The 144,179-nt window shown below is 36.5% G+C and overlaps 1 protein-coding gene and 1 pseudogene across 11 annotated transcripts; both read right to left on the bottom strand.

Annotated features, from left to right (window-relative positions):
* Positions 1 to 26,854: 26,854 nt before the first annotated feature.
* LOC143246601 (tetraspanin-9-like) lies at positions 26,855 to 98,728 on the bottom strand. 11 transcript variants are annotated; one of them, XR_013026065.1, is made up of 3 exons: positions 98,318 to 98,722; positions 72,886 to 73,007; positions 26,855 to 27,207 (listed from the first exon to the last, which is right to left on the bottom strand). XR_013026065.1 is itself a non-coding variant. In XM_076493612.1 (3 exons), the coding sequence occupies exon 3, from the start codon at positions 33,664 to 33,666 to the stop codon at positions 32,938 to 32,940; it is 729 nt and encodes a 242-aa protein (XP_076349727.1). In that variant the 5' UTR covers positions 33,667 to 34,707; positions 72,886 to 73,007; positions 98,318 to 98,711; the 3' UTR covers positions 31,988 to 32,937. The 11 variants fall into 11 exon arrangements, 4 of the variants coding, with proteins under 4 accessions (XP_076349727.1, XP_076349726.1, XP_076349729.1 ...); XM_076493612.1 differs by lacking the exon at positions 26,855 to 27,207 and adding an exon at positions 31,988 to 34,707 and having other exon boundaries at positions 98,318 to 98,711; XR_013026063.1 differs by lacking the exon at positions 26,855 to 27,207 and adding an exon at positions 47,321 to 49,883.
* A 32,409-nt stretch (positions 98,729 to 131,137) lies between these two features.
* LOC143247953 (protein FAM200C-like) lies at positions 131,138 to 133,455 on the bottom strand (annotated as a pseudogene).
* Positions 133,456 to 144,179: the final 10,724 nt, after the last annotated feature.

Below are 144,179 nucleotides of genomic sequence, written 5' to 3'. Positions count from 1 at the left end.
ACATGTCATACTGTTGTTGTGTGTGATTATAGTATTTAATATTGTTGTTGTTTATGACAATAGTACGTCATATTGTTACTTTCTGTGACGACAGCATGTCATACTGTTGTTGTTTGTGATTATAGTATTTAATATTGTTGTTGCTTGTGACAATAGCACGTCATATTGTTACTTTCTGTGACGACAGCATGTCATACTGTTGTTGTTTGTGATTATAGTATTTAATATTGTTGTTGCTTGTGACAATAGCACGTCATATTGTTACTTTCTGTGACGACAGCATGTCATACTGTTGTTGTTTGTGATTATAGTATTTAATACTGTTGTTGCTTGTGACAATAGCACGTGATATTGTTACTTTCTGTGACTATAGTATGTCATACTGTTGTTGTGTGTGATTATAGTATTTAATACTGTTGTTGTTTGTGACTACAACATGTCATACTGTTGTTGTGTGTGATTATAGTATTTAATATTGTTGTTGTTTATGACAATAGTACGTCATATTGTTACTTTCTGTGACGACAGCATGTCATACTGTTGTTGTTTGTGATTATAGTATTTAATATTGTTGTTGTTTGTGACTACAACATGTCATACTGTTGTTGTGTGTGATTATAGTATTTAATATTGTTGTTGTTTGTGACTACAACATGTCATACTGTTGTTGTTTGTGATTATAGTATTTAATACTGTTGTTGTTTGTGACTACAACATGTCATACTGTTGTTTTTCGTGACTATAACATGCCACATTATTGTTGTTTGTGACTATAGCATGCCATATTTTTGTTGTTTATGACTATATTATATCATATTGTTGTTGTTTGTCACTATACTATGTCGTATTGTTGTTTATTATTATAGCATGTTATATTGTTTTTGTTTGTGACTATAACATGCCATATTGTTGTTTTTCGTGACTATAACATGCCACATTATTGTTGTTTGTGACTATAGCATGCCATATTTTTGTTGTTTATGACTATATCATATCATAATATTGTTGTTTGTGACTATACTATGTTGTATTGTTGTTTATTATTATAACATGTCATATTGTTGTTGTTTGTGACTATAACATGTCATATTTTTTGTTGTTTGTGATTATAGCATGTTATGTTGTTGTTTGTGACTATAACATGCCATATTGCTGTTGTTTGTGACTATAACATGCCACATTGTTGTTGTTTGTGACTATAACATGTCATGTTGTTGTTGTTTGTGACTATAACATGTCATGTTGTTGTATTGACTATAGCATGCAACTCATCCAATTCATTCTTATCGATGTCCAGGAATATCTGATGATCCTACTTAGTTAGCATTATGTAGCCAGTAACATCACCTAATAATTACAGTATTCAACCTCACTGTATCTCGGCGGGAGAGCAACAACATTACGGACTTACAACGCTAAAATCCGGGATTCGATTACCTGTGGTGGACAAAGCGAATAGTGCAAAATGTCTTTGCTCAGAAGCAAACAAATAATTCTTAAACTTCTATCATTGAAGCATTCTCTGTTCCATAACTACTGGCGTACAGAATATTCATCCATACTGACACGAACTTTACTGGAAATTATTAATCGTGGTGCTAAGTTTGTTTTTCAAATTAATATTCAAATTCGTTTCAAGGTTTTATGAGAACTACGATGGGCATGTCGACATTTTCTTTTCATAAACTTTCGTTTAATTAATGCACATTTTCGCTTAAGTGAGTTTCATAGCACAATGAATAGTGTTAACACAGTTTATTGATCCAAAGTATTTCATGGGATACCATTAACATAACACAGTTATCTTTGATTTCATTCCCTAATGCTTTAAATCCTGTCTCAAAAAGCTTTGCTACACTTTATTTATGTGTAATTTTTTACTATTTTCTAATAAATCATTATGAAGACATGTATTAAACCTAAGCATCAACACAAAGCAGCCTTTTATTGGTCTTTCAGCGGTTTGTATTGATTTATTATTGTTTCATTTCCGTCACTAAACGTGTGTACTTCGATGGTAAGAGACTGGAGTACATTAGAATATCATTTTGTGATTACTTATCTTCATCTGAGTTGTTTCTTCGTTCCATAAAAGCATTTTTTGTGATTCTTTTGTTTCGTCCTTATCTCAAAGAAATATTGAGAACTGTCAGAACTTTGTCCCATATTATCCTATTTGATGGTCTATCATTTGTAACTCTTCTATATCATTATAGAAGACTGACACATATATCCTACTTTGATGGTCTGCCATCTATCATATTTCTACATCATGATAGAGAACTTTGCCACATACAGTGTCCTTCTTTTGTGGCCTTTCATCTGTTAACTTTCCATACCATGATAGAGGACTTTGCCACATACAGTGTCCTACTTTTGTGGCCTTTCATCTGTTAACTTTCCATACCATGATAGAGGACTTTGCCACATACAGTGTCCTACTTTTGGATTTACTAGTTCTTGTTAACCAAGTAGAAATGTATTTGCTGTAAAATAGTTCTGATAAAGAAAAATAAAGCGTCAGTTGAGTTCCAAGTGTCAACAAACTCGGTAACAAATCTTCTCCAAGTGTTTCACTACGCACTTCACCTTAAATCGAATATATTTTCGTCAAAACTCGCTCAAGAACAAAACTCCCAGTCAGTAATCAGTTTCGGAGTAGAATACCCAAATTGAAAAAGTAGTAGTATTTCTTTATTGTCACTCATCTAACAAATAGGGCCCGGCATGGCCTAGCGCGTAAGGCGTGCGACTCGTAATCCGAAGGTCGCGGGTTCGCGCCCGCGTCGCGCTAAACATGCTCGCCCTCCCAGGCGTGGGGGTGTATAATGTGACGGTCAATCCCACTATTCGTTGGTAAAAGAGTAGCCCAAGAGTTGGCGGTGGGTGGTGATGACTAGCTGCCTTCCCTCTAGTCTTACACTGCTAAATTAGGGACGGCTAGCACAGATAGCCCTCGAGTAGCTTTGTGCGAAATTCCCAAACAAACAAACAAACATCTAACAAAATACTTCAAGTTAACATTATTGTTTATTGCGTTTGTGTTTTTGTTTTATGGCAAAGCTATTAAGGCTACCTGTAGCCACCTCTAATGTTGAATTTCCGACTAAAAGTAATTAGCTGTCAAAAAGTACCCGCCGTCATCTTTTGGGTTACGCTTCACCATGGAGTAGTGGGATTGAACGTAGCAGTAAAAACGTTCCACAGCTGAAAGGGCGACCATAACCGGTGGCGATTTTCTATTTTGTTGATGGTCAAAATAATAATAATAATTCACGAACACCAAATGTTTTCCATGTTGAGCATCTGTATACATTTTCAAGGTAAAATATTTTAAAAACTATTTTCACTAAATGAGATATTTTTAAGTAAATGTGTTTTTTTTTTTTAAATTATAGTGTGGATTTTAGTTCGGTGCATCTGTCATTTAACAATGTAAAAAATACGATGTAAATATTTTATGAATACCTTTACAACTTGGTTATAGACTTTAGAAGTTTTACATACATGTTTCCCACTAAAGGAGCCATCTAGTGGCACAGTGGTATGTTTGCAAACTTACAACGCTAGCAACCGGGTTTCGATGCTCGTAATGGGCAAAACACAAGTAGTTTATTTTTTAGCTTTGTGCTTAATTGCAAAAAAATAACTAAAGGAAAACGAAGACAAGATTTTGCATATCACCAATGTGAAAACTCCAAATGTTTGTTAGCCACTGTGTCTCCAATAAAGTTTATTGGGAGTTCTCTACTGGTTTTAACATACGTTTACATTAGCAGATTAGAAGCATAGTATTTCTAATACCAATTTCTGGCTTGTTTTAAGATATTAAATTAGGATACGTTTCCATCTACATTTTAATTCACAAGCCACTGTATAAAACACAATATTTGTGTTTGATAGTTATATACAGTTATATAACAAAGAGAGGAAAACGTCTTACAATTCAAATGAAAGATTAACATTTATTAAATGTTAAATATTTTGTGAAATAAAGCTTAACTTCCTTTCGAACTGCTTACTCTGACTCTTTTTGTTGTTGTTTTTTTCTTACCAAGCTTATCCATCATCTGGTAGCAATAACTGCAGTGAATTAGCAAACATGAGAACTTTTGTTTCTTTTCTAGGTTGACTGTAACAATGCCCTTTGGCCCGGCATAGCCAGGTGATTAAGGCACTCAACTCCTAATCTTAGGGTCGCGGATTCGAATCCCCGTTACATCGAACATGCTCGCCCTTTCAGCCGTGGGGGCGTTATAATGTTACGGTCAATCACATAATTCGTTGGTAAAAGAGTAGCCCAAGAGTTGGAGGTGGATGGTGAAGACTAGCTGCCTTACATCTAGCCTTACACTGCTAAATCATAGACGGCTAGCGCTGATAGCCCTCGTGCAGTTTTGCGCGATTTTCAAAACAAACCAAACCAAACAATACCCCTTTTTATACGATACAGTTAATAATACTGTCATATCTACCATCGGGGATACCTTAATTGGATATCTTCAAATTAGTTCCCAATGGTGCAGCTGTAAGTCTACGGATTTAAAACGCTAAAATCATGGGTTCGATTCCCTCGGTGGATTCAGCAGATAGCCCGATGTGGCTTTGCTATATGAAAACACACACTATTTGAATTAATCATTTATAGACAGGGTGTTCGGAAAGTCAACTGTGCACTTATATATGTATATGATTACAAAACTGCACAGTGACTTTCCGAACACCCTGTAGTATGTTAATGAATATTTAGGGTTTTTGTTTTACGAAGAGGATTAAACATTATTAATAAAAAGACTGTGATAGTGGTTTCAAGTTTATTCAAAATTGAAGGAACAAGTATATATTTCAGTATATTTTCGTCATAACTAAATATATGTATGAGAAACAAGTCTACAAGTGTATATTTAAACTTGCGAGTAAAGTTTGAAGCAACTCAAACGAAATTCACCTCATTCAAGTAGAATACAACTCAAGGTACCCTATATAAAGTTGTTACGTGAGAATACAACTCAAGGTACCCTATATAAGGTTGTTATTTGAGAATACAACTCAAGGTACCCTATATAAGGTTGTTACGTGAGAATACAACTCAAGGTACCCTATATAAGGTTGTTACGTGAGAATACAACTCAAGGTACCCTATATAAGGTTGTTACGTGAGAATACAACTCAAGGTACCCTATATAAGGCTGTCACGTGAAACTATGCATTCCTCATTGATTCTCGATACAAACACCAACATGGGCCTTTTGCGGCTCTTTTTGTCAGTGTGTACCCTTTATCTTGTGTACCCAAGCAGTCAGGCGCCATCTGACAGAGAATGAGGTGGCCAGGGAGGTCCAGATGCTGCAGGATGGTCGGACCCAAAGGAGGGTGGCACAACGCGTCGGTGTATCACCAAGCGTCCCAGATGCTGGAGGATAGTCGGACCCAAAGGATACGCGTCGGTGTATCACCAAGCGTCATAAATCGACTTTGGCGACGCCACTAGGAGACGAACACTTATGGCAGGAGACCAGGCCAAGGCCGTCATCGCTGCACAACAGCCAGAGAGGACCGTTACATCGTGACTACCGTTCTGCGGGACAGGTTAGTTACGGCTCGGTCACTGCGAAATGACCTTCAGCATTCCACTGGAAACCGTGTGTCGACCCAAACAGTTCGCAATCGTCTGCACGAAAGACGTTTTAATGCCAGACGGCCTGCAAGAGATATTATTCTAACAGCGTGACACCGTGCAGCCAGTTTGGAGCTTGTTTGTAAGCACCTAGACTGGGAACTTCGTCAATGGATCACCGTACTGTGAACAGACGAGAGCAGGTTCACTGTGTCTCGTGATGATGGACGTGAGAGAGTGTGGAGACTCCAAGAAGATCAATTTTCCACCTGTAACACTGTGCAAGTCGACGCTTATGAAGGAGGTTCTGTAATGGTCTGGACAGGCACATACTTGGGTGGCCGCACGGACTTACTCATACTCAACAGGGGTGCTCTGAACGCACGACGATATAGAGTCGAAATTCTGGACCCCACTGCGAGGCCTTTGCCGGTGCTGTCACGGATAGGTTCATTCTCATGCAGATTAAAGCGCGAGCCCACGTCGCCAAACTGTGCATGGACTTCCTTGATGAGAAAGGAATAGAGACTTCTGAGTGACCCGCCAGATCTCCAGATTTAAACCGATTGAACATTGTTGGGATATGTTGTCGAGGCGTGTTAAGTGAACGCCAGCGCCCTCCTCAGAATATACAGGAACTCTGACAAGCCCTGGTAGACAAGTGAGCTGCCATACTCCAAGATAACGTAGATAGACTGATTCGAAGTGTGCCAAATCGGTGTCAAAAGTGTGTCACAGCCCGCAGAGGTCACACTAGATATTGAATATTTCAAACATTTCTTGAATAAACGCACGTAAGCTGTTTAAAGTATTGTTTCATGTGGGATATCAGTTTTGGTGATATTGGTCATTTTTTAAAATTTTATTTCTCCATGTTTTACCGTTCATCACACATGAAAAATGGATACAGATGGAACTGAAATGAGGCAAATTACCTAAAAAATAAAATATATTATCACATTTGGAACACTGAGATAAATTATATAAGAAAACGTACTTGTTCCTTTACATTTTTTTGAGCAATTTATACCCACTATTAATAATAAATACAATGTATCTTTACTGATCTATTAACACCATGGTTTTGCTTTGCATCTTAATCAACAAAAGAGTTAAAAATATTTCTCTCGAGAAAGTTTGCGTGATACGATAGAGGAATGACGCATGATCTGAGGTAGTCAGATAAAAAGAAATTCATCTAAATGTAAAAACTGCACACAAAACAAAACATTTTGCAAATTCTAGATAAACATAAAACGTTCACTTTAATTAATTAATGAAGCCATGAAACACGAAGTATGCTGAGCACACTAAGCGATGTTTTCGCTTTTTAACCTAACATCATATGACTAGTTTGGACCTGCTTAACAAACGTATCAAGTATCAAAGCAGAAATACCCCATGTAAAGCTTCATGTACCATGCCTCTTACATTTAGCCAGTATAGTTATTACTGGGATAGTTAAGCCTATATATTGTATCTAGATCAGTGGCTCCCAACCTTTTTTATGCCCCGCACCCCTAAAAAATTTAATATGTTCTCGCACCCCTTACAGTAATTATTTATTTAAGAACAAAGGTGAAGGTGGCTAAAACAAATGTTATGAGCACCTTAGTTAGTTGCGAGCACCCCTGGTTGGGAACCAGTGATCTAGATAAATAATTAAAAGACACACTGAATCGTTTAAATTTAATAGTGTAAATTACTACACACTTTTACTACAAAAAATGCTGTCTATATTTTATAGCGATTTTTTTAACTACGTGATTTATACTCAGTGAATAACAACTGTTAGTATTTAATAAGCTGATAACCTCGAACGGTGGAATGCTTAATTTTGTTAGATTATGTGGAGTTAGGATAAAGAAAGTTGCCCACAATCCTTAGCTATTATATTGAATTTAAGAACAAATTATCGTAACAATTTTACTGGAGACTGTCAAAACAGTGAACAAATTTGTAAACGTTATGCATTTCAGTTAGAAATACCCCCCTCCCACTTCATCCCGTTACTCTGCGAAAAGTTTGCAAGGCCTATACCGTTAAAAAACAAAATTCCAATACTCGAGGTAGGCACAGAACAGATAGCCCATTGCGTAGGTTTGTGCTTAACAAGAAACAATGAAGTTAAAAATAAATTATTCTTACCACAATTTTTAGAAAAACGGGGTGTGAACTTTGTTGAAATAAAACCTTTCGGAAATTTTTTTAGTGCTCGAGCGCCATCTATTTGAAATATTTCAAATTCCAGCAGATCGAAAGAGGTGTCATGGGTAAAAATTATATATTTTCTTCGGAATGTTTGTGTTTATAAATGGAAAATTTATAATTTTGAAATCAAAATCCCGTGTTCTAAATTGAGGTAGTGTGTTTCACTGGCGTCCACTGAATAATTTCCTGATAGAGGCACTCAGGCTACATCAAGAATATTTGGTAGGTTCGAAACTGGTGTGTTGTTGACGTCAGTGACGAAGTGTATTAATGTTTTATTCTCTTGTGAAGGTTTATAGTAGTTTTTCTTCAGAAGTTGTGTGACGTACTGGCGTCCAAGTTGAAAAATAAATAAATCTGGCATCTGCGGGCTGAAGCTCGTGTTTCTTTATGAATGGGTTCTAGGATTCGGATTTTGATACCCGTCGTGGGCAGAACAGAGACGGACCACTGTTTCCTAACTTCAACTAAAGTTTGGCTTTTAACTTTAGCTTTGAGAATGTGTGGGCCAAATCGTACGGAAGTGTCGTTAAGCAAGAAATATCATGCCTTATGTTAATTCGTTCGGTGTAAAACAACTAATTTTGTGACGAATATATTCGAAAAAGCAGTTAATATGACCAATACGAACTTACTTGAGTTCTTATAAAATCTGTTAATTATAAACGTAAGTTTTTTGTTGACTTTGAGTAAAGATAGGTTGGTATAAAAAGTTGTAGAAATAAAACGTTCTGACTGAATTAACTGTGAAGGATTTTTCTTAACTTTTGTTTCCATTCAGTGGAATTTTCGATAAAGTTATCTGAAGAGCATGTTGGAAAATCCACATGATTACAGTTCATTGTGTGGTACTCATTTAACTTTTGTTTCCATTCAGTGGAATTTTCGATAAAGTTATCTGAAGAGCATGTTGGAAAATCCACATGATTACAGTTCATTGTGTGGTACTCATTTAACTTTTGTTTCCATTCAGTGGAATTTTCGATAAAGTTATCTGAAGAGCATGTTGGAAAATCCACATGATTACAGTTCATTGTGTGCTACTCATTTAACTTTTGTTTCCATTCAGTGGAATTTTCGATAAAGTTATCTGAAGAGCATGTTGGAAAATCCACATGATTACAGTTCATTGTGTGGTACTCATTTAACTTTTGTTTCCATTCAGTGGAATTTTCGATAAAGTTATCTGAAGAGCATGTTGGAAAATCCACATGATTACAGTTCATTGTGTGCTACTCATTTCCTCAAAATAGAAATATCTAAATAGTGCTTTCTCTTAGCTGTAGATACCACAAATAAATTATTCAATGTAAATACTGTATATTATTAGCGCCAGATATACTTGAAAGACAAATCAGTAGTCTTTAAACAGCTAATATATTCAGTTGATATTTTAAATGCAGTATTTACAAACTGAATAGATAAAATTACGTCCATCTTCAAAACACTTACAACTTTGTTAGTTTTGAATTTTGCGCAAAGATACACGAGGGCTACCTGCGCTAGACGTCCCTAATTTTGCAGTGCAAGACGTGAGGGAAGGTAGCTAGTCATCACCACCAACCGCCAACTTCTGGGCTACTCTTTTACCAACGAATAGGAGGGATTGGCCGTCACGTTATAATACCTCCACGGCTGAAAGGGCGAGTATGTTTGGTGCGACCGGGGTTCGAACCCGCGACCTTCAGATTGTGAGTCGAGCATCTTAACCACCTGATCATATCCAAAACACTTACAGCATGTGGTTATTTACCGTTTTCGTTAACCAGTCTGACAACACCCATAAATGACATGCTAATCTTTTGTTTGTGATTTAATTACTACATATACACTCGAAGAAAAGAAATAAAAAGTTTTGTTGCTTGCGTGTTTAATCTCAAGCTTTTGAAATTAACATGTGTAACCAAGAAAGCTGGAAGTTAGTGAATAAAGTTTTACGTATACGATAAAAAACTTGCCTGGTTATTTGAATAGATTATTACTTTTATTACTTTGTTAATCAATGTAATAATAGAGTTAAAAAATTAGGGATGAAATATTATATCTGTGATAAAGCACAATATAAATACATACTATTATTTAAATGCCTCATAATAGAAATTACAAGTTTCTTGGTTGTTGAAAATCTTTCATTGCTGTTAAAAACGTTACACCTCATAGAAATGTAGTTGAAAATATGAAACGTCATTACTGAACAGTGAGGACAAACGTACATATTAACTTAACAGCTACCACAGGATAAAAATATATATTTTAATGTCCATCAGAGGACTTCACACTATATATAAGTAGGTTGACTATTGCGTGACAGTTTTCTCTCACTATTAATAAAACGCTAGAGTAATTTATCTACAACTATTCAATATGCATGCGTTTCTTGCAACAAAAAGCCAGATACAAGAAAAACAAACAAAATCCAGCTCTCCGAAGCAAACATTTAGATACTTAAACCATTTTCACAGCAACTTGCGTAGTTGGATTCGCACATATGAAATATAATCTCCGTTTCTTTAGTAACACAACGTACGAATATAAATAGAAACCTTTATAGAAAAGAACATTGCTCAGTGCTTTTGTAAAACACGACAATATCATAAAAATTAATCTGTTCATTTCTGAGAAAGGGCCAAAAACTGGTTATTGCACGTTAAATCTCCAGTGTGGGCTGTATTTGATTTTTTGTAGTGAAAATGATTGGTCTATAAGCCTGTGTATTATGCAGATATCCAAATATACTACTCCTATATTTATCAGAAACTTACTAAAATATAATTATTTTTCTTGTACAAAATGACATTTGAATCACTTCATATATCTTATCTTCAAGTTACACCCTAGTCCGGCATGGCTGGGTGGTTAAGGGCGCTCGACGGGTAATTTGAGAGTCGTGGATTCGAATCCCCGTCGCACTAGAGCGTCACTGGTGGTAAACTTTGGAACCAGAATTTATCCATTATTTTAATTTGGTTACCACTTACTTTTAGCAAACGTACTCATCACATTTTGTAATTTTGAAATCAGTTTTTGCCTTCATTTTTGTTTATTTTGTAATTAAACAAAACTACGCAAGGGGTTACAGGCATCGAAACCAGATTTATCAGGTCTGCTGAATCACTGGGAAACTTTGGCCTTCAGAAACTCAGGTTAAAAATGCTCTGTGTAAAACAATTTGGTTAATTTAATGGCTGTAACAGTGTCACCACTTATATTACTAATAAAGCATATGGGACATTGCATGTAATTAAATATATAATGAATTACATTGGTATAAAATACAAATAGTACGGGATTTCCCCCACCCATCTACTGTACAAAAAACGAGTTGCATCAGAGTACATTCACGAGTCGATGGTTCTACATTGTGAATGGCTATAATCCACCCAATTAGATAGTGTTACAACAGCATAATGTCACTAAAGGTGCGGCCATTTAAACTAGTCCCATCAGTAGTGTAGTATTTACACTCGTAGAGCTGAAGACCGTACTGCAGTGAGAGCGTGCAAAAGTCAAAGTTTTGGCTGGTGAAGGCTAATCCCTGCGATAAATCGAGAATGTTTAGGTAAGAACAGTGTGGAAACTCTGAAAAATGAATGTGAAACTAGAACTCAGTGATGTCGAGAAAACTCACTTGTAGAGAAAAATATATATGTAAAAACGGCTCGTTTGGGTTGAGAAAAAAATTTTACGTAGAGGAGCGAACAGCTTCGGTCATCGTCAGGTTCACAAAGAAAGGAAGAGGAAACTGACCGGTAGCTCACCACATGTTTGAAAGGGGTTGTGTAACTGAGTATCGGAATGTAGAGGGCGCGCTTAGATGTTTCAATATATAATTTTATATTATTTATTTTATTATTATTTTTAATATAGGTATAAACAACCCAAACTAGCCGTTTTTACATATATATTGAAACTAGTACTGTTGATAATAAAAGCGAACCAGTTATAAAACCCAAACTACAGACAAGTTGCACTTACGTACTTATGCCGCCATGATGGTAGGCTAGACACGGCATCAGTGCGCCTCAGTTAGCTGGTCAGCAGTTCGTTTCTCATAAAAGTTCTGAATTATTTTGACCATGGTGACTAAATGCGTAGCTGTTGGTTGTCAGAACAGACAAGACCGAGATCCAGGAAAGAGCTTTCACTGTTTTCCGACGGATTCTGAGCGTAGATCTCGACGGATCACTGCAGTAAAGCGAGAAGGTTGGCAGCCCACCAGCGCGAGTCATTCTGAGTAAGTAACCACTATTTCTGCAGGAGATAATAAATATATAGTTTAGATTACAAACACAGGAGGGCTCTGAAACCAGAAACGAAATAAATGACCGCCTTTATTTTTTCAGAAGATCATTAATCCGCTTTGGCATCGAATCCAAGAGTTGACTGCAACCTTTACTAATTTTTGGATCGCGGTACCATACCTCAATTATGGCCTCAATTAGTTTATCTTTCGTAGTACAGTCTTTTCCCCAAAGTCTTTCTTTACAAATCGCCCAAAGATTTTCAATTGGATTTTAGTCCAGAGAGTTTCCAGGCCAGTCCAGCACATCTATTCGCGTTGTAGTAATAAAATTCTTCACAAGTTTCGATGTGTGGCACGGAGCCAGATCTTGCTGAAAAATGCCAGATCTATCTGGAAATATATTTTTCAATTTTGGAACGACTCTTCTCTGCAAAACTTTGATGTACTGTGGTCCTCGCATCATACTTTCTACGATATTAAGCCTCCGACGCCATAGTAGCTGAAAAAGCCCCAAAACATCTTCTTCAAGGGATGTTTTACGAACTGATTGATGTGAGATTCTCGAAGTTTCTCACCTGGAGATCTGCGAACATGCATACTTCTTTGACCCTGTACAAAGAAATGAGTCTCGTCACTGAATAACACCTTCCTCCATTGTTCTTACGTCCAGTTCTTGTATTTCAGACCCCATTGATACCGTTTTTTCTTCATTGAGTTGGTAAGAAGTTGTTTTTTTGACTGGTCTCCTTGTCCTTCTAACGCAATTTCGAATGACGTAATATTCCTCAAAGTTTCGTCATATATCCCAAAAATAGATCGACCGTACTGCAAAACACAGCTAATGACGCCATCTGTGTGAATAAAATGACTATTAAAGGAAATCAGCGGGTCCAGCGAGCCTACACCGGCCGCCATGTTGAAAATATTGTACCCCTTTCCACACTATGGGACCGTGAATGTTCAACTGACGGTTAAATCCCACTTAAAAAGAGTTATGTGCAGAAGGCCTAAAGTGGCTTTATGGTAAGTTCTAAGGAAACTACACTGAAGAATACTATAAAGGCACTGTAGTGTCTAATAAACATTATTAGCTAAAATATGTAAATAGCAAACCTAGTATCGATAATAAAATATGAATTAATGGGTTTTTATTTAATTAAATGATCAAAGGGACTTTATCATTAGGTTTATTGCTTCTCCATAAAATAAAGTATACTTTGTATGGATGACAATTCAAGACTAGCAACTTAAAACAATTAATATAAATGTATAAAAACTAAAGTGAATTACTTATAAAACATTAATAATTGATTAACAATCTACTGTTTAAAACATACAAATAAAAATGAATTACTTATAGAGCATTCACACTTCTTTAATAATCTACCACTTACAACACACAAATGTAAATTTATTAGTTAAAGAGCGTTAATAATGTTTTTATATTATTTTGATCCATGTACTTAAAAGAACAATGTATGTTAGTCAGTCCAGGCATATATGTGTGTTGGCTCTCATGGAAACACGTGTTTATACGGATGCAAAAATGATCGATGTTCAACGTGTATTGTTCTACACGAGCACAAAACTACGATGTTTATAACATTAATTTTGATGATAGTTATTACAGGAAATTAAACAAACAAACAGGGAATCATTGCAATGCAACACCATTAAAAATTACTACAAATTTCAATAGATGCCTTAAAGTTCACAATTAGGCCTAAAGTTTTCTTCGTATGCGAAGAATGTGTTTATCCGCTAGGGGAATAAAATATTACGTTTCCTTATTGGTGGTAGTGGACTAGATGCTTTGTTAATACTTTAAGTTAAAGTAAAAAAAAAAAGAAAAAAGATTAATACCACTATAGAAGGAAAAAAATGAGAAGTGATACAGCGACAAACAAATACTATTGATTTTAACAATTATTTATAACATAGTTTTAAAAATTAACTACTTTATAGCGTGAGTTTGTTTATGTCATTTTCTTAGCCAAATATGACAATTATCCATAAAGACGGAGATATATTTGTTTATAATTATTCCATGGTTTTCACTTCTATATTTCAATTCTAAATATAAAAAATCCATATTCTACTTAGTAGAGATTTCTGGTGGATTCATGTCCAACTGTATAATACAGCAACAGCATTATTTAAAGTAGGTTTGTTGTTTGTTCTGAATTTCGCACAAAACTACACGAGGGTTACCTGGGTTAGCCCTCCATAATTTAGCAGTATAAGACTAGAAGGAACGCAACTAGTCATCACCACCCACCGCTAAGGTTTGAGCTACTCTTTTACCAATGAATAGTGGGATTGACCGACATTTTATAACGCCCCCACGGCTGAAAGGGCGATCATGTTTGGTGTGACGGGGATTCGAACTCGCAGCCCTCAAATTACGAGTCAAGCGTCCTAGCCACCGGGTCATGATGCAGGGATGCTCAAACTGTAGTACATGGAGTTAATATCTGTAGTACACGCATGAATATTCTTTAATCGTGCCAAAAGAAAAAACAAACAGTCACATATTCGCATAAAGGGGTAATTGTTAAAAATATGTTATATATATATATATTTTTAATTAGGCCTCGGTTTGTAGTTTTGAAGAAAAATAAACAAAAAGTGATACTCGAACCTGAAACGTTTGAGGATCACTATTTTAGAGGATTTATCTATTTCGAACATATAATCTTATTTGTATAATATTCCACTTAATAGTGCTGAATATGTCAAAAAACGCTCACATGACAATTCGGTCCCGTTTATATCATTTAAAAAAATAAATATAAACAATGTTTCCATCGTCAAATAATTTTAATACATATATCGCACACGGAATACGATTTTATCTTGTGTCAATCTATTATTTACACGAACAAACAAATATTTGTAAAATATGTGGCATTAATAAGTATTTAATAGCTACTGTTTAAACAGATAAACAGAATTTAGCTAATAAGAAATCATTAATAAATATTAAATACTATTCTGTTTAATCGAGAAAATAATAATAGTAATTATAGATCATTAATAATTGTTTATACATATACGGAAATTTCTAATTACATACGTTTAAGCGCATTACTTAAAAGCATACACACGGTTCCTTTTACCAATAACCGAAAATAGATATATACGGATATGTAGGTTGCGAGAAGTAAAAAGAAACATGAGTGTATACCTTCCTCTTATCTACCACCATAAAACAGGAAACAATCTATTTGCTAAGAATGATAATATGTAGACAGAATAACTAACTCTTAGGCTGTAACCACCGCCAACAAACCGTCACTGCAGTTCATATAACACCTACCAGATGGCAGCAGTTGCTGCAAAAACTCAATTCAGCTGGAATGATAACAGATATATGTGTGTGTTTTCTTATATCAAAGCTACATCGAGCTATTTGCTGTTTCCACCGAGGGTAATCGAACCCATGATTTTAGTGTTGTAAATCCGAAGACTTACCGCTGTCCCAGCGGGGGAATATAAGTGTATAGTAATGTGAAAACTGACAAACTTACATTACTGTCATAAACAACATAAAATTCTGAAAAGACCGAGTTGAATCGTGGGAATTGACTGTCACTCTTTTATAATGCACCCTTCACCCCAAGATACAAAGAGTATTGTTTTTTTCTTGTTTTTTTTTTAGAAATTAAGCGCGAACAAGGAATTTCGAATCCCATGTTAACCACCAGGAGACGTTCAGCCGTGTTTTATGAATTTCGCACAAAGTTACTCAAGGGCTATCTGTGCTAGCCGTCCCTAATTTAGCAGTGTAAGATAGAGGGAAGGCAGTTAGTCATCATCACCCACCGCCAACACTTGGGCTACTCTTTTTACCAACGAATAGTGGGATTGACCTAACTTTATAACGCCCCCACGGCTGAAAGGGCGAGCATGTTTGGCGCGACGGGGATGCCAACCCGCGACCCTCAGATTACGAGTCGCACGCCTTAACACGCTTGGCCATGCCGGGTCCAATTAAATTACTATCAACATGTTGTTGCAGATGTTAAAGAAGTGTCGTTGAAAGATGAAACTGAAAGTACAGTTCTGGTAGAACAGAGCCAGATATTCTCCTATTACTATTAAAATAAACAGTATTGAATCAAAGAATAGTAGCATATAAGATGGATAAAAATAAGGTGAGAAGTTGTATTTTTTTAATTGAAACAGAGACGCCAAATTACAAATAAGGTGTAGTAATATCTTATTTTCCTTAAAATAAATCAACTAAGTTGCAAATTATAGTTACTGAAGAATTAATAGTTAAATAGATTTTCCCAATGACGAATAATTAAATCGTCAGTGTTAGAATAGTTGTAAAACAAAGAAAACAGCCTTGTAGCAATTCATTGTTTGATTTGCTTGTCTATTAAATTTTTGAAAACGATTTTAAACATTATGAAAACGTTTCGTTTAAAGTTCACGTAAAATAATGTAACAGAGTAAATGACACAATTCCTGAATAATATTCTCAGAAGATTATGCACAGTTAACCGTTTAGTTATATCAAACAAGGACAAAATCTATAGGTCATTTTAAGACTAAAAATGCATTAAAAGAAATGTTAGATTGTTATAACTGAAAATGATTTTAACTTATTGATATAGCGGAATGATACTTCATTTTAAAATAATTAGGATAATGACAGATTCCACTTAAAGGTAGAGAATTGTTTTGATGGTGAGTAATAACAAATACATTATTTAGTACACTAATTAGATAAGCGTTATTAATTTTAAGTTTGGACCCCCCAGTGGTTCAAAGACACGTCTGAAAAACTTATAACCCTAAAAATCGGTTTTCGATACCCGTGGTGTGCACAGCACATACAACACATTCTGTAGTTTTATGCGTAACAAACGAAAGGTAACTGAACTGGTTCTGAAGATACATAATTATAAAATAATTAAGACATTAATAGTAACATAAAATATCCAGACACGGGGAATGTAAAATTTAGGAACATTTTATACGAGTATAAATATATTAAAAAGCCTAAAACTCTTAGACATTACATATTATTTATTTTTAGTTTTTTATAGATCGTAATATTCGTTAAGTAAAGTAGTAAATCCCACTGTTTCGTCCAAAAGTTGTCATTATAGGTTTTATGTATTGTTATAAAATCCACTAATATAGTTTTATTACGTTGTAATTGTTATTTTAAGTACTGTTGTGAAGTTCATTCATAATTCTGTTGTTTTTTTTGCGTTTTCAGTGTCGATTTAGATATTGTTTTAAAGTCTACTGATTCTGTTTATTACTAAGCCAGGTGTAGAAGTTTACAAGCTAGGTATTTGTAGCTAGCTGCCCGTGGATATCAGAATATATAATATAAACGTATTATCACCAGTATATTAAAATGTGAACTTAAAGAATTTTCATTATTCTGGTCGTGTCATTCGCACGTTACGAAAGTGGTGCCGTTTAGTGAGCAAAATGAAAACTATATTAGTAATTTTAACGGTTTTGATCTCAAGCACTTCAAATCTAAATATATTTGGTATTATACTCTTATAAGCTCTTGACAAAATAGAAACTTCTAGTTATGTGCTAAAAAAGGACACAGAAACGTTTTAGTTCAATAATATTGCACTTAGTGACAATATGAATAAAGCGACGCAATGCTTCAAGTGACACCTTATGCAAAGAATAAATATAAAGTTGAAATTTCTTCAGTAAAAAAGATTTGTTTGTTTTGGAATTTCGCACAAAGCTACTCGAGGGCTATCTGTGCCAGCCGTCCCTAATTTAACAGTGTAAGGCTAGAGGGAAGGCAGCTAGTCATCACCACCCACCGCCAACTCTTGGGCTACTCTTTTACCAACGAATAGTGGATTGACCGTCACGTTATAACGCCCCCACGGCTGAAAGGGCGAGCATGTTTGGCGCTACCGGGACGCGAACCCGCAACCCTCAGATTACGAGTCGCACGCTTTAACACGCTTGACCATTAAATAAATAAAAAAAGAAGATAAAGCGTTTTCTATCCGATCTATCCAAAGCATTATAGAACATAGAGGAAAGTGCTTAGCTTCACATCGAACCGAGAAGAAGACAAAAATCAAAATACAGTAGTTTAACTTCCAAGAACGTGATTAGCTTCCATGAAATACAACAGCGCCTGGAACATTCTGTTCCTGTTGCCCCTAAATAAAACTATGTTTTATTTCATCACAATAGAATTGTTCTCTAAACCGTGAATTAAAGTGTCAATAAAAACACCCAACTTTTGTGGGTTTTCTAATGACGCAAACGACGCGCGTTTTGTTTTTTCTGTTCAGTTTGTTTTTGAATTTCGCGCAAAGCTACTCGAGGGCTATTTGCGCTAGCCGTCCCTAATTTAGCTGTGTGAGACTAGAGGGAAAGTAGCTAGTCATCACCACCCACCGCCAACCTTTGAGCTACTGTTTTACCAACGAATAGTGGGATTGATCGTACATTATAACTCCCCCAACGTCTTAAAGGACGAGCATATTTGGTGTGACGGGGATTCGAATCCGCGATACTCGGATTATGAGTCGAGTGCCTTAACCACCTGGATATGTCGAGCTTAGGATAAAACTGTATAACACGATCCCAGTTATAAGATGGACGACAGTGGTACTTCTTCACGTGTCTAAGTGATTACACGTTGGAAAAGTAAGACTGTATATATGTTTATAACATTTATAACGTTATATTTAAGCGATAAATATGTGAGTTTTAGATTAAAAATAAGCAGTAGGTAGTAACCCAGAAAGTAGTCACCTAATGTACCATCAAATATTGAACAGTTCACGAATATACATTTATCTTTCTACATTGTTATGCAAAGAACGTGAGTAGATAATTTTGTTTTGCTTACAGATAAACTCAGTGACATGCAGAATCCGTCCTCCATTTTCAGAGTTAACGTACAGTTTGTTTTGCTTGCAAAGCTTATTCCGTAATTGTAGAAAGTAAACCTGACGCATTTATAAAAGATACCTTTTATCCTCTTTTTATCATAAGAAACTTAAAAGATACGGAAATAGAATTTCTGATTTATCTATCATTTTTGTAAAAACGAACACATTACTTGAGTTTCTCAAGTTGTTGCTTTGTGACTAATGAATAAACATGAAAGCACTAGTCAGTGTTTGGTAGTTAGGTGTCAGTTACGTTTTAGATATCTGGATTATATGTGTAAATATAATGAGTAAACATACATACAGACATGCTACGAGTGTACACCTTGTGGTGATTAAATCACGTGATAATTACATTCTGTAACACAAATTTTGTTCCTGGATATTATGTGTTATTTCTTAATTTCTTATGTTGTATATATATTTATATATATATAAATGGCCATTATTCCCTTTAAACTTTGTTTTTGAGACCTGGATAATGAAATTTACAAATTAACATATTTTCTTTGTACAAACGGGCAAACTGGCACATTTTCATTTACATAAGGTCTGAATAAAACAACATATGAATCAAGATTTACATGTATTTATACTAATGTTATTCAAAAATGTTTAGAAGTGAGTAGTTCTTCAAGATTTTCGACTGTAATGTAAATCACTTTCACGTATCAGCCCCCAAATACAGTCTCCCATCATGTTTTCGTTATACGCTCCCAGGTCACAAAAGCAAAGTTTGAAGAGAACAATAATTCTTTTCCATTTACTTTGGGCATAAACAATTGGGAAGTAACACTTTCTGCCCAGGAACAAGTAAACAGTTACATATGTTTATATGACCCCTTTTCACTTTGTTTATAAAAATGTATTTACGCAGTTATATGATGAAACACTTAAATATTATCCAATGTTGGAATACGTGTGATATTTTACAAGTATTTCCTTATATATACATCGAAACTAGCATATTAGAGTATTGTAAAACACGTCAGTAGGGGGAGTGCTAATGTGAGGGCCAAGGTCTGATCTTCAGAACAACGGGGGACAATCAATTTAGTCAAGGATTTCAAGAACGTGATGCGATTTGTATGGTTTCTGAAATAAAGAAACTTTGATTACTTTGTAGAATGTCCCTTATGTTTAAGTAAATCAGTGTACACACATTGGATTTATAAGATGTGAATGACAATATCTTTTATCATGAGAAACATTTACAGTTATTTAACACGTTTTCTTTCTTTTTAAAGTATTCAAAGGTATGATACATACACATTATAAATCTGAAATAAACTTGTCTTTATCTACAGTATCCCAGAAAGCTGCATTGTCAGAACCTAATAGATTAACTGTGTTACTCTTTTAGACAATCCTTATTCACAGGAAGTTGGGCTCGGCATGGCCAGGTGGTTAAAGCGCTCGCCTCGTAATCTGAGGGTCGTGGGTTCGAATTCCCGTTACATCAAACGTGCTCGCCCTTTTATCTGTGGGAGCGTTATAAAGTTAGGTCAATCCCACTATTCGTTGGTAAAAGAGTAGCCCAAGAGTTGGCGGTGGGTGGTGATGACTAGCTTCCTTCCTTCTAGTCTTACATTGCTAAATTAGGGACGGCTAGTGCACATAGCCCTCTTGCAACTTTGCGCGAAATTCAAAAAACAAACGCAGGAAATTGATAGTTAATATATACATATATGTATGTATATATAACATGTCTACACTTGTGGAACTATTCTACATTACAGACAGCCATTAGAAAGCGTTTTATCAAAACATAAATTTTATATGAAATGGACTGAAGCACGAATATCTAATTAAATGTGTAAAGCCACCGCAGTTGTAATGATGAAACTATGAAAGTCAGTGGCACAGACAACAAGGGTGTATATCTTTCTAACACTTCGGTGGTTTTTATACAGATTGTGAAAACGTTTCACACAATGTTCTTTCTAACACTTCAGTGGTTTTCATACAGATTGTGAAAACGTTTCACACAATGTTCTTTCCAACACTTCAGTGGTTTTTCACACAGATTGTGAAAACGTTTCACACAATGTTCTTTCCAACACTTCAGTGGTTTTTCACACAGATTGTGAAAACGTTTCACATAATGTTCTTTCCAACACTTCAATGGTTTTTCACACAGATTGTGAAAACGTTTCACACAATGTTTTTTCCAACACTTCAGTGGTTTTTCACACAGATTGTGAAAACGTTTCACATAATGTTCTTTCCAACACTTCAATGGTTTTTCACACAGATTGTGAAAACGTTTCACACAATGTTCTTTCTAACACTTCAATGGTTTTTCACACAAATTGTGAAAACGTTTCACACAATGTTCTTTCCAACACTTCAGTGGTTTTTCACACAGATTGTGAAAACGTTTCACATAATGTTCTTTCCAACACTTCGGTGGTTTTTCACACAGATTGTGAAAACGTTTCACACAATGTTCTTTCTAACACTTCGGTGGTTTTTCACACAGATTGTGAAAACGTTTCACACAATGTTCTTTCCAGGACAACTAAACAAAACTAGCCTAGCTAGTACCGTTCCTTGCACTGATAACTAGTATTAATTTCTACCCCCGTGAAACATAACAGACATGTATATCCACTCATCTTTAAAAATACTATTTCGCACAAGTCAGTTACCTTTTCCTTCCTTTCAAAAATAATTTGATTCACAAACGTTTTCGTTTCATCAAAAGTAGAAAAATCGAACGTAATTCATACACGAAGTCCAAATTTAAAGATTAAGCGTATCCTCATATCAGCAGTTTTCACACATTTCTGTCAGATTGTGAAAACATTTCACACATTGTGCAGGAAACACTATTGTAAAAAGCTCTGATCGAAACAGGAATAAAGAGACACATTTCTACGTTCAATTTTAAATTAAAAAAACGTTTTTTTCTGCATTCTTCGCTGCAAATTTTGTCTCACGTGCTAACTTTAGTTTTGTAATCAGTGATAAAAGCACTTCACGTTGTACGTAACTTGTGCCAGCGTGCTAACACCACTGATTGATTTTCGGGATACCTTTAACAGCTGACCTAAGCGACAAGGAAATTGGAGCACTTCATTTCCTTCACAAGTGACTCGGCACTTCCGGAAGTTGACGCGACGATGATCGACTTCGAGATAAAAACTGAATCAATTTTGTCACGCTTTGGATGTCACTGGCATTAAAACATCCATTGGAATGATACTCATTCAAATTCAAATAATAATCTCGACGTATTAAGTAGGTATCTCAAAGGCAAAACATAAATTTGTTTACACAGCCACTCTGTTATCTCCATATCAAGACAGAATTATTGTCGATAACATGTCGCGAACGATTACAAGTTTGTCCAATAATTTGACGCTTTCCTCCTAACAAATTAATAAATTGTTTATGAACAACTGTTATTTATATTATAACAAGTATAAAAAAGCCGAAAGGTAAATTGTATTAAACTAAGAAAACGGCTGTTCCATATAATACTTATCAGAATCTAGCAACTAATGTTTCTTTCTTCGTATTTCTTTACGTTTTACAAGTTCGTATATTACCAGAAGCTCTGACAACCAATACGCCCCCTGGTGGTACAGCGTTAAGTCTACGGATTTACAACGCTAAAATCAGGGATCCGATTCCTCTTGGTGGGCTAAACAGATTTCCCGATGTGGCTTTGCTATAAGAAAAAAAACACACACAACCGGTGCAGACCCTATTTAACTATCAAAGTGACTATTTGTGTACCCATCCAATCTTTATTATACGAGGGCTGTTCAAAAAATACGCGGACTGACGTCATAAAACAAAATGTACTTTATTTAGAAGTTACAGGTCTAGGACTCCTTCAAAGTACTCTCCTCCCCAACGCACACACTTATCCCAACGGTGTTTCCATTTGTTGAAACAGTCCTGGTACGCTTCTTTTGTAATGTCCTCCAGCTCCTTCGTCGCATTTGCCTTAATCTCGGGAATCGTCTCAAATCTTCTTCCTTTCAAGGGTCTTTTGAGTTTGGGGAACAAGAAAAAATCGCAAGGAGCAAGGTCAGGTGAGTAGGGGGGGTGGGGAAGAACAGTGATCGAGTGTTTGGCCAAAAACTCACGAGTTCTGAGGCACAAATTTCGCAGCAACGCGGCGCATCTTCAATTTTTCGGTCAAAATCTCGTAACAAGATCCAACTGATATCCCACACTCTTCAGCAAGCTTCCTGACAGTCAAACGTCGATTTGCCCGCACCAGGGTGTTGATTTTGTCGACGTGTGGGTCGTCAGTTGACGTGGAAGGACGTCCAGGACGCTCATCATTTTCAATGGACTGTTGACCATCCTTAAAACATTCATGCCACTTGAAACATGCCGTACGATTCATAGCAACATCACCGTAAGCCGTGTTAAGCATAGCAAAAGTTTCAGTCACAGATTTTCCAAGTTTAACACGAAATTTCACAGCAAGTCGTTGCTCCTTCAGGTCATTCATTCTGAAATCCGCCAAACGAAAAAAATCGCACTTCACTTAAAACCGCGTAGCTAATACACAAATGAAGATGTCTGCAATCGGGAAATGGCGTCGTAATCAGCTGATCTGTGCGAACCTAGCGACACCAAGCGGATTCCCCTGGAACCAACTGGAGCCGCGCAATTCAAACAGTCCGCGTATTTTTTTGAATAGACCTCGTATAAACAACGTTCACATTAACGTTAAAATAATACGTACTACTGTGAAAATTGGCCAATCTTAAATTTATGAAAGTCTTTATAATTAGAGAATAGAAACCACTCAAGTCATTTGTGGTTATTTCTTAGCAATATTGCAGTGTTTTGAGTCTATATAAAAGAGTTTATGTTTCATATACTGTCTTATTACACCAAACTTTTTATTTTTACGAACGATAATTAATACATGAAAACTTAACTCAATTTAAAATACACTTTGTCAAACTTTTAATCAAAGTTTAAAGTAAATGTATTAATGTTTCAGACAGAATATTGTGATAAAATATATATATACGTCGTTTTAAGAACTACGTTGTGTTTTACAAACTACTTTCAGAAACACGAGATTCAAATTAAAGATTTATAATAATTCTTAACAGGGATTGTACATAAGTATTATTTTTTTACAAAAATAATTCATTATTCTTACACTGGGATAAAATTTAATTTAAATTCTATTTTTAAAGTGTTTTTAAACCCTGTTATTTTACAAAAAGTATTGAAAATACGTTACAAAGAAATTGCTCTGTACAAAATGGCGTCGATAATTTTCAAAATCCTTTTATGTTCCACTCGAACACTTACAAGAAGCCTGGTGTTTGTTACAAGCTTTAGAGTTTATTCTGCGAACCTCTGTAATCTTGGAAGTAAGTTCGTCAACTTATCTCATTTTCTAAATTAAAAATACTTTAAGGGCCTTTTGGGAAAGAGAAATTGCGTCTTACAAACCAATAACTAAGATGAGAGCATAAAACGATTTTTGATAAATAAAATAAAAAAATACGCGCAGATGGAGAATGGATATCAAAAGTAGGTTAACAGCTAAATAAGAAACAAAATTTTTACTTTTTCTTGTTATTTCCCAATTGCTTGTGCCTAAAGTAAATGGAAAAGACCCATTTTCCTCTTCAAACTTGGCTTTTGTGACTTGAGTAATGGAATTTTCAAATTTACCCATTTTCAGAACATTCCAGGTCGATTCAGTGCTGAGTAACTGATAGAGAATTTTCTCAAACTTGCAAGAATTTTAACTTTCTGTATTACGTACAGTTCAGTGACATACAAAATCCGTTCTTTATTTCCAGAGGACACCCCCCCAGTGGCTCAGCGGTGTGTCTGCGGACTTAGAACGCTAAGAACCAGGTTTCGATACCCGTGGTGGGCAGAGCACAGATAGCCCATTGTGTAGCTTTGTGCTTAATTTAGAAACAACAACATACGAGAACACTTATTGCCAGAGTTAATGTATAGTGGGCATACAGTTTGTTTTGGTGGTAAAGTTTATTCTCTAATTATAGACAACCAGTCCAATATTTGAGTAAATTAATTCTTTACAATTCTTTATTTACATATATTAAAGGTAACACGTCAGTTTTAACCTGTAGGGAAGTGGTGTGCGAAGGTTAGTGTCTTATGTTCAGCGAGATGAGAAACAGTTAATCTTATTACGGATTTCAAATGTAGCTGTGTTTTATACAGCTTGGAGATTGATTTATGTTTCATTTATGATGCTGTATTCTATGTAACTAATAACATGATGGAACAAGTATTTAACGTAACTATGAATACGTTTTGTTGTAAGTCAGTATTTAAAAAAAAGAAGATATTTTCCTGGATAGCATGTCTGTCCATAAATATCTCAGTAAGGTTGTTAAATACGTGATTTTACTTAAAATATATGAATGATATTATATTGGGTCATGATGAAACATGAGTTTTCTATATGAAATATAAATGGAGATTTGCGCAAGTCATTAGAAACTGATATTCATGAAACGTATTTAGCATAAAGGACTAAGCTAGACATATGTATATCGTTCAATAATTTATAAACTAAGATCTTTTCGTAAATAATACATTAACGTATCTTCAAGTTTTGTGAACAGATGTTTCAGTATGTGTTATACTTAAGACAGATTTAGCTTACATATACTAAAAATAGTATATTAGTCTATGATGCTGTGTTTATATGTATATATATGTATATGTATAAGAAAATTACAGACTATAATTTGTATAATTTTTAGGTGAAGGAATATGTTATGTTACCATAACAGCTTCAAAACCTGTGTGGATATATCTGCCTTGAAATATCGATAAACTAGTTTTGTTTTCCTAAGCCTAACTGAAGTCTTACATGATTAGTTTGGACATTTATTCATTTATGTGACGACATGTCTTTATTATGAGGTTTCATATTAATTCCGTTTGTTTTCACATACAGTGTGTCCCAAAATTGTAATTATTATCTATATTACTTACCTTGTTTATTACTATTATTATTCATAAACAAGTTCTATTGCACATTTCAGAACTCGCCCTATTTTCGAGCAATGAGACAACTCCTGAAGAGTTCCCCTGGTTTCACCCCTTTGGACTTTTATCTTTAGAGGTTTTTGAAAACAAAAGTTTAACATAACAAACCAAGAGATCTTAAGAGACTGAAACTTGGTATCCATCATGCTGTCTTATCCATCCATATAGGTGCGCTGGAAAATGTGTTCTCAGAATTAGAACACAGGTTAGAATGGATTATAGTTAATGGTAGAGGCAGGACGTATAAATGTTATTAATTAAATAATTTAAAACTAACAAACATTAAGAAAATATATGTTTTTACATTTTGTTATCTCAAATAATGTAAACGTTATTCACCTTTCTTTCTAATATATGCATTCTGTGGCACCCTGGACTTGACAGACAACATAGATAAGGATTTCACGATTTATGGTAACTAATAAAGTGATGGAACAGACATATAGTACTGGTATTGTTTCATTGTTCTGTAAGTTACGTGTGTTTGTAAATAGTAACCTAATATATCTTGCAACACTGTTAACAAATGTTTCGCTATGTGATTTTACATACATATATTAATATTTTTATATCGGGTAAAACACGAGTTTTCCACGTCGAACGTAAATTGATATCAGTTAGAAACTTATATTCATAAGGCGTGATTTGTCATAAAAGATTAAGCTGGACATGTAAAGTAATTTACAAACTGAAAAGTTTTAGTTTTAGGTTTTTAACCTTTTTTGAATTAAACACAAAACTACATTGTAAGCCTACAGACAAACTACTGTGCAACAGGGAGTTACTTGGGTTGTTTCAATTTTTAATAACAAATGTTTCAGTATGTGTAACACTTAAGACGGATTTAACTTAACATATACAACAGCTAGTTAGTATATTAATCTATGAAGAGAAATGTGTTTCATGTAAGAAAATCACAGAACTCTACTAATTTCTAACTGATTATTTTGTAGATTTAATTATTTAACTAGGTAAGTGTTAATGAAAGATAATTCATATTATGGTAACAATTTCAAAATCTACATGAGGAAATATATCTGTTTTGAAATAGTCAAGGAATAATAACTCGATTTATAACCGCACGTTCTTTTACAATTATGATTATCAACTCTTAACTCGTGTGGTCCTCCGCAGGTATAACGCTAAAATCAGGGGGTTCGAGTCTCCTCGGTGGACTCAGCAGATAGCCCGATGTGGTTTTGCTATAAGAAAAACACATACACTCTGGCTTGTGAACGAATTAATCAACATCAGTTGGAAAAACCAACTCTGTTATTACACAAGTAGTTAACTAATTTTATATATTTTACACGTTCACAGTTTAAATAAATATCACAAATTAGAACTGAATAGATCTCTCATGTCAAGAATTATTTTAAGCTGATTGACACGTCCTGAATGTTTGTAGTGCACAGAATGTTAAATGTACGCTATCCAATCAAAAATAAAATATACATATATAGTTTAATATTAATGTGTATTTATCTATGTTTATTGACTTTTAAAATTTAGTGGCATACAAAAACATTAGTTAAAGTAGGTTAAAATTAAAATTATGAATATCTTCTTCGATATTAAATATATTGTAAATATTTATATAGCGACAATACAATATAAATGGCTTTTATTTTAATAAATGTTTCCCGTACACTCAAATAAAACTGTTGTCTGTTTTAGATAATACTAAAGATAAAAAAAATTCTAAAACTGATGTCCTTCCTGCCTTGTAACTTTATGCAATTTAGCATTTTTTAACAATAGTAAGGTTAAACAGTAGACTGTTCACCTATTTAGATGTATTGTTTGTTTTTTGGATTTTGCGCAAAGCTACTCGAGGGCTATCTGCGCTAGACGTCCCTAATTTATCAGTGTAAGACCGGAGGGAAGGCAGCTAGTCATCACCACCCGCCGCCAACTCTTGGGCTACTCTTTTACCAACGAATAGTGGGATTGATCGTCACATTACAACGCCTCCACGGCTGAAAGGGCGAGCACGTTTGGTGCAACGGGAATTCGAACCCGCGACCCTCGAATTACGAGTCGAGCGCTTTAACCACCTGGTCATGCTAGGCCTATTTAGTTGTAGGACAATCAATTTATATTCTTGGTTATAATAGCTGTCTCGTTCAAATAATATCTTTGTTTGAATTGTGCAACTCAAACAGCAAGTGACAAACAGAACATTGAGAGAAGCTAGGAAATGTATCCCATAGTTTCACAAGGTTTGTGTACGCAAACAAGTCTGGAGATGAATTTGCCACTGATCAGATTCTTTTTGCGTTAGACAGTCTCAAAGTTTAAGTATTTGTAATTTTCAAAGGAATGTTCTATAGAAAATGAACGGATAAACAGTAAGATATTCATTTGTTACGAACTGTATTAATACAGCTGTTGAAACATGTACAATAATGGTTTTAACATTATTAATTCTAGACACTGATGACGTAATCACACGTGGAAGTATAGTAACATTGTCACAGCACGTTTGTTAAAATCATACGAAGAGCCGTTAAAACAATGGTTTTAATTAACATAATTAAATATAGACATTGATTATATGCGGAAATGTAATGCGTTTACCCTTATAAAACCTGTGTAGGAAAGAATCATGTGTAAAATGAAACATTTTCTCCAGTTATAGCACAACTGGTAAAATTGTAAGTTTAATTATTGCATGATATTTAATAAACGTTTTACAATGCCGTAATCGAATGTTGGAACGCATTGAGAAATAATTTGGTTTAATAGCACAATGAGACCTGACATGGCCAGGTGGATTAAGGCGTTCGACTCGTAATTTGAAGGTCGCAGGTTCGAATCTCCGTCGCACTAAACATGCTCGCCCCTTCAGCCTTGGGGGCGTTATAATGTTACGGTCAATCCTACTATTCGTTGGTGAAAGAGTAGCCCAAGAGTTCGCGGTCTTACACTGCTAAATTAGTGATGGCTAGCGCATATAGCCCTGATGTAGCTTTGCGAGAAATTAAAGCACTAAACAGTCTTAAAATTTCATTGAATTTGTCGTTTTATATAATACTAAGGCTAAACAGTAGGTCGTTCACTTATTTAGTTGTACGACAATCAAAGTAAATTACTGATTATAATAACTGTCTCATTCAAATAATATCTATGTTTGACTTGTTCAAGCGTCCTTTTTAGAACGATTTAACTAAAAACTGCCAGGAGATTTAATTAAGTAATAAATTAGTAATTTAAACAAACTGTAGTAAATATAGTGATATTCATTAAAATTGTACTGTTTCCACTTTGTGGAATTATGACGTCATGGCCGCCTGTTATGGAAGTCTAGCAACTCGCCCTCTGGTGACACTTTGTGATATTATGTTGTTGACCTAAATTTATTAAATTATTTTTTTCTTTTATTTTCTATTATTTTCTTTGTTTCATGTTTTCACCACTTCGTTTATAAAGATTTCTGACAACTTCTGAAAACATTTCGCAATTTTGAAAGTTTAGTTTTAAAATGTGGTTTTTGAACAAAACAGTCTCACCCATTTAAGCGCAGTGATTTGGTCGATCGTTGTACAGTCGTTAATGTTCTCGGATGTGAATCTAAAGGGTTTATGATTCACAAGCTGTTACCGTAAAGACGCACTGCGCATCTCTGAGTGTGAGTGCGCTCTAACACCCACTCTTTGTTCGAACAAAAATATCGCAAGTATTGGCGGTTGGTGCTACTTACTTCTGTCTTCACTTTAACCTGTGCGTAGAGAGTTCTTGTGCAGCTTTTCGCATAACGAAGAAAACAGTAGGGCAACAACTACCATTGTGCATTTAACGTTACCGTTGAAATCGAACAAAAATGAACATAGTTTTATTAAATACGTATATTTATGTAGATTTTCTTAACCATTTCATACGTTGAGGTCATAGTATTAATTATTCTAATATCTTGCCTTTTCTTTTATTCCATGATAAAAGTCTTATATTAGACTGTATAAGATTGCAAAAAAAATCACGTTTTCCTGTCTCAAAACAAACATTTAATAAAACACGAACTAATCACCGAAATGAAACTTTATCTGATAATAATTTCTATAAATCAAACTTTACATGTAATTACAATATTAGACTATAGAGGTTATTTCTCTTAATACTGTTATTGATTATTAATACATACATATATATATATATATATCAATAAATAAATAAGCACAGATACAGAACAATACATTTACTGAATAAATATAAATGCAGTAAAACCACTGCTAATAAAGTAAGGTCATTAATGATAAAAATAACTTTAATACTGTTTAATTCAAGAGTGTTGTGATAAGCTTCATTCACTTCAATAAGATGAGTAATTTAAACGTCTATTATATCATTATTATATATGCACTCTAAATACTTGGTCTCATATATGCTTTCTTATACTATCCAATATGATTCGTGAATATAATACGTATCTCTTCAAATAGGCTTACAGAGGTTCGACCAAAGATCGTGGCTTTGGTTTGTTTAATACTGAACTAATAAGGGTGATTGGTAAGCCTAACTTATAGGTTACAAATTACTGAAATAAACGCATATCTATGGCATCGGTTTGTCCAACTTCTCTTTTCAAAGTGGAAAAAAAGGACTTACTTTCTTTAGTTTTCAGGCTATGAGAAACGTTGAACAACAAAGATTCATCAACTGACAGTTATGAAAGAGAATTTTTTTTTTTTTTTTGTAATTAACCGCAAAGTTACACAATGACCTACCTGCATTTCTACAGTCGTAAATCCGCAGACGTGCTACTAGGGGAGAAAAGACAGTAGGAGACACGACGTTATATTCTGATCTTATAATACTATAATGAGACATCTTTTCACAGGCGAGTCTTAACAATTTGTACTTCAAATCCCTAGCGATGTTATCCACGATCTAATTGATTTAGTTCGGGGCGTTACCAACCTACTTCAAAATATTTTATATCATTTAAGTGATACATAATAAAAGTGAAGCATAAGAATTGAAGCCAAAGTAACAAACGTATCTCGGTTTTTCAGACGAAATACTAAACCAAGCAGTTAATATCGAAAACTGTGATATCAATTCATAATTAAATTTTTCAAGAGAGGGCGCATCCGTATCAAGTATGATAATATTATGCCAGAAATCTCACAATTTGTATCGCCAATTGCCATTTTGAGGCGGGAAAGTCGCCAACTCAGGCCTTTTTTTTTTTTTTTTTTTGAAAAAGTAAAACGTTTAGTTAATTGGTTATATTTATGGAATATAACTAATATTAATATATACAAAGTACAAAGTCGAAACTGTTATGTTTTTCTTTCTTGTTATTCATAACCTTTTAGCTTTTACATAATTATTATAATGTATTTTGTACAAATTGGGATAAAACTTTATCTTCTGTACCCACAATACTTTGTTTAAATGGCACCACTTCTAGTAGGTTTCGTTTTGGTTGATTTTGAATTTCGCTAAATGAGGGCTATTTGCGCTAGCCGTCCCTAATTTAGCAGTGTAAGACTAGAGGGAAGGCAGTTAGTCATCACCACCCACCGCCAACTCTTGGGCTGCTCTTTTACCAACGAATAGAGGGATTGACCGCCACATTATAACGCACCCACGGCAAAAACGACGAGCATGTTTGGCGTGACGAAGATGTGCTTCTAATGATAGCAGTAACCATCCTTATAAGCTGTCGATTGATAACTTTATGTTAACGCTGAGGCAGCATTAGAAATTATGGCACTCATTCATTTTGATTTTTATTCACGTGAATGTTTTTAAACTATTATGCTATTAATTAGACTATTATGGACTTGTACCTTTTTTTACATATACAAAACGACTAATTACATATTTATGAATATATATAAAATAGCTCACATTGGAATTGAAACGAATGCAATAATTCGACATAGTTACAAGAAAGAAACCCAACATAGGTTTTAAATTGGGGTAGTTTTAGGCATATAGTTTAATTCTTGTATAATTATAAAGCAGATGAGGTTAAATTTGATAGAAAGTTTATTTTATTCATTTTTAAAAAAAGAAACATAAAATGCTTGTAAATAAATAAAGTGTTTTAAATGATAATGAGGTTCTCCACATACGAGCATTAATTGTAAAAGTTCTTCATAGAGGGCGGAAGCGAACTCAAACATAAGATAAAGAATAACTATTGAAGTCTCCAACTAACTTATTTTAGAACAAATTATCAACCTTCAAAAACTGTATTTTATATGTTTACTTAAGTAACAACGTTACTGTACTAAATAAATAGCATTAGGTTTTCTACTTTCTACAAACATAAATATTTATATATGTATATATATAACAATCCTTAATTATGTCATCATTCTGTTTTGTTATCACGAATACGAAGACTGAAACTGCACTGTTTTGACTTTTAACAACACTCTTTAAAAATCACTAATTATACAAATAAACATCGACTACAAGCAGCAAGGACTGTTTTGAGTTCGTTTTCTCACATAATTTTCACTACATTTTACAACAAGCAAGAAACTGCTTTTTTTTCCCCTATTTAGCAAAATATGCGTTAAATTACTTTAAACGTTTGTTGTATTACACTGAAGACAGAAACATGATAACAACAATCATAACAATAACTTTAATGTTGTTGAAAAATAAATTATTCTATTCTTACCTACATAAAATAATAAAGTTATTTTAATTGTTATTATTTTCTAACCTTTTTTGTTTTGTATTCTAATGTACAAATTCTTAGCCTTCGTACGTCAACGTAATGTTTACTAAGTAAATCAACTTCAACACATTTCTGAAGATGTATGTGCTCTAAGCAAATATTATTTAATGACACAATTTAAGTGGACTTTGCCTGAAACATCAATATTTATTATATCTTTCGAATTTCTTCAGTATAATCGTTTTGTGTACTTTGCTCTCATACTTTGATTGCTTTGTAGAACAAGATTTTTCTATAATTCGAGAATTCCGATTTGTCCAGAATCATTATTGTTTCCATTGGTAGCTTTATCTTTCGTTGGGGATTCTGACGTCACGTGGTTATTGTACGAAGTTACATGGTTACCCACGCGCAAGTCAGGACACGAAATATCATTCTGAAATGGTGAGTTTGGAATGTGAATGTGGGACTCAGCTGCACGTGCCGACGATGAGTCGTCCATCTCTTTCAGAATTTTTATTTTTTGGATCATTTCTCGGATCTCGTAACGGAGGATTCCCAAGAAGCACACTTTAAGAAAAGCAATAACACAGAATCCCAACACGGACAGCATATCTGCGCTGCGTTGGAACCACCTAAACACGGCACCGTAGCAGCCTTCTTGATACACGTCGTGCCCCGTGTAGTTTTGAACGCACGTGCGATTCTCGAAATCGTTCTGCGCGTCAGAGTCTTCCAGTTGGTCTTTACAGCAACTCAGTGGCACCACCTGGTGATATCGCAAAAATTCACTTCGTTGTCCAGTGATCCACACCGATAAGTTAAAGTCTTGTGGTTCTTTAACACCACAACAGTGCTCTTCTCGCTGAACACGATCCCAGAGAACCTGGTAGTCTAAACTGTTACCGTAATCTGTTTGTAATCTCGCTCTCAGGTCGCTCAGTAAGTGAGAGGTGATGTGATTATAATGGAAGATCCACACGAAACCAATGATGACGTCACCCACAAGAAGCATTAGCATGAGAGACCAATATATATTAATCAGGCGCTCGTTTAGCTTTAAAGCACCCAAGCAACCAACGGCTTGAAGAATCCCACCTTGAAGAATAAGGGCTAAATAAGCGTAGATGAACGTGGGATGGTGGAAACGAATAGTAGGAAAAAGGCCATTCTGTAATCCGAAAAGGTCAATGCAGCCAAGGAAACAAAATGATAACGCTAAGGAGAAGTGCCAGGTTACAGGAGTATATCCAGAACCTGTAATACCTCATTGCTTTATTGAGGAACATGGAGCTCATTTGATGGGACTAGCAAAAACTAGGAACCTCCGAGAAATCCAGCTTCTGACTGGTTCCGTCTGTACAACATGTAATCAGACACTGACAATCTTAGCTAGATTTTTCTTTTTCTTATTAAAGGTCAACCACTTCTAATTAACTTAAGTGACGGAGCTTTGAAAATAGTTGATAGGTTTCAGAAAAGAAAAAAAACAACTTAAAAACAATATCTGCTAACAGTAAATCCAATTCAATTTCTGTGATCCTAACATTGTCCATAACCTTGTCTCTTAGACGTGGGTTGGTAACCACTTTGCTATCATAAGTATAACATTTCTGGTCACCAGTAAGTGACTTCAATGATACTACTCTTAAGGGTTCTTAGCAAGCACGAGACCCTCATAAGATTCGTGTTCTTCATAACACTGTAGACTCACCGTGATATTTAAGAACCGGTTGAATTTATGTTCATCTAAGGATACTGATACATTAAGAAACAACAGACCGTCGCAATATTATGTCGTCTTGTGCCAAGTACCTCACTAACAAAAACTAAAGCTTCTATCACAGCAGAATTTGCTCTTGGCAAAGTAGTTCCATCGACAGACGAACGTACACTTCAGATAATCGACCAGTTAGACTCTCTGATTATTTTCGCTCGTTTCCGGCTGATGAAACAGAATTTTCAGCTTAATTTTCTAATCTCTTAATTCAGGTAATATATATATATTATTTCGTCACAAGAAGACAGGCGAACAGTCTCTGGTGAAGTCTCCTCGATGAATCTGAAAAAGGAAAAGGAAAGAAATCCACATGAGTCTGACATAATCTTAGTTTGTGTAAAATATTTTTATTCTTTAAAGCGAGGACAAAGATAAGTCATAAATACGTTCACATTAATTAAAAACAAAGAAGACGGTCCCGTTTTTGTTGGAATGTTTAAGTCATTCGGCAGCTTAAATATCTGTGAAAAACCACGGTTATTATAGAAACTAGAAATGATCGTAGTTTCCTGAAGTTCAGCTTTCCTTCTTTTAATTCAATGAACCAACAAATACGCGTTCATTAAGAAAATATATCAGTTCATTTCAAAACTCACAAGTTGATTTTCTGTGACTTCATTATCAAGTGTTTTTTTTTTTTCACATCCGGCGTGGCATGGCTTAGTGATGAAGGCGCTTGACTCGCAACCCTCAGATTGCGAGTTTCTAATCCTTTCACAGAATGTGTTCACCATTTCAGCTGTGGGAGCGTTATAATGTGAATATCAATCCCACTGTTCCTTAATAAAAATAAACTTGATAGTTTTCGGTGTTGATTAGTTTTCTTCCTTCTAGTCCATCACTTCTAACCTAGAGACGACTATCGCGGATATACCTCGTGTAGCTTCGCGCAAAATTCAAAACAAAATAAACCAATCTTTGCATTCATGTTTGTTTTTTTTACCTGTTTTCTATTCCAAATTTTTATGACACAGATTAACTAAAATCTAAAAAAAAACTGATAATATTTTCTCTGCTGCTGGTTTGTTTCTGATAGTCAAAAACAATTTTGACTATCTGTTGTGTCTATCGAGGGGAATCGAGCCCTGGCTTTTAGCGTTGTAAATTCGTAAACACCATTAAAGAATATGGTCTAATAGTACCAAAGGGAGCCGAACCCCATAAAAACAATTCATAGAGTGTGTGTGTTTTCTTATAACAAAGCCACATGGGTTCGATTTCCCTCGGTGGGCTCAGCAGATAGCCCCATGTGGCTTTGCTATAAGGAAACACACCCGCCATTCAGCAAGCAATTTAATGCAATGCAAGCGTATTTGTTCCATTTGTTGTTGTTGTGCGTGGGTTAAGAACTGAGTAAGTTATGAGAAAAAAAAAAAACTATAATATTTTGATTGTCACAAAATTTTAACAATAACCCAAACAGACACGCGATCACGGAGATAGCTATTTCATATTTGGAAACTCTCTAATGGGAAAAGTCTTAAAGGCTGATAAAAGTCACTAATGTTCCAGCGAGCTAGGGCTAATCGGACCAGGATTAGTTTTTGATAACTGTCGTTCATTGAACTCATTCCGGTAGGTTTAATTCAACAAACAACAGAAACGTGTAAGTTGTGCCATGCTAACAATCACAATGGCGGCAAATATTTGGAATGACTTATGTATCGGTAAATTTACAAAAATCGCCTTGGGTGTTTGTGTTTACAGTGACACCTATGATTGTTTACAGTGACACCTATAATTGTTAATAACACGGCGAGAATTTCGCGAATTAAATCTACAAATTAAACAGAAAATCAGACTTCGATTTCTTCACATTTAAATTAAGTTTATGTTTTAACATACAATTTTTTTTCCAGTCAACAACACAGAAAATGAGTTTCTGATTTCAAAAATCGAAATTTACCATGTAAACATCATGAATGAAAAAACAAGAGTTACTCTAGTCATCGGCCCGGCATGGCCAGGTGGTTAAGGCGCTTGATTTGTAATTTGAGGGTCACGGGTTCGAATCTCCGTCACAAAAAAATCATGCTCGCCATTTCAACCGTTGGGACGTTATAATGTGACGATCAATCCCACTATTCATTGGTAAACGAGTAGTCCAAGAGTTGGTGGTGGGTGGTAATGAATAGCTGTCTTCCCTCTGGACTTACACTGCTAAATTAAGGACGGTTAGCGCAGATAGCCTTCGTGTAGCTTTGCGCGAAATTCAAAAAACAAACACTAGTCGTCTCTAGTTTTGAACTGATAAACAAGAGAGAGTTTTGTTTGTTTGTTCCTCTCCAATATTCTTCCTCTCTCTCTCTCTCTATATATATATATGTTTGTTTTTCAATTTCGCACAAAGCTACACCAGGACTATCTACGTTAGCCGTCCCTAATTTTTGCAGTGAAAAACAAGAGGGAAGGCAGCTAGTCATCACCACCCACCGCCAATTCTTGGGCTAATCTTTTACCAACGAATAGTGGGATTGACCGTAACATTATACACTCCCACGGCTGGGAGGGCGAGCATGTTTAGCGCGACGCGGGCGCGAACCCGCGACCCTCGGATTACGAGTCGCACGCCTTACGCGCTTGGCCATGCCAGGCCCCAAGTGCGTTTGTTTTGGTTTTGAATTTAGCGCAAAACTAGACACATAAATCTCGCTATTCGTTTGTAAAAGAGTAGCTCAATAGTTGGCGGTGGGTGGTGATGACTAGCTGCCTTCCCTCTAGTCTTACACTGCTAAATTAAGGACGGCTTTCGCAGACAGCCTTGTGAAGCTTTGCGCAAAATTAAAAACAAAGAAAGCCCAGTCCAAAAAACAATCAAATTAACTGATTATTTCAATCCAAACGTCACGTTTCTCAACTTGCCACAACTCTGCGGGCACGAAAATTAGCCAAAATCTTCGGTATAGCCATTTAAAACTCATAAAATGATATGGCATATACAGTATTTCGCATAAACCAGTAAACTTAATGTGTAACAGTCATATAAATCTATATTTACGTACTTTACGGAAAAAAAAAAAGGTACTTCATCTCTGTATTTATAATGTAGTTCAAGGTTTCAGTCAGCAAACAGGTCTTCCCACAACAAGCAAATCTAATATAATTATTACTCCTGCTACGTGGTGAGAAACTAATAATAGTCATACCTATTTATCCCACTTCTAACGTGTAGGAAGTAGCTTTATGTTATACCTAGATGACCCAGAAAAACGACACTTCGTATAAACAAGTGCCATTTTTACGTACCAGTACAGCGTTAGGGGTGTAAATCTAGGAAATTTAAAATACGACTCTTTATTATTATTTTTTATTTTTAACAACTAAATAAAAATTATATATCTTTACGAGAAAAATAGCGAATTCATTCAACTCCAGATTCCCTGAAATTTAATTTCAGTCATTCATCTAATGGGCATTCAGTTATGTTCATTGATATTAACCCTAACACCATCTGACATTAAATTATAACGGATAATGTCTGTGATCAGGGCCCGGCATGGCCAAGCGTCGGTCGCGGGTTCGAATCCCAGTCACACCAAGCATGCTCGTCCTTTCAGCTGTGGGGGCGTCACAATGTGACGGTCAATCCCACTATTCGTTGGTAAAAGAGTAGCCCAAGAGTTGGTGGTAGGTGGTGATGACTAGCTGCCTTCCCTCTAGTCTTACACTGCTAAATTAGGGACGGCTAGCGCAGATAGCCCTCGAGTAGCTTTGCGCGAAATTCAAAACAATCATTAGTCTGTGGTCAAAGAACCAATGCTAGAGATATTCCATTTATCAGACGAGATCCAGACGCTAACTTCAAAATGACCATAAGCTGAGGGAAACCAGTCAAGGAAGAGGGTGTTTGGTTTCGGTTTGTTTTGAATTTCGTGCAAAACTACTCGAGGGCTATCTGTGCTAGCCGTCGTTAATTTAGCAGTGTAAGACTAGAGAGAAGACAGCTAGTCATCACCACTGACCGCCAACTCTTGGACTACTCTTTTACCAACGAATAGTAGGATTGACTGTCATAGTATAACATCCGCACGACTGAAAGGGCAAACATGTTTAGTGTGACGGGGATTCGAACCCGCGACCCTCAGATTACGAGTCGAAAGACCTAAATTCCCTCGAAGAATAGAGTGTAGATAGCCCATCGTGTAATGGTTGATCGTGACCAAGGTTTGATACTGTCGAACGCAGTCGAAATGTACTTTCGCAGTCGCCCTTTCATCCGTGGGGGCGTTATAATGTGACGGTCAATCTCAACTATTCGTCGGTAAAATAGTAACCCAAGAGTTGGTGGTAGGTGGTGATGACTGGCTGCCTTCCATCTAATCTTACACTGCTAAATTATGGACGGTTAGCGCAGATAGCCCACGAGTAGTTTTGCGCGAAATTCAAAACAAACAAAGAATCAAAGGCCCTCAGACTTACTGCTGACCAAAAAAGATATGCAGCAACATCTTTAAGAATTTGAAGTACAGCAACCTGTTGAATGTATTTTAGTGTTTTAAACAAGTGAATTCGTTATTATTATGTATTTAAAAAACCCAATACGAATCAGTTACTATCAGTAAAAAATATTATGACAGTTTTTATACACTAATAAAGTTGGCTTTGTAAATACGTCATCTATTATATTGTTCAGTATTATTTTAAATTTGTTTAAAAATATATAAATGTTCAATAGATAAATAATCTTAGAGCACCGTTGATAACAGAGACATTTAACTTACTTATTTCCTTTTGGTTAACTCTTGTTATGGTATTGAAGGAGTTTAATTTTATCTTCATTTATGTCGCCCCCTAGAGTTATAGCGGCATTTCTGCAGACTTAAAACGCTAGAAACCGCATTTTCGATACCCTTGGTGATCAGAACACAGATAGCCCATTGTGTAATTTTCTACTTAATATGACCGTTTTGAATATTCTTGTAGTGTTTGAAGTTAATCTACAAATATTTAACCTCTTTCGGATTGATTTGGTTCAGTTTGAATTTGGCGCAAAGCTACACGAGGGCTCTCTGCTCAAGCCTTCCCTAATTTAGCAATGTAAGACTAGAGATTGGGCAGCTAGTTATCATCACCTACCACAAACTCTTGGGCTACTCTTTTACCAACGAATAGTAGGATTGACCGTCACATTGTAGCGTCCCCACGGCTGAAAGGGCGAGAATGTTTGGTGCGACGGAGATTCGAACCTGCGATCCTCAGATTACGAGTCGAATGCCTTAACCACGTGGCCATGCCGGGCCCAGCAGTACTAAAAGAAATACTTGTTTTAAGACAATAGTTCAAAATTAGGAACAGCGTCAAATACTTCTAGTAGCTTTGCCATATACACAAAATCAAAAACTAAATTCGGAATTATAGAGAAACATTCTGATACATTTGCTGCAAGTTTTAGTTGTGGAAGTTGAGCGAGAAACTTTAACAACGCAAGAAACGGACAAACAGTAGAGAATTATGTAAATTTCACTACTTTAAATAATTTATTGTTTTCAGACCTGAATAACGAACAAATTAACTATAAGATTTAGTTGAAATGTTCCAAGGGCGTTGTATGTGACGGTTAATCCTACTATTCGTTGGTAAAAGAGTAGTCCAAAACCTGGTAGTGGGTGGTGATGACTAACTGCCTTATCTCTAGTCTTACACTGCTACATTAGAGAAGGCTAGCGCAGATAGTAGCTTTGCACTATACTTAAATTAAACAACAATCTTCCAAAGTGCCCGTGGTTTACACTTGACGTCACTTTCCCCTATACATACATGCATACATAGATACATACATATATATATATATAGGCCCGGCATGCCCAGATGGTTAAGACACTCGACTCATAATCCGAGGATCGCAGGTTCGAATTCTCGTCACGCCAAACATGCTCGCCCTTTCAGCCGTGGTGGCATTATAAAGTGACGGTCAATCTCACTATTCGTTGTTAAAAGAGTAGCCTAAGAAATGGCGGTGGTTGGTGATGACTAGCTGCCTTCCCTCTTGTTTTTCACTGCAAAAATTAGGGACGGCTAACGTAGATAGTCCTGGTGTAGCTTTGTGCGAAATTGAAAAACAAACATATATACATATATATAGAGAGAGGAAGAATATTGCCTGCAGCGACTTCTAACGTGATCTCTTGTTCATCGTTTGTCTGCTCCTAGTGTAAGTTTGTTCACCAACTTCGAAATATCTGCCAAGTTGGGCGTGATACTTTAGTACCCTCTAGTTATAACATGAAATCTGTTATTTAATATAGCTAGTCGTATAAAACTGATAAAAAAATCAGATTTCAATGTGTCAATTACCGCTGTGTTTATAACATCCGAACTGACCTGATCAGAGCTGGCATCGAGGGAAAGGCTTTGATCGTTTGCACTGGTTGTAGCAGATATTGTGTGGCTGACATATTTTGTTGGAATTATGAATGCATTATTCTTTCGTTCTCCAACGCCCTCTGGGAACAACAAGGTTACTTTGCAAGTTTACTAGTTCTTCTAAACATCGAGGAAAGTCGCATCAAATCAAAATCAATAATTTTTGTTAAAAAATGAAGATTATATTTTGTTGTTGTTGTACAGACGTCTTTACTTTCACTCATATATATTTAGAAAATCAACGTATTTACCAAATATACATTAATTGCATTCCATTAGATCTGATGAGTTCTTGCTTTGTATGAAAGGCGTCATCGTCACTAGATATAGCAAATATAGTGAGGTTGGCATATTATTGTTGTTGTACAGACGTCTTTAGTTTCACTCAAATATTTAGAAAATCGACGTGTTTACCAAATGAATTTCTCTATCTAAAGCGCCCCCGCAGGGGTAGATTTATCACGAACTAATATATTCTGTTGTGCTCTTTTCTTTTCTTCCAAATAAACTGTATCACATTCTTAATGGACACGGAGCACCGCAGCAACGAACGGTTTTGTTATTCAATGGAGCTTGTTTTTTTAGTTTATAGAAAATATTCCAAGTAAAGCCTAAGTTTTCTCGGAAATTCCAGTTTTGGGATTTTCTCAGAAGGCTCTTATCCTTTCTATAGCACATTCCAGTTCTTCCCTTTCCGTTCGATTTTGTGAACACGTTGACAAACATATTACGAATACCAAACAACAAAGCAAACAGTTCAGTCCGCATCCGGAACGTAATTTTTAAGCTGCAGAGCTTTAAACGATGGTTTTATAATACTTCCTCATGTGGAGAGGACCTGAAGAAAATCACGGAATGATAAATCATCTGCGCACCAGAAATAATGAAACTTAGAAATATTTGTAGACTTTAAACTGGAAAAGAAGAACTGTGCAGTTTATAAAGAGACAACTTCCTAGACTGGTTCAATATTTCTCATCACGCTGTTCTGTGCTTATGAGCACAATGTATTATCTCTGCTCTATCCACCGTAGGTATCGAAACCCGATTTTTACTTGTTAGGAGCCCTAAGGCTTACACCTCAGCCACCGAGAGAACAATCATGAAGGGTTTATATGGTTTAGATTTCGTTTTTCATGTTATTTCAAATAACATAAAAGACTACAGTATACCTGTTTTCTGTTCTTGTTATTGCGTTTCTATAATTATCTTCTGGCGTCAAACACACACAAAAAAATTTTTCTATCTGATTTATAAAGCGAAGTTGGGGGCCCGGCATGGCCTAGCGTGTTAAAGCGTGGGACTTGTAATCTGAGGGTCACAGGTTCGCATCCCCGTCGCTCCAAACATGCTCGCCCTTTCAGCCGTGGGGGCGTTATAATGTGACGGTCAATCCCACTATTCGTTGGTAAAAGAGTAGCCCAAGAGTTGGCGGTGGGTGGTGATGACTAGTTACCTTCCCTCTCGTCTTGCACTGCTAAATTAGGGACGGCCAGAGCTGATAGCCTTCGAGTAGCTTTGTGCGAAATTCCAAAAACAAACAAACAAACAAAGCGAAGTTGTAAAAAATTGTAGTTGATGATTATACACTCATATTTTGTAGGCCTTACACAGAACAGTTATAAAATACGTAATTCATTTCAAATTGGTGCTGGGCATTGGTCTAGTGGTTTTAGTGGTGGACAGTGAGTCCAAAGTTCGTGACCTGCTACTGCAAAATCGTGTGCTTGTTATAAAAATGATTGTCAAATCACATTATTTGATTAGAAATGCCCAAAGGTGGCGACGATTGCTGTTCATCAGCTGTCTTATTTTTGGTAGGTTTGTTTGTTTTTGAATTTCGCGCAAAACTACTTTAGTAGGTTAATTAAAAATCAGAGAAGGTTAGTGTAGATATTCCTTGTACAGCTTTGCGCTAATATACGAAATAAACAAATACTTTAGAGCGCTATAGTGCCAAATCTGTATGGTGTAGAAGGACACAATTATCGCAAATGACATACGGACAACCATTGCCCTCTAGTGACACAACGGTATGTCTGCGAACTTGCTTTGTTTATTTGTTTGTTTTTGAATTTCGCGCAAAGCTACATGAGGGCTTTCTGCGCTAGCCGTCCCTATTTTTTCAGTGTTAGAGTAGAATGAAGGTAGCTAGTCATCACCACCACCGCCAACTCTTGGGCTTCTCTTTTACCAACGAATAGTGGGTTTGACCGCCACATTATAACGCCTTTACGGCTAAAAAATGAGCATGCTTGGTGTGACGGGGATTCGAACCCGCGACCCTCGGATTATGAGTCGAGTGCCTCAACCACCTGGCCATGCCGGGCCCTCCCTGCCTTAACGTTAAAGAGACCTGTACCAGCATATGAAGAGCTCCTAACCTGGACGTTTATTCCACGTGCCGATAGGTGCCGTTTCAGATTGAAAATTCCAATTCTAACTGAAGTACTTTCAGAAAGATAGAAAACAGACGATAAAACAACACAATTTAACTAACAACCAAAGAGGTAGGGCTCTCAGAAGAACATGAACATAGATCAGTCAACGCTTAAGCTCAGGAATAATATTACAGCGTGTCTATTCTACACAAAGACAGTGGAGGCGTTAGCGTTGTAAATCCGTAAACAGAAGCACAGATCCAAATATCTATCATATCCACAAAAACAAACCGTGGGAGAGAAATCGATACCGTTATCATACAAACAACTATGTGATCAGTACATAAGCTACTGGTGGATTTTCTTTTTGCCTTGATAATGGTTTTATCACGTACTATAAAACATTTCGAGTCATTTTAAATCAGAAAAAATATGGCATTTTGAGGTATGGGCCTGAACGGTACAACGAAATGACTCGTAAATTTTCGTGTAAAAATATAAAATACTGGTCCAACATTATCCTACGATATTCGATCAGTAACTAATCGGCCCGGCTTGATCAGGTGGTCTGGATTTCGTGATAATTATAAACATTATATTAGAGTTATCTCTATAACCCTTAAAGAAAATTATAACAACAAGTCAATCATTTTCCTTCCTAAGAAAACAACGAGGCCTGGCATGGCCAGGTAGTTAGTGCGTTCGAGTCGTACTATGAGGATCGCGGGTTCGAATTATCGTCACAAAACATTTTCGTCCTTTTAGGCGAGGGGTGTAATAATTTGAATATTAATCACCTTATTCGTTGAAAAAGAGTGGCCCAAGAGTTGGCGGTGGGTGGTGATGACTAGCTGCCTTCCCTCTAGTCTTACACTACTAAATTAGGGACGGCTAGCACAGATAGCCCTCGAGTAGCTTTGTGCGATATTCAGAAAACAAACAAACAAAACAATCCTGTTCAGCGAGTAATACGGGTAGCGGGAAGCAAGTTAATCATTTTACGGATGTAGCCAATTGTCAGAGATTAGTTTTAAATACATCACGTCTACAAAAACATTACTCCTATAACACATCTTTCATCTTTGTTTTTTGTAACACCAATATCATTTTAACTTGTGAATTATAACTATGTTACCTGGAATGTGATCACGTAATTAAAGTAATAAATATATCGTAAACTACTTGTTACGCCTCATGTATTGCTATGCAACTAAACCTAAACCAATTAATTTATAGTAAAGAATGCAAACAAGAAGTGGGTGATCAGAAGCAAGGAATGCGTGTATATTTTAACTGTTACTCAGAAGCTTCCATAGGAATTTTTTCGGACAACGCCTATTTCCAAACGTAGCCATAAGAGCATGCCAAACCGCCTACATAGTTCAGAATCTTGTCCTAGTTTCTATAGATTGACACTCGATAGTGTTCCTTTTGGCAATTAATTACGTGAGTTTACACCTGAATGCATTAGTTAGTGTAGGTAAAACACAGCGTAATCACTTTAAAGTAATTTTACGTAAGAAAGTTTAAAACCATTTTTATATGTAATTGTATTGCTTTTTTCATATGGTTTATAAATTGTTGTGTTTTTCGGAAAGTATTTGTTCGGAAATACTTGACACGACGGCTGGTGTGTTGATCTGATGACGACCTAAGAAGGTCGATTTGTTTGTTTGTTTATTTTTGAATTTCGCGCAAAGCTACACGAGGGCTATCTGCGCTAGCTGTCCCTAATTTAGCAGTGTAAGACCAGAAGGAGGGCAGCTAGCCATCGCCACGCATCGCCAACTCTTGGGCTACTCTTTTACCAACGAATAGTGGGATTGTCCGTTACATTATAACGCACCCACGGCTGAAAGGGCGAGCATGTTTGGTGTAAAGGGATTCGAAGCCGCAACCTCGGATTACGCAATTAATACTTAAACGTATGGGTAGAAACTCGAATTACACACAAGTGAATAACAATAGAATTACATACGTTTCCATAAACACTAACATATGAGGAACGGTCAAATGTCTAGAGGTTGAGTGCACTGGCTACAATCAGGGTTCGATTCTCCTCGGTGGGCTCAAGCAAATGGGCTAGGCATGGCCAGCTGGTTAGGGCACTTGACTCGCAATATGAGGGTGGCAGGTTCGAATACCCGTTCCACCAAACTTATTCACCCTTTTATCCGTGGGGGGGGGGGTTATAAGTGACGATCAATCCCACTATTCGTTGGTAAAAGATTAACCCAAGAGTTGGCGGTGGGTGGTGATCACTAGTCTTACCTCTGTCTTAAATTAGAAATGGCTAGCGCCATAGCACTCCTGTAGTTTTGCGCGAAATTAAAAAAACAAAAAACAACACATTTACACACAAAGAACACGTGAGCGAACTTTGGTTTTGCATATTATTTTCCTCAAATTCCTGAGTGTTTTTTAAATGCATAATGCAATGGTAGTAGTTATTTTACTTTAAGTGATTTAAGTAAGATGTACTCACAACTAGAAGATGTACATTATGCACATAATTTGAAAATCTACCCTGGGAGTAAAGGAAATGGTGAGGAAAAACGGTAGGAAAGACAAACAATAAAGGAATGCCACCAACTTATAGTGTGAAAATAACTTATACCATAGTACAGTCACATGCCGATAGATTACAGTGTGATTACTTGTTGTTGAAGTAATCACAAAGAACTGTACCATAATAAAACTAATGAAGTATAGATATAAATACTATGCCCAGTAGTAGTAGCGGTTTCTTCTCATGGGCTTTAGGACTAAAATAACATATGACAGATATACATGCTACACCCAGTAGTAGTAGTGGTTTCCTGTCATGGCCTCTAGGACTAAAATAACACATGTCAGATATGCATGCTACGCCCAGAAGTAGTAGTGGTTTCCTGCCATGGCTTCTAGCACTAAAATAACACATGACAAGTGTGAAGAAATGAAGTTCTGACTGGCCAAGGGCTCCATTTCAAAATATTATTTTAGCAGTATCTGTGTGCGTATTCTGTGAGGAAAGTAAATGAAAGTATTAACAGAAACTCTCTTACTGCGATGTTAAGTAGACCCGGAGTGTGTTCTTGACGAGAAGAACCACATGGAGTAAATAAATTGTCAAAGACCTTGCTGTAACTAGACGAGTAAATGTTACCCCGTGACCAGTTAGAAGTTGTTTCAATGAACGTGCAGCAAACTTATGTTTAGCAGAGGAAATCAAACAAAAAGATTTAAATTCATGTAAGATCATCAACATTGGAATTATTCAACTTACTTCCTTTCGTGATGGTGTTTGTTTGTTTGTTTTGAATTTCGCACAAAGCTACTAGAGGACTATCTGTGCTAGCCGTCCTTAATTTAATAGTGTAAGGCTAGAGGGAAGGCAGCTAGTTATCACCACCCACCGCCAAATACAAATAGTGGGATTGACCGTCACATTATAACGCCCCCACGGATAAAAAGGGCAAGCATGTTTGGTGCGACCGGGATTCGAACCCGCGACTCTTGGATTACGAGGCGAATGCCTTAACATACTTGGCCATGTCGAGCCTTCATTAACTGTAGGTTATTTTTTGTATTACCTAAAATTCTGCTTTATCTTAGCAATCGGTTTAAATATTGCATAAAATGTTTGTTGCTTCCTAAACACTTTAAATAAATTATATTTTATCAATCAGACGTGGAATATATGACAAAATTAAAGCTTTCTTTTAATTTTCGGGGTTCGATTCCCCTCGGTGGGCTCAGCAGATAGCCCCATGTGGCTTTGCTGTAAGAATAAAAAGACCTAACTTTTATAACTTATCTTTCGAAAGTCTCGAAAAATAAAATACATTAACTTGTATTGCAACACAACACGACGTCCGTGAAAGAAAAATATTGTTGATATGAAATTGAAGAACATAGATTGAAATTGATTGAAACTCACCAGAATGATTTCTTTTCTATATCAAATTACCCTTATTAATTACTTATAAGTTTATAAATAAAAAGGATCTTGTTTTATTAAACAGAAAAGAAGGTCCAGCGAATGTCTATACAAAATTGTGAGGCGACCTTTACTGAAAAGTTCACGCAAGAATTGTAAACCTATATATAGGTCATATGACCTAGTTAACAAAAAAACAACTATAAATAAGACACGGTCGTTACTTGAAACTGACTCACTCCTGAAGACGTAGAGTCAATTTTTTTCGAGTGGTAATACAATAGCTTTAATTAAAAAGTTTTTAATTGCGTATCGATTTTAACGTTGTGTGTGCAACTTATTACTTTAACATTATAATATGTAAGTGCCAAAAAATAACATTCTAGGTAAATTTGACAACAAAAATAAATACTTTTCTTTGAGTTGAATTAAAACTTGCTTTAATTCAAATGTTATAGATAAGTTTGCAGATAATATGTTACGTTGTATTTTAGATGAAAAATGTCAAAAGTTTTACTTTATAACGAAATAATAAATCTAGGATACATGTCATATTAGCCTATGGCCTCAAACCATTAAATTAAAACTATCAATACGTTATAAGAAAGATAAATTACATTATGTGTACGCAATACAAGGGCGTACATAGATAATTGCATTACATTAAAAGTATTCCAATGCTTTTTTCCAATCCCCTTAGTCGTTCTAACACCTCTCGGTACGTTAGGCTATACTCTATCTGACAATGGCCCTTGGGCGTAGTTTCGATTTTCAAACGCTCTGTCGTAAGACTGTCATACCCAAACCACACTACTCTTCCTATCCGCTTTTCATTATTCGCCTGCTGAAGGATTTCGTAGAAATTCTTAGGCATTCATCTGGGTAGATCGCACAGAAACCCATAAGCTTTCGTATGTCATCGTATGGAATAACATGAGTATCACTTTCGTTCCTCAGTTCCTTGAGGTATATAAATGAACAGATGGAGCCAGCGCTTGAGTGCAGGTGATATGCGTCACTTTTCCACACTGGGATCCTTCTTGGTTATGTTAAGCACTGTTACAGAACGCTGCACTTTACAACTTGATAGAGGTATCTTTCTTGGTGGTCCAATAATCCAAGTTGATCGATATTCCTTGGTTTTCTAATGTTATTCAGTATAAGGTATATTCTGGTCTTAACTTCTAAATCTCCTATCTAAATACATATCTATGAGCTAAATATATGAATGTTTGACGTCTAAAAGGAATGTTATGTCCCTTTTATTAAGGCTTTTGTTCTTGTGTTTGTGAATTTCGCGCAAAGCTACCCATGGACTAGCCATTCTCAGTTTTGAGGTGAAAAAGTAGAGAAAAAGTCAACACCACCAATCACCATCTCTTGGAAACTCTTTTATTAACGAATAGTGGCATTGAACGACACATTATAATGTCCTGAAAGAGCGAGGATGTTCAGTGAATAGATTAGAGTCCGCGAATCGCAAATTACGAGTTTAACAAAGTTTTTATTCAACAAAAGTCTTGTGGAACATTTATTAAATATTCCAGCTGTTTAGCAACAAGTCGTATTGTTTTTAAGATCTAACTTTAGGCTTTCTCGACTCTTATTAATGAGATCACCTCTTATTCCTCTAACGTAATATATCTGCTTGTTTTCTTTAAGATGTCCGAATTCAATTTTGAAACACGCCAGGAGGGCCATCGAATCAGCTACTCCTTGTTCTGTAACACTTTTCAACAATGTTAGGTAAACATTCTAATTCGCGAGAGATTAACGTAACGTCGACCTCAAAAGTATCAGCTGTTTGCTGATGTGTCTGTATAATTAATCATGATTTACCCTGCAGCCCAAGGCTTTATGTCTCACTCTGGGACTTTGAGATTTCTGTAGTATTACATACAGAAACAAGTAGCTTAAAGGTCGACTCAAGCAGGCATCTGAATACAGTAAACTGGGTTTGAGAGTTGGTAGGTAATACCTAAATAAACGTATCGTGAGTTTGAAAAAAACAAAAAAGTGCTTTTCGAAAAAGATGAATTACCGAGTATCGTCCTACCTTTATGTTCTTTTATATAAAATATACGATACTGTTTATTCTTATCCAAGTTTTTTCACGTTTATCATACGGACCAATCAACTTTCCCGACGCTTTTATTAAACTGTAACGTGCCTTTGTAATTATGTGTTGATATAAAATAGAAAACGTTTCCGGGTTCGGATCCCCGTCACACCAAACATGCTCGCCCTTTCAGCCGTGGGGGCGTTATAATGTGACGCTCAACCCAACTATTTGTTGGTTAAAGAGTAGCCCAAGAGTTGGCGGTAGGTGGTGTTGACTCGCTGCCTTCCCTCTAGTCTTATACTGCTAAATTAGGGATGGCTGGCACAGATAGCTCTCATGTAGGTTTGAGCGAAGTTCAAAACAAACCTAACCAAATAGAAAACATTTCGTATTTTGAAACTGTGACATTTATAGGCATAACCATTGAACATAAGTTAATGCAAGTTGCTTTTGTAACGTTCACTGTCATTATGCAAGATTATCATGAGAGAAAATTCAACAATTATTAATATGTAATTTATAGTTCGTTTCCCCCTTATTGGACTATTTACATTTCTTAATGAGCATAAACATTGTACTTGGGTAATTTCTATAAACTTAAAAAAACAAAAAAAAACATTATATAAAATAGTCGATCATTTCCCTTTCCAAGAAGAACAACATTATTCGCAGTTCCTTTCTTAGGAGCTTCGATGGCCTCCTGGCGTGTCTCAAAATTGAATTCGGACATCTTAAAGAAAAACAAGCAGATATATTACGTTAGAGGAATAAGAGGTGATCTCATTAGTAAGAGTCGAGAAAGCCTAAAGTTAGATCTTAAAAACAATACGACTTGTTGCTAAACAACTGGGATATTTAATAAAGGTTTCACAAGACTTTTGTTGAATAAAAACTTTGTTAAACCGTAATAATTAACAAAAGCATTTGGAAAGGATCCAAACACAATGAGCCTCCATAAAAGTACCACATTTATATTGGTTAACATTTTAATAATATTGTTTTGGCTCAACAAGAAGTTAACAAAAAGTTTATAGAGAGAGGGGAGAGAAACGTGTTCATGTCAATTTCTACTTTCTTTATATCTCTGCTGTAAGTGGTTAGAAATCCATATGTTATATGTAGAGTCTATATTCAGCATGAACTGGTTTAAAGGCATACGGTGTGTATTTTGGTCACTTTGGCACGATCCTACTTTCTGTTTATAGTGTCTAACATTTTCCTGTGAAACCAAAATATCGGAGAATGAAGACATTTTTAACTTTTTTCACTTATTTTCCACCAGTTTTTAACACACAACGGTTCACCATGTCCTTCTTATTTTTCCTACCCTTTGCTATATTTAGTTTAAAAAACAAACAAGCAATACATTTATACCGTCTGGCATTTTTTTTTCGTCACTATTACAACCAAACGTAAATGTAGTTTGCATTTGCACAGTCTATAATATATATCAATATGATAGTACTGTATGATGTAACTACTTCGCAGAGCGGATGAATCTTCACCAAAATTGGTATGGAGGTTCAACAGGTCCAGGAAGGATTATGGCGCAAATTTGTAGTTTTGCATTTCGCGATTTTTATGGCATTTGTTTGCGTTTTTTACTACTACTTCGCCCCCTGTTGATGGATCGTCAACACATTTGGCATGAAGGTTTGTGTGTTACAGTTTTTATGAGAGTTTTTTTTTTTTTTTTTGCAATTATATATAAGAGAAGCAGATTTTCATGTCTTAAGATAACCTTTCATTAATCATAAATTTACATAACTTCTGTCCAGGAGATGGACATTCAGCTAGCAATACAAAAAATATAATTTATAGTAAATATATAAAGATAAATATTCAAATGTGTGGGCTCCCCGCTTGTACAGTGGTAAGTTTACGGACTTACAACACTAAAATCAGGGGTTCGATTCCCGTCGGTGAGCTCAGCAGGTACCTGACGTAGCTTTGCTATAAGAAAAAACAACACACACACACTCAAATGTGTGAATGGACAGATATTCAATTAAATAAATGGATAAATATATATATACAGGCGAATGGACGAAAATAATGGAATGATAAATAATTAGAAAATGTAAACAAGAATTTATCAAAAAATACAGTTGTTTATGCATTTCTAACAATAACGTGTTCTTAAATTATATTTATGCAACAATATCTGCATTACTTTAGTTTCCTAATATGTCCGATTAACGTTTCAAGTTAAACAAATAAAGTATATACAAACATAAAAGTTGCAACCAGTGTTCATGTCACATGGGCCCGGCATGGCCAAGTGTGTGAAGGCGTTCGACTCGTAATCCGAGGGTCGCGGGTTCGAATCCCGGTCCCACCAAACATACTCGCCCTTTCAGCCGTGGGGGCGTTATAATGATACGGTCAATCCCACTATTCGTTGGTAAAAGAGTAACCTAACAGTTGGCAGTGGGTGGTGATGACTAGCTGCTTTCTATCTAGTCATACACTGCTAAATTAGGGACGGCTAACGCAGATAGCCCTCGAGTAGCTTTGAGCGAAGTTCCAAAAAATAAGCAATCATGTCACACCCCCCAGTGGTCTCAACGGTAAGTTTGAAGGCTGACAACGCGAAGATCTGGATTACAATGAGCACTCGTTGACGTTTTTGTTGATTTGCGCTAAACTGCAAACAAAAGAAACAACTAACGTCAGTTGCCTAATTGAGTTGAAGAAATTATTAATTATTTTTAATTGCAAATTATTAATTGCATAATTTTTCTTTTAACTACAACTCAAAACGAAAATAATTAGAAGTAATTGTGTCTGTTGTATTTGAGGTGTCCGATTTGTGACGTCAACCTGATTAAGTGTGGGCCTGATTAGATTCCTTTCTTAAGTCTGCTGGTGTGATAAGAAAATCCAATAAAGTTTTATTTGGCTCGGCATGGCCAGGTGGTTAAGGCACTCGAATCGTAATCCAAGGATTGCGGGTTCGAATCCCTTCTTCCACCAAACATGCTCGTCCCTTTCAGCCGTGGGTGCGTTATAATGTTACGGTCAATCTCACTATTCATTGATAAGAGAGTAGCCAAAGAGTGGGTGGTGATGGCTAGGTGCCCTTCCTCTTGTCTTACACTGCTAAATTAGGGACGTCTAGCGCAGATAGCCCTCGGGTAGGTGCGCAAAATTCAAAATAAACAATAAATTTTATCCCGTTGTAACAATACTAAACGTTCTGTGTGTCTCTGGTCACATTCATTTCAAAAAAAGCTTTTACTGATATGTCTGAATATATGGCGTGCGTATATGCAAAGAGGATTGACGCAGGGGTGCGTGCTACTTCCGTTTATAATGTTGTTACAACTTTTATTTTTGTATGTGAACAAGCTATTGCACCTGAAAGTTGTACGAACTCTAAACGATCATGAGATCTGGTACAAGTTTTGATGAACCAAAAATACTTCTGACTTTTCTGGTCAGAAAATATATCAGTAAAATATATATATATTATTCAGTGCATGTCAAGAGTTAATGCACATTTAAGTGGTCCCAGTGCCTTTTAATATTTTGACTTATTTATTAATAGTACTATTATTATGTGACTGCTAAATCTTCTTTCAAGAAAGTAAACAAAATCAGTAATGTGATAATATATAAATTCTGATGAATTAGGCTTAACATTTCACCAAGTATCTTAGACCATTTCAAAACATCATTGAAACAAACATGATAATAACATCACTACTATACTGTACAATTTCTTTGTGCCCCTAGTAACTCCGCAGTACGTCTGTGGGGTTATAAAACTAAATCTCAGATTTCGATATTATTGGGGAGCACAGCACAGATAACCCATTGTACCGCATTGTGCTTAACGATAAATAAACAATTTCTTTATCACTGTGTACATTCATACAGTACAAAAATACATATGCCTATCTGTCTGTTATTTAAGTACTCTTAGGTCGCTGGACCAGCCTCAACCAAACTTTGAAAGATGATAGTTTAGAAGGGGTATATTACTGGAGATTAAGAACTCCTGCAACCCTACTACTGTTGCTACTGGCCATTTATTATCTTTGACAGTAATTAATCTCAACCACAATCATAGAAAACACTGAAAAACTTTACTAACCTTCCTATAGCACAATATACAAACAGTGTGAGCAAAGGCACATTAACTCCTTATATATCTAAAAAAAATGCATTAGTAGTCTATATGTAGGTAAACAAAAAAGAAACGGCCGCCACTATTGCAATAATATATTAGCTCGCACGAAGCTTCCACTGCAACAGCAAACATAAGGCTGATATCGTGCGCTGTTTCTTGATTTATGCCAACCTCCGACTTAGACCCGTGGCCTTTCAATTTCGGCCCGTAAAACATTTCTGTGGCCTATGACCGTCATTTAATTAATAATATGAAATTTTTCTCCAGTCAACACGGAAGATTTTTTATACAGTATGAAAGGACATTAAAAGCTAGATAATAAAAACAGGCAATATAAAGCACCCCCTACCGCCACTACATTTTTCGTTACCTTTTCCTATAAAGTTACCCTGACCATCGCACAATGCATACCATACTTTAAGTAAAGTTATGTAATAATTAATACAGTAGTAATATATTATGTTTTAAATAAACTGCGTGAAAGATAGGATTTCTGTACTATTTCTCTTAGCACCTATCCCCGCATGTCTTTAAGTTCATAAGCCGAACAGACACACATCATATTTTACTCTCTAGTGTTTTTTTTATTGTTATTATTAAGTGTTAAGGTACACAAATGGCTAATCGTACTATGATAACCACGAGTAACAAACACCAGCTTTTGGTGGTATGTACCCACAGACTTACTGTTAAGTCACAGTGGAACTTATCGTATAGTAAGCAGATAAGACAGAAGAATAATACAGTCTTCTAGCTAAGCCTTTTGGTGTACAGGAATTTTGAGATATGGATTCACATGGTTAATAGATCCAAATGTCCACACAGAAGAAACTGTCTTATTCTACCGGAAACCTACAAATCGCAAGTTGTTCTTAAATAAGTATTATTAACTTGAAGTGTGATTCCACACTCAACCTAGAAATGTTTAGGGAAAGACTGAGACGCGATAGCTAGGGCGCTCTATTTGCAATCTGAGGGTGGCGGGTCTGATCCCCTGTCGCCGTACATGATCGTACTTTCACTATTAACTCATAAACTGGGGTAGACGAGTTATCACGGCTTCTGCATGTTATATTTCTCCTGGGGAAGACGAGTTAACCTCCTGATGAGGAAGACATTTTATCTCGTCTGAACAATAATTTCTTCTTGTATAGCTGTTCCATGTTGTCTTTCAGATGTTTTGTTTATATAGCTGTGTACAGGTGATGTAATTTAACAGTTTTTTACTACTGAAACAATGACATCAAGTAGACGTTGTAAGAGCACAGCTGCGTCAGTTTTGACCAAACGTTAGCCAGTGTTGATTTGTAATTATCATCAGATTTTGAAATTGATGATAAATCTGAATTTGACGTTGATAGTTTAGAAGGTGAAAATAGTCAAACTCACACTTGGCATCAATTTCAATTATCTCATAAGGAGAAACACAACATGCGGAAGCCGATAACCTATACTAAGTTTGATAATATTCGGTTAAAGTAATTCTCCATTGAGTGAGAGCTTAACCACTGAGTATATCTTCAATTAAGAGAGTTACAACGTGATGGTAAATCTCACTATTCGTTGGTGAAAGAGTAGCTATTGGATGATATCGACTTCCGTTCTAATTATGCCTGCTTAGCTGGGGACGAAGAGTGCAGACAGTCATCAAGTAGATTTGCCCGAAATTCAAGCCAAGCTATCTGAATATACGCGTTCAGAATAAAAGGTCAACGAACCTGACCCTCCCAGGTCTTTAAGACAGAGAAAAAATAGCGTTGGATATTTTTTCCAAACAACACAAAACGATATTACTGGTAACTCGCTGAGGTTGCACTTGATCAAGTATCACTTTAAAATACAACATATTTTCATTGTTTTATTTTTTACATAACAATTACCAAAAATTGAATAAGATACGAACATAAAATAAGTTGAAGTGAACTGAAAAAAAAAACCGAAACTTATTGATAAACATTCTACTCGTTTGTATTCAATACGGTATGGGGACGTAGGTGGGTGCTGGGATAAAACTCTGGATTTTGGAACTGGTGAAACGAGGCAGAATTCGTCCGATAGCACAAAATATTTCCTACACTTCAACCTGTAAATATATTGTGAGTAATAGGATGTTACTTCCTCCTGTTTGATAAACACCTCCAAATTAGGGATAGCGACAGAACTTTAGTGGCTTTGTAAATAAATAAATACACTATGCCACATAAACAACTATCAAATAAATGCGTTAAAATATATTTCACTTTTATAATGCGATACATTATTCTAGAGGAAATACTTTTTCCGGTTTAACTGAGAAAAAGTCCTTAAGTTATTGATTTAAAGAATTAAAACAGTTGAATAGAGGTTTCAAAAAGGGACGTAAAAGGAAAAAAAAAACTACTTTCTTTCGCGCATTAACTTCCGTAATCAGAAACTGGCCCTAAAAAAAAGCATTCGTAATTAACCTTTGATGATCGCCATGTTCTCTACAAGGTATCACAGTATATTACTCAAACAGGAACTTACACCCTGTCTCGTTAATCACGCACTACAAAGACAGATTTATCGAAGGAACAAAATAACATGGTGTGGATGATAGCAGAAGGAAACTCGAAGCTCAGAGTACAGTAGGTAACACAAGACTTGGTAATAGTGTGTTTGTGAGAAACTCCCACCCAAGGGTTCTGTGCACTTAGTGGTCCCTTTTTTAACTTAGTGATGAGCGTATCGGCCTGTGAATACGTGAGTCCAGGGTACGCTTCACAGTTTCGGCTCTCGAGCGCGTTATAAGAACGGCTGTCAAACCCCACTATTCGATTAGAGTAGTCCAAGAGTTCACGATGGGTGTTGTTCACCACCTAATCTCGCTTTCGACTCTATCAGTTCAAATCAAGGGAAAAGGTGGGAGGAAGTGGCCAGTCAAAAGAACCTACAGACAAATGTTTAGCCTTTCTTCCCTAAATTAGTAGCCGGATTTGACAGTCGTTTTTATAATGCATCCACATCCCAAATGCGTGGAGGAACTTTTCTACAGCAAAGGGAAGTGAGCCTTGAATGTTCTAATTCACAGTCAGGATAAATTAAACATTAGGTTTAATAATACGATTATTTATATGAATATATCAGTTTAACCAACATTACTCGTTCGTAGAGGTTTCCTGTTTCCTTTATAACGGTTCCTGTTCTTCATCGTCCTTTGACAGTTACCATCGTACATTTACTCTGGAAGATTTGTGCTACATTTAATATATTTAGTGTTCATTGCATTGCTTAATAATTTTAAGCATTCTGAGCCAAAAATATCCAATATTTTGTACGGAAGTGGCAAATGCGTATTTCTAACGGGTGGTTTGGTTTAGTTTGTTTCGAAAGTTGCGCAAAGCTACACGAGGGCTATCTGCACTAGCCGTCCCTAAATTAGCAGTGTAAGACTAGAGAGAAGGTAGCTAGTTATCACCACCCACCGCCAACTGTTGGGCTATTCTTTTATCAACGAATAGTGGGATTGACCGTAACGCACCCACGACTTAAAGGGGGAGCATGTTTGGTGTGACGGAGATTCGAACCCTCGACCCTCAGATTCTAACGGGTGAAAATAATAATAACCCTAAAGTTACCGATGCGGCGCATCTTATCGGGTGTATTAATATGTATTTTAACATATTTACGCACCAAATTGTCTATGGTCCACGACTTTGTTAATAAAGCGACCCGTAGTAACATAAGTGTCACAGAAAAAGTCCAATTAAAATATTCCCTCAGTATTACAGTTAATTAGTACTTATATTCAGTTCTTTACACTGAGTGTTTTAAGAGGTAAACAATGTATAAAAACAAGTGATAACATATGTGGTTCTACCAGTAGCGCATGAAAGACAAACAAGTGAAGAATATTAGGGTTAATAAATTGGTTGTCTTTGCTCGTTATTTTTGATCGTGTGCTCACAAATTATGAAAATATTCAACTATAAATGCTGTCTTTATTCAAGAATTTAAATCACACAAATGACTATAGCTTTACGTTGGACTCTCTTGCTGAGATAGAATCGTTGCATTGAAACCAATAGTTTCCTCTAACAAGACACGTATTTTAATACAAAGTGGCCAAATCTCTTTAAGAACAACCAATGCCCCCCAGTGGCTCAGCGGTATGTCCGCGGACTTCCAACGCTAAATTCCGGGTTTCAATACTCGTGGTGGGCAGAGCACAGATAGCCCATTGTGTAGCTTTGTGCTTAATTCAAAACAAACAAACAAAACAAGAACAATGAGACCAAAACAAAAGTAATAAGTGAACAAGATATGTCAAAACAACATAACATTCTGAGCAAAGGTAAGACTAAATTAAAACTTATTAGCAAGCAGTCAGACCAAAACAATACAAAACCTACAGAGCAAGAGGTCAGACCAAAACAAAATATACAGAGCAAGCGGTCAGATCAAACGGAGATCTTCTGAGTAAGTGGCCAAACCTAAATTAAAACCTACTGATCAAGTTGGTATAAACTTAGCACCTCACTATGGCAGCACGGAAGTTGTCATGGTGATTTATTGTGAATACTGATGACATCCCTAAAACTCAGAAACGTGTACTCGCTTCCTCCCAATACATAATTTCCGGGTTTTTTTTCTGAGACCTGCCATGGCCAGGTGGTTAAAGCACTCCACTCATAATCTGAGGGTTGCGGGTTCGAAACCCCGTCACAAAAAACATGCTCGCCCTTTCAGCCGTGGGAGCATTATAATGTAACGTCCGTAAAAGAGTAGCCCAAGAGTCTTACACTAACATATTAAGGAGGGGTAGCGCAGATAGCCCTCGTGTATCTTTGCGCGAAATTAAAAAAACAACAACAAAAAACTTTGCTTCCAATTCATTTCCAATTTACCCCGAAGAAAATTAACTTATGAAAATATTCGGGCCATTGAATTTATGATTTATCTCATTTCTGATCCTACGCGGCTCCCTAATATCGCAAACAGGCTTGTTTGTATTCATACGTGCATATATAACTACATATAGTTCGTTTTGCAGTATCCAGTGCGATGGAAATATATAAATAACAAAACTTACAGTTCGTTTGATTTTTTTTTGAGATCCTCAATATAAATTTTAAATTTTGCTTTGAGAAACGAGCTGCTTATTTGTATGTCTTTTTGTTTAGTCGTTAATACAAATACATATATCTCTATCATTGGAACTTAATAGCTTAGTTTCATAGGAGAATTACAAATAACCTTTAAACCTAACTACATTTGAATATGGTTTATAAGTTTATACATGCTTCTTTCAAAGTATAAACCTACTTAGAGTTTGGGTGTTTTTCTTATAGCAAAGCCACATTGGACTATTTGCTGAGTCCACCGAGAAGAATCGAACCTCTAATTTTAGAGTTGTAAATCCGTGAACTTACCGCTGTACCAGCGGGGGACAAAACCTACTTACCACTAAAACTAACCATTTTTTTCCGTTTCATTCTCTTCAATGTACAGTTTAAAACACTGTATTGAACATCACATTTCACAGTTCAAAGCAAATTAACCAAAGGCCGTTATTTTGTGTGAAAAGTTAATTTAACTGACTTTACAAGTTTCAAGTTTTTTTTAATGCGTTACATTTTACTTGTGTAGGGGAGGTCCGTTATAGAAGGTCTATAGAAGGCTGTTGACAAAATACCGATAACTGTCGCGTGCTGTATTTCATAGCTGCTATAAAATCAGAGTTCTTTCAAATTCCTCATTGCCTTTATTCTTTTGCATTATTTATCTTGTGGAATTTTCAATAAACTTTGGATTACAAACTGTATTTGTAGGCTTTATGGTAAGGAACAGTTAAAATGTTATTTCATTTCATTTATGTAAATATCAATATAAACTAGATGTACTGTCCCTGAAGACGTTGTGTTCCAAGGGTAAATAAAAGCAAAATTAACAGCAATATCAACTTTTATTTCTTGCTTTTCAAGTTTATATGTCATGCTGTGGTGTAACCTATAAAGTTCATAATTTTTCTCGTGATTCACGACATGCGCACGTTTTACTGACGTCACGACAGTACAAATTGCAGAGTAAAGCGTTCCTTATGTGGCGTAACTTTAACATCTACTCATTGACTGACAGACAACACTCTATTTTACAGTGATGCGAGCAGTTTAAACAGGTGACCCCTGCAATCGACCTTCGACGTCCTTTCTGGAAAATAAAGTTGTTGTTTTTATTTCATTTTACCCGTGTCAACTAACATCACAGCACATGATAACTTTCCAAGTACTAGAGGTAAGTTAATTCACAGTACGCTCTTCTACTATATCCATTTAATTACATAACAAATGCGTTTTCTGTATAAACATGAAGATGTATAGTTTACGTTGGTACTGAAATTCCTCATCTTGATATTCTAAGTTAATTCTTATTCAAAAATTTAAATAAAGCAAAGAAGTCGACTAGTCCTGACCTCCCTTATCTACTCAATAGAACTAATTCTTAGAACGCCAACATTACATTGCTTGCTTCATTCGGACATCAGTGTACAAGACTGCTTGCGCGAATATTCCCTAATTTTGAGGTTATAAATTAGAGGAAAGGCAGAAGTAACCGCCGCCATATTTTCGGGTACTTTAATCCAGTAGTGAAATTTCTCGTTTTCCTTATGGCTTGAAAGGGGGCCCGGCATGTCCAAGCGCGTTAAGGCGTGGACTCGTAATCTGAGGGTCACGGATTCGCATCCCCGTCGCGCCAAACATGCTCGCCCTTTCAGCCGTGGGGGCGTTATAATGTGACGGTCAATCCAACAATTCGTTGGTAAAAGAGTAGCCCAAGAGTTGGCGGTGGGTGGTGATGACTAGCTGTCTTCCCTCTAGTCTTACACTGCTAAATTAGGGACGGCTAGCGCAGATAGCCCTAGTGTAGCTTTGCGCGAAATTCAAAAATAAACAAAAACAAAAAAATGGCTTTAAAGCGACACGACTTATTGACTAAACAGAGAAGTTTTCCAAATTTTTTCTTCAATATTTGATCAGCTATAAAATTAATGTTTCAAAAAATGACCACTTAATATTTTCTTTGGGAGGGAGAAATGGGTTATACATTGCATATTGCTATATCTCTAGTAGATAAATATGATTGGACAGGGATCGAATCCTTCCATAACTGTCCACTTTAAAATTTTATAATTATATTTATTTTTAAATTATGAGTTTGTTTTGTTTTGAATTTCGCGCAAAGCTACATGAGTGCTATCTGCGCTAGCTGTCCCTAATTTAGCAGTGTAAGACCAGAGGGAAGGCAACTAGTCATCGCCACCCACTGCCAAATCTTGGGCTACTCTTTTACCAACGAATAGTGTGATTTACCGACATTTTATAACGCCCCCACGGCTGAAAGGGCGATCATGTTTGGTGCGACAGAGATTCGAGCCCACGACTCTTAGATTACGAGTCGACCACACTAACCAGCTGACTATGCCTGGCCTTTCTGAACGAGAGTTGAGAGTATAAATATGTACATAACAAAACCATTGTTAAACCTGTACTGTTGTCTATATAGTTTAGTATTTTATGAGCAGGCCTTTCATAAACTTTGGGACCCGGCATGGCCAAGTGGTTGTTTTTAATTTGGCGTAAAGCTACACTAGGGCTGTCTGCGTTAGCCGTCCCTAATTTAACAGGTTAAGACTAGAGGAAATCCAACTAGTCATCACCACCCACCACCAGGTTTTGGACTACTCTTTTGCCAACGAAAAGTTGGATTGATCGTCACAATATAACTCTCCACGGCTGATACATGTTTACAGTCAAATACTTATTTACATTTTAAACCTAAAGACATGTGTTGTCTTTTAGAAGTTTTGGTAGGATGCAATACTTATGTTTCTAGCAGTTACGAATGAATCTTTAACGTATAAAACCTGTTGCTCGTCGTTTCTTTTAGATGTCGGGCTATATATCTCTATGTTTCACTTTCTGTCAGCTTTTTGATGCTGTTTAATATCTAATATTCTTTTAGTGATTGTCGAGGCAGGGTTTTCTTGATGAGTACACTGGAATAGACGGCAACTGCTTGTTCTAGAAGAAAATATATCAGTAGAAGATGACATTTCGAAAGTCTCCTGAGATAAACTATCAATCACGGTTCGCCCTCCACAGTCCACAAGAATACTGTGAAACACCTGAATAACTTACACGCATACTGACCAAACAGTGGTTTCTGAGCGCCTCTGGTTGTCAAACATACTTGTTTGATGTAAGACCAAAATTCATGTTAACTTAGTTAGCTAGTTGATGTTAATCTTTACTTCTAGGTATCCTAGTCAACGTTAATCTTTAGTCCAGTTGATGTTAATCTTTACTTCTAGGTATCCTAGTCAACGTTAATCTTTAGTCCAGTAGATGCTAATCTTTACTTCTAGGTATCTCAGTTGATGTTTATCTTTAGTTCTAGGTATCCCAGTTGATGTTTATCTTTAGTTCTAGGTATCCCAATTGATGTTTATCTTTAGTTCTAGGTATCGCAGTTGATGTTAATCTTTACTTCTAGGTATCCTAGTCAACGTTAATCTTCAGTTCTAGGTATCTTAGTTCATGTTATTCTTCAGTTCTAGGTATCTTAGTTCATGTTATTATTCAGTTCTAGGTATCTTAGTTCATGTTATTCTTAAGTTCTAGGTATCTTAGTTCATGTTATTCTTCGGTTCTAGGTATCCCAGATGATATTAATCTTCAGTTCTAAGTATCTTAGTTCATGTTATTCTTCAGTTCTAGGTATCTTAGTTCATGTTATTCTTCAGTTCTAGGTATACCATTCGACGTGAATATTTCAGTTCTATGAATATGAGTTAATTATTTTTTTTTTCATTTTCAGCATTAGATTTAATTGTGAGAATGTTAATTTGTGTTGATCCTTAATTTATCCTATGGATTTGATGCTAGGTTTTATTTCTTTGAATATCAGTTGTTTCTAACTCTTTAAGGCCACCAATCACTGAACGATCCAAATAATGAAAAATGGTTACAACGAGAACACAAGAAGTACCTTAATTTCACATTCCTTTCTGATACCCTCTTCCATGGATCTTAACGCTGTTGTTATTTCTGATACCCTCTTCCATGGATCTTAACGCTGTTGTTATTTTCTGATAACCTCTTCCATGGATCCTAACGCTGTTGTTCTTTCTGATACCCTCTTCCATGGATCCTAACACTGTTGTTCTTTCTGATACCCTCTTCCATGGATCCTAACGTTGTTGTTCTTTCTGATACCCTTTTCCATGGATCCTAACGCTGTTGTTCTTTCTAATACCCTCTTCCATGGATCCTAACGCTGTTGTTCTTTCTGATACCCTCTTCCATGGATCCTAACGCTGTTGTTCTTTCTGATACCCTCTTCCATGGATCCTAACGCTGTTGTTCTTTCTGATACCCTCTTCCATGGATCCTAACGCTGTTGTTCTTTCTGATACCCTCTTCCATGGATCCTAACGCTGTTGTTCTTTCTGATACCCTCTTCCATGGATCCTAACGCTGTTGTTCTTTCTGATACCCTCTTCCATGGATCCTAACGCTGTTGTTATTTCTGATCGCTTTAATTTCAACGAAAATCCCATCGCGACTATATCCACCATGAAATTAGGGAAACATGATTTTAGAAAATTCTCACAATGAATTTTGAATAGTTTAGCACAGAAAACAGATCGTCTTTAGGTGCATTACTTTGTAAAAAGAAATGGATTTCGCTAAACTCGTAACACAAACGTGGAGATAAAATAACTCATTTTCATTTAAAGATTTCCCTCCAAAAAGTGGACTTAAGGGCAAAAGTGTTCGAAAGTTATAATACCAAGTTATTCCCGAAGGGCAATATTTTCCCGAATATCGTGAATGCTGAAATTGTCCGTAGCATCTGCAGATCGATTCCTGATTTTTGTTATAAGTTTTTAACGAAAATATTTAACTGTCAACGGTCTATTAAATGTTTCATCATCGAATCTTAAACCAAATAATCGGTTTTATACGTGTAACTTTAACACGTTTTCTTTTTGAAGTTTTAAGGCCACCAAAACCTTTGACATCTAAGCAGATACGTGCTGAATATTGTCAGTTATTGTCCAAGTGTCGTTGAAAATTTCAATCATTTCTTTTCTCAAGAACGAGTTGCAGGTTTGTTTGTTTGTTTGTGTGTGCTTTATAATGCACAGAAGTTTTTGTGGCTTGCTCAAGTTCTGTTATTAGTGTTATTTTTCATGTACACTGTAATCAATACTTTTTTGACAACATGTGCTTTGTCCAAAGAACGAGTTCCTGTGGACTGGTGGTAATGATTTTAAATCAAGTGACCATTGTCTGTGGCAGAATGTGTTGACAGATGTTGATTAATGAGAGCTAATTAGCTAATCTTAAATCTTCTTATACATCTCTTCCCATCACAGTAAACTGCAGGTTTATCGGATTGGTAATTAATAACACAATGCAAATAACGGCAATGTTTTATAAGTTGAAACTACATAAAAATTAAAGATTGTAGTATAATCTCATGAGAACTAAAAGACGATGTCATATAGTCTAGTGGTTTTTAAGTGACAGATTACAGGGAAAACTTGTTTGGAGCTAAGCGCATAGCTAGACAATGGGCTATGTATGCTCTGCCCACCACGTGTATCAAAACCCGGTTTCTACTGTTGTAAATCCGCAAATGTACTGCTGTGCCACTGGGTGAGGGGGCTACATGAAAGAAAATAAATTAACAGAAATCACTGCAACTTTTGGGCTACTTTTTACCAACGAAGATTGGGATTGTCTTTCACATTCTAACACTCCCATTGCTGAAAGGGCGAGTATGTTCTGTAATGAAATTCAAATCTCCAACGCGCATATTGTGAGTTGAGTGCCCTAACCACTAGATCCTGCCAAACCTGAAATAAAGTGGAATAATATATTACTTACAAAACACATAAATCACCATTCGTTTGCTCTTAGCGTATAAAATCTTCCATGGCCTGGTGATTAGGGCGCTAAACTCGTATTGTGGATCCCCATCTCTAAGTCGTCCTTCTGGCCCTGGGGAGTTGTAATGTGCTGTGAATCCCACTAATCGTTGGTGAAAGATTAGCCCAAGTGTTGATTAAACTACCTTTCCTCGAGTCTTACATTGCCAAATTAGGAACGACTAGCGTAGATAATCTTCGTGTAGCTTTGCGCGAAATTCAAACCAAAAATAAAGTATTTGTGTTTGCTTCTGTTTTTTGGAAAATATGTTACCAGATTAAGAAAAACCTTTTCTAACTAGCACTTTGAGGTTTCCTTTATTAGAAAATTTTGACCATAGATTGTAAGGCAACACAACCCAACAACTGCGATGTTACTGCTCCCTGCCTTATCATATATATATTTCTTTAACAAACAAAAACAATCCCAAACAAAAATAAGGGAACAGACTATATACGGTGTATCCCCACTGCAATGTGAGTCCTACTTTTTCAGTCATCTCCAAAACCTATGGTATATTTTATATCCCACATTATCCTGTATCCTGCCCTGGAGATCCTTTTGATCTGTGCAGCGTTTTTTATTTCTTATTGGGCTTGTTTTTGATTATTAGAAATATAATTAGTCAGATGTTTGAATTTGCTGTTTCTAACGCAATCCTTCCTTGTGGTTTTGTTTTATTTTATTTGACCAGGCCTGGCAGGGCCAAACGCGTAAGGCGTGCGACTCGTAATCCGAGGGTCGCGGGTTCGCGCCCGCGTCGCGCTAAACATGCTCGCCCTCCCAGCCGTGGGGGCGTATAATGTGACGGTCAATCCCACTATTCGTTGGTAAAAGAGTAGCCCAAGAGTTGGCGGTGGGTGGTGATGACTAGCTGCCTTCCCTCTAGTCCCTAAATTAGGGACGGCTAGCACAGATAGCCCTCGAGTAGCTTTGTGCGAAATTCCAAAACAAACAAACAAACAAACAAACAAAATTATTTGACCATTCGGTATTAATATTTTGTACATACAGTCATGTGAAAAAATTAGGACACCCTATGAAAGCCTGTGAATTTTTGTAACATTTCTGGATATATATATATTTAATCTCAATTTTAACAATACTGAGAGATTATAACTAAACAATTAAAACTGAAGAAAAAACTTTTCAAGATCTTCTGTAAATGTAATTCTACAAAAATGCATATTCTAACTGAGGAAAAGTTAGGACACCCCCACATTTATACCCACAAAATGGCTCAACTCACACACAGGTATATCACACCAGGTGCAAGTAATTAGCAGATTGTTACTCAGCATTTTGAATGAGGCTTGCCCTATTTAAACCTCAGATATTTAGTTTGGTGTGCTCCTGACTGTTGAAGTGAGAGTGAGCACCATGGTGAGAGCAAAAGAGCTGTCTGAGGCCTTCAGAAAGAAAATTGTAGCAGCTTATGGGTCTGGTAAGGGATTTAAAAAGATCTCAAAAGAGTTTGAAATCAGCCATTCCACTGTCCGGAAAATAGTCAACAAGTGGAGGGCTTTCAAAACAACTGCCAACATGCCCAGGTCTGGTCGTCCAAGCGAGTTCACCCCAAGAACAGACCCCAAGATGCTAAAACAGGTCTCCAAACACACTAATATGTCATCACGGGACCTGGGACCTACAGCAGGCTCTGGCTACTGTTGATGTGAAAGTGCTTGCCTCTACAATCAGAAAGAGACTGCACAAGTTTAACTTTCATGGGAAGTGTGCAAGGAGGAAACCTTTGTTCTCTAATAGAAACATCAGGGCCAGACTGTAGTTTGCCAGAGAAAATGTAGACAAAGACCAGGACTTCTGGAATAATGTTCTTTGGACAGATGAGTCCAAAATTGAATTATTTGGACACCAGAACAGAGGACATGTTTGGCGTAAACCAAATACAGCATTCCAGGAAAAGAACCTCATACCAACTGTGAAGCATGGAGGTGGAAGTGTCATGGTTTGGGGCTGCTTTGCTGCAGCAGGATCTGGACAGCTCACAATCATAGAATCCACCATGAATTCTACTGTGTATCACAGGGTGCTTGAGGATCATGTGAGACCATCTGTACGAAAATTAAAACTGAAGCGGAACTGGACCCTGCAACACGACAATGACCCAAAACATACCAGTAAATCCACCAAGGACAGGTTAAAAACTAGGAAATGGAGAGTCCTGAAATGGTCGAGTCAAAGCCCAGATCTTAATCCCATTGAGATGCTGTGGGTGACTTGAAGCGGGCTGTACATGCAAGAAACGCCTCAAACATCTCACAGCTGACAGAATTCTGCAGTGAGACGCTTCTTGTAGCCATCTATCGGTCTCTGACATCTGTCTGAGGAATGTTTGCCCCACTCCTCAATATTGTTAAAAATTAGATTAAATACCTATATATCCAGAAATGTTACAAAAATACACAGGCTTTCATAGGGTGTCTTAAATTTTTCACCTGACTGTATGTGTGGTTGTGTTTTAACAGTCAAAAAGATATATTTTCTGAAAAGGCATGGCAATCAAAGATGAAGTTGGATCACGGCATGAATAACTATGTAGGTTATTTAGTTTTGTTGTTGTTAAACGCAATGGGCTATCTGTGCTTTTCCCACCACGGGTATCGAAACCTAATTTTTAGTATCACAAGCCTTCAGGCTTACCGCTGTGGTACTGGAAAAAGGATTTGTTTATCTAGTAGTAATAAAAGACCACATTGACTGTTCAAATATGTAGTTATGTATCACTAAGTGGCGCTGTATTCAGAAAAATGTGACACTAAAATAGACACTGTAGCTTGCATTAGGAGAGGCCAGGCATGGCCAGGTGGGTTAAGGCGTTCGACTCGTAAACTGAGGGTCATGAGTTCGAATCCCCCCTCGCACTAAACATGCTCACCCTTTTAGCCACGGGGGCGTTATAATTTACGATCAATCCCACTATTCGTTGGTAAAAGAGTAGTCCAAGAGTTGACGGTAGACGGTGATGACTAGCTACCTTCCCTCTAGTCTTACACCACTAAATTAGGGACAGCTAGCGCAAACTGTCCTCGTGTAGCTTTGCGCGAAATTCGAAAAACAAAACATTTGGAGAAAGAAATACACCTGACCCTCCTGGGTATCTAAAATTCAACATACCCACAAAAAAGAAGCGAAGAAATGAAAAAAACAAGCGCTGTCATATGTGCGTGTTTTTTCTTATAAAAAAGCCACATCAGGCTATCTGCTCAGCCCACCGAAGGGAATCGAACCCCTGATTTTAGCGTTATAAATCCGGAAACATAACGCTGTACTAGCGGGGGGACCGCTGTCATATGAACTGCTATGCTATGTAAATAACACGTTCCATGCTAACACGTGTGCGACTGACAAGGAAGCACGTTATCACGTGAAAAATTCAATTAGTTGTATTAATCAATGTACAACTAAATATTTCCTGTTCAATATCAGAAAAATACTACTGCAGAAAATTCTACAGCAAAGCGAGTAAACAATAGGTCATTAGTATGTGATGAAACATTACACTTCAAAAGTAATATATACAATATCCACTGATAATTATTAAACATCATTTCAAATAATTTCAATTAAACAAAATCTGTCCTCTTGAGATTTAATTTTATCATCTACTGACGACGAGTTCGCCTAACGACAAGATGAACTTCTAGGTTGTCTGAAGATCGTAATAACTTCAGTTTCGTCGGTTCTAACTGTAAGATACACATGTTGAAACAGCGTGTTACAGTTAAACTGAATTTGAACACCTTTTACTTTTTCACATTTATGGCTGAGGCCATAGCACAGTTAGATGGACGAGTTACCATCAAACAAAGGGTTTGGTTTGAATTTCGCGCAAATCAACACGAGGACTATCTGCGCTAGCCGTCCATAACTTAGCAGTGCAAGACTAGAGGGAAGGCAGCTAGTCATCACCACTCACTGCCAACTCTTGGGCTATTTTTTTTACCAACAAATAGTGGGATTGACCGTCGCATTATAACGCCCCCCACGGCTAAAAGGGTGAACACGTTTGGTGTGACGGGGATTCGAACCCGCGACCCTCAGATTTCGAGTCGAACGCCTTAACCCACCTTGCCATACCAAGCCCTAAGAAACGTTACGTAGAGCATAACGATTATACGTTATAGGCTTAAGTTGAATAACAAAAGCGAATGAAATAATAAATATTCCTTATTGTTTCTTTAAGTATTTTATAACACACATACAGATGTAAATACATCTTCCAGGGTAAGTTACATAACTCATAGTGGTGTTAATTAAACTATGTATTCATACATACAAGTAGATTGTACGTCATGGTATTAATTTTATCACCTAAATGTCATCACGGACATTTCCGGTTGGAATTCTCCCATATCAATTGTCTTGAAAGTGCAGCAGACATGTGAAGAAAGAACAATGTAATTTCTCTGTGTTGTTTACCCGGGTTCAGCCTCCTATTTACACAACAGTGTGAAGACGTCTGCAGAAGTCTATAGCAACTCAGTGTTGTCGCAAGAATTATTAGAAAAAAGATTGTACTGCGTTGTATCGACTGATGTCCTATCACAAACTTAGACGGATACGATAACAAAATAAAGACTTTCTACATTGATACCAATAAATGTTGTCTCTGTCTTATAGTTGGTTCTTTCATCAAAAACATTATTGTTATTATTATTATATAATCTTGAGATGTTACCCTGATGTGATGTTGGTAATATAATGTCTTCATTCCAGTTTGATATTATTATATGAAACAGTATCTCAAAGATATAACGTCTTATCATTAGTAGTTTATTTAAGAAGATTTTTAACTTCAAAGAAGCTCTAAAGGTGAGAAGGTTTCTTTGTTTGTTTGTTTAGAATTTCGCGCAAACGTGAACTAGGGCTATCAGTGCTAGCCTTCCTTAATTTAGCAGGGTAAGACTAAAGAGAAGGCAGCTAGTCATCACTGCCCACCGCCAACTCTTGGGCTACTCCTTTACCAACGAATAGGAAAATTGATCGTTGCATTATGATGTCCCAACGGTTGAAATATCGATCATATTTGTTGGGAGGGAGACTCGAACCCGTGACCCTCAGATTATGACTCCAGCGCCCTAACGACCTGGTTCCTCGTCAGTTTCATGTTCTCGTAAACGCATGGACGTATTTGGTGACTGGTTCAAGAAAAAAAAATAAAGAACGAGTATTTAATTTCTGAGAAGAAAAAACTGAAATATATATTAAAAATTATGTTTTCATCCTCGATAACGAACCATACAGTTGGTAGGAAAATACCGTTTTGTGGTAAGGTTTTGAACATAAGGCACGTCATCTGGTGCTTGTTTTCCTCACTAAGGCTTAAGAAAGAAACACTGATGCCATTTTGAGTATATATATAATAAACAATATTTGTATTGAATCCTCATTGGATGACTGAAGCAAAAAATAACTTACTTTTCCTTTGAAATATTTTGTATTAAAAACCATATATCAACTAATCAATGATAATACGTATTACTCAGTATATCTGGTATCTAACTGTATATTTGCATACACTCATCAAGAGAGGGCATATTCTAATGAAACGTGATAAAACGCCAAGTTAACAAAAATCAAAAGTAGTTAGAGTGGAACAAATCACCATAAGCTGATCATGGTTTTTCACAGCATTTTTATAAACTAATCAAGTCTACAACGTGTTTCCTTCCAGAAATCTTATCTTTCCAGTAACTTGCTACTATTGTTTCTAATAACTGATCAATCGAACGCCTCGAGTAAGTACTGTTAGCGTTTTTAGTTCTCTAAATACAAATCACTGAAATCAGCAAAGACTGAACATTTCGTAAGCTACAACAGATAAAAAACATCACAATGTAACAATGATGTTTACAAGCACTATTTTCCCAGTCTTCCCATTACGGGTGTTAAAGGATTATGAAATCATGTTCAGTTCGTGTCTTGTTTTTTTTACAGTATTTTGTCACTGATGTTGTAGTGAATAAAAATGACCACTTATTTTGCGTTTATTTCTTTAGCAACATAATCTAAAATACAAGTACCAAATGACTAGTCACACAAACAAAATTAAACATGATGTAACCTACGGGGATTAGAGTTTAAAAAGCACGAGACTGTCTTTATAAAAACGGTTGTGGAGACTCCCTACGAAGCAGCTAGCTTTAACAGAGAAAGGTTTAATTAAATGCCCAGATGCAGCGAGCTCAACATAACAACCAATCGTTTATTTCTAATTAGTACGTCTTGACATTGTAACGTGAGTTGACATTCAGTAACGTTTTCTAACGATAACAATGACGCAATACTGTATGACATCCAGATGCCATTATAATAGAATGTTTAGATAACATGGCAGGAAACTAAAGATGGATGAGGCTCTTTCTTCTATTCAGAGGCGACCTTATAGTTATTTTTATTTCCATAAAGAAAGGGGCGCTGAGTAATCAGTAGCCAGCCTACTGGATAAAAAAAAAAAAATGTTAACATGGTTTAATTAGAGCGAAACCATTGTGATCAGCGAAGCCTTAGGCGTCGTACGTAAAGATGCAGTCAATGAAACAACTTGAGCAGCTGCATAACTGGCGTCTTGACATCATTATTTTAACAATTGTTTCCTAGTTATTTCTACAACAAAAGTTCACTTTTCCAAGTGATGCTATAGATAAAGTTCAGTTCTATATATATATAAGTGCGCGAAAAAAGGAAATATTCTTGTTTTTACCAAACAGAAACAAATAAAAGTTCTCACTTTGTCAAGTCTTGTAAAATTACCACCTGCCCCTCTCTCTCTCACTACAGTGGTTAGAATTCACCATTTCATGATCTCATACAGAATTTAAAAAAAATGGAGTCCATAAAAATGGATATAGGAGTGTCTGAGAAGGACTTTTCCCCCTGAAAATCTGAAGTGTGTATAATTGTAAAAAAACTGGAGTCCACAAAAATGGTTATTGGAGTGTCTGAGAAGGACTTTTCCCCTTGAGAATCTGAAGTGTGTATAATTTTAAAAAAAACTGGAGTCCACAAAAATGGATATTGGAGTGTCTGAGAAGGACGTTTCCCCCTGAGAATCTGAAGTCTGTATAAATTTGATAAACATGTATATTTATATATATCTTCATTCCAATTCCTTATACTTTCCATAGAGGGACAAGCGGTGTTTTGCCACACGAGACAGAGTAAATTCTTTCAGTGATGTCGAGAAACCCACTTGTTGAGAAATTTATATGCAAAAACGGCTCGTTTGGGTTGAGAAAATATTTTACATAGAAGGTCGAAACGTTGTTCGCTCTTCTATGTAAAATATTTTCTCAACCCAAACGAGCCGTTTTTGCATATAAAAGAGTAAATTCTTTGCATACGATCTATAGATTCCACGCCGCTCTGAAGAACCCTAAAGTGCTACATCGTGCGTCGTTTCTGTGATAACCGCCGGATGGTGCCTGTTGTCGGTCTTTTCTTCGCTGCTTGCTTTCCGTCCATAGCCACTGTTTGTTTGTTAATACATGCGTCAGTAATGTGCGTGCAATATGTAATAGTGTAAATATGCACTAGTTTTTTGTTTTCTTTTCATACGTGGCTTAACCTGATATCCAAACACGAGTGGGACGAAGAGAAAGTAAATTACTGAGCTTCCCCGGTTGATTCCGACCCAGAGCTCCGGCTAGAGTCCAGTTAAATCTTAAACCGAAATACCTGCTATGTTTTCTCTCTCTCTATCCGACACTTTCCGTTAATTTCTACCGGGCACTCCCATTAGCAAATTAGCAATAAGAAACCTGAATGACCAGTACTTTCTACCACCATCAACAACGTCTTTTCCTTTACATGCTGAACTGACCACTAGAAATAGGATCTTCAAGCTACCACCCCCACCTGAATCAAGTTATATCCAATGATGTTCACTGGTGGGATGGAATATCTAATAGTGACACCGATCCATCAAAGATCTCTGGTGGGTTTTAAATCTATCCTAATACTTTGGAAGAAACATACTTTAGGCCTGTCTTCAATCTATAGATGTATATAGATTGTGTCTCACAACACAGACGGTCCACATCGTTTTCCCACAGCGAAATAAAAACATAACTGACCCCAGAAAGCAATTAAATGTAATATTTATACCACTTATATCTCTATGTTGTTTGTTGTTTTTTATTTCTATTTAATATTTTACTATTTCTTTCGATTTTATTTTCGGCATTGAGAAAAAGGGAGGGGGGTCCAGACTCCCCCCCCTCTGGGGCATAACCACATTCATCAACAATACGCACATTCAACAATTTTATTTAGAACTACCAAGTTTTCCAACTTATTGTTGGCTCAGTTTATTACGCTTAAAATCGGACTTTAATTGTGACATCAAGTGATGAACGAGATTGTCCGTTTGTAACTAAGCAACGGGCATCAAATCCCAAATAATAAATCTCTAAGCCCTTGAACTTAATTGAACTCACTGGTTGAACTTATTAATAAAAAAAGACTAAATGGCATATGGGTCAGGTTGTACCTAACTACTCGAGTAAACATACAAATATTTGTCCTAATTCTACGCCACATATATATATATATACCATTATGGTAAACATAACTTCAAACTTAAGTTTGCAATATTGAAATGGTATACTTAATACACAAACCTTTTGTGAAGAAACATTTTGGTGTGAAACATTTCGTGATTCGTCATTAAGCTAGGCAACAAATGCAAACAAACCTATTCTTCGATGATTGTAGATTTCACAGGATTCCGTTATAAAGTTGACTGGATATTTGAGTTAAATGAAAGGAAAATTACAGTAGCTATACAATATAGTGTAGAGTGGTCAAACTGAAAGTAGGTTAATTCAAACTACAACTACCTCAAGTAATACAATGTAGAAGTAGGGTAACTGAAACTAAACCTACCTCAAGTAATACAATGTAGAAGTAGGGTAAACTAATCCTACCTCAAGTAATACATTGTAAAGGTAGGCTAACTGAAACTAAAACTACCTCAAATAATACACAATAAAAGTAGGTTAACTGAAACTAACCATAAGTAATACAGTGTAGAAGTAGGTTAACTGAAACTAACCTCAAGTAATACAGTGTAGAAGTAGGTTAACTAAAACTACTACTACCTCAAGTAATACATTGTAAAGGTAGGCTAACTGAAACTAAAACTACCTCAAATAATACAGTGTAGAAGTAGGTTAACTGAAACTAACCATAAGTAATACAGTGTAGAAGTAGGTTAACTGAAACTAACCATAAGTAATACAGTGTAGAAGTAGGTTAACTGAAACTAACCATAAGTAATACAGTGTAGAAGTAGGTTAACTGAAACTAACCACAAGTAATACAGTGTAGAAGTAGGTTAACTGAAACTAACCATAAGTAATACAGTGTAGAAGTAGGTTAACTGAAACTAACCACAAGTAATACAGTGTAGAAGTAGGTTAACTGAAACTAACCACAAGTAATACAGTGTAGAAGTAGGTTAACTGAAACTAACCACAAGTAATACAGTGTAGAAGTAGGTTAACTGAAACTAACCACAAGTAATACAGTGTAGAAGTAGGTTAACTGAAACTAACCACAAGTAATACAGTGTAGAAGTAGGTTAACTGAAACTAACTACAAGTAATACAGTGTAGAAGTAGGTTGACTGAAAGTAAAACTACTGCAAGTAATACAATGTAGGAGTCAGCTAACAAGAGGGAAAACTACGGCAAGTAATACGATGTGGTAATTAGGTAACGGAAACGAAAATTACACCATAAAATATGAAGTAATGGGCTAAGTGAAACGATAACTCCAACCAGAATAACAAACATTACAGCATACTGAGCAATTTAAAACGGATGAAATTCATCTTTTTAAATATTTCAGGAACGCCTTTACGAACACCTTTATTTTTAACGAAAGAACATTATACATTAACGAGATTTTTAAATACGATAGTTTACATATCTTGACGTACATTTTCAACTTTTTTTCACAAATCACCACTTTCCTAAATAATTGCGTCAAAAGAATTAATACAATAACTGTGTTCATACAAAAAGTGGCACAGCGGTGTGTTTCCGGACTCATAACGCTAGAAACCAGGTTTCGATACTCATGGTTGGTAGAGCACAGATAGCCCATTGTGTAGCTTTGTGCTTAATTCCGAACAAATAAACAAATTTCATCAGATATTTTGAGGATCATAACATTTATAATGGAAGGTTTGGACGTAAGTATAGGATGTTTCAAAACGTGTCACTAGGTGTCGCATGCCTTTAGTTATTCTCTTGTTTTGTTGGGTTGTTTTTTTTGGAATTTCGCGCAAAGCTACACGAGAGCTATATGCGTTAGCCGTCCATAATTTAGAAGTGTAAGACTAGAGGGAAGGCAGCTAGTCATCACCACCCACCGCCAACTCTTGGGCTACTCTTTTACCAAGGAATAGTGGGATTCACCGTCACATTATAACGCCCCCACGGCTGAAAGAGCGAGCATGTTTCATGCGACGTGGATACGAACCAATGAATTCACGTAAAATATTAAGGTCGAATTCTAGTTCTTTTATAAATACCCTGTAATTCTCTTTAAATATATTGATTCGAATGTAGCGCTAAAATGAGCAACTTTTAGCTCACCACGCACAGTTTATCAATAACACACACACATTGTGATTTAGAACAAAAACATTCTCAGCTTCATCACTCACAAACACGAGAAACAATCTATCATAGCGACGTGTTATGTACTGGACTTTCAGTCGAATTTTTACAGGAATGACATACGACTGAGTGTCACATCGAAAGATGGAACTTAATGATTTGTTGGATAAATGACAAACTTTAAAGTGCAGCAACTGACTAGAGGTAATTTTATACGTTGACTGAAAAATTTGATGAGATTTCATTATATCTTGGTATTAAATTAGTTAACTTATCTCTCACAAGGTATGATTGTTTATTTTGAATTTCGCGCATAGCTACTCGAGGGCTATCTGCTCTAGCCGTCCCTAATTTAACAGTGTATGACTAGAGCGAAGGCAGCTAGTCATCACCACCCACCGCCGACTCTTGGGCTACTCTTTTACTAACGAATAGGGGTATTCACCGTTACATTATAACGCCCCCACGGCTGAAATGGCGAGCATGTTTGGTGCGACGGGGATTCGAACCCCAACCCTCAGATTACGAGTTGAATGCCTTAACCTACTTGGCTATGCCGGGCCTATCATTGGTGTGTCCAGATTGTAAATCCGCGAATTAAGGGCTCTCGTCCCGTTATCGTAGAAAAAGCTCTCCGCACCTTGAGACTTTGAGTATGCTATAGTAGTAACAATCCAATCTCAATAGTTGAACAAACTAGCTTAAGTGTTTAAGTTTATTGACTAAGCCTCTTCCTTCTAGTATATAATATTAAATAGCCACTATATATCTTTCTGCACAAATTGACTCACAGCGAATTGTTATTTTCTTAATATAAAACCAGGTGGCAAAACGTATTTTGTACTTGATGTTCCTGTGATAATACCGACAAGGGTAACGTTTCGTTCGTTCCAAAATTATTCTGGCTTCTTAAAAAAAAATATGCGATCAAAGTTTATGCAAAATCTACAGAACCTTGTAATGGGTAAAACTTTTTACAATAACAAAGAAATTATCCGTAAAGAAATTATAGATTAATTTTAAACTGGTTCTTTGCTACTTTGTATTCAATAGAAATCTATAAAATCAAAAATCGTAAACAGTGTTCATATCTGTCAAACCGTTCCTTGAATGAATGTGTAATACGTAATCAAAAGCTAGTGTTATCTGTGTTACACAATAGCATCATTTAAAGAAACATGTGGGAAATAGTAACTGCATGGGTCTGACAGGACTGAAAACAGCTACATTTGGTTCATGTAGAACCAGAGAATTTCAGAAACTTTATTTTTTGATATATCTTATGCTCACAAAAAACGGAAACTTTGATGCTTTGCTGACTGACATACGTATAGGAAAATGTTGCTCACAATTACTGTTTTTTTTTTTGTTTTTAAATCATTCAAAAATTCTCAGATTTTCCGAACAGCACCACTGATAATTTATGGGAGTAAATTGAAGACAAATTTATGTCAAGGAACTATGAATCGTCAAACTAAAAACTGAAGAACTTGAAACTCATAATAAAATAACAAAAATCAGTGTCGAGGTTTGATAACTGTGCCGTCAATTAGTTTTTTGTTTTTTTTTAATTTCGCACAAAGCTACTCGACGGCTATCTGCGCTAGCCGTCCCTAATGTAGCAGTGTAAGACTACAGGGAAGGCAGCTAGTCATCACCACCCACCGCCAACTCTTGGGCTACTCTTTTACCAACGAATAGTGGGACTGACCGTGACTTTATAACGCCCCCAGGGCTGGGAGGGCGAGCATGTTTGGCGTGACGGGGATGCAAACCCGCGACCCTCAGATTACGAGCCAATCGACAACAAACAATATGTAATTATACAAATTGTAGCTTCTATTCCTTAAAATGTAAAGTTTAAATATAGAAAGCTTGCGAAGCGCTACACATTAATAGGCTTAACATTTTGATAACAATCACGCTTACTGCACATTCTTATTCTCTCTATTTGTCCCTTATGGGTTCAGAATCAGAAATACTTAAAAGTAGTATTTAAACCACTTACCTCTTGTTCTTATTACCAAGTGGTACCGTTTCTATAATGTTTATTTATTCGGATTTCAGGCAGAAATAACACTCTTATTAACAAGAACTAACGATAAACTTTATTAAGTTTCTGGCCCGACATGGCCAGGAGGTTGAGGCACTCGACTCGTAATCCGAGGGTCGTGGGTTCGAATCCCCGTCACACCGAACATGCTCGCTCTTTCAGCCGTGGGGACGTTATAAAGTGATGGTCAATCCCACTATTCGTTGGTAAAAGAGTAGCCCAAGAGTTGGCGATGGGTGGTGATAACTAGCTGCCTTCCCTCTAGTCTTACACTGCTAAATTAGGGACGGCTAGCGCAGATAGCTCTCGTGTAGCTTTGCGCGAAATTCAAAACAAACCAAACCATTATTAAGTTTCTTCTTACTATAACCCCTCCCATGGCACCTCAACAGTAGCCTGAATTGTGCCAACACAATTTCACAAACACTTTATTCTTACCTACGTAAAACCGACTCACGCACACCGCAAATATACGGCATCCCCAAACCTCATAAACCAGATTGTCCATTACGACCAATAATGTCCACATATGAATCGTTTAATTACAGTCTTGGTAAATACATAGCATGGGCATTCTCCAAATATGTAACATCAGCCAGCTCATTCATCAAAGACTCTTTTAATTTCAAGTCTGATCTAAATCAACTTAATCATAAAGCCTTAATGGCCAGTTTCGATGTTATATCCCTCTTTACAGAAGTTCCAACCACTGAAGCCTGCAAGATAGCCTTAGAACTCTATATCCGAGACCCTAACCCAACTATAGAAATTCCCAGTAACCAGTTAGCAACCCTCATAGAATTCACCACGATAAAGACAAACTTCATGTTCAACAACCAAACTATATACAAACAAATGGCCTAAGCATGGGCAACCCAGTATCACCAGTTCTAGCCAATATTTTCATGACACAAGTTGAAACAGAAGCAATTAACACAGCATTACATCCACCACTATACTGGTACAGATATGTAGACGACACGGTTGCGGGATTCAAATCTACAGAACACATACTTAATTTTTTTCAATCACATTAACTCTATACATCCCAACATCAACTTCACATGTGAACAGGAAGAAAGCAATCAAATATCATTTCTTAACCTCAAAATTACAAGAACTGATACACAATTCAAAACAGAAATCCACCGAAAAATCACCCATACTGGACTATACATTCCTTGGGACTCAGCACATGAAACAAAACAAAAACTCAACATACTAAGAAACCAAATAAACACAGCCATAAAACTATGCTCACCAGATAAAATTAACGATGAATTAGACAAAATAAAACAATACTTCATCAACATCAATAAGTTTCCTCCACAAACCGTAGAAAACATTATACGCACCCACCTAGACAGAAAGCAAAATCAACCAACTAAAGTAAATACAGCTCACGAATCAAAAAACCAGGAAACCATATACTGCTGTATACCATATATTCCTGACATCAGTAGAAAAATAACCAACATTTGGCAAAAACTAGTAACGAAATATGACATTCCAGTTAATACCAAATTTACTCAAAAACCAGGCACAAAACTGAGGTCTATACTATGTAAAAAACTACACTGACAAACACCACACCAACATTATTTATAAAATACAATGTGATAACTGCCACGACTTCTATATTCGAGAAACAAGTAGAAAAATTGAAACCAGATTCAAAGAACATAAAAAGTCACCTTCACACGTTTTCGAACACTGCAAGTCAAATAAACACAACATAACCATAGAAAACACTCAAATACTAAATAAAGAAACAAACATAAACAAACGCAAAATTAAAGAAGCCTTACTTATACAACAACTTAAACCCAAAATAAACCAATATAAAGGAACGCCTTTATACCTATATTAATATAATAAAATAAATAAAAATTATATATTCAAACATCTAATACCGCCCTCTACATTTCGACACACAGTTACACAACTCCTTTCAAACATGTGGTCAGCTTCCGGTCAGTTACCTCCTTCTTTGTGAACCTGACGATGACCAAAGAAGGTCGAAACGTTGTTCGCTCTTCTATGTAAAATATTTTCTCAACCCAAACGAACCGTTTTTGCATATAAGTAGCCTGAAGAGCTTATAATGCTGAGTTTTGATACCCACAACCGATAAAACACAAATAGCTCACTCTGAAGCTTGTTGCTTAAGAATAATCAGACAAAAAGTTTCTGCTATTACTCAAGGTGGCCCGTAATGCTCTGGTGGTTAGGACGCTCGACTCGCAATCTGAGTGTCACTGGTTCGAATCCCCGTCATATCGAACATGCTCCCTGTGGGTCCATTACAATGTTACGGTCAATCCCGTTATTATTGAGCTATCCATCTGTGCTCTACCCACCACGGGTATCGGAACTCAGTTTCTAGCGTTGTGAGTCCACAGGCATACAGTTGTGCCACAAGGGGACATAGTTTTAATTTCAACTGAGTTTGTACTAAAGATATATTTTTCTCAACCTTTCCATCAGTAGTAAATCTCAAGGGTTATAGCGCTAAATTTTGGGTTCAATCCCTGTGGTGAACATAACCCTGTGCTAAAAACAGAAAAACAAACAAAACTGGTATTTTCCATTCAGTGATTGTTAGAATAATTATTTAAAACTATTTCAGTTGGGGTTTAAAGTTTTGGGGTTTTTTCCCCAGTATACTCTGTATTTTTTGCTAATTACTTTTATACCATACGTTGATAAAAGCAGAACCCAGGGTTATTCAAAAAAGTCTGAAACACTGCGTCTACTTTGATGTTTTAAAAAGACATATAAGTAAATTACAACGAATTCGATTACAGTATAACACGTCTTGTTCGTCAACATTAAGCGATAGAGAACCAATCAACGATTTTCTCGTCAATTAAAAAAAAAATTAAATTTATGAAATGCCTATAAGTACTCATTACACATTCTAGTGTCGTTTCCGTAGCAACCACGAAACTTTCTCGGGAGAATAAAACTATGTAATTTCCGCAGGAAACTAAAGAAACAAAAAAACGAGAGTTAATTTATAAAATAATTCTGTGTGTAAAACCTATGGAGTTTTAGTAGTGTATAGATTTACATCAATACACACCACTGAAATTTAGACGTACAAGAAGTTGACTATTTTGGACTCCAGAATACAGATAAGGTTTCATTAGTTAAATCTAGTGCTAAACAAAAAAGTGTGTATTTTCTTATAGCAAAGCCACATCGAACTATCTGCTGTGCCCACCGAAGAGAATCGAACCCATGATTTTGGCGATATAAATCCGTAGTCTCACCGCTGTACAAGCGGGGTGGGTGGGAATAAAAAACACACGATACGTTTTCCCCCCTTCTCTTCTGGGCACAAAACATTAACTTGCGTTTACATTCATATCAATCTAACTCTAAACAACACACAAATAAGAGATACGTAGCTTGTATTTAGTGGGAGAGGAACCTCTGGTTACATTCCATGCCTAATTTATCTCACCATGTCCGTACGGCATTGCCAAGTTTTCATTGTGAAACTGTGACTAATCTTCCCGGAATAAACGTTGCAAAAGTCCCAAGCATAACTGAAAGCGCTATTAGTTTTGTTTCTCCACCAAATAGATGAACCAGATACCTGAGAAATGTCCCCTCCTCTTCATTATATATTTATAACATTTATAAAGTAAGCGTAAAATAAAAGAGGAAACGTCATGTCGGTATTTATTTTTTTTTTTTTTTTTTTGCGTGTTCAAGTAGTGCATTTTAATAACAATACAGTTACCTTGAATTTGATATTTTGGCGACCGGTTAACTTTTGAGGCAATCATATTCAAGATAACGCAAAAACGTTAAGTAAAGAAACTTATAATACTACATATAGAATTGTGCTTATACAGTCACGCACGCATGTCACCAGTGATAATTAAGTAAGAACGTACGAGCAGGATTAAGTAGCAGTAATATCTGCAGCTAAACCCTGATGCATTGTTTTTCCATAATAATAATATGTCGACCTTTCTGTAAAAACTAAGAAGAGTAATGGGCCTTAGTCTTGTTAATGCATATATTTTTAAGATATTCCAGCTTATTCTTTAAAAAATATATAAGACCGCGAGCTAGACGCGTGCATACAGAAAGCTGAATCACTGTAGAGGAAACAATACTCACGCAAACAGACTGCATGTTAAAGAGTTAGCTGTAAGATCGGTTTTGGCCATGGAAACTGAACAGTGAAATTGACATGTATCGTTTAAATTTTGTATATATTTCCCTTTACTCCTAAGACTATAAAACGTACTTTTATCTCATTAATCAAGCACCCAAAAAGCCTTTTTTATAATGATAAATTATTTGGCAAAGGTCACTTCTAATCGAAGCCTGTTATAATATCCAATGTAAAGAATCAACCAAACAAATCGGGTGAAGCCACTCTTTTTGTTTCTTTTTTCATGTAAAATATACGTGTGACTGCAGCAGTGATTAGTGAGGTTAGTTACAATATTGACTGTAATTTGGTTAACACTTCTTGTGCAGTTCGTATGTGGACCATTTGACTAACAAAAACCATGGACCCACAAGTAGATTAGTGCATAAATACTCTAGAAAAACAAAGAGATTGTACCCTATCATTAACTTCAGAAGTACTTTATGGTAAGGTCGTGGCGATCAGATATCAAACTGTTGTCATCATTAGAAGCCTCATACAATTATTTAAGTCTGATTATCAACTAGTTACTATTTTTAATTAATTACTAAATTTTAGTTATCTTACTTTTCGGCTGCTAATTTAATGACGTCACCAAAGAAGTCCTGAAAAGGACTCTTTTTTTTTTTTATGTTGGTAATAGCCTGTAATTCATCCTGGACGTTCTTGATAAAGAGGCTTGCGTATCACGCAGCTTATGTGGATTGGAAAGACACACTCATACACCTCTATACATTTCCCTCACTATAGCTATTGGTAGTTAGTAGTTACCATAACTTTGTTCACGTTTATGGTAATTAGTTAAAATGATTAAATTTCTACTTACTCTGTCTGGGCACCATGAAACATTGTTGTTGACTTGACTTTGTTTGTTCTTTGTAACGCTTCACGTTGCATCTGATGAAGAATGAATCTCCGTTTTCACAGTTTTTTCTTACTGTGCATTTTCTAAAACATCTTGTACATTTCAGAACAATATCATCTCTGTAAAACATACTTAGTGTCGTGAAGGTACGTACAATATGCGCGTAAGGAATGAGCAGCTCAGTTCTAACAATGAATCGACTTACACTGACTTACACATTCTTGTTTTAACGTCAGACGACGCAGTAGTAAGCGAACACCTAGTGCGAACTTGACGCACTGATACATTCGTGGTGAGAAAGCTTAACAGTCGTTACTTTGCCTGTAACAGCACACGTAATCATATGATCCACACTCGGTATGGAAAAGTGCATACAAGTTCATTATTATAACCAGCTGGGCCGTGAGACAGCGAATAAAAATAAAGTGTTTCTTCTGTTGGGTTCATCTTTCTTCACTCTAACATACGAATTTTGAGATAATAATTTTGATGACGTTCGTTATGTTTGATAGCCAAGAGCGGCATTTATTTATTTATTTTTTTTGCTTCACGTGAATGGCGGAAAAGAGTACGTATGTGCATCATTTCCTGGAGTAATAACAAAGGAGAAAACAGAAAAGTACGTCAAACTCGTAAAATGGGAAAAAGGGTTTTGGAATCCCTCTGAGTCATACCCAAAAAACCCTGAACGTTTCATGTTGGTCAAAGGTCAGAAAGGTTAACGATTTTCATCACAGGTAGAACAAAAAGTGTTTTATATCATCTATTTGTAATGCCACTAACTTATTCAGCAATTTTCTTTGTTTTTTGAATTTCGCGCAAATCTACACGACACTATCTGACTTTTGAAACTATAGAGTAGAATCAAATCGTTGTATAAACAGAACCCAAAGCAATTCTTGGATTATTCTAATCTGATCGTATAGTCAGTTAACGTACCCACGGCCCACACTAATATAAAAATTGTTTGTTTGTTTGAATTTAGCAGTGTAAGACTAGAGGGAAGGCAGATAATAATCAACACCCACCGCCAACTCTTGGGCTACTATTTTACCAACAAATAGTGGGATTAACCGTGATAATATAACGCCCTAACGGCATGAAAGGGTAGCATCTTTGGTGTAACGGGGATTCGAACCCTAGACCCTCGAATTACGAGTAGAGCGCCTTAACCACCTGGCCATGCTGGGCCAACTGTTTGTGTAAGTTGTTATTAACTTTCCTCATAATCACTGCAACAAAGTTGTGGTGGTTGTTGTGTGTACGTTTATTTACGCTTTGGCAGTGGCTTGCATGGCCAAGTGGTTAGGGTCCTTAACTCGCAATCTGAGACTTGCGGTTTCCAATACCCATCGCACGAAACACGCTTCCCTTTCGGCCATGGAGATGTTATAATATTACGGTCAGTCCCACTATTCGTTGGTCAAAGAGTAGCCCAAGAATTGGCGATGGGTGGTAATTACTAGCTCCCTTCCTTTTAGTCCATCTCTGTTAAATTAGGGACGGCTAACGCAGATAGCCCCCGAGTAGTTTTGCGCCAAAATTCAAAACAAACCAAATCAAGTTGGCGAGAACAGTTACTGTTATACTTGTCCTAAGAAGTTAGTATTAGGCTTACTACATGTTTAAACCGTTTTACCATCACTTCCGGTAGGGGGCGAGCGTATTGCAATCATTTTTTAATAATGGGTAGATATGGCTTTTCCGCGGTTTTGGTTAATAACCCTGTGAAGTGTAGTTGGATTTGTACCGAATTTCATCCTTACATTAAGTATGAGAGTTCTTATTATATTAAAGTCAAAGCTCAGAAACTTTCACCAGTTATATAAAAGTTGGTAAAAGTATACGGGACCTGGAGAGTTTGAATGATAAGAGTATTACAATGGGGTCCATGCATTTGTGTGTTTTAACTCGTGTATCTCAAAAGTTAATAGACTGATGTTCAATAGAATTTTACATAACATAGGAGGTCAGAATGGGACAGTCCTTCCGGAAACTTGATCAAGATCTGGATTCTGGATCACTTTGAATCGTTGTTAATAAATGGAGGTATTTTTTTGCAGTTTTGGATTAAGTAATAGCTCAGTAAATTATAATCGGGTTTGTACCAACTTTCATAGGCACGTAAAAGTTGAGCCTCTTCAAAAAAACGAACCGGATCGCTGATCATTTTGGATATGAAAAATCATTTTATGAGTTTTTGAAGGTGAAATTTGACGTTATCCAAAATAAACGCATGTGATCTCGAAATGAAGCAAAAAACTCTGAGTTGTTTGTTTTGCTACCGGAGGAGTTCTGTATAGAGCGAAACGCATCTTCGGCAAAGCACAAACATTCTGCATCAGCTAACACAATCATGCACTATTTTGTTATCCTGTAGCGATGTTGTTGTTTTCAAACTTCAGCTTGTTTTCTAGTATTCATACACCAGTGTTGTTTTAACACAAGTTGTTTTTTTCTTCACAATGTAAAATTTACGTTAGATTTAGTTTGTGAATTATGTAGAATTCGTTTTTTATAGTAAAGAAAATTTATCAAGAAAACGTTGAAATCATTTTTGCTTCTCTGTAACAATGATTATCAGATTGTGTTTCATGGAACTTTAGTGTTCCAGGAAGAGTCATTAGATGTTTCCCAACTGGTGGTGGTTGCAATATATACTTTTAAATTATCGAGTTTTAACTCGTGAGGAACCAAATGTATTTACAAAGATCGGTCTCATTGAAAACATTGAATAAAGGGATAAAACATTAGAAGCTAGTGTGAGTGTTCTAATATACAGAGGGTAAGGAACTCACTAAAACTTGAGACACTACAGTGTGAAAGTAGAGCGAACGTTCTAAAACACAGGTGAATGAGTGCTTAATATAGGCATAAACACCTATGTAGTTTTTGAACACTTGGTGGGTTAAGACGTTCGACTCGTATTCTGAGGGTCGCGGGTTCGAATCCGGTCGCACCAAACATGCTAGCCCTTTCATCCATGGGGCGTTTATAATGTGATGGTCAATCCCACTATTCGTTGGTAAAATAGTAGCCCAACAGTTGGCGGTGGGTGTTGATTATTATCTGCCTTCCCTCTAGTCTTACACTGCTAAATTAGGGACAGGTAGCGCAAATGGCTCTCGTGTAGCTATGCGCGAAATTCAAACCAAACCACAAACAGCTAACTTTAATTATTCAGTAGTTGCTATTAACACTACTATTTAATGTTAACGTATACCAGTTCCTTCATTCTTCACCGGTTGTTTGCCTAGAATGTAGACAATGTTCAATTCAATTCGTTTTTACATTCTGTATTCATTCGCCGCCGACTTTCAAGAGGTTGTAATTATCAAGTAATAAATATTAATGATATATTTTTAAAAAAACATTCTTATGCTGGTAGATTTTGCATTCAATCGATTATATCTATTATTGTACAAAAATGGAATACAAAGAATATTTAGACTGTTTAAGTCTGACAAAAAAAAAAAAACAAAAAAACTCGAGCGACAACTGGCATTGTTGACCTGAAATGGATTGTTCTCGCACGTTCACGGAATTGAACTTCAACTAAGCTGTGCCAAAACAAAACTTTATATTCGTTATCTATAAACATAATAAACGTTTTGAGCTGGTTTTAACATATGAAAAGATCATCTCTTTCTGCATACGAGTCTTTTTAAACGCTTATAAGTTAACAAGGATGGCATAAACAGACAGATAAATAGGATGGTCTACTTTCCGTGAGAGTGGAATAGTCAGCTGTCTGAGATGGCTACGTTTTTTAACGTATTTAGACTCCAACCAAGATAAATACGGTACATTAAACAGCATTATTATGACAGTTTTCAACACAATGGGTTACATGCCAGCGACCAAGCTGAATCATTTGGGAAAGTGGATAATAATAACCCGATTAACATGGTTGGAAAAAAAGTATATACACGTATTATTAGCAAGCAAATAAATGATAAAACACAATTTAATAGGCTTTTGTTTGCTTCAGAATTCTCGTTATAAGCTACACAAAGGGTTGTCTAACTTTTGAAACTATAGAGTAGAATCAAATTGTTGTATAAACAGAACCCAAAGCAATTCTTGGATTATTCTAATCTGATCGTATAGTCAGTTAACGTACCCACGGCCCACATTAATATAAAAATTATTTGTTTGTTTTGAATTTCGCGCAAAGCTACACTAGGGATATCTGCATGAGTTTCTCTAATTTATCAGTGCAAGACTAGAGAAAAGGCAGCTAGTCATCACCACCCACTGCCAACTCTTTTGCTACTCTTTTACCAACGTATAGTGGAATTGACCGTCACATTATAACGCCCCCACGGCTGAAAGGGCGAGCATGTTTGGTGCGACCGGGATTCGAACCCGCGACCCTCGATTTACGAGTCGAACGCCTCAACATACAAGGCCATGCCGGGCCCTAATATAAAAATTAAATAAAGTGTTAATCGACCTACTTAAAATGTAAAGTATTCATTAGACCCAAAATGAAATTTCGCAAAAAAAACTCGAACATTATGAGCTTATAGTGATTATTAATATAGGTAGCGCTAATTATTAATTTAGAAAATATATTTTATGCTTTTGCTACCCTGAATTTGATTTTTTTTCTTAAAGTGCTCACGTTTGCTTTCTTTGACATACATCTAAATTAAGTCCTGCTGTCCTTTTGTTGCTCCAAATATTAATTTGGCGTCTAAGTGAATAAAGACAAGTTTATGAGTTATCTGCGGTCTGTGAACCCAGCAGGAAATCAAATCCCGAACTATAATGTCCATAAACTTGCTGCTGCTCACACGAAAGACAAATTAATATTCAATTTCCTTGTACTGAATTTCGCACAAAGTTACACGAGGTTTATCTGTGCTGGCCGTCTCTGATTTAGTAGAGAGAGACAAGACGGAAGGTTGTTAATCAACATCCCCCCTCCGCCAAGTCTTGGGCTACGTTTTTACCAACGCACAGTGGGATTGACCGTCGCATTAAAACTCATGCACAACTAAAAATGACGATTATGTTCGGTGAGACGGGGATTCAAACCTGCGATCCACATATTGCGAGTCGAGGATCTAACCCCCAGGCCGTACAAGGCAATTTATTATTCAGAGCAAAACACAAGCAATAGAAAATTTGTTATTTCAACCTACGTTTTCTTCCATCGCGGCTTCGTTTGTTTGTTTGTTTTGAATTTCGCGCAAAGCTACACAAGGGCTATCTGCGCTCGCCGTCCCTAATTTAGTAGAGTAAGACTACAGGGAAAGCAGCTAGTCATCACCACCCACCGCCAACTCTTGGGCTACTCTTTTACCAACGAATAGTGGGATTGACCGTCACATTATACACCCCCACGGCTGGGAGGGCGAGCATGTTTTAGCGCGACGCGGGCGCGAACCCGCGACCCTCGGATTACGAGTCGCACGCCTTACGCGCTCGGCCATGCCAGGCCTACCTTGCATGGATTCGAACCTGAATGTAACATAGAAGTTTCATGATAACGAAAAAACCCATTTGTATTCTCAAGGCGGCTTGTACGAGTTTTAAAACCTTTAGACATTCTTAGGTCATCTTCAGATTAACAAAGAATGTTTGCAACTGACCGTTGGTGAATACTTGTCTCAGAGAAGTGTGTGTAACGGGTACGAAATTCTAGAGGGCGTTACAGTTAAATGTTATGTTATTAATTAATGTGTGTGTGTTTTATTATAGCAAAGCCAGATCAGGCTAACTGCTGAGTCCACCGAGAGGAATTGAACCCCTGATTTTAGCGTTATAACTCTGTAGACCTACCGCTCGATCAGCGGGGAACTATAATAATTAATATAAATGTGTTCCTTTATGTTGGTTTACTTTTGGTTTGGGTTCTTGTATAAGTAGAGCTTCTTTGATTTTGCGCTTTTTTTCTACTTGTTTCCATACTTTTGTTCTGTACTTTATTTTAATATTAGTTTAATACCCATACGAACCGTCTTTAGAATATATTAACAGAGTAAATGTTTTTCGAAGGGAAGTTAACTTTATAGATCAGACCAAAATATCAACATATAAGTTGGTTAATCTTATTCAATTTAAAAAGTTGATAAGAAATTCATTATGTCATAAATCAAAGGAAAACCAAAGGTCTTCAATGATTAGAATGCAATCAGTTGAATACTCTAGTTATTAACGATATTTTACGTCACTAGGGAGATTGTTTGTTTGTTCCTTTTTTTGAATTTCGCGCAAAGCTACTCAAGGACTATCTGCGCTCGCCGTCCATAATTTAGCAGTGTAAGACTAGAGGGAAAGCAGCTAGTCATCACCATTCACTGCCAACGCTTGGACTACTCTTTTACCAACGAATAATGAGATTGACCGTCACAATATAACGCCCCCACGGTTAAAAGGGTAACCATGTTTGGTGCGACCGGGATTCGAACTCGTGACCCTCATATTATGAGTAGAACGTCTTAACTCACTTAGCCATGCCAGGCCCACTATGAAGATTTGGGTTAATCCTAAATCTAGATACTAAACTAACATCACAAAATAATGTGCATAAGTTCAAAATTAATATTTGTCATTTTAAACCATAAATTACACTTTATGCGACATCTAAGATAACCAGCAAGACAAAACGATAACACCACAAACTAATATTCACAGACTAAACCTTAATATTTGGTAATTTTAACCCTAAAAAATATTTTGTGCGACACCTAGGATAACGGGTGAGACTTATAAAGACTTACCTTAATTACTGCTATCATTAGGGAAAATCATAAACATGCGGTCGTTATTTTCAGTATTAGTTGAAAAATCCATATTCATTCATTTTGCGACTAGACTGGTTCAGTTGTCACTGGAAGTCTTAGATAATTGAAGATATACAAAGATACCAATAGAAAAAATGCAGAAAGATTACATGTATCGATTTCTTTTAATATAATTGTGTTAATAATACTTTTTGTTTGTATCTGATTGAATTTCTTCTGTATAAAAACTTATATATTCATTATATTTTTATAAACTTTCTGAATCTTCTGTATCTGGAGAGTCAGATTATTGGACGCTGTACCTGGGCAGTCAGATTACTGGAGATATTTTTTTGGCAACTGAATCAACCAATAGACTACGTGTAATATTGCTTCATAATTTTCAAATTAACTTTAACGTTTAACTCTGCTCTGCTTTTTTGATACATTAATTGTCTATGAAATAACATCTTTAATGCATTTTGTTAGAAGCTTCTGACATGCGTTGCGCACTTTACAATACAGGAGCTGCATGGAAGACGTTTCGGTACAGTTGCGCTTTTCCTACGCTTTCTAGACCGTTTGTCCTTTGAATTGGATCAGTATTGGTTTTCCTTTTTCTACCTATACCATAAGACGTTGTGATATATGTAGATTTATATCAATATTACGTTTGATTGCTTGCTTGTTTTAGAACGAAGTCGCGCTAAGGACCATCTGGCGCTCTGCCCACAAGTTTAACGCTGAGACGCCAAGACAGGCAACATGAGTAAAGTAGGTGGTTGTCGATATAAATTTTGTTTTGAGGACCGAAGTTTCATTATCTATGATTATCACAGATCCGTGACGTCTTTAGAATATCGATAAAATATATTTATATTCGTGTCAATTTTCACTGTCGCTACCTAAAATAATCAGAGATATGTGAGGTTCTCAGAATATCAGTAATATATCTTCATAATTGTGTCACTCTTTGCTGTTGCAACTAACAATAATCAAAGTTCTGTAACATCCTTAGAATATCAACTGAATAGGACATAGGACATCTTCTAAATTGGTAGCAAATATCCCAGTATTAATGTGATACATTCAGGTTATTCCCAGAGGTGATACTAATGTCTACGTAAGCCTTACAGTCATATTTGCTGTTAGATATACTGATGCCTATAGCAGCCTACCAAAGTTGTCTTAAGCACATGTCACTCTATAGTACTCAGTCCAAAAATAGCTTTAGAACGTCCTAAATTGGAGCATAATATATTTTTGAGTTTTATGACGTTCACGTAGTCTTTAGGTTTTTTTTTAATATCTCAATTTTCAAATCACTTAACGAAAACATTACGTGCGACGTGGAGATGAAATAGCCTACAACTAAACGCTAACCACACATAGCCCAAAGACAGCAGTGTATTTGGTCATCTCAATGGACTTTCAAAATCTTCGCGATTTTTTTTTTCCATATTGTATGCTTAAAAATATTGCGAGAGTGACTATCTTATTTTTAAAGTAAACCTGATCAGGGTTTGAACTGCTCTCTGTAAGCAACAATGAAATATGATAGCAAATTTCAAAATTTTCAAAATTATGATTAAGGAAAAGTGAAAGGTACGTGCTCAGAGTCAGGTTTTGCGTATAACTAACTACCTAGACATACATTAGGAAGTAAATACATAGGTGTGTATGCACACTCGTTATGGTCTTAACAGCATCATTTATCACGATGCTTCAAAACACTAAATTTATTGTAACAAAAAAACTGTCTTGTATTCCACCCTGTTTCGCAAAATATGTAGTCACTTATCATTGTGTCAATTTCCAAATAAGATCAAGTGTTTTGTGTCTGTTGAAGTTTACCCCGAGTTATCTATTCGTCATTTACCATATAAAAAACATATGCGGATTTGCGATAAGTTAAATTATTTTACAGATGTGTTTTTAATTTGGAGGCAGGCCGTCTCAGAGGTTCAGAGTGCTTTGGCCTCGCTTGTCTATTGAGGCCTCTGGTTATTATAAAAATTAAAAAATAATGACACGTGAAAACAAATTAATCAGCCCAAAAGTTAGATATCATTTGAATATTTATGTCTTTAACATATATTAATTAAGACTATTTGACATTTAATAAATGCTTTTCTAGCCTTTTTCTCTGTATAAAAACAAGTCGCAAAATTTAGCAAATGCTTTGTTTGTATTTGAATTTCACGAAAAGCTACACGAGGGCTATCTGCGCTAGATGTCTCTAAGTTAGCAGTGTTAGACTAGAGGGAAGGCAGCTAGTCATCACCACCCACCGCTAACTCTTGGGCTACTCTTTTACCAACGAATAGTGGGATTGCCTGACACATTATAACGCCCCCACGGCTGAAGGGGCGAGCATTTTTGGTGCGACCGGGATTCGAACCCACGACTCTCAGATTACGAGTCGAACGCCTTAACACACAAGGCCATGCCGGGCCCTTAGCAAAAGCAACAAAGTAACCAGTGTCTAAAATATGTGAAAGACCCCTTATGAATTTCATACTGTCCCATCATCTTTAACTGGTATTATTTGAAGGCAATTATTATAGTCATGACTTCCAATACACTATAGTTAATAAATAGTTTGACGAATTTGAAATGTAGTGGAAAGTGTTTAACTTGTATTTACTGTGAAATAAATAATAACGAGTTAAGAGGCATGCTTGAGGACTTATGCTGTTTGGTTTGTTTCAAATTCTGCGCAAAGCTACACGAGGGCTATCTGCGCTAGCCGTCCCTAATTTAGTAGCGTAAGACTTGAGGAAAGACAGCTAGTCATCACCACCCACTACCAGCTCTTTGGCTACTCTTTTACAAATGAATATTGGGATTCACCCTAACATTATAACGTCCCCACGGCTGAAAGGGCGAGCATGTTTGGTGTGAGGGGCATTCGAACCCGCAACCCTCGGATTACGAGTCGAGTGCCTTTAACTACCTGTCCATACCTGGCCAAACTTTGCTCTTAAACAAACAATTTTCATAGCGTCTTGTTATTTTGTGAAGAGAATTACAATAATAGCAAAACGATTTTTGCACAGTAAATGTTTTATTGTTAATTTCTTGACTGGTTTTCGTACAGGTTGTCATCATCAGAGCTGCGAATACAGATATTATTTTGCCTATTTACACTCCAATAGTTTTACAGCAAATAAAAATAAATACAAGAAGAATAAGAATATGTAAATGAGTAAAGAAACAAACAAACAAACATCATGTTAGAATATCACTTAAAGTTGAAACACTGCACAAACTTTTCCGGAGTTCTCTACACACCGATTGTTGTATTAGGCATTAACATAAAATTACTTAATATGATGCAATACTTGTGACCCACCGGTAATGAACGGTAAAGAAACACGTTAATTTGAACAGTAATGCAATTTATAGAACATATAATATTAGAATATAAGGTTTAAGTACCTAACTGAGGTAACAAGTTACCAAATATACACACCAAACATGCTCACCCTTTCAGCCGTGGGGGCGTTATAATGTTACGGTCAATCCCACTATTTGTTGGTAAAAGAGTACCCTAAGATTTGGTGGTGGGTGGTGATGATTAGGTGCCTTCCCTCTAGTCTCACACTGCTAAATTATGGACAGTTAGCGCAGATAGCCCTCGTCTAGCTACACGAAACTGCGTGAATTTCAAAAATTAACAAACAAACACATTGTCGTAAGCCTAGGCCAACATATCGTTTTCAATAGAGATTCACCATAGATGTACATCGTAACAGTAGAGATGTGTGGAACTGAAAAAAATAATTTGATGTTCGGTAACTACAACGTTTATAACCATGTCATATTCCGAACTAATGGATGACACTTTCACTAACGTGTTCAACCGCCTGAAATTCCCTTATGAATACCGCTTCATGGAATAGCCACTCCGTAAAAAGAGTTTTGGTGTAACTCATTGAGTTACACGCTCTCATTACAATGCATCGTGATTTTTACAGCACCACCTTATGTTCCTTTATTTTTCTGCCACAAGTGACGTAAGAGAAGGTTGAAAAAAGCTAAATGTGTCATTGCTGTGGACACAAATTTACAGACTGATTAATTAAAATTAGAACTGATATTTATAGTATAGTCAATACTGTTAGTTATGTACATGAATATCAAATATTTATTTTAATACATCTAAAGGTCGTCCGGGTTAGTGTAAGTAATAGTGCGGGAACGTAATGAATAAACAAAACTGTCTTTATAGGTGACTAAAGTATGGTATATATCTATTGCAAACAATGAAATATGTTAAAGTGTAAAGTGCTGTTTTATTATAGTTACAAACAACCTAATACTGTGTAGTTTCAATAGTCATTTTATTACAGTACATTTCTGTTATCAACAACCTAACACAGTATAGTTTGAATAATCATTTTATTACAGGATATTTCTGTTACCAACAACCTAATACTGTATTGTTTCAATAGTCATTTTATTACAGGATATTTCTGTTATCAACAACCTAATACAGTGTAAAATTATCCTTGTCTCCCAGTACCTGTACAGTTACCCCCCAGTGGCTCAGCGGTATGTTTGCGAACTTACACGCTAAAATCCGCGTTCCGATACCCGTGGTGGGCAGAGCACAGATAGCCCATTGTGTCGCTTTGTGCTTAATTCAAAAACAACAAAAACCTTTACGGTTTTTGTCTAAGTAATTTAAAACACCACAATAAAAGTGTGTTGAGAGTCTGTGCAACAATACGCAAGTCACTGTGTACTTTTATCTTCGCGTATCTGTATTCAAGTTGAGATGTACAAACCATTCGCAGAAAATGATAAAAGTAGACTGGACTCTTTTGTTCTTTTCTCAGGTTATTCCAATAACGATTTTATTTTCTCTCGTGTGGTCCCGGGTATTTGGAAATAAATGATTTCCTTCGAGTTAAGAATAACGTGAGATGGTAACAAAGCAGCTAATGAAAAGAATAATTATCACACGATATCAAACGATGTGGACAACGAATCCCGAAGGCTATGCAGTACTAATAGCCTAGAATCAAATCATTTTAGCCAAAGTTTCCGGTAGGTGACCATCATAAACGGTTTCGTGTTAGGAATTATATTTTCACGCTTGCATAACATTCACTGTTGTCGACAGTGGAAATGCTGTGGCGGAAATTGCAGTTTGTCTGTAGTTTAGCATAAAGCTAAAACACAATGAGCTATCTGCTACGACGAGCACCGAAATCCAGTTGTTAGTGTGAAAGTCCGCAGACTTATTGCTCTGACACTGCGGTAGAAATGGTAGTTACTGTTTCTGTTACATGTCTGTGATAAAATGAGGATTTTGACTCAAGCGAAAAATTGAATTGTTCTAAAATTAATTACAAATACCTTCTAGTTTTGTTATAAACTGCTTAATCTGATTGGCCCAGCATGGCCAGATGGTTAAGACACTCGATGTGTAATCTGAATGTCGCGGGTTCGAATGCCCGTAACACCAAAATGTTTGCCCTTTCAGCTGTTAGGGCGTTATAAAGTGATGATCAATCCCACTATTCGTTTGTAAAAGAGTATCCCAAGTGTTGGCGGTGGGTGATGATGACTAGCTGCATTCCCTCTAGTTTTACACTGCTAAATTAGAGATGGCTAGTGCCAAATAGCCCCTGTGTAGCTTTGCGCGAAATTCAAACCAAAACCAAGAAAGGAATAATTCGAATTATAAATCAATCTCATTTACATGTCTTTGTATTACATGGTTATGCTTACATTTAAGAATAATTTGAAAATACATTAAATTTGTAACTATAATAAAAAACTAAACAATTAACGTTCCATTACAGACTGTTTGAAAGTTGAAAATAATTTTGTGGGAAGTATGGTTAAGTCTTAAGTATTTGAAAGAAAATTCCTACTAAAATATGCCTAATAATTCCAGTTGGTAAATGTTTGGAATATGAGTAGAATGAACGCAGTCATACTGTAATTATAGCGAGGAAACTCCTGACACCAATTATTTATTTCTATATTGCACAAAATGATACGAGACATTTTAAGTTAAGCCTAGTATTTGAGACTAACCAGCAGAAAGAAATATGTAAAGGATAAAACGCATTATGATTAATATGTTTACATTTTTAAAAAGAAACTGCACTGGATCTTTAGAAGCGATTCATGTAACTACGATTTTGCCTTTTTTTCTCAAATAAAAGTTGAAATTTAATTTTATATTAACATATTAGACATACTAAATATTCTTTTGAGAAGATGGGTTGTTAGCCTAACAGACCATAGTTCTGTGGATCCAATGTTTGAGTCATGTTTCTACTCCCCCCCCTCAAAGAAAAATATAAGATCGAGATTCACAGTGTGGGTGCGTTATAAAGGTGACAGTCGAACCCCACTGTTCGGTCTTATCAAAGTAGCTTTATTTTGGGGAGTGCTATTTACTAGCTGTCTTTCATTTAGCCGATCATTTCACAAGTAAGGAAAGTTTACGCTGATAACCCTCGAGTAGGCCTAGCATAACTGGGTGGTTAGGGCATTCAACTCGCAATGTGAGGTTCGTGGGGTCAAATCTGCGTCCCACCAAACATTCTCCCCTTTTCAACCGTGGGGTCGTTAGAACGTGAAGGGTCAGTCCCAATATTCGTTGATAAAAGAGTTGCCCAAGAGTTGAAGGATGGGTGGTGATGACTAGCTGCCTTCCTTCTTGTCTTTTACTGTGAAATCAGGGATAGCCTTCGCAGATAGTCCTCGTGCAGCTTTGCTCAATACTCACAACAAACAATAAACAAATCCCTTGAGTAGCCTTGTGTGAATATGAATAAAAATCTTGTTTCTTTCTACTTTATATTTTGTTTCTCTAGGTTTTGTTGACTGCCGATTCTTTCTATTAATGCACTAAGCAACTGACACATTAAAACCTGATTTTCGCGTTTTAAACAGCAGAGCTTTCTTCAGTTATACAAACATCTGTTCATTTAATGTTGTTGTATTAATGCGCCCAAACATTACATACGGACGAATTCATGGCCATAACAGAAAGAAAATAATCTTTAATACGAGGATAATCTTTAATATGCTCAGAAAATGGCGCTCCAACAGCCTTCTCTCGTCACGTTGCCTTTGAACGTGATTAAACGTTTGTTATGGTGTGTACACCTTTTATAAGCCGCCGAAGCTTAATTACATTTTTACTTGTAATAATACATCAATATTAGGCCTACTTTATTTGTAAACACTACATTCTTAATCTAGTTTTTTAGAGGTTTTAAAGAATTAGAATAGTGTATAATAATAGTATTCCAACCACGCTATATCTGTCGTAGCTACTGCCGACGACGCATTTCGCTCGAACCAGAGCTCTTCAAATCGACTGGGATTCAACATTCCGTAAAATCACGATTATGGAATTTAGCGTTTCTTGAAAAAATCTTCAGTTATCGAACAATAAATTAGTAACTAGCTTTCCTCTAAAGTCAGAATATTTGCTTACAGAGACAATCTTCCAATTCTCGATGTTTTAGAAAAGGATAATAGATCTATGTTGTTACCACTTGCTAACGTTGGTCAGCGGCCTAACCTGTCACTCGTAGTTTTATTTTAATTTTTTAATTTTTAAAACCATTGATTTTTTTACAACATTTGCTTTCCTTTCTTTTACTGATAAAGCAAAGATATAAACATTCCCATCACTAATTTAATCAACCATACAGTACACACAGGCTCTACACGTCACAGTACAAAAAAGCTAGGACATCAAATGTCACATAGTTGTGGTACTTTCTACAACTCTGACATTTAATACGTTTTATTATTATTATTACGTAATAATGATTGATGAACCTAGCGTACCTTCTGGACTGAATGTTTCTTGTTGTGTTTTTTTTTCATCTTAAAGGAACATACAGCAGGCTAGAAGGTAGAAAGGCCCGACATGTCCAAATGGTTAAGGTGCTCGACTCGTAATCAAAAGGTCATGGATTCGAATCATATTCATACCAAACATAGTTGCCCTTTCAGCCATAGGAGCGTTATAATGTTACGTTTAATCCCACTGTTCGTTGGTAAAAGAGTAGCCCAAGAGTTTGTGGTGGGTGGTGATGACTAGCTGCCTTCCCTCTAGTCTTACACTACTAAATTAGGGACGGCTAGCGCAGATAGCCCTCGTGTAGCTTTGCGCGAAATTCAAAACAAACAAACAGGAGGTAGATTATGGAAAATGACTGTGGATGAAGCTTAGATCTGAGTAATTGCTATTATAAACATTAAAGTTACTCGCAAATCGGTAGTGTATAGTAAACAGATACCATCACTTGAAAGAACGTTATTTTTCTATAAATTCTATGCGAAGCCTTTCGTTGAATATAATGTTATCACTTGTCTTCCGTAATCTCTAGAATACTCTTAAAGCAGGAACTTTAAATGTGTATCCATGGTAATGCCTGAAAAAAATGTAAAAGCGTTGAATGGGACAGTTGACGCACCTCATGTATACGTAAGCATAGGCTGCAGGCGTAACGGATACGGAAAAATCTTGAATACAAGTCTCTCCTGGACGTCTTCATCTCACTAAATCTCAGACACGTACCACCGAAAAATAACACGTCTGGATCAAATGTGTTTTCATCTATTTACTGTGGCATATAAGATGATTACATGTTCCCCTTCCCCGTGTTATTTTCGTTATTGCGGAGTTAATAGTGTTTGAAAAACACTGCTATAAAAACTATTATTATAGGAAGTGTCTCAACACTTTCTAGTGCACGTTGACACTTCGTTTCTATTCCAAGGTTATTAAACAAAAACATGCAATTTTATGATGAAACAGTGGTAAGTCTAAGGGCTTAAAAAGCTGAAGTCCAGGGTTCGACTTCCCGCAGTGGGTTCAGCAAATAGCCTATGGCGGGTTTGGTAAAAACAAAAAACAGAGCAATTTATAAAATTACTTCGTTCGAAGTTTTAAAATGTATCCAATGCTCGTGCGTTTACTAATGTCCCTCCCAGCCCCGCTAAAACGTTGGTCGCTTTACGGACTTACAAAGCTAAAATACGACGTACAATTCCCAGCGGCGAATATAGCAGATGGCTCGTTGTGGTATCGCTCTAACATAAACGAACGGATAAACAAAGAAAGCCTTTACTTACGGGTGGCGCTGTAAAATATTTAAACATAATTTTATAACAGCTTCAAGGCTGATTAGGTGGTCAAGTCAAGGCTTGAGAACAAAGAAATAGATGAATAACATTTAAATAAATGTTTTAGTATTTTTTTATACTGAAGAAACACTTCGTAGTTTATTCTGTTGGTAAACTGTTAAAAACCGTTCTAACGACGTCACCAGTATTCGTTCATTTCAAAATACTCTCGAACTTTCGTAAGTGAAGAGCTACCAGACGATATCAGTGACACATCAGGAAAAGGTTTAACAGAGCTGATGGTTATGAACCAACTATCGACAAGAATTATAAAACACCTTAATATAGCTAAGATTAAGTTACTTATTAGTACGTGTGATGTTTATTACGAAATAAGGTATTGCTACGAGCTTAAACTAAAAAACAATCACAAAACTTACATTGATACATACCCAATATTTCAAAATATGAGAAAAAAACGATACACGCCTAATTAATTCATGTTTCTCTAGAGTCGTTGAATAAAGTAGCCGCGAAGGTTGTATCATAATTTCGTGAACTTTGGTACCACTTCTGTAAAATAACAGTTATTAGGCTAATAGAGCATAAACATATCTCACATACATTATCATGAAATTAAGGCCAGACTCGTTTTTCTTGCGGCGTAGTGAGTGCTCGCGCACTTCCAGCTGATGGGAAGAAAATTATGTTCTCTTCACGGAGAAAGCACACGCGAGCTTGTTTCCAGGGTAGCGTGACGTCAAACGTTCGTGACGTCAATCTCTGGCTACGAGAGTAACGGATTAAAATATTTATCAAACTGATAAAGGAATGAGAGAAAAGCGGTCCTAACAAGAGTACTGTATTTGTCATCTGTTTAGGTTTAAGGATTTATAATAGACGATCTACGACTGAAAACTTTGCTGACAGCAAAGTGTATCCAAACGATGAGTCACGTACGTGACTCGGTGTTGACATCAGCTCGTGTTGCACGTAACAAACATACCTGTGTTACTTAAAACACATACAAATGATTCAGTTCTGCTAGAAAAACAGCCTAAATAAACCATGGATTTCTTTGTTTTCGTTCCTCAATTAACCAGTGTTACTTTTTGGTATCATATCCATTTATAACTTATCTGACCCACTTCCCCAGGAACTCAGAGGAAAGCCTTAAGGCTTACAATTCTAAAAACTGAGTTTCGATACTCGTGGTGACAACAACACAGATCGCCCATTGTGTAAATGTGTGCTTAACAATAAACAAATACATATAACTTATCCAATGTAGTTCACAAAAATACTGTGTGTGTGTATGCGTGTGATATAGACCTATTTAAGCAAAACATTCTTATAAAACGGTGTTTTACACTGTATTTTCACAATAGATGATCAATAGATAATTAATAAGCAAATAATTATTTAAATTGTTATTCAAGTAGCTTAAAAATATCGGTCCACATATCTAATCCCCCCTCAGCGACACATCTGCGGACTTACAATGCTAAAAGCCCGGCATGGCCAGGTGGGTTAAGGCGTTCGACTCGTAATCTAAGGGTCGCGGGTTCGGATCCCGGACACGGGGCATTATAATGTGACGATCAATCCCACTATTCGTTGGTAAAAGAATAGCCCAAGAGTTAGCGGTGGGTAGTGATGACCAGCTGCCTTCCCTCTAGTCATACACTGCTAAATTAGGGACGGCTACCGCAGTTAGCCCTCGTGTAGCTATAGGCGAAATTCAAAAACGAACAATGCTAAAAACTGGGTTTCGACACCCGTGGTTAACAAAGAGCAAATAGCCTATTGCGTTAAAAAAACCTTGTGTTTTATCGATCTAAGATTCTTTTGCGACCCCCCCTCTATTAAAGTAATTATTGCAAGATATAACAGCAAAATCAGCATTTTCACTTTACCTGTTGTTCATAATTTTGTTTTAGTGAAAAATGTTTGTAAGAAGTTAGTAAATGCGGGACCAAAATGTTAGTTTTGTCAGGTTATTGTCCTCTCAAACTTATTTTTGTTCTTCCCCGCGGGAGCGCGCCCCACAGTTTGGAAAACAGTGCTGTACGTTATGAACTATGTACCTACATCGTTAATTATTAACACTTCTGTGCATTTATCTATCATTCAACCAGACATCTGTAGATTATTTTTTTACATTGCTGTGTATATATATATATATATATATACTCTGTACGATACGCCATTATTCACATATTTCGTGGATACGTAATTACAAGCTGCTACTCCTAATTCGAATAATCTCACCCGCACGTTCTTGAAAGCAAGTTCGAATACTTTAGCCCACCCAAATGTTTGCATGACGCATCTCCTCAGTCTGTGCTTCTATTGGATAGGACGTCATGATACGTCAAGCGATAGTGTTTCAATTGCTCATTAATGGGTAGTAATGGTAAATATTGACACAAGGACTTAACGTCCTAGTATAAGGAAAGCAGAGAACTCTACCAATGTCACAAATATAACGTAAAAGACAGTTTGGGTGTTATCAACTGATTCCTTACTCTGTTGAGAGTTGTGGATCGTAAGAGAGCAAATTTTATTAAGAAACCTCTCGTCGCTGTTGATTCCCAGCGGAAAAGCCAAGACTTTGATAGAACATTTCGCAGAAAACGCACAATACCAGCAATGAATTAACAAGACAACTCACGTGTTTTCTGACACGTTATAAGCAGTTTCATTTATTTTTCAGCGTTTATGTGTTTGAGCTTCCAAAAAAAAAAAAACGATTTCTTATAGATAAATCATTATTTCTTCAGTTGATCGATGCAAGTACATGATGTTGTGTTTTTTATTTTCTTAAAAGAAAATAACTAAAGCACGTTGTAAATAAAAGAATCGTTTCTTCCACAGTAAAAACACTTGGTTAATATTTCAGACGTGCAGTTGTCGAACAGTGTGTGCGTTACCTTAGAAACAAATACACGATGAATATTGATTTTTACAGTCTGAACAGCACCTTGGTAACACAGGGACTAAAGTACAAGGTCCACAGGACGTACAGTCCTTAATTTTGAATTACTGACCACAAGGTAAGCTGTCAGCCAACAGCACCCGCTTCCACAAGATCACTGTCCACCTTTTAAACGAATAATGGGATTGACAATTACTCTTATAACGCATCCACTTATTAATACTGAACCTCCGGTTTGCAGCCGCATAAGTTAATCATTAGGATACGACTGATCTGCAGCATATTAGACATCATGTTTTTGTAAACTAACTGAAAATAAAGTGAACGAAAAATGATGCTGATGGAAAATCGAATGCGTTATGATTCCTTCTCCTTATATAGATACACATAAGATAAATACACGCTAAGTTGTGTAATAATATGACATACCAAAGACTGACCTCATCAAATAAGTTTACGAATCACGATCACCAATATAAATATCGAATACTTCTGTAAACAGAGAAAACGACTTCAACCATCTCTTAATTATCAAGGCCTGGCATGGCTTAGCGCGTTAAGGCGTGCGCTTCGTAATCTGAAGGTCGCAGGTTCGAATCCCCGTCGCACCAAACATGCTCGCCCTCCCAGCCGTGGGGGCGTTATAATGTGACGGTCAATCCCACTACTCGTTGGTAAAAGAGTAGCCCAAGAGTTGGCTGTGGGTGGTGATGACTAACTGCCTTCCCTCTAGTCTTACACTGCTAAATTAGGGACGGCTAGCACAGAGACCCCTTTGTGCGAAATTCCAAACCAACTTAATTATCAAAAGTGCCATCAAGTAAATTTTCTTATAATAAATAGCAGTAGTAGCTTTAGTACACACTCTTGTTGCTGTGTGAAAATATAATATAAACTGAAAGTAAACATAAGCTTAGTTAAAACTAATCAAATTTCGAAAGCAAAGTCGATAGTGTTCAAAAAATGTTTACTTCAAATTTATAGCATGCGTACTTGTACCCTATGTTTCTGTCAACACAATGTGAGAGCCTCGATTGCTTCAATTTCTTAAAATTAAAGGGTCGCCGTTACGTTTGCGGTCTTATAGTGCTTAAATCCGGAGTTCGACTCCAGTAAATGAGCAGAGTGCAAATAGCTCGCCATTGTATAAAATAAAAACCAAAAAACGAATTACTATACAAGATATTAATTTTAATATTTCGGTTGAGAAAATAAACGTAAAAAAGACACGAAACCATTTTTGACACAGTAGTAATTAGAAATCTGAGAACGTTCGCTTGAACAGATTCAAAAAACATCGTACTGAATTATTGATTTGAAATTACTAAAGTGAGTTGACGATGGCTTCAAAATTACTCAAAAGCCACAGAACTCAGAAAGCGACATCTTTGTTTCCATCGACATCATTAAAATCAAGATAGTTTCTCGTCTTGGTTATGTTTTATGTTTCAAGATTGTGGACAAGATTATCAATGTGGTATCAAGTGGACCCTCAATACGAACGCTTTTTATTGGTCCGAAGATAATTAGGAAGAATTTCGTGTGAAAATGCGTAATAAAGGTTGGAGGTATTAATAGTCAACTTACACAGCATGATATGAAATAAAGAGATCCATTACATCTCCACAGAGAAAGTTACCAGAAGGAAATGCTTGACGTACTCAGCTAGAAGACTTAGGATGCTACTTCCAGAAGCTTCTGGTTTTATCTAGTATTTGTTCACTCTTATCGAATTGCGTTGGTCTTGGTTTTGTTTGTGACGCTGAGAAGAGCATTTGTTGCCATTGATTGGTTTGGTTTGGTTTGTTTTGAATTTCGCGCAAAGCTACTCGAGGGCTATCTGCGTTAGCCGTCCCTAATTTAGCAGCGTAAAACTAGAGGGAAAGCAGCTAGTCATCACCACTCACCGCCAACGCTTGCGCTACTCTTTTACCATCGAATAGTGGGATTGACTGTCACATATAATGCCCCCATGTCTGGTTTAACGGGGATTCGAACCCGCGACCCTCAGATTACGAGTCGCGTGCCTTAACCAACTGGCCATGTCGGGCTTCTGTTGCCATTGAAAAGAAAAACTTGATGTTTTTCACAGTAGTTGATTTTTGCCACTGGTGGCAAGCTGGCCTGTATCCTGTATTATATGTTAATAATTATCCTCTTTCGATTTTGATAAAAACTGATGTATTTTAAAACCTGTGAATGTTGAGTCGTTCTAAAAATACCTAATTTTCTATTCATTTACTCGAAATCTTTGTTTTGTATTAATCAATATATTATAGTTTTAAAATGCTTAATACAAGATCACCTGTAGACACAAAATGTCTGGCCTAATTAGTATTTGAAAGGGTAGCTATTTTGGAACACCAAGTAATGGTGGCACTATTGCTCTCCTGGCCTAGAATGAGCAGGTGGTTAGCCCTTTCAACTCGCAATTTGAGGTCTTCCTCCCATCAAAAATGCTCGCCTTTTCAGCCGTGGGGGCGTTATAATCTAACGATAAATCGCACTATACATTGGTAAAAGAGTTGGAAGTAAGTGGTGATAATTAGCTACGGCAGATATCCCTCGTGTAGCTTTGCGCGAAATTACAAAAAAACCAAACTTATATGAAAATACACGTAAAAATATTTATTACTTTTTATAATGATAAACGTGCTGTCTTCACACAAATATTTGCTGAATAACAAGTTTTTTGCATTGTAAAGAAATCCGAAAATATATACTCAATTAACAGTTTGTTTTTCATAAGTTAAATAAAATTCGTATTTCGAAATATTGTTAAAAACATTAAAATAACGCAAAAGTACCATACAAAGAAACAATTTAATTTTACAGAAATAATTCATAAGTTTTAATCCATTTTTAAAACACTGTCATACCCACAAAATTAAATGTAAAACCGTTTAAAAATAATAAAATGGTATTTCTTTAAAGTAATGGTTAGACGCGATACCTAAACTTCTATTTTTATTCTCATCACATATAAATTAAAAAATGAAATTAGGCATCCGTAGAAATACTTCTCTAATAATGAACATTCTCTTAACCTCAAATACATTAGTTTTGAACATACTCTTAACCTCAAATACATTAGTTTTGAACATTCTCTTAACCTCAAATACATTAGTTTTGAACATACTCTGAATCTCAAATACATTAGTTTTGAGCACTCTCAGTTTGAACATTCTCATAACCTCAAATTCATCAGTTTTGAACATTCTCTTAACCTCAAATTCATTAGTTTTGAACATTCTCTTAACCTCAACTACATTACTTTTGAGCATTCTCTTAACCTCAAATACATCAGTTTCGAGCACTCTCATAACCTCAAATTCATCAGTTTCGAGCACTCTCATAACCTCAAATTCATCAGTTTTGAACATTCTCTTAACCTCAAATACATCAGTTTCGAGCACTCTCATAACCTCAAATTCATCAGTTTTGAACATTCTCTTAACCTCAAATACATCAGTTTTGAACATTCTCTTAACCTCAAATCATCAGTTTTGACCATTCTCTTAGCCTCAGATACCTCAGATATATCAGTTTTGGTCATTCTCTTAGCCTCAGATACCTCAGATATATCAATTTTGAACATTCTCTTAACCTCAGGTATATCAGTTTTTTTTTCTTCGGGATGAGAGTAAACATGAAAATATATCAGGATACAAAGACTAGTCTTCAACCTCATTTAGGATTAGTGCACTGACCCTGACCGTTCAGCCGACCTGATCTTATATATACGAATTATTTTTTGTGGATAAACCATTTAAAGCGCTTCTGTGTGAACTTATAAAAATAACCTTGAACTTTATAATAAAATCATGGCTGTGTGCAGATTAACCGTTAGTTTTAAAATATTTATTTGTAAGTAAACGCAAAGCTACACAAGACCTATGTGTGCTCTGCCCACCACGTATACTGAAACCCGTTTTCTAGCGTTCTAAATCCACAGACATACCGTTGTACCATTGGGGAGGTTGCGTTTCACACTGACTGTGAAAGAAACACTAGAAACACATTTTCTGTGGATGCATACTAATATTAAACTTATTTCATTGTGATACGATAGTGAAAAACAATCCAAGTACACATTACAGCAGTTATTTTATGTGGAATCGTCGTGAATAAAAACAATTATTCCAGAGTGAATTTTAATAAACATTAACGGTGAATCGTTGTGAATTTAACAGAAGACGCCTTGAATTAGGTTTAGAACCTAAACCTATTTATACAGTAACAGGTCTAGCATTTTGATTTTTTAGTGAAAAGAAGAGATATGCTCAAGGAGCAGCGCTCTGGCTCTTTTAACTGAATACAGGGAAGAAATTGTTTCTTTTATAAAGCCCCATAACTGAAAGTGGCATCACGTTTCCAGCTGCAATACCCTCCGACCAGCAGCCCGACATGCTAACCTCCGAGCCATGCATAACCCGATTAGTAAGTTGAGTTATACAGTTCATCACACGTTTATAATAACACTGTTATTCCATTCTATTTGAGATGGGCTTATAAGTTGTTTTGATTAAGCATATTCTTAATATTGTTGTGGATCATCAAATCACGTTTTTTGAACGTGTGTAAAACCCATCCACCCATCAAATTCAATAATTAAATATTTACACTAAAGCTATTAACATATTCAGCCCATCAGCTTTATTAAAGTTGTGAAAATGTTCCCTCCATGAATTGCACTAAAGCCCATCGAACTGATTGAGGAGGATTTCACAAAATAAAATTCCATCAGGCAGAGAAAGACGAAAACAGGCAAAAGAATCTCAGTATATCCAAACGAAATAATCTCGTACGTCTAATGTTAAACTCAACAACATATGAATCAGATTTCGCTGATCGAGTCTTGCATTATTTGAAGCAAACTTGCACGAAATGTGAACGAATGAAGACGAGAATCTTGCCGATAAAAGCAAAGTATAATATGCTAGTTTATCTGAAGTAAAATAATGGAACAAATAGCACTTATTTATTAAGAAAATACCCAAACGATAAGTAACAATAGGATATCGTGTTTATAAAACAAATGCTTTAAACCGATTCCACAGCACGTATGGTATTTGCTCTAGGCACAGAACGGAAAATCAGAAATTCTACCCAAAAGCCGTATTTATTTAACAAAATGATAATGAAAAATAACACAGCTGTGGTGATACTTTGTGTTACACAAAAACTGTATACGTGTTGTCGTATATTACATGTTTCACATGTAGAAAATAACCACTTTTTTGCTAACGTTCTAATTCCCAGCTTAACTAATTCTGTCAAGGTCTTGTGCTAGTTCATCCGTAGCATGGTTCAATAAATACTACTATATACCATTCCGTGTGGTAATTTTACGATGCCCTACAAAACGTTGTGTATGTTCTGCAATTGTCACATAAAGTAAGAAGTGGTTTGATATGGTAATGATCCAATTTTCTGATTGGTCAGCTACAGAAAATGTGGATGTTAGAGCAGTTCGGTATTTCTAGCCAGATTCGTTTCTAACTTCCAAAAAAATTAAGGTTCGTGAGATGGTTTGATATAGTAGCTATCCAATTCTCTGATTAGTCAGCTGCAGAGAACGTGGATGCGACAGCAGCTTGGTATTTCCAGCTGGATTCGTTTGTAGCTTGAAAGAATTAAAGTTCGTCTTTTATAAATTCATATGGCGTTCACCTGTTCAATATGTGTGTATGTTTCCCATTTCTTCCAGCTAACTTACCAATTAGTTTCCAATGTATCCAAATACAGTTTATCTGTCACATTTCATTACAACACAGTGATCTTCCAACTTACACCATCAGTCGTTTTTTTTTCTTATAGCAAAGCCACATCGGGCTATCTGCTTAGCCCACCGAAGGGAATCGAACCCCTGATTTTAGCGTTGTAAATCCGGAGACATACCGCTGTACTAGCGGGGGGCCACCATCAGTCAGTGTTTCTCTTAAACCAGACTAAGTTTTGTTTATTTTGTTTTAAATTTCACGCAAAACTACACAAAGGCTATCTGCGCTAGCCATCCCTAATTTAACCCAGTAAAGGGCTTGTAGTATTAATTTAATTGAGTGTAAATACAACTAGAACAAGTGACGATGAAAACATGAATACACGTTTAAATGTACAACGTTTGTTTAGAGGAAAAACAGGTGGTCAACAATACCCACCACCAAATGTTAGGCTACTCTTAATAATAGGGAAGTAATTGTAACATTATAACGCCTCCACGGCTGAAAGGACAAAAATGTTTGACGAGACAAGGGTGTGAACCCTAACCATCAAGCTAAGCCATCAGATTGACCAGTAAAGGGTTTGTAGTATTAATTTAATTGAGTGTAAATACAACTAGAACGAGTGGCGATGAAAACATGAATACACGTTTAAATGTACAACGTTTCGAAAAGAGTTTGTCATCGTTGGATTGTGGCTTCATCCTTCAAGCTTGTTGTTTTTGTTCCACCTACAACAAATCCAAACACTTTGAACTTTTGCATACTAGGTCCGCAAACCTCTTGTTACTTCTGACATCAGGGTATTAACTACATGTTTCACTCATGACTCTAATTAACGAACTTAGCAGCAAACAGTGTTTCAATAAGTTAAAAGTTTTTATCGGATTAAGTCTACAGAGAAATGGTCAACTTCATTAAACTGGATAAACTGGAACACTAGTATCATTTATCAGGATCACGTGATACAGATTAGCACTAAATGAAGATGGAAGACTAGTGTCATTCAGCAGGATCGCGTGATAAAAATTAATACTAAATAAAGCTGGAAGACTAGTGCCATTCATTAGGTTCACGTGATACAGATTAGCACTAGATAAACCTGGAAGGCTACTGTCCTTCAGTAGGTTCACGCGATAAATTAACCATCACTTCCAGTAAGCAAAAAATTCCTTGAAATAAAAGTTATGTACAGAACATCATGGGACATGTATTTTCAATATGAACAAAACATAACGCGCACGTGAAATAAACGGGCAGCCAAATAGGACATTCGTAGAATTATGATATAGCTAATCCTAATTTTGACTAGTGATCAAATGGGGTATGAACCTTGTAAAACAATTAATTGTCATCAGTGCATCCCGTGTTGAAAGTGCAAAGGCTATTCAGCGAGACCTCGACGCGAACCTTAGACCTTCAGACACACTTACCACTAGGACAGACCAGCGTTTCCATAAACAAATGTATCTTAAGCCTACTTTAAAACATGTTCCTTGTCGGTAATAAATAACGAATTAAATGTATTGTTATATTACAATTAATAATTGATAAATTACACTATACGAATTTTAAATAATTCTTTTTTCTACAATAAACACCGTTAAAAGTTTGTTTGTTTTTTAATTTCGCGCAAAGCTACTCGAGGGCTATCTGCGTTAGTCGTCCCTAATTTAGCAGTGTAAGACTAGAGGGAAGGCAGCTAGTCATCACCACCCACCGCCAACTCTTGAGCTACTCTTTTACCAACGAATAGTGGGATTGACCGTTGAATTATAACGCCCCCACAGCTGGGGGGGGCGAACATGTTTGGTGTGACCGGGATTCGAACCTGCGACCCTCGGATTACGAGTCGAACGCCTTAACACGCTTGGCCATGCCGGGCCACCGTTAGAAGCACTCCCAGCTTCAGTCACGATATTGTTTCAAAAACAATTATTTAATGTTATTTAATTTTAAATTTATTTGGTAATCACTTGCGTAACGATCTTTCCCCACCATTCGGAATGTTTACACTTAATCCGCTCGTGCAAAAATAATTCACTAACAACTTTAGTTTATATTCCAACATTGCCTTTAACGTTTAATATAACTGATTTTACATCGCGTATTATCGTATAGATTAAAAAAAAAAACAAGGAAAACCAAGCATCTTTCGAAAAATAAATTTAATATAACTCGAAAGAACCTACAACGAATAAAAAAATACACTCGTGTGAATCCGTATAATTAAGAAATGATACGTTAGAGGTTGTGAGTTACAACCAAAATATTTTGTTATATCCCTGTTTATATCAATGCTCACTTTGTGAGCCGGCTAATGATCAAGCCATCCACTATCGTATATTTGTTCTGACAGTCGAATGCTGTACGTCGACATTCTTTATTACCTCTGATAACTGATTATTTTAGAAGATTTAGAATCATATTTAAAGTAATGTTTAACATGTAATTCTTCGTCAAAATTACCCATAACTCACTTTGTTCTTCTCAATACAAGTTATTATATCACTAATATTTTGCTTCCAAGTGTCCAAAGAATGGTATTTGTTGACGTCCGATACAGTTTTTATTTATAACATTTTCCGAGGAGGTCTATAAGCATATAGTTCAATCCTCTTCGACAGAACTGTATTTATATGAAGATGTCTACATGTGCTTTCCAAGTTTAAGACTACCAGTTATACATTAAAATTACATGTTTCAATAATGACGATCCCTAGGGAAAAAAAGTTAAACTAGTTAAAAGGAAAAAAAAAGAAAAAAGGCTGATCACACTAGAAAGTTGAGATATATGATCACGGAAGGGTTTCGTCATTTAAAGCAAGTTTGATAGAATTAAATAACGCACCTAACAAAGCCTTCTCTCGACTGAAGTATACAAATAAACGTATATTCTATAAATGAGGAGACTGTGATAGTACACAGTGAATCTTTTATCTTATAGAAGCTTCTGAAGGTGAACCACAGAATTTATTCTATTTATTTCTACCTGAAACTTGCGTGTTAATATTTAAGGCAACAAATGTAAACAGCAAAACATTTTTGACCTCAGTTCTATGTAATATAAAGTAAATAAATATAACAATATTATAAAGTTCCAAAGCTTCGACCGTAACCAGTGCGCTTGCAAGGTTTTATCTCATAAAACAATATATAATCGGAATGCGTTGAGATGCGCGAAAACTAAATTAGAAACTTATAAATAATTCATTTCGTCCTTTGCATTTTAACAACAACAAAAATGGAATGTTACCTACGAAACACACTCTCTCCCGCCCAATGTTAAGCTTGTTGAAAATGTATTACAGTATCGTCACGTTAACAAGGATGGAATTATTCTGAAGTATACGTTGACATCTAAATGTAAGTTGGTTGGCGCAAACAAAAGTGGATGGAAGTCTGTTTCCCGAAAGGTTTGAAATATTATACTTTACATGACAATAAACTAAACGAACTTAGAACAGAGGTAATTATACCCGCAATATATTAAGGACTATACGGGTTTACATCGGTTTTCCTGCTCTGTTGTGTTTTCTTATAGCAAAACCTATATCGGGTTATCTGCCGAGTCCACCGAAGGGAATGATCGTTTTTTAAAAAATATTTCGAAAATATCATATTATAATTGAACTCTTGCTTATATGATACTGGAAAAACGTTTATACGCAATATGCAAACCCTAAATTCGCGAAATTTTTATTCTGTTTGCATGTAGACTTGCAACACGGATAAAAAATTTTCCCCCTTCTCCTTCGTTTTCCCCTCACGGAGAATTTTTTTTTTTTCCATTCTCAGGATGTAGATGTGACGTCATGAAAATGTCACACACGGATCTAATGCATCGGCGCTACGGGTAATTAAAAAAACATCTTTCTGCTACGAAATGGTGGAACTGGTCCTTCAAAAAATACCTTTCAGACTAAATAGGTAAATCTAGAAACATGATTATAATTACTGAAAACTCCCAGTGATTAAGAATATGAAGGTTTTGTACTCGAAACAACGATAATTACTTCTATTACGTAAGCAGAAGCTCATGACCCTTCTTGTACAATTTAATAACTATATTAATTTAGATAACATTTAATCTTGTGTTATCCTTAGGTCACGCAATAAATGGAATTTCGAAGTGTGTATTAACGTTATAACCAAGACAGCAGTTATTACCCTTTCTGTAACTCACTAATTGCTGGATACAATACTGTGGTACTTTAGGTGCAAACACATCTACACGTAACTATATTGTGCAACTTCTCGAGATGGACGTACACAGACTTCGTACACAGAATATCTGGGATTATAAATACGTTGTTGGTAATATATAATTATATTTGAATTTAGGATTAGAATGTGAAGCTCTGTTTTGTCTTCTTCTAATATATAACAAACCAAAACAACTCGAGTCAAGCACAGTAACCTCAAACCATAACAACTCGAATAGCATAATGTTACCTGAGTAAAGTACAGTAACCTCAAACCATAACAACTCGAATAGCATAATGTTACCTGAGTCAAGCACAGTAACCTCAAACCATAACAACTCGAATAGCATAATGTTACCTGAGTCAAGTACAATAACCTCAAACCATAACAACTCGAACAGCGTCGTGTTATCTGTGTCAAGTGCAGTAACCTCAAACCATAACAACTCGAACAGCGTCATGTTACCTGTGTCAAGTGCAGTAACCTCAAACCACAACAACTCGAACAGCGTCATGTTACACGTGTCAAGTACACAAAGTGTGAAATACATCTGTGTCAAGTGCAATAACCTCAAACCATAACAACTCGAAGAGCGTCATGTTACCTGTGTCAATTACTAGTAACCTCAAACCATAACAACTCGAACAGCGTCATGTCACCCGTGTCAAGTGCAGTAACCTCAAAACATAACAACTCGAACAGCGTCATGTTGTTACACGTGTCAAGTACACAAAGTGTGAAACACATCTGTGTCAAGTGCAATAACCTCAAACCATAACAACTCGAAGAGCGTCATGTTACCTGTGTCAATTACTATAACCTCAAACCATAACAACTCGAACAGCGTCATGTCACCCGTGTCAAGTGCGTCATGTAACCTCAAACCATAACAACTCGAACAGCGTCATGTTACCTGTGTCCTCAAACCATAACAACTTGAATAGCATAATGTTACCTGCAGTAACCTCAAACCATAACAACTCGAACAGCGTCATGTTACCTGTGTCAACTACTATAACCTCAAACCATAACAACTCGAACAGCGTCATGTCACCCGTGTCAAGTGCAGTAACCTCAAACCATAACAACTCGAACAGCGTCATGTTACCTGTGTCAAGTGCAGTAACCTCAAACCACAACAACTCGAACAGCGTCATGTTACCTGAGTCAAGCACAGTAACCTCAAACCATAACAACTTGAATAGCATAATGTTACCTGAGTCAAGTACAATAACCTCAAACCATAACAACTCGAACAGCGTCATGTTACCTGTGTCAATTACTATAACCTCAAACCATAACAACTCGAACAGCGTCATGTTACCTGTGTCAAGTGCAGTAACCTCAAACCATAACAACTCGAACAGCGTCATGTTACCTGTGTCAAGTGCAGTAACCTCAAACCACAACAACTCGATCGAACAGCGTCATGTTGTTACAACTCGAACAGTGTCAAGTACACCTCAAACCATGAAACACATCTGTGTCAAGTGTCAATAACCTCAAACCATAACAACTCGAAGAGCGTCATGTTACCTGTGTCAATTACTATAACCTCAAACCATAACAACTCGAACAGCGTCATGTTACCTGTGTCAAGTGCAGTAACCTCAAACCATAACAACTCGAACAGCGTCATGTTACCTGTGAAATACATCTGTGTCAGTGCAGTAACCTCAAACCATAACAACTCGAACAGCGTCATGTTACCTGTGTCAAGTGCAGTAACCTCAAACCATAACAACTCGAACAGCGTCATGTTACACGTGTCAAGTTCACAAAGTGTGAAACACATCTGTGTCAAGTGCAATAACCTCAAACCATAACAACTCGAAGAGCGTCATGTTACCTGTGTCAATTACTATAACCTCAAACCATAACAACTCGAACAGCGTCATGTCACCCGTGTCAAGTGCAGTAACCTCAAACCATAACAACTCGAACAGCGTCATGTTACCTGTGTCAAGTGCAGTAACCTCAAACCATAACAACTCGAACAGCGTCATGTTACCTGAGTTAAGCACAGTAACCTCAAACCATAACAACTCGAATAGCATAATGTTACCTGAGTCAAGTACAATAACCTCAAACCATAACAACTCGAACAGCGTCATGTTACCTGTGTCAATTACTATAACCTCAAACCATAACAACTCGAACAGCGTCATGTCACCCGTGTCAAGTGCAGTAACCTCAAACCATAACAACTCGAACAGCGTCATGTTACCTGTGTCAAGTGCAGTAACCTCAAACCACAACAACTCGAACAGCGTCATGTTACACGTGTCAAGTACACAAAGTGTGAAACACATCTGTGTCAAGTGCAATAACCTCAAACCATAACAACTCGAAGAGCGTCATGTTACCTGTGTCAATTACTATAACCTCAAACCATAACAACTCGAACAGCGTCATGTTACCTGTGTCAAGTGCAGTAACCTCAAACCATAACAACTCGAACAGCGTCATGTTACCTGTGTCAAGTGCAGTAACCTCAAACCATAACAACTCGAACAGCGTCATGTTACCTGTGTCAAACCATAACAACTCGTGCAGTAACCTCAAACCACAACAACTCGAACAGCGTCATGTTGTTACACGTGTCAAGTACACAAAGTGTGAAACACATCTGTGTCAAGTGCAATAACCTCAAACCATAACAACTCGAACAGCGTCATGTTACACGTGTCAAGTACACAAAGTGTGAAACACATCTGTGTCAAGTGCAATAACCTCAAACCATAACAACTCGAAGAGCGTCATGTTACCTGTGTCAATTACTATAACCTCAAACCATAACAACTCGAACAGCGTCATGTCACCCGTGTCAAGTGCAGTAACCTCAAACCATAACAACTCGAACAGCGTCATGTTACCTGTGTCCTCAAACCATTACTATAACCTCAAACCATAACAACTCGAACAGCGTCATGTCACCCGTGTCAAGTGCAGTAACCTCAAACCATAACAACTCGAACAGCGTCATGTTACCTGTGTCAAGTGCAGTAACCTCAAACCACAACAACTCGAACAGCGTCATGTTACACGTGTCAAGTACACAAAGTGTGAAACACATCTGTGTCAAGTGCAATAACCTCAAACCATAACAACTCGAAGAGCGTCATGTTACCTGTGTCAATTACTATAACCTCAAACCATAACAACTCGAACAGCGTCATGTTACTTGTGTCAAGTGCAGTAACCTCAAACCATAACAACTCGAACAGCGTCATGTTACTCGAGTCAAGTACACAAAGTGTGAAACACATCTGGGTCAAGTGCAGTAACCTCAAACCATAACAATTCGAACAGCGTAATGTTACCCGAGTCAAGTACACAAAATGTAAAACACATCTATGTCAAGTGCAATAACCTCAAACCATAACAACTCAAACAGTGTCATGCTATCCGTGTCAAGTACACAAAGTGTGAAACACGTCTGTGTCAAGCCGTCGAAGAAATAACTTATTAGTTCACCGCATCGCCGAACAAGCCACATACAACACAGTTTTCAATCACATGATGTCCCTACAATACCCTTAGTGATCAATATCCAACATAACGCACTGTCCACATTCTTAATAGCATTGTCCAAATTCTTAATAGCATTGTCCAGATTCTTAATAGCATTGGCAAAATTCTTGTTACGCCTAATACTTCCTCCCCTCTTCCCCCAGTGGCACAGTGGTACATCTTACATCTAGAGACTTGCAAAGATATGAAACCGGGTTTAGATACCCGTGGTAGTCAGAACACAGATAGCCCGTTGTTTAGCTTTGTGCTTAACTACAAACAAACAAATGTTTCATATTGTTAAGTATAGTTCAAATAACAATAATATGCTTAAAATTATACGGCCTAGGAAGAATTACTATAATCATATTGAGTATTTTCACAACGTCAACATGTCATGGCATTGAAAATGGAAGACAAAAAGGGCCATAACGCGTAAGTTCCAGGCTTAGCTTAAGATTAACACTACGTTGAATGAATACGTTATGATCCTATTGGTTATCATCTACAGGGCCATGAAGCATTGAACCAATTAGTTGTAGCGAATCTCCTTCACAACAAATATGATCGCCTTGGGGTCATTATAACGTGACGGTCAATCCGACTATGCGTTAGTAAAAGAGTAGCCCAAGAGTTGTCAGTGGGTGGTAATAACTAGCTGCCTTCCCTCTAGTCTTATACTGCTAAATTAGAGACGGCTAGTGCAGATAGCCCTCATGTAGCTTTACGCGAAATTCAAAAAAACAAACAAAGAAATGTTTATTGCCCAGTTAACACTTGGATTCAAAGTGAGGTCATACTAACCACTGGGTTACGTCTTAACCCAGTTGAAGGTTAACGTAATTATGGCATCTTTCGTTTTGTATTCAGCACATGTGTAACCCTCACTAAAGTATGTACTTGAAGAATAGGTGTCGTTATGTTACCAATATATTTTATTATTCTGCAAACATATTATCAAATTCAAGGACATATTTCAATTCCAAGAAAATACCTTATTCAAAGAAAGACTAGGAGAATCTGTTAAGATGCTGCTAAACAAATGTCTTTCAGACGGCCATCTTGTAAAGATCTCACGTGAAAACGCTTCACGTTTATTATGTTTTTTTATATTTAGATTGTTTCAAAAAGCGTATTTTAGTAAGTTAACTTTATGTCTTATATACAGGAAACTATAGAAATGTCAATTATCGCTGTAATTTTCAATTCAAAGTGTGCTGTAAACTGGCCTGAATGTTTTAAACTTAATTAGTTGGGGCTGGTAATCAGAACATTCGAATCGCAATATAAGGGTCGTAGGTTCGAAACTCGTCCCCAAGCATCTTCACCCTTTCAGCCGTAGAGCCCTTATAATTGGACGATAAATCACACTATTCGTTGATACAATAGGAGCTCAATAGGAGGTAGTTGAGTGATATTGACTACCTTACTTGCTTGTGGTATATCGCTTCAAAAATTAGGAACGGGTAGTGTAAACAGCAGAATATCTTTGCGGGTAATTCAGAACAAATAGCTTGATAATTTCTACAGCATAATTTTCCTACATCATAATTCACGCCCCTCCTCCACTGGCACAGCAGTATATCTGCGGAATTACAACGCTAGAAACCGGGTTTCAATACCCGGTTTCTAATACAGCACAAATAATCCATTGTGTAGTTTTGTGCTGAATTACAAACTAACTATATTTCATCTCTTGGAAACTAATTGACAGTTTCAGTATCTAATTGTGAAACACCTCTAATTCAATATTATGGAAATACGTAATTTGGGGGATAAATACCAAACGTACATAATGTCAGGGTTAGGTTTACACCACGTGTCTGAAATATTTTGGACCAATTATTTTCCTTCTTTCATATTTTTTAATAAAGCTGGCGAATGGCGAATAAAGTTTTATTCCACTTTATTCGAATAAAAAAATCAAACCATCTACCCATTTTTTCACGACAGTACAAATTGCCGATTTTGTATCGTGAAAACAAATCGTTCTAAATTACATTTCTGTATGGAATTCTAAGGAAGCGAAAGATATCGTGTCAGTAAATAAAAACAGACAAACTAACAATTTCAAGTCAGTATCCCCCCCCCAGCTAGTACAGTTAGGGATATGTTATCATATTTGACCGATGGAGTTCGACATAAAATTTGATAAGCCTTACCTAATTCATTCAATCAAAAAACAAAGTTGCACAAATATGTGTTTTTAAGGTAGCTCTAATCTGACCACCTTAGACTAAAATCAGTTAATCAGTGAACGTTGCTATCGAGTTTATAATAACTACGATTTCAATATGTTTATTATAGCCACCTTGTAATCCAGTGTGTTATCTCCATAAATGAGGTATATATTGCAGCTATTTTATCCCACTACTTAAAACAGCTCATTGCTCATACTTAAATGCTATAAGCCAAATGTTATAAGAGTGATAACTCACAATATCGAATCTGTAAAATAGAATCGTTTTGTTATCTTGCTTTGACAGAAATCTCTTCCCAAAGACCCTTTTTTTTTGGGTGTGAGTGGGGGGGGTCTTAAAATAGCATAAGACCCCTTGTACAGCAGAGAGCGTTTCAATAGGAAAAGAGCTGTCGATGTTTGTCTGTTTGTTTTGAATTTCGCACAAAGCTACTAGAGGGCTATCTGCGCGAGCCGTCCCTAATTTAGCAGTGTAAGACTAGTGGGAAGGCAGCTAGTCATCACCACCCACCGCCAACTCTTGGGCTACTATTTTATCAACGAATAGTGGGATTGACCGTCATTTCATAACGCCTCCACGGCTAAAAGGACGAGCATGTTTGGAGCGACCGGGATGCGAACCCGCGACCCTCAGAACTGTCGAAGAGAGACATAGCTATTGGATATAATACAATATTTTGTTTTAGCTTAAGATGTAAGAATATTCCAGGAGGACCGCGTGTTACTTTACTCCATATCATTCGACTGAAGAAAACGAAGGTAATTTTACAAAGCATTACCAAAATGTTCTTCACTGTCAGTTCTTACTGAGAAACACATTCATCATTTTAAGAATAAGACTCTTTAATAAGCTAAATAAAATTCTAATAATGAACAACTTTCCGAATGTGGTTCATAGAAAATACATTTCCTATTATTTTGAAACATGAATTCAAAGATTATATTGTACAGAACCACTGCAATACTAAACGACACATAGAATTTATTATAAATGTACGTCTCCTTGTTTACCTCTCCTAAAAGAACTGACTACTTGCTCCATCAATAATTGAGTTTGTAAAAATGTGTATACATATATATATATATATATATATGCGTGACTGGCAAATTGCAAGTATAATTTATCTACTATGCTACTAATTAGTGCTTTACTACAGTAATGTGGGCTTGAATACCAACTTCAGGAAGTAAATTTCTCTCACAAATGCTAGTACCTTATTTCGGTGTTTTACTACAATAATGTGGGCGAGAATACCAACTTCAGGAAGTAAATTTCTCTCACAAATGCTAGTACCATATTTCGGTGTTTTACTACAATAATGTGGGCGAGAATACCAACTTCAGGAAGTAAATTTCTCTCACAAATGCTAGTACCTTATTTCGGTGTTTTACTACAATAATGTGGGCGAGAATACCAACTTCAGGAAGTAAATTTCTCTCACAAATGCTAGTACCTTATTTCGGTGTTTTACTACAATAATGTGGGCGAGAATACCAACTTCAGGAAGTAAATTTCTCTCACAAATGCTAGTACCTTATTTCGGTGTTTTACTACAATAATGTGGGCGAGAATACCAACTTCAGGAAGTAAATTTCTCTCACAAATGCTAGTACCTTATTTCGGTGTTTTACTACAATAATGTGGGCGAGAATACCAACTTCAGGAAGTAAATTTCTCTCACAAATGCTAGTACCTTATTTCGGTGTTTTACTACAATAATGTGGGCGAGAATACCAACTTCAGGAAGTAAATTTCTCTCTCAAATGTTAGTACCTTATTTCGGTGCTTTACTACAGTAATGTGGGCGAGAATACCAACTTCAGGAAGTAAATTTCTCTCACAAATGCTAGTACCTTATTTCGGTGTTTTACTACAATAATGTGGGCGAGAATACCAACTTCAGAAAGTAAATTTCTCTCTCAAATGTTAGTACCTTATTTCGTTTTTTATTATTTATTTTCTTCTTCTTTATTTTGGACAGCAGCCATTTTCCCACGACTATCTGCGGGCGGTTAAGGATTATATAGATATGGGACTTTTTGGGCTCGAGCACCCACGCCTCGCTCTCCTGTATTTTTTCTTTTGATTATCCTGTTATTATTATTTAATTTTGATTATTTTATTGTTATCATTATTTATTTTTATGAATTTCTCCACGTAAAACTGGCAAACTGAGACCGATAGACGGTGTATCCCCACTGCAATGTGGGTCTTACTTCCACATTCACCTCCAAAACCTGAGGTTCATTTAACATCTCACATCATAATAGCCTGTAGTCTGTGGATTTTTTTGATTTGTGCAGAGTTTTTGATTTTTTATGGGCTCGTTTTTATTTATTAGAATATATAGATGTATATGTATATATTTATAATATACACAATAGATTAAATTTTTTTAACTATACTTACTACGGTACTTGAGAAATACTAATTAAATAAAACATTTCAATTAATCATTCTTCAAGACAAGAAAGCGACATCTTTTCTTCAAAATAGAGCTAGTGGTTAGCGTTTCAGAACCAAGGTTTGAACAGAGCATGCTCCGCACTTCAACTGTGGAAAAGTTATAAAAGTGAAAATAGTCGGCTAACTGGTTGCCTTCCAATTGGTTAACAACTGTTCGTATTTAAGAATGTCTCTGGGATGACTGCTTAGCCCATGTATCGCATAACCTTCTGTCCAGGTCCGGCATGGCCAAGTGTGTTAAAGTGTGCGACTCGTAATCTGAGGATCGCGGGTTCGCATCCCCGTCGCGCCAAACATGCTCGCCCTTTCAGCCGTGGGGGCGTTATAATGTGCGGTAAATCTCACTCTTCGTTGGTAAAAGAGTAGTCCAAGAGTTGGCGGTGGGTGGTGATGACTAGCTGCCTTCCCTCTAGTCTTAAACTGCTAAATTAGGGACGGCTAGCACAGATAACCCTCGAGTAGCTTTGTGCGAAATTCAAAAACAAACAAACAAAAACAAACCTTCTGTCCATATTAAAATACCAGGTGCTACAAGGAGTATTTCTTCATTGTTGGGCGCAAAGTTACCCAGTGTACTATCTTCTTACTTGGAATATTGAAACTCGATTTTTTAGCATTTCAAATTCTCAGACTTACTGCTAAGCCATCCGGGTAGAGGCACAAATTAATAAGAGTAATTTTGACTTAAAACGTTTAACCCTAAACTAAAAGTTTGGAATCAAATGCAAAATGGGGTGTTTGGGGAAACCTCTTCTCCTCGTGACGAGAAATTATATTGAGTAGCTATGCCACAAAAGAACAAATCATAAAGCTGGGAGAACAAACCCAACGACCAATGTAGGACTTATTGTCCTTCAGGACGACAGGAGAGTTATATAAACGATGCTTAGATTTACATGTGGGAGAAAATGGGAGGACCATAAAACTGTACTTTTACTGGCTGGTACCGAATACTTACCAGACCAGTGTAAGCGGATAGAGACATAAAATGCGTATGTAAAATTAAGATAATTTTTGAGCCTGACCACGTCGTTACAGTCCATGTCATCTCGTTTAATCATCTACTATCTAACCACCCTGCACCCATCATGACATGCATTTCTGATGGTTAATTGAGATTAAGGTTAATGAACTGATAATTGTAATTCGTTTAATTATTCTTTAAAAATTATAAATTTAGAGAAATGGTTGTGGCTTGTTTGTTTGTTTGTTTGCACAAAGCTACTCGAGAACTATCTGCGCTAGCCGTCCCTAATTTAGCAGTGTAAGACTAGAGGGAAGGCAGCTAGTCATCACCACCCACCGCCAACTCTTGAGCTACTCTTTTACTAATTAATAGTAGGATTGACCGTCACATTATAACGTCCCCACGGCTGAAGGGGCGAGCATGTTTGGTGCGACCGGTATGCGAACCCGCAACCCTCAGATTACGAGTCGAACGCCTTAACCCACCTGGCCGTGCCTTACAAAAGTAACAGTCAACTCACTTTATTTAGAGTATTAAAAAAAACGGTTGTGCGTTTGTTGGATCCTACGCAAAGCCACACGAGAGCTATCTGCGATAGCTGTCTCTAATTTTAAAGTAACAGACTAGCGGAATGTAGGTATGTGGTTAACACCACTCACCGCCAATTCTAGGGTTACTAGTGTCAAACTGAAGTACAATTTGGCAGTTACTCTTATAACACACGTGTGGCTCCGAAGAGTGGAGCGAAGTTGTGTTATTTTGACGATAGAAGGACGCAAGCTACGGAACCTCAGCTCCATAATCTGACGAGCTAACTATTGGGCCATGCTGGATCCCCTACAATTGTGTTTTCCCTCACTTTTAAAGGCCAATGCTCTTGAGGAAAGAAACGAAACGAATAAGGTTGTGTTTCATTAAAGAAATGAAAAAATCATAATTATTTAATCCAATTAACGTGCGAAAAATAAATAAAGTTAAAATAAAAAAAACAACAACAAGCCAATGGATATATTTTGTAACAAGAGTAAACAAAGCCTTATTGAAAGTTTAACCAAGAGCAGTAACATTGCGCCTTCGATAGTGTTAGTTAACACTGGTTAGGCTTAGTGTACTTGTTGTTCCCTTTTAGGAATTCTGTTTCACTTTTCGTCCCTGGTTTCAAGCGTATATTTTACACGATTTTATTGCTTGACTATGTGATAATCTAAAAAAAAAAAGAATCTCGTTTTTTTAAAGGTTCTAACAAGAATAAACAAAGCCTTACCGAAAGTGTAACCAAGAACAGTAACATTAGGCCTTCGATAGTGTTAGGTAACACTGGTTAGGCTTATCTCGTTTTTAAAAAGGTTCTCCGATTCGCAATCTCAGAAAGATTAGCGAGAACGCAACATATTTGTTTTAGTGTTTTTTGCTACTAGTTTTGTTTGTTCCTCTGATTGGATTAAGCTTATAATCTTCCGGAGCAGAGTGGAACAAAATACTTTAGAAAGGTGAAATGAATTAAGAGGTGTTGTTGTTGTTGCTGCGTCATCGAAGAGGTTCACCTTTCGCTCTCTTGAGATTTCTTTTCAGACAACGTTTGTTACTGTCCAGTCGAATTAAAAATAACTAGTCTATCAATGTTATAAATCAATGGCTCTGACCTCTACAGAATGGCTTAATATGTGAACAGAAATTTATCTTTACGTAATTGTTCAAGTTCATACCTAAATACCAGTAAATAAATACATTTATCCATAAATTCTAACTTATTTTCACATCGTAAATATTTACTTCCAAATGTTCCGCAAAATACTGCACCCGTAGCATCATTATTTCCAATTTCCTAATAATTTCAGAATTGGGAAAACAACAGCGTAGTTCCCAATTTAAATAACAATAATCGAATCGACTCTAAGTGATCCTTTATCGAATTATTATTATAGTCTTTGCTGTATCTTTTAATACGTAGTTTTGTAGACGATCTCTTAGAAAAAAAAAGTTCAATATATTTAGCACGCAACTTCAGTTTCATTCTGATTTCTTTCTTCAGTAAAACAGCTGTAAGTTTAAGAAACTACAGCAGTAAAATGTAAGTGTCCTCCGCTGGTACAACGGTAAATCTACGAATTTATAACGCTAAAATTAGCGGTTCCATTCTTCTCGGTGGACTCAACAGATAGCTCGACGTGATTTTGCTCTAAGAAAAATACAAACACAAAATCTGGGGTTCGACCCCCTCATGATGAACAGCTTAATGGAGCACCTAAAAAAACAAAAATCCAAAGGACTTTTGTTAATTTTCACGAGTTATTCATAGGAATATTATTAAATAACCAATACACGAAACAAAAGCTGCTTCTATCTGTTTCATTATTAAATATCTGGTTTAATTTTTAACTCAAATTATCAACAAGCTGAAAAAAATCAGTAACATGTACTTCCAGTTTACTGGAAGGCAAAAATCATTCCTTATATTCAAAGTAATTTTACAATTTTTATATTTATAATAATTACTTCTAAGTACATAAAACACTTTTATATCAAAGGAATTCTAAACAAATGTAAAAACTACCATGACAATTTTAATCTTAAACATTATATTGAGAAACCATTTGATTGTGCCATACGTCACCAATATATCAAGAGGTAATGTCAGTCTCAAACGGCCCCCCCCCCACTGGCACAGCGAAAAGTCTGTGGTCTAACACCGCTAAAAACCGGGTTTCGATACTGTGGTGGGGCAGAGCACAAATTACCCATTGTGTAACTTTGTGGTTAATTGTAAACAAACAAACAGCCTCAAATTTCAAAACCTTAAAACATTACATAGATTTAATAATGATGATAGCGGCCATCTTTCGTGTTTGAACATTTAGAAAGTTTTCAGTTTAAAGAAAGTTTGTTTGTTTTTGAATTTCGCACAAAGCTACTCGATGGCTATCTGCGCTAGCCGTCCCTAATTTAGCAGTGTAAGACTAGAGGGAGGCAGCTAGTCATCACCACCCACCACCAACTCTTGGGCTACTCTTTTACCAACAAATAGTGGGATTGTCCCTTAATTGTAACGCCCCCACAGCTGGGAGGGCAAGCATGTTTGGTGCGACCGGGATTCAAACCCGCGACCCTCGGATTACGAGTCCAACGCCTTAATACGCTTGGCCATGCCGGGCCATTTAAAGAAAGAATATTAGTTATTGGGTTATTAACCAACATGGTGATCACAAAATGTTTTTATTCTTAGCAAACATTTCAAATCTAAAATGGTTACGATTCGGAGGACATTTGGTTATATACTTTCATGTTGTTCGTTCTGTTCCTTCAAACTGTATTATATCATGTGGTAAAGTAATAAAGAAAACTGAATATACAAATATACAATTATGGCTCACTGAAATTTTTTATTATCTTAAACTGTAAAAACAAATGTTGTTTTTTTGCATTGTTAGCCAACGATCAGAGCAACCTAAAACAATGTATTGAAATTAGTCCCGTTATAACCGTTCCTACCCCTTCGAGTTTCTAATTTACTTTAGTGAATTTGGAAAAGAACAATCCAAACATAATAAATCATCGCAAAAAAGTTTAACGACATACAGCATGATATAAACAGTTTATTTCAGAAAAATCTATGAAAGGTAGAAAAAATGAAACATTTTGAGCGAAAACCGAATATTCTGAACTTGTAGGTCTTTTTTTTTTTCGCTACTTAAAAAAAAAAAAAAGAATTTCAAAGTGCCATCTATAAAACATAAAATGAATTATGACTTATCTGACAAGAACTATTTGTTGATGAAAAAAAGTCCTTCTTACATATACTTTCATAAAATGGATTCCTCACTGAAAATGAGATGTACAGATCCGAAAATGATCGAATCTTAATTTACTGAAACATGCTAGGGCCAGATTTGACACAACTGCGCTAGAAACCGGGTTTCGATACCCATGTGAGGAAAAGCAGGGATAAACAAATCGAATACGAATTTCGTTTAAAACAAACTTACTTTTAGACGGACTCAGATCAAGCGGACGGCACAGTTGTTTCTCATTTCCGTGAGGCCCAGCATGGCCAGGTGATTACGGCAGTCGACTCGTAATCCTAGGGTCGCAATCCCGTCACTCCAATCATGATCGCCCTTTCAGCTGTAGGGGCATGTTACGGTCAATCCCACTATTTGTTGGTAAAATAGTAGCTCAAGAGCTGCTGGTGGGTGGTGATGACTAACTGCCTTCCCTCTAGTTTTACACTGCTAAATTAGGGACGGCGAGCGCAGACAGCCCTCGTGTAGCTATGCACGAAATTCAAAAACAAACAATGCTAAACACTAGGTTTCGATACCCGTGGTTAGCAAAGAGCAAATAGCCTATTGCGTAAAAAAACATCTTCTGTTTGTTTGATCTAAGATTCTGTTGCGACACCCCCTCTATTAAAATAATAATTGCAAGATATAACAGCAAAATCAGCAATCGGAATCAGATCGGGCAGGACCTGAAGTTCGAAACCAACGACGTAATGAAAAGTAAAAATTCAAATCCTAATGGAACTTCAGTTCTAGCATTCAAACCATAAAATTTCTGTGTAGCGCCGTTACGTACCTTTTGTGCGATCATGCCAGCGAAAATCTCGTAACGTAATGTAATGCCCATATGTACGATCAGTCCAACGTGAGAAAATAAAATACAAACTTTAGCACTGGAAGTCTGCGTGACACAGTGGGGACCTCTGAACATTTAAATCGATATTATAATAAACTCGAATATTTTTGTTCGTATTTAAGAATAAACTCTTAATGATATCTAATTATTGTACATTCTAACTACAAAATGATAAATAATTTAAATGTCATAATATTAAAAACAATAAAATAAATTATGCGTTCATTTTTACTTGCTCGTTCCTTGCTAAGCTTAAAACTTCATAGTGTACTATGTGTACTGTTCTCACTGCAGGGATTATACCTTAAAATTTAAGGTTAAACTACCTCAAGCTAACCGCTAAGTAAGTCAGAGATGGTCATTTTACTTAACATACAGGTTTTTAGTGCGAAATTTCTAAACTCAATCAGGATATTACTTTATGATTTGACAGTAAAATATAGACTCCGAAATCACTGCACAAGGAAAGTTAAAAAGTATATTTTTATTCACTTTAGGTTAGGAAGTTAAAATAAAACAATATTAATTGCAGCTTGCGTTAGAAGCATTGCCTTTTGAATAGAAAGCAGGATTACGCAAATATCGCTGGCCAGGTTTTCTTTGTCATGTAAATAAACCGTTTAATAAACGTGGCTTTGAGGAATACCGAGTTATTTGTCTAAATCTCTTTAAACACCTAAACCGACATCTATCAAAAGGGGAATCTTAGACGTTTATGGATTGGCTCAAACGTTTAATACAATGTCTTGATATATTAGTTTTAAAATTAAGTATTCGGCAGAAGTGGAGTATCGGTAGAATTAACACTAGACGCGAAAAAACAAACAAACACAAATTCATGCATTTAAGTTATACTATAGCTCAGCAATGAATATTATATCATGTCTGTACCAAGGAATAAGGCTCGGCATGGTTAGATGGTTAAGGTACTCGATTCGTAATCCAAGGGGCGCAGGTTTGAATCTCCGTCACACCAAACATCTTTGCCTTTTCAGCCGTGAGTGACGTTATAATGTGACGGTCAATCCCACTATTCGTTGGTAAAACAGTAACCTAATAGTTGGCAGTGGGTGGCGATCACTAGTTGCCTTCCTTCTAGTCTTACACTGCTAAATTAGGGACGGCTAGCGCAGATAGCCCTCGAGTAGCTTTGCACGAAATTCAAAACAAACAAACAAATACTCAAGCGGTAGTCTATATTATAAAGTCAAAGCTTGGTACATACTGACGGCCATCTTGTTTACTAATATGAGCGAATCTAATAGAATATATTAGGATTGTGCGTATACTTATTTCCAAACATGGTAATAATTTGTACATACGTGTTCCGGCAGTAGAGTTAAAAAGGTCGTTTTCCTGACGTTACTGACTTAACGTCTACGTCTCTTAAGCTTGCTTCATGACTTTTGAACAACAACACGTGCTTACTTGTTGCGTAACGACTGTTATACGCATATTTTTGTTTGTTTGTTTTTGAATTTCGCACAAAGCTACTCGAGGGCTATCTGCGCTAGCCGTCCCTAATTTAGCAGTGTAAGACTAGAGGGACGGCAGCTAATCATCATCATACACCGCCAACTCTTCGGCTACTCTTTTACCAACGAATAGTAGGATTGATCGTCACATTATAACGCCCCCACGGCTGAAAGGGTGAGCTTGTTTGGTGCGACGGGGATTCGAACACGCAACCCTCAGATTACGAATCGAACGTCTTAACCCACCTGGCCATGCAGGGCGTGAAAATAAAAGTAGTAGATGAAATCGTTAGAAACTTGACAGGAACTTTTCTACAAGCATGTAACTTAAGCAGAATAAAATTATTCCATATTTGGACTTCTTAATTATAATGTAGTACATTATTTTAAGAATCTCTAACAATATTTTATTATTTCATAAAGTGTAATTTTTTTGTGCTTTTAAGTTTTTAGTCGCATACTTTCGTTATGTTTACAATTATTATAAAAGACCAAAAACATTATTTTTAGCTAAATCAAAACAATAAGCAAGTCTGCATTTTTATATTCCTAATTACATTTAACAAATCTTAATCTTACTTTATAAGTTATTTATCTTTATTTCAAATGAGCGCTTGATTGTGCCCTAACCAAGTCTGTTCGGCGGGGCATTGCATAGCCCGGTGGTTAAGGTGCTCGACTCTTTATCCGAGGGTCGCGGGGTCGAATACCCGTCACACCGAACATGTTCGCCCTTTCAGCCGTGTGGGCGTTAAAATGGTACGGTCAATCCCAGTATTCATTGGTAAAGAAAGAAGCCCAAAGGTTGGCGGTGGGTGGTGACGACCAGCTGCCTTCCCTTTAGTCTTACACTACTAAATTAGGGACAACTAACGCAGATAGTCCTCGAGTAGGTTTGCGCAAAATTCAAAACAAGCCAAACAAGTTGCTGGTAATAAAATGTCTTGCACTCAGTCAACATTGAATCTAAGCCTAAGGCTCATAAATCAGTTTTATTCCACTAAAGTATTTGAGTTAATAGTACAAAACAGTAAAATAAATATTGAAATGATATAACATGTTTTTAGATGTTGTAAATACCTAAATAAAGTCACTTAACCGCTAGTGAAGTTCTTATCAAAGACATTTATTTAAGAAAAAATTGTTAAAAACAACAGAGTTTGACGAATAAAGCATATTGAACAATTACAGGTAAAATCTTTACGCCCGGGAGTATTGATTTATAAACTAAAATGCTCAAAATAGTTATCATATTAATTATAGGTGAAGAGATTTGCTGTAATTCTGGTGTGAACTGTTGTTTCATTTTAGAGTGTCCTTCCTCATTTGCAGCCTAAATCATATTTTGGATTTTTTGTTCAATCTGTCGTTAATTTAAAACCAATTTAATATAAACAATTAAATATTATACTAGTGTGTAAAAAACGTGGAAAATTACTTTGAATACTGTCTCAATAATTCTGTTTATTCAGTGATACAATTTTGCTACAGGACAGGAGAAAAACCCCAACCACTGAGTCTGATAAAGTTAACAGTAGAATACTAACACTGTCATGCTCAGAATGGTGAGGTAGTAAGGGCGCTAGTTGGTCGGTTGGCGTTTATTGGCGCAAAGCAACTAGGCTATCTGCGCCAAACAACCGGTAAAAAATAAAAGTAAAATTATTAAGATACGAAAAAAGGAATGATGTTAAAACAAAACAAAGTCAAATTTTTGGATAGTGTGACCATCGGCAATCACACCGTTCAACGTCAAGGGTGAACTCATGGTAAAAATACGTCTAAAATGGTACCCTCTCTCATGGTTGTAACAACGGGCAAGACAGTAAAAAGTAAAATGTGGGCTTTTGTGACTTGAGTGTCACACAGACAACACATTAGTGCACCAGTCCCAGATAAAAGAAAACGATGAATTAAAAAACTTTGACCAATGCATAATCTAGCTGGGATAACTTTCTCCTTCAGATCCTTACAAAAGTAAGAAGGCCAAAGTTCAACAGAAGGATTTATCTGGAAAAGCTTGTTATCACGTTCCTCACTCCAAGTCAACTGCAAACTGGCGTATAGCCAAGACTTGAACACAGGACCAGTAGCCCATGTATGAGACAGGCACGGTCGTGATAAAACTAGAACAGACTTAGCTGTGGTGTTAGCGAGCTCTTTCCCGGAATACCAACGTGACTCAATATCCAGAAGAACTGGATAGAAGTGGATGATAAAGAGAAACGATCCAGTCGGTTTTGCATATTAACGAGAACAGAGTGAGAACTAACAAGAAGCGATTCCAGGACCACTAGAGAGCTAAGCGAATCGGTATAAATAGTGCAGTTCGTGTGGTGCATAGCTTCTGTGTGATTCAGGGAGAAATGGTGTACAGTTCGGCTATGAACACAGAAACTGTAGAGGGGATCCTGTGTGCAACCACCAAACCACAACAAACCATGACACAGCCCACAGAGACACCTGATTTTGAACCATCCATATTATTGGGAATGGAAGGATGATTCGAAAGATGTATGGCAAATCGAAGATGGTACTTCCAGGAGTATCAGCCTTCTTTAGATGGTTCAAATAAAGGTCACATTTGGAGATAGTAATAAGCCATGGTGGGCTGACTAGTGGAGACAGCAACGTCATTGAAGGACAGACCCAATTCAGCCAACTGCACCTGGATACGAAGGCCAAAAGGAACAATGGCAGACCGTCTATTCTGAAAAAGCATGGCTCACTGAGGAAGGAAAATATAACCCAGGTGAAATGCTGTGGTAAGAATCGAATTTTGCCGCATACAGCAAAGACAGTTGCAAACAGCAGAGGTGTAAAAGAGGTTCATGAAACTCAGTGTACAAGCTCTGGACAGGTGAAGTGCAGAAAGCCCCTGTGCAGAGCCGAAGTCCCTGATGGTGAAGAAGGTCCAATATCTTCAATACCGAGGTCCTAGGAGAGCCACAGACCATAGACTCCTAGTCCAGTTTCGATCAAATGAGGGCACAATAGATTATTAGTGTAGAACATCGATCTGCTTCCAAATATGTGGAAGAGAGGACATGAAGGATGATCAGTGCCCTTGTACACTTGACACATAGCTGCTTGATGTGTAGAATAAAGGTCAGCTTACGGTAAAACAGTTTTAGAGCGAGAAAAGGTAAAACCGTTTGATGTGGTCCACTTCAGTAAACAATTAAGGGTAGTCTGTAGCTGCTGCTCAGTATACCACATGATCGACGACTAACACGAAATAGGAAAGTCATTGACATGGAGACTGATTGCAACTGTACTGGGGCGTTATCCATTGATGGCCTTAAATTTTGTAATGAAAAGTGTGAAACTCAAGACACAACCCTCAGGGTCTCCAAACTCCTGTAGGAAAGAACGGAAAAGTGTCGAACCCACACGGACTTGGAATCGCCGGTCTATTAAAAATGTTTAATAAAATTGGGCAAATTGCCATGCACCCCATATCAGTAGTGGTTTCGCAGGATGCAATAACTCCACATAGTATCATAAGCTTTCTCAAGGTAAAAATATACAGAAAGAAGATGTTGTCACTTGAGAAAGGCTTCCCTGATTGATGTTTCAAGTTAAATCAGATGGGCCACAGTGGAGCGCTATCATCGGAACTCACACTGAGTAGGCGAGAGGTGATTGTTTGATTCGAGAAACCCAAGAAGACGAGTATTATATATCCTCTTAAAAATCTTATTGTTTGTTTGTTTTTTTTAATTTCGCACAAAGCTACTCGAGGGCTATCTGAGCTAGCCGTCCCTAATTTAGCAGTGTAAGAATAGAGGAAAGGCAGCTAGTCATCACCACTCACCGCCAACTCTTGGGCTACTTTTTACCAACGAATAAAAGACCGTCACATTATAACGCCCCCACGGCTGAAAGGGCGAACATGTTTAGCGCGACGGGGATGCGAACCCGCGACCCTCAGATTACGAGTCGCACGCCTTAACACGCTTGGCCATGCTGGGCCCTCTAAAATCTTAAAGAAGCAGCTTGTCAAAGCAATCAGACTGTAGTTTCAAGGATTATTGGGATCCTTCCCAGGCTTAGAAAAATAGAGGACAATCGCATGGTGTTAAGCATTAGGAAAAACATTCTTCTTCCAAATCTGGTTAAAAACAACCAAAAGAATAGCAAAGAGGCAGGAGAGAAATAGCTCAGCATCCCGTAGTAGATATCGTCAGGTCTAACTGATGTACTGCCGGACTGATGATGAAGAGCAAGCTTGAGGTGATTATAGTCTTGGAGACGATCAACCTGAAAGGAAAGAAGTGAATATTCTGTCCAAGTCTTGATGGCCAAGAAGATGGGGGATGAAGAAGCGCTTGATCAGGGGTCCCCAAACTTTTTTGGCTGTCGACCCCTTCATGAAATTCTTGACCTTTAATCGAATCCTCCATTCCTTTAAGTAATAAAAATCTATAAGTCATAATTAAAGGAAGAATAACTTAATAAAAACATACAAATAATAATAATATATTATAATAAACCAACTTTACATTTTATTGGTCGTCTGACATCATTAATGGGAGGGATGCGGTTGATGGTTGTTGATAACAGCACTAATATTTGGTTGTAAATTGGTGAGTGTTAGTCTTAACTCACCACGTTCTTCTATGTTCAGTTTGTTCTTCTGCTTTGTTAGGACTTAATTTACATGGCTAAAACCAGCTTCAACCATATAGGAACTTGGGAATGTAAGTAAAAAAAGGTTCACAGCTACGAAACGTTTTGAATACTTATTGACAATATTTACATTACTCCAGAAGTTCCTGAGGGTCGTATTTTTAAACAGCCATTGAGCTTCAAGACTTACGGAAAGTTCAATGACTTCCTCTTGTAAATTGAATTCAATAATTATCTTTTCTATATCCGAATTAAATGACGTAACAATCCAGTCAAGTACGTACATTTTCTCCAAGTCCTCAAAGCGCACTTTAAAGTCTTCACTGAATTCTTCAAGGTGCTTTATGTATATATCCAAGTCATCATCAGAAATAATTTGGTTTCATCTTCCCATTTCCGTAAGTTTGAAAAGTACTGAAAATCTCTTCTTTGCAATGAAGATTTGAAAAGGCCTCTTTTGACTTGGAAGACCTATATTCAAAATTTAATGATGCACAGACCCGTCTGCAAGGTAAAGATGTAACAGTTTTTCAAACCCGAACAGCCCTTTTAGGCTTCCAAGTCAAAACACAACTCGATAAGCCGTTACAAGCAAACATCTCTTGACAGCTACCTCACGTCAGTATGCAACAGTAACTGGTTCACTAAATCATTTTTTGTACATAGTTTAGCAAACAGTCGCGAATTAAGTGGATGTGCTTTAATTTTATTTATGGATCAGATGCACACCTTTAGAGTAGCATGGAATTCGTCACTGAGTGTTTTGCCACAAGGTGATGTCTGTGTAATACAAAGTAAATAGTAAGCACATCGGGAACTTTTTCCTTAAAAAAGTAGCAAATCTTCTGCAACAGCCAACCATTGAAAGTGCTCCATCTGTGGCAACCGCAGTTATATTGCTGAGTGGAATATTGTGCTTGTTTAAATATTCCTCCAAACACTGAAAAATCGTCACTCATTTTGCAACACCTTTAAGATGCCTTGTGAACAAAAACTCGTCAATAATTGTTTTTTGAATTTGACTAAAATACCTCACATAAGCCATGAGAATGTTTGAAGTACAAAAAGTTGATTCATCAAGTTGGATGGAAAACTTACAATGCGCAAGCTCAGATGCCAAAGTTGTTTTCCACATCTTTAACCATCTCATCAACACGTCTTTGACCTGTATTTGCACCTAAAGGCAAACATTTTAAAACAGGACCAGAGTCTTTTTTTCATAAGTGTCAATCATTTCTTTAATTGATGGTATTATGATTTCCTCTACAACAGTATACGGTTTTCCTTTCTTTGCCATATTGAAAGAAATATTATGTGATGTCCTTAACCCTCCTTCATTATCAACCGGAGTACTTTTATGTATGATATTATGTTTGGTCTATTTTTATATTTTTCTTTTAACGTTCTAAGGAAATCAAGATCTTTATCTTTCTTATCAGGATGAATTATTTGAAAGTAGTCTTTCACCTTTCCAGGTTTCATAGCATCATTACTGAAACCTTTTCACATAGGAGGCACATAGGCTTAGTTTCATTTGTAATTGAAGGTATGAAACCATGTTTCAATTAATCTAGTGAATATTGTCAGCACTTCTTTTTAGGATCTGCAGCTGCCATGATTGTTAATGAGGTCGTGGTTAAAGTTAAATGAATGTGGTTAAAGTTAAATGAATGAACTTTATCAACAGAATATAAGAAGCACAGATTAATGTTTCAACGTTTTAAGTTTATAGGATAAACAAAAGTGAATAGAAATATATAAAGTAATAGAGACTGTATTTAATTTTTATTACGTGACCACGTGGCACAACGTTACACACTTTTCGTAGATTTGGAACCAAAACTTTCCATTTACTTATTTTAAGTACAGTACTTTGATTTGTTTTCCTTTTAAGTGCTGTTTTATTAATTACGATACCTAATGTTCTTTTTAAACTAAACAAACTCAAAACTCCACACCAATAAGTAATTAAAATAACCAAGAAAAACTATCTTTGATAATCATTAGGAATTTCAGTCAGAATGAATCTAAAATATATTGAAGAATACGTCACGCTCACAATGCTTCCTGATTGGCTCAATTACAACCGGCAGTTGGGTGGGCGGAGAATGTAACGACTCTCTTGTCCGGACTGGTAAAAGTTTGTTTTGTTTTTGTACAATTAATTTACAGGTAGTATTTTTATTTCCTTGATTATACGACTCTTGCTTTCTACACAATGTATTGTGTCGACTTGACCAACAATATTTAATAAGTTGTGCAATGAAACGTCCGTATTAACAACTTCTAACCGACCCCTGGAAATGTCTCATCGACCACTTTGGAGATCCCTGTGCTAGATGCACGAGAAAAGCTTTCGACGAGAGAATCTGCAATGCTCTGGACATCATCAGCAACTTCCTGGCCATTGGAGAGCGAGATTGAAAGGTGGCGGAAGAATACTACCCAGTAACCTTCCGAAACTTGTATCGTATGACTTTGGAACTGGTGGGAGAAAAGATGCTAGTTGTGAACTTAATCCAAGATTCCTTCTGACTTTGACATATTACCTGCCGAGCATGTGCACGAGCTTGCTACAAAACGATGCGGTTTGAAAGTGTGGGATATCTGTGAAAGGTATCCCAGCCCGTTTTTGAGCCTTTAGGTGCCATGTGACAAGACGGATTCCATCATGGTTGAGAATACCATAGAAAATGTGTCGAGGCTTTAGGAATAGATCGAGCAGCTGCATGGACAATACAGTTAGTTACTGCTGCCACACAGTCGTCTATCGATGGTTTACAGATGACGGCAGGATCAAGGTCTGAGAGAGCAATGACCAGTTGACCTGGTCCATCTTCCTCCATAGCACGCAGGTCAGGCGGCATCTACCATGGCAAGATCGATATGATAGAAAAATGATCACTGTCAGCCCCCAAGAGAAATGAGAGAACAGTGGAGTATATAAAGAGATCAATAGCAGTAAAAGACAGACTATATGCATGAAACTGAGTATACATACAAGTATTGAGGAAAAAAAAGGTTTGATCTGAGAGTATGTGCTCTACAGAACGACCATACCCATTAATATCAGTATCACCTCAGAGAGAATTATGTCCATTAAAGTCCCCCAGGATTAAAAAGAGAGACAGGAACTGTTCAATGAGAGCATCAAAATCTGACTGATAATATGTCTCCTCAGGATATGGGTAGAGAGAACAAACAATGATGGTATGGCCACAGCCTCCAAGGGTGTATCGAGTGACAAAGATATGGTAGGCAGATGCTGATCAACTAGCAGTGCCACTCCCTCCATGCACCATTCCATCACACAACCTGTCATTTATATACAAAGAAAACTGCCGAAAGGTGATTGCATTGGCAAGTTTCAGAAGCATTTCCTGTGCAGAAGGACACACATAATGATAAGAATTAATCAACGCTTTGATGTCATCCAAATCAAAACGGAAACCTCGACAGTTCCACTGTATTAAAGTGGCCGTTTTTACTTATGTGAAGAGAATTGGACCGAAAGCCATTCTGTTTACGACCACGTCATTTCTCTTTATTAGAAGATCTATCGACCTGCATGAATCCTGTCCTGGGTCGAGTGGGCAGGTTCTCTGTCGAAAGATGAAAATTCCAGCGACTGAAGGCGTGAATGAATAGTTGTTCTGCATATGAGGGCCGAGGAAAAAGATGTACCAGAGGATATACTAGAAACCAAAGTCAAAGTAAGTGGATCCAGAGAGCCACTGGAAGGAATCGTAAGGATAGAGTAAAGTTGACTTGTCAACTCCTTTTACCATGGAGGGCAAACGCTTCTTCACGTGGTTTGGAAACGACTCTGTCAGAGACACAGAGAGAACTTTCTGCACTCCCACTGTAATAGTGGAACGAAGTGCAGCAGCAAAGTCCGAGATAGAGTGTTGGACAGTAACTTTTGAGCCTCGGGGTAGAAATGTTGTGAACCGTTTTCAAATACTGTACCTCTTTTTCCTCCACACATCTATGGCAAGAACGAAAGTAAGAGAGGTGAGAGCCATTACAATTAGCACAATAAGGATCCGTTTCACACGCATAGGCATCATGGTCCTTGGTACCACAATGAGCACACGTCAAGAAACCACAACATGATGTCTTCGAATGACCAAATCTCTAGCATTGGAAACATCTGAGAAGGTTAGGAATATTTTGCCACATCTTGGAATTTACATAACCAGCCTTGATGATGACAGGTGGACATGGTGATGTAAACGTCAAAATTAGGACATTGGTCAGAATCATAATTCTATCTTTGCGAGAGGAGATATGTCTCATTGCGGAAACTCCATGTGTGGAGAAACCAGCGAAGATCTCTCGGAGATGTTCTTCAAATCCCTCTCAACAATATCTCCTCGTGACAAATTAAAAGTAGCATGGGGTGTAACCTCAATGGGTATATCCCCAATGGCCTTTGAATGCAAGAAGAGTTCACTGTTTCGAATTGGATGTTTCCACCAAAAGGTTTCCCAAACAGATCTTTTGAACTGGCGTAGGAGAGACAGCAAGCCCCTCTGATACCTTCTGAACAAAAAAGGGAGACATGTTTCCTCAAGATTTGTCTGGCAAAGAATGTAATATCAGAAAATGAGGTACAGGTGTTGAAGTTAAGATTGCTATTCAAAATCTTCAAGATGTGGTCGTTTACTTATGGTTTTTTTATTATTTCAATTTTATTTTGAACTGAGGAATCCATAATAAAGAAAGAATATTTCCGTGCCCACTGACCTCACCCACATGGAGCTTTACGAGGGAACGCACTACAATGCCAAACAAGGACACTGCAGCAACGTTAAGGTTTAATGAGCACTATACCCAAACACCACCATCAGACACAATGTCCGAAACAAACGTTTAGTGCGTCCAACACTGGTACTTGGTTGACCCCAGCCCAAGTAGAACAGCCGATTGACTCTTTTGCAAAAGGATAAGAATTAGAAGGAATCTGATTGAGTTGTTAAAACTGTTGAAGAAATAGATGGTATTGATGCAACATGTTTTTTTTTTTTCAAATTTAATGGTAGTAATGATAGGCCTAGTAGACACAACTATATATATAGTGTTGATGTATCTTTTTTACTTTCGTATTTAACAACAGGAATGATAGGCATATATATATATAGTGTTGGTGTATCATCCTTTTTCGTATTTAATGGTTTGAATGGTAGATCTAGGAGACACAAATACAATGTTGAGGTATCTTTTCTTTGTCGTAGTTTTTGTTTGTTTGTCTTGGAATTTCGCACAAAGCTACTCGAGGGCTATCTGTGCTAGCCGTCCCTAATTTAGTAGTGTAAGACTAGAGGGAAGGCAGCTAGTCATTACCACCCACCGCCAACCCTTGGGCTACTCTTTTACTAACGAATAGTGGGATTGACCGTCACATTATAACGCCCCCACGGCTGGGAGGGCGAGCATGTTTGGCGCGACTCTGGCGCGAACCCGCGACCCTCAGATTACGAAGCGCACGCCTTAACGCGCTAGGCCATGCCAGGCCCTTTTCGTAGTTAATGGTGGGCCTGGGAGAAAAAATATACATTATGGTAGAGTGGGAATCATTATGAGCTAACACAGCTTTATTTTTCTAAGTGGTTGAAGTTTAGAATGAGTTGCAGCATTTGAATAATAATGGCTGTATGTGTGTTTCTTGTTTAATGTTAACTTAGTATATATGATGGCCAAGGTGGACTAAAACGTCTCCTTTAATGTTATAATATTGTCGTTTTCACTAACCGCGTGGTTTTGTTATTAACCTAAAAAATACTTAAAAGGTATGAGATTAACCTTAATTAAAGGCAGCACAAGATAACACTAATACAGTTCCATTAAGAATTTGGTACCATAATCTGAGTCGTATAACGGTACTGAGATAGAAGACTCAAAACGCATACGTTTGAGCGGCAATGAACTTAAAGATAATTGTTGGAGTGAAGGTACACTTTCTTTTCTAATACGTGTGTACAATTATTCTAATAAGCCCAAACTAATCCTACTAATACGTTTGACTCCCATCGTTTCTAACTGTGTCACGTATTCTCAGTGTCGTACTAGTGCATTCCTTACGTCACGATGATTTATAGCCCACGTGCTACCAATGGCAGCTTGCTCAGAAGAGCTGAAGCTAAGCATATATTTTTCAATAGGACTTTATTTATTCCCAGAATAACTTAATTATTTTTACAGCATAATTTAAAATTCCTGATTTAGCAGTTTACTGTATTCAGTGTTAGAGTAATTATTTAATAGTTTTGTTAATGTAAAAGAAAGAGAAAGAATTATGTTAAATATAAACAACCTTGTGTTAGGTTAACTTGTCATCATAATGGTATATATATATCGTAATTATTAAAAATAATTACTTTCATACGTTCATTTTCAGTTTAAAAATCTTGGAATGCGTTTATCGATCACTTCGAGGATAACTGAAAAATGCTCGCTTTTAATTAAATAATATACGTTTAATTGTATTCAGGAATGTCAGGGCTACTGAATTTTTCACAATATCGATGTAAGCAGTCTAGTAAAATGTATTCTTTCTCTATAATTTTAACGCAGACGTTACCGACAAATGGAACGATTTGTTTGTTTGGGAATTTCGAACAAAGCTACTCGAGGGCTATCTGCGCTAGCCGTCCCTAATTTAGCAGTGTAAGACTAGAGGGAAGGCAGCTAGTAATCACCACCCACCGCCAACTCTTGGGCTACTCTTTTACCAACGAATAGTGGGATTGACCGTCACATTATATACACCCCCACGGCTGGGAGGGCGAGCATGTTTAGCGCGACGCGGGCGCGAACCCGCGAATTACGAGTCGCACGCCTTACGCGCTAGGCCATGCCGGGCCGAAATGGAACGAAGACAATACGAATCAGTACGTATAAATACACACTTTTTGATAGAAGCTGCTTTGTTCGTTGTTAAGCAGAAAATTACACAATGGCTATAGAAACCTTATTTCTAGCGTTGTAAATCCGCCGACATACTGCTGTGCCACTGGTAGGGGGTGATGTGGTTTTAAAAACACATGTTACACTTACAAAACCACATACAGTCTGTTTCCTCTTAATGATTATTACGCAGGAGTTGATATAAAATTACTCAGTGTACATCTTACCAGACATTTTATACCAAGTATATATACTGAATTCATCAAGCGAACAACATTCAATAATGTTTGCCTTATTAAACTTCCCCTGCAGTATATTACATCTATTTGTAATAACACATTTAAGCTTCATTCCTAGGACACGTAGCTGTTGATTGCTATATAAATATGTTGTTCTCAAGACTTGCTGTCCCCCGCTGTCTACGGATTTACAACGCTAAAATCAGCGGTTCGATTCCCCTTGGTCGATTCAGCAGATAGCCTGATGTGGCTTTGCTACAGTAAAAACACACACACACACACACACAATTAACGCTTGCTAAATTATCCTTGGCTGAGTGTAATCTTACAGAAACAGTATTTACTCAAACAGACGAGTTGTGGTGGCTTTGAAAACAACAAACGAGGCATATGTTTACATAAGATTGGTCACCATTCGGTGAACGTTGGTTAATATGTGAATTAGGAAAGCATCCTTAAGGTACTGTAATTAAACACGACAACTGACTATTTGTTGAAAATGGTATTATATACGCAAATTACGATTGAACTAAATGGTTTTCCATCAAAGGCAAAATTCCAATATATTTCGTCAGTAATTAAACTCTTGTCAGGTCATGTCACAATTCTAAAGCTCTAAGACAGGTCCGTTAGCGTAATTGCCAAAAGCATTTAGACAATTTACAACTATAAGATCGAAGCATACTTTAATTCAGACTGTGTTATTTCTCGCCTTCTGCTCAAACTTATTGTTTAATAAAGAAAAAATTCTACTTATTTCGGTAAGGAACGGGTTTTACGTTTATGTTACTTAACATCCATAAATATTTGTAAATAATTGTTGAGATGCGTTTATATGCTAACAAAATATCGTTACCATTTCCAATTACTTATAACACAGAGAAAATCACCTAAGTGATTGTTTTAAGTGGAGGTGAGAGTAAAGTTTTTCGTGTATCTGCTACTTAGGTTTAGTTACTACATTATAGTGCGAAATACTTTGAGAAAAATATCATGTCGTTTTACAAGCGCTAACCTAACCTCAAGTTCAGTGAAACCCTCTTCATAACCTTCGCGTGATCTTTCCTTATTTCAACAAAAATTATATGAAACTTTGGCCAAATTGCATTTAATTTGTGTATGATTTAATGAGCGTGGACTCAAGTAGGAACGTGCTACTAAATATAAATAAAACAAGAATGAAACACATCTGCAGTAAGCGACGTTCATCTTAGTTTTTATGACGCCATTAAATTATTTTATGAAACTTAAACCCAGTCTAATAATCTGGATCCGCCATTTTGAATAACAAAACTCGTATAATAGGAGTCTTGTAAAATCCCGCAGAGTTTTGTTTGTTTTGGAATTTCGCACAAAGCTACTCGAGGGCTATGTGTGCTAGCCGTCCCTAATTTAGCAGTATAAGACTAGAGGGAAGACAGCTAGTCATCACCACCCACCGCCAACTCTTGGGCTACTCTTTTACCAACGAAAAGTGGGATTGACCGTCACATTATAACGGCTGGGAGGGCGAGCATGTTTGGCGCGATTCGGGCGCGAACCCTCGACCCTCAGATTACGAAGCGCACGCCTTAACGCGCTAGGTCATGCCAGGTCAATCCCGCAGAGAAACAGTGTTCATCTGATGGTAGAATTTAATTTGTATATACGTAGATACACAGACGATTACAGTAATATTAGTGTTATATCAACTGGATCTTATTTAATGTACAGTTATATAAGCTCCATGCTGGAAATAAAGGTTAAATTAGTTACATATTAGCATCATGATTGAGTATTATAAACCGTTCAGTGTCACACGAGTGTGGTATAATATAACGTTGCATATTATATCAGTATCGTGGTATGCATTGTGAAGCGTTATACCAACGTCTTAATATTTGTTATGAAATTCTATCACAGTTTTATATTACACGTGTTTATTCTCTGTCCAAAACTGTAGTAGTGTGATATTACATAATGTGGATTGATATGGCAAATCATGACGTATTGTACCATATAAATGTTTTGAAATATTATTCACATATTATTGTCGGATGTTAATATATTGAGAGTGATATTAAATATCGTAAACACAAAAATATTGCGTTGTTAATTTGTGAAGAGTACAATATTGTTTTAGGGTGATAATATAGTACTAGCGTGATATATGTAAAGAGTTACATCAGAAAATTAATGTAAACTAGTTTTATCATAATTTAACTTCATTTTTTTTATTGCAATTTGATATTATTTAACATATTACTACAGCAGCGCAACATAAATATACACACTGGAATGATATTACGCACGCTGTATTTGGAATTAATGTGCATTAAAGTCCTTTTATGTTGGGTAAATGTTGTGTCGTATCAGCATTATGTTACGTACTGGTTGTATTACACCATTGTTATATTAATGTGTTGTAAAGTTGTGAATATCTCAAGTAAGGCATTTCTTAGTTGGAAAACTTTAAATAGACATTAAGAGTAATCATTCTGAAAGTACTTCATCACGGAAGAGGCAGGAATTATTATTTTCTTAAGATATTAATAGTATGAAACTGTTTTACGAAAACATTCTCTTGTTCAGAAAACAAAAGTGCCATTTGTTATTAATAGCGTTATAATAAGTCAGTGTTTTGGGGATCGGTAATCTTGTGGAACCCGCTATCGAAGTTTTTTTGCTTGATGAAAGTAGTGAAAATCTAATTTATCAACGTTGTCCACGTTCTCACGAAATAAAGCACGAACAGAAGGAAAACCTTTACACACATTTTACACTACGTGTTCTAAAGTATTTTGTCTCTCTTTTAGGCTTAAGAAGAGCGCGTCGTCGAGATTACTTTTGCACTCGTGTTTGCTTATCGTCACGTTTGTTGACAAATTTGGCGAATTTCACTCCAGTTATTATATACAAATTTACGTAGTTCGGCCGAAGATCAAGGTAAAACTTATTTGAATCAGTAACTCATCTAATCTAACACTAAACAAGGTATAGTCAACTTGGCTAAAGCGAGATAAAGTTTGTTCTAAATTGTCCTCAAAATAAGAGAAAGGTAGAGCCAACTCGGCTTTACGAGGAATACAAAGTTGAAACAGTTTGGCCTCACAAAAAGGTAAATCCGTAGTAAACAGTAGAGCTAAGTGAGAATAGTTGGTCTCGTAATTAGAGAAAAATGGAAAGAAACGTCCTTCACAATATATGTGGAATCCCATGTACTATGTTTAACTTGTTCAAATAACAAAGTATAGGAATTAGACACACTTTACTATATCATAATCTTAGAGCTAAACTAATTTCATGACAATGAAGATGATAAAAATAAAACGCTGACATTAACGTTAAACGATAAATTTAGAATTATCACAAAGCATAACCATGGCTACTGTAGCTTCGTAGTAGATGTAATGCTTACCCACGAACAAAAAAATATGTCTTCACAAGAAGGGAATATCTAACTTAGGCGAACATGACTTCACTAAACGATAAACCTGCAATTAACTTCACACAAAACTTTAAATTCAGTCTCGCCAGTGGCTCACCGGTAAGTTTGCAAAAATTCAGGTTTCGTTCATGGCGGCCAGAGCAAAAATAGTACATTCCGTAACTTTATGCCTAACAACAATCAAACCTATAAATTCGAAATTAACATAAAACCAAGTTGGAACTAATTTATTTTAACAGTAAGAATAAACTAGAACTAATTTTTTAAAATCACTAGCATTTACGTACTGAGTTGCAAACTCTCGTTGTTAGCCTGAAGAAGATCTGAGAAGGTAAAAACGTTGCGCTGTGCTTTGTTTTACTTAAATTTTTAATAGCAGTACCAGCGGTCCTTATACATCCGTACCCTAATTCTACTTTACAGTGTACCGAATCCCCAAATGATATTTTTAAAAATTATAATGGAAAACCATGATTAATATCACACTAAAATGCCGAAAATTCCCGCGTCTATGAGCCAGAATCTTTTAAGCACCTAGCGACGCTTCTGGAAAAAATCATACGCAAACGTTTCTAGAATCTTTGATAATGTGAGTTTTGCTATGTGTTAATAAGCCATAGCTAAGTTTCCAACCCAAAACTTAATGTACAATGTTTGGAGAACAAGTAATAAAAATCAATGAAATAAGGGTGTTCCTTCAATATCAACCTTGTTAATTATATATAATATATAATTAGGGCAGCTCTTTCCATTACATCTTGATTTCCCTAATTCATTACTAAATGTTCTTTTTATGCTCTATTTATAACTTTTACGTGGTTTGTAAAACTAATTTTTATATGTATGCATACAGCTTTACTTCTGTTATTCCACATGTTCAAAGATGTGAGTAACAAAATTCAGAAATCAAGGCAGTCAAGAGAAGACCTGAAATCAAACTTAACTAAACGTTTTGAGCGTAACTCATTTTATACATTCCCACTCCTATAAATTATAAAATAGGTGGCGCTCATTCCTGTGTTAAAGACAGATTTTATAATTTCTTGTGTTCTTTTTCCTATGTATTATTTTAGAATTGTAAAACAAAAACATGCTTAATTATTTTAATCTAACTCCGCGTGCTGTTTGAAGCTAGCACACATTTTCATAAAATGAAATAAAAAAATCTTTGCTTAAACTAGTTTACAATAATGTTAATGCTCTCGAAAAACCAACAGTAGTCTTATTGTACTAGGCCTAACACCTCGAGGATGGATTCGAAAACGCTATTTTCACTGCAGAAAGTCATGGCGGACTTGTCGCTCTTCAAGGTATTAAAAGTTAGTGATCCTAGAACTATGATGATGGTATATTATGTATAACTTTAGTTCTCTTTAGTGTAGTTTTAGTGTCTACGTCTAGAAATAACCACTCGCTTTGAGACTAAATAACCGTATCCAAAGTGTGTGATTCTTGCAGTTAGAAATCATTCGTGTGTTTTTTTTTTTCTTAGATCGCATATAAACTTGGTTCAGATATTTGATAATGAAACACGAACTGCATTGCCTCTTCTCAAATGAAAATTTCTACTTAACATAAAAAAAAATGCAAGTGAATCTTCATAACTTAAAATAGCAGAGATTTGGTCTTGTTTATGAAGATAACTCATGAATAATCATCATATCGCCAATAGCATGATGTACTTTTTCGAGTCTAGAAAACGCTTGGCCAACAATCTCAATTTTCCTCACAACCAACATATTGTTTTATTTTCGAAGAAAACATGCATTCTCTCAGAACTTTTATTACCCAAAAGTATGAAATGTTACTCTATAATGAATCCCTGTAAGTATTAAAAAAGATACTAAATGAATGCATATAGATGAATAATTATTTACACAAAATACTTCAAATATTCGAAAAACAGTTGTAGCGTTTACGTGCGTTGTGACAAATTCTAAAACTTTAAAACATTTTGATTAAAATGAAATTACAAAATGAGAAGAAAATCCGTACCAAGGAAGATTAGTACAACTAAACTTGACCTCAGACATTGATAATAGCAGACGTACAGAGGGTGGGCAAAAAATAATAGCATCCTTGAAAATTTTGTTAATTTGTTATACTTTTTATTAGACACAGAAAAATATGTAAAACTATATGTTTTTAGAACACACTCGACGAGATCTGTTGAAATATGATCTTAAATCCTCAGTTTAACACTGGCTTGTGTACATACCTGAACTTATCATGATTCTAGTTACATTTTCTCATAACAAGTGTTGCGCACGTGCTGAACGTTCTCAGATCTTATTATCGCAGTTAGTCTACAAAATGACAAAACAAGTTTCTCTGAAATTATGGAGTCGTTAAAAGATATCTTAGAAATAAGAGAACTGATGTTACGGAATGATCAGGTCAATCACCTGATGTTAGTACGATTAAAAATTGATGGACCGAATCAAACAGATTAACAAAAGAACGCAAGCCAAACAGGAAAGATGAATTTTTTGAGGTACTCGAAGAAGGATGGCAGTCAATCACTCAGGAATATCTGTACAAAATTATTGAAAGAACACCACGTCGATGTGAAGCTGTACTGAAATCTAAGGGAATACTTGTTTATTTGTTTGTTTTTTTAATTAATTTTGCACAAAGCTACTCGAGGGCTATCTGTGCTAGCCGTCCCTAATTTAGCAGTGTAAGACTAGAGGGTAAGCAGTTAGTCATCACCACCCACCGCCAACTCTTGGGCTACTCTTTTTCCAACGAATAGTGGGATTGACCGTAACATTATACACCCCCACGGCTGGGAGGGCGAGCATGTTTAGCGCGATGCGGATTACGAGTCGCGCGCCTTACGCGCTTGGCCATGCCAGGCCACAACAACTGATGTCCTCGTAGAAATACTAAACGTTCGAAGTTAAACAATTTATAATGTTCGAAATATATAAAAGTTCCTGGTCAAATTCTCTAGTTTTCCGATTAATAAGCATTAGTCACAATTATAGCTTCCGAGGTTTACAGTATAATAACT

This window comes from Tachypleus tridentatus, chromosome 3 (genome assembly GCF_004210375.1).
Source record: "Tachypleus tridentatus isolate NWPU-2018 chromosome 3, ASM421037v1, whole genome shotgun sequence".
Classification (NCBI taxonomy): Eukaryota; Metazoa; Arthropoda; class Merostomata; order Xiphosura; family Limulidae; genus Tachypleus; species Tachypleus tridentatus.
The sequence above is the reverse complement of the archived record's forward strand: the minus strand, read 5'-3'. Positions and strand labels throughout refer to the sequence as shown.

Excerpts from the sequence above, each read along its gene's own strand:
- LOC143246601 (XM_076493611.1), bottom strand. The coding sequence starts at position 33,666 with ATGCTAATGCTTCTTGTGGGTGACGTCATCATTGGTTTCGTGTGGATC.